The sequence below is a fragment of the Dendrobates tinctorius genome, unplaced genomic scaffold (assembly GCF_039654945.1).
Source record: "Dendrobates tinctorius isolate UK_male_01 unplaced genomic scaffold, ASM3965494v1 ptg000020l, whole genome shotgun sequence".
Lineage (NCBI taxonomy): Eukaryota > Metazoa > Chordata > Amphibia > Anura > Dendrobatidae > Dendrobates > Dendrobates tinctorius.
In genome coordinates, this window is record NW_027361688.1 from 12,870,001 (window position 1) to 13,001,595 (window position 131,595).

Below are 131,595 nucleotides of genomic sequence, written 5' to 3' on the forward strand. Positions count from 1 at the left end.
GCTAGGGGCAACATGGACAGTTATTCTTTTAAACTGTTTTCATAACAGGGTCCTAGTGTCCTCCAGCTTATAACAGACCCGGCTAGAAGATGTCAGATTTTGTAAACCCCTCCAGACAGCAGTAATCTCCTTACCCCATGTTTCTGAATAGCGACGTTCGTCAGATGCACGAACATATTGTCCAGCTCGCTTGTGCTCGGGGTGTATTTCACAGTGCAGAAACGACAGAATCCAAGTTTGTACCTGGATCGGGAAGAATGTAACAAGATGGTGTCTAAGAAGCTGAGGGGCGGCGCCAGAGCAGGGTCCGAGGGGTGAAGCAGAACACAGGATTTCACTTTTTGGGTCTTTTTTGCACCACGTCCCTTAGGTATAGCCCAGTGTATATCAGCTTTATACGTGTAATTCCTTTAACCCCATAAGGGTGCACTTTTTTGAGGGGGGGGGGGGCGCAGATGAAAAAAAAAAATTAAGTGATCGGCCATTGTTTCTTGGGCTATATTTTTACTGTGGTAATAATAGATAATAAGTAAAAGATCACAATAAATGTATATATTTTTTATGATGTTTTACTACTTTTGCACTAATATTTTATTTTATATAAATTTTTAGCCGCATTCCAAGATGAACAAACTTTTTTATTTTTTTCCTCTGAGATGGAATTATGCTCATAATACAATTGACGGAAAAAATAAGAGGTCTATTACAGCGATACTGCCACTTTTATTAAGGGATTGGGTCTTGTTGTGAACTCTGTTGATCTGACTTCTGAGTCGGGGCTCCCTCTGGTGGTTACAGCGGGTAGTGGAGCTGGTCGTATTGACAGAAGTCTATCACCTGAAGACGATGATTGGAAGTCAGGGGTTACAGACTGGGAGGATTTAAGCGAGCACGCTTCCTTCAGTTGCTGCTGGTGATTTGTTTGTCTTCCTGTGCATTGTGAAGTCTGCCTTTTCCCCTCCTTGGTCTTGCATCATTCAGATAAGTTATTTGTTTGCTAAATCTTTTGCATTTGATTTAGTTTTTGCCTTTTTCTGCTTTCTGCTTTGCTGTGTGGGTTCAGCATTATTCCCTGCTGGGATTGGTGCTGGACCCCGCTCATGTGTCACAGCTTAGGTCAGTCTGTTCAGTATTGCTAATCCCCTCTTATATTAAGGTACTGTCACACTAAGCGATATCGCTAGCAATATCGCTATAACTTGTGACGTTATAGCGATATCGCTGTGTGTGATACTTACCTACGACCCGCTCCCCCGCTGGTTATCGCTGATCGCGTGAGAACGTTCAGGACCGCTTCTCGTCGTCAGCTTCCTGCGGCGCTTCCTGTGGAGAGACGAGTGACGCGTGGAGCCAGGCGGGAGGACGCAGGATCGCCTGGTGTGACAGGTAAGTAGCGACCCCCGTCCCTTGCGATGTCGCTGGTGAGATCTGCCTGTGTGGCAGCTCACTAGCGACCACTTAGCGATGTACCAGCGATCCTGACCGCGTCATATCGCTGGTCGGGATCGCTGGTACATCGCTAAGTGTGACAGTACCTTTAGTATCTTTTGCTTTGCTTCTAGTTCACACCAGAATGCTGATCAAGTGGGGGAGAGGTCGTGTGGCGGGGGCGTACCGTCAATAGTAGCAGACCACGCAGCTGCTATGGGGCCCAGAGAGGTGAGGGGGCCTGGATGGGTGAGGGGGCCCGAGACGGCCGCTGCGGTTTGTCAGCTGTGCTGTGCTGACACAGTACTATCTCCTTTAATTAAATGTAAGCGACGGCCGACGGCCGCTGTATACCCCCTGGCTGGGCCCCTTGAAGCTCCCCTTTCCTTGTTTCCTGGTCAGCAGTTGGCTGACGTCTCTGGATGGATTTGCATAAGAACGCCACGCCTCCTGGCAGCCAGAGTGCAGCACACAGCATTGCAGGAAGCAGAAAACATTCATCATGAGCCTCTCTCACTCAGGGACAGGGACACACACAAGACGGTGACTCGGTGAGCCCGGCTGGGGGTTGATTTTTTTTGTTAAATGTGTCCCCTCACTGTGCTGTGTGTTAGGAATCTGTGTCCTGCCATACTTATGCAGAGATCCAGATCCTCACATTTGTCTCCAGAGGCTAAGTCCTTTCAGCCAGCTTCTGAGCATGCTCCTGGAATGAGCTCCCATTGGAGTTCAGGAGTCAGGTGCTCAGGTCCTGCTCCTGATTTGATTGGTTATGCTCGGGGCTCTGGAGATTTCTGGCAGGTCCCGTACGCTATAAAAAGTGCGCATGGCCGCTATGCCATGCGCTAGTATTTTCATACTGCTGCTGTATGTATGGTGATGGATGCTTGGACTGGTGGCTGACTTATTATGAAACCCCTTCCCTCTGATATTACGACTGTGTGAGTGATTGGGCAGCCGCCAGTAGCAGCGCTAGCGTCAGCGCGCTCCAGCTATACGTTCTCAGCAGCTAGCGTCCTGCATCACGCCAGCGAGATTGCGGTGCCTCCTCTGTGGCTCCGTTCACACTGCGCTGCGGTTGCAGTTTTTCCGCGTCTGCAGTTGCGACGCCTCCTGTCTGATTTTACGGTAGGTCTAGAGGGAGTAGTCCTGCTGCCTAAGGCTACTTCTGTGACTATTTATACCGTGACTGTTTCGCTGTTAGTCTGTGTCCCCGAACAGACTTAGCGTATTACTATATTCTTTTGTCTGCAGCTCTGTGAGGATAACAGAGCTCGCTTCTGTGCACTTTGGGTGCAGTTAACCCCGTGCACATTACCGCCATAGTGTTCTGCCTCTGTAGCAGCAGTTATATCACCTGCCGCACGGTGGACCCCGGGCGGCGAACACGTTTATTTATATATTTTTTTAAGCGTGTTCCGCCGCCGTAACACTGTGTGTGATATACAGCGTCCTGTGTGCGATATACAGCGTCCTGTGTGCGATATACAGCGTCCTGTGTGCGATATACAGCGTCCTGCGTGCAATATACAGCGTCCTGCATGTGATATACAGCGTCCTGCGTGTGATATACAGCGTCCTCTGTGCGATATGCAGCGTCCTGTGTGTGTGATATACAGCGTCCTGTGTGCGATATACAGCGTCCTGTGTGCGATATACAGCGTCCTGCGTGCGATATACAGCATCCTGCGTGTGATATACAGCGTCCTCTGTGCGATATACAGCGTCCTGTGTGCGATATACAGCGTCCTGCGTGCGATATACAGCGTCCTGCGTGCGATATACAGCGTCCTGCGTGCGATATACAGCGTCCTGCGTGCGATATACAGCGTCCTCTGTGCGATATACAGCGTCCTCTGTGCGATATACAGCGTCCTGCGTGCGATATACAGCGTCCTGCGTGTGATATGTACAGCGTCCTCTGTGCGATATACAGCGTCCTGCGTGCGATATACAGCGTCCTGCGTGCGATATACAGCGTCCTGCGCACGATATACAGCGTCCTGTGTGTGTGATATACAGCGTCCTGCGTGTGATATACAGCGTCCTGTGTGCGATATACAGCGTCCTGTGTGCGATATACAGCGTCCTGTGTGTGTGATATACAGCGTCCTGTGTGTGTGATATACAGCGTCCTGTGTGTGATATACAGCGTCCTGTGTGTGATATACAGCGTCCTGTGTGCGATATACAGCGTCCTGCGTGCGATATACAGCATCCTGCGTGTGATATACAGCGTCCTCGGTGCGATATACAGCGTCCTGTGTGCGATATACAGCGTCCTGCGTGCGATATACAGCGTCCTGCGTGCGATATACAGCGTCCTGCGTGCGATATACAGCGTCCTGCGTGCGATATACAGCGTCCTCTGTGCGATATACAGCGTCCTCTGTGCGATATACAGCGTCCTGCGTGCGATATACAGCGTCCTGCGTGTGATATGTACAGCGTCCTCTGTGCGATATACAGCGTCCTGCGTGCGATATACAGCGTCCTGCGTGCGATATACAGCGTCCTGCGCACGATATACAGCGTCCTGTGTGTGTGATATACAGCGTCCTGCGTGTGATATACAGCGTCCTGTGTGCGATATACAGCGTCCTGTGTGCGATATACAGCGTCCTGTGTGTGTGATATACAGCGTCCTGTGTGTGTGATATACAGCGTCCTGTGTGTGATATACAGCGTCCTCTGTGCGATATACAGCGTCCTCTGTGCGATATACAGTGTACTGTGTGCGATATACAGCGTCCTGCGTGTGATATACAGCGTCCTGTGTGCGATATACAGCGTCCTGTGTGCGATATACAGCGTCCTGTGTGTGTGATATACGGCGTCCTGTGTGTGTGATATACGGCGTCCTGTGTGTGTGATATACAGCGTCCTGTGTGTGATATACAGCGTCCTGCGTGCGATATACAGCGTCCTGCGTGCGATATACAGCGTCCTGTGTGTGTGATATACAGCGTCCTCTGTGCGATATACAGCGTCCTGCGTGTGATATACAGCGTCCTCTGTGCGATATACAGCGTCCTGTGTGTGTGATATACAGCGTCCTGTGTGTGTGATATACAGCGTCCTGTGTGTGATACATAGCGTCCTGTGTGCGATATACAGCGTCCTGTGTGTGTGATATACAGCGTCCTGTGTGTGTGATATACAGCGTCCTGTGTGTGTGATATACAGCGTCCTGTGTGTGTGATATACAGCGTCCTGTGTGTGTGATATACAGCGTCCTGTGTGCGATATACAGCGTCCTGTGTGCGATATACAGCGTCCTGTGTGCGATATACAGCGTCCTGTGTGCGATATACAGCGTCCTGTGTGTGATATACAGCGTCCTCTGTGCGATATACAGCGTCCTGCGTGTGATATACAGCGTCCTCTGTGCGATATACAGCGTCCTGTGTGTGTGATATACAGCGTCCTGTGTGTGATATACAGCATCCTGTGTGCGATATACAGCGTCCTGTGTGTGTGATATACAGCGTCCTGTGTGTGTGATATACAGCGTCCTGTGTGTGATATACAGCGTCCTGTGTGTGATATACAGCGTCCTCTGTGAGATATACAGCGTCCTGCGTGCGATATACAGCGTCCTGCGTGTGATATACAGCGTCCTGCGTGCGATATACAGCGTCTGCTGGCAGCCTGGCACTTTACATTTACAATGGCTCTGGCTGCACTTTGCACCTTAGGGAGGGGGGGGCCGGCTGCACGCACTGTGGAGGGTGGAGGGGGCCCTGCATGCACTGCAGGGGGGTGTGTATATATATACACACACACCACTGAGCCACCAATGATTTATTCTGCCTTGCTAAATGTCTGTGATATATACATTGACAATCAATCAGCTACTTGTTGGCCAATAGCTGATAGCCCATTGTGGCATTTCTTATGCTCACAGGATGATCAGTATACAGTAGATTGTTTTGTGTACATAGAGTATTATTGTTCTCAGCAGCACATACATGCTGAGAACTGAAAAAAATCAAAGACTAGCTATAAAATTAATCGTTTGACCCATAACATGCATGCCTCGAGTTAAGAGCACCTGCTGATTTTTTTTTTTTTTTTTTTTTCCCCCATTCAGACTTTTGCTATGGGGCCCCATGATTTCTATGTACGCCCCTGTCGTGTGGCCTCAGTATTTTTGTATATCAGACATGTTGGATTTTTTAGGGTTTTTGCGTGATTGCAGACAGTATTCTTTCCTGTCCTGTTTTATCTAGACAGTGTGGGCCCCATCATTTGCTCACTCTATTTTCTGCCTGAGTTTGTGCCTCATCTTGTCTCACCGATAACATATGTTTGGGGGCTATCTATTCCTTTGGGGTTCTACTCCAGGGCAGTTTAGCTTTCCCCTTTCTTGCTTTAGGCTTAGTTAACTCTTTGGCTGTGCAGAGGCGTCTAGGGCATCGTAGGTACGTCCCACGGCTACTGCTAGTTGTGTTGTTAGGTTTAGGGGTCTGCAATCCGCTAAGTTACCAACCTTTCTGGTTTCCTGGTTGCTTAGCTAATTCCCCGGTAATCCTCCTCGGTGACCGAATCATAACAGGGTCTCACAGGATCCTCGGGGGCGTGTCATTAGGCTGCTCTGCATAATTACCCTGCGAGCCACGCCAACTTTGTAAAGACCTTAGCACTAAATACAAAGGCCCATATCTCTGGAACCGTATGACGGATTAACAAAAAACAAAAAACAGAATACTCAAGTGAACAATAGAAATAAAATAAGAGCAAAAATTGGACACTTGACCTGGTGACAGGTGATTTTTAAAATGAGTTTTGGGAGTGACAGACTTCCTTTAAAGGGTTAGACATGGCCTATAGGTGGCTTTATAGAGGCCATTAGCTGGAGGGAATTTGGATGATACATTGAGTGTAGACATCAGATATACATTACTTACATATAACACTTAAGAGGCCGGTATGTCGTCACAAGCACGTACAGACGCAGATCAAATTTCTTCCCGCCGATCAGCAAAGGATTATCGATATATAAGGAGATGACGTAGGCTTCCTTAGAAGACTGGGACACAAACCTGAAAAGGTAGAATAATACAGTAAATAAAATTATATTTTTTTTATTAACTATTACGGTATGTATATCTAACCCAATATGCCCTAACATACTTTACTCAAGTTAAAGGGGTAGTCCATCTTGGAAAAAAATATATATATATATTTTTTTTTTTACTTAATTGCATAAATATGGGTCTTGAATCATTCTTTTTGCAATTGGGTTTCATTAAAAATGTAGCACCGTTTCCCTGCACATTGAGGTCATGTGTGAGAGGAGCTCAGAAAAAGACAGATAAAAAAGTTATAAACTCCCCATCACACTGCCAGAACAAGCTCACTGATGGATTCTCAGTTAACCCGTTCTGCAGCCAGCAAAAGACAATACAATATATAGAAGGCTAACGATGCAAAATTTGTCAAAACCCAAATGCAAAAAATGGCTTTCTTTTAGCCTCAATTAAACAAAGAGTACCTAAATGTGGACAACCCCTTTAAATGATAAAATCTTTGCTGCCTATAGCCACCACTAGGGGGGGGAGCTGAGAACATACTGATGTCCCTCTGAGTGGTGCTAAAGTACACAGTGTATGTAGTCGGAACATCCCAGCTCCATACACCATATAGTGGCCGTTCTTAGGTACTGCAGCTCAGATCACATTCACTTCAATAGGAGCGCGGTTTTCTGTCACTCACGAGGAAGTCTTGCTATCCCTGGACCACTTCTTAATCTGTGAGAGCTTGTTGATGAGGAATATCCCTTTTCCTTGGGCTTTTCCACAAGGTTTCATGATCCAGGTGCTGGACGGGTTTTTCCGAAATTCTTCTACGAATAAGTTATAATCAGCTGGTAGCATGAAGGTGACCGGCACGAAGTCTAAAGGAGAAGGACCCAAAATAAACGGCGTGTTGTGCCGTAAACCACAATAGAAGGTTGATACATTGCCAAGAGACATAAGGTTTATTTTTTCAAATGTGTTGGAGAACAGCGCAGAATGGGGAACATTATTACAGGATGGGGGAAAATATACCAGAAAGGGGCCCAGGATGAGGGATATTATTACTGGAAGGGGCCCAGGATGGAGGACATTACCAGTGGAAGCAGCCCAGGATAGGGGACATTATAGCAAGAAGGGGCCCAGGATGAGGGATATTATTACTACAAGGGGCCTAGGATGGGAACATTACACCAGGCTGGAGGATAATACCAGTGGAAGCAGCCCAGGATAGGGACATCATAGCAGGAAGGTGCCCAGAATGGGTAACATTATACAAGGAAGGGCCAGGATAGGGACATTATTATAACAAGGGTTCCAGGATGGGGACATTACACCAGGCTAGAGGATATTACCAGTGGAAGCAGCCCGAGAAAGGGACATTATAGCAGGAAGATGCCCAGGATGGGAAACATTATACCAGGAAGGGGCCAGGATAGGGACATTATTACTACAAGGGGTCCAGGATGGAGGACGGTACCAGTGGAAGTGGCCCAGGATAGGGACATTATAGCAGGAAGTTGCCCAGGATGGGTATTATTATACAGGAAGGGGCCAGGATAGGGACATTATTACTACAAGGGGCCCAGGATGAGGATATTACACCAGGCTGGAGGATATTACCAGTGGAAGTGGCCGAGATAGGGACATCATAGCAGAAAGGTGCCCAGAATGGGGAACATTATACAAGGAAGGGCCAGGATAGGGATATTATTATTTCTACAAGGGGCCGAGGATGGGGACATTACACCAGGACCGCAGACATTACAGCAGTAAGGGGTGTAGGATGAGGAACATTATATCCGGAAGGGCCAAGGATAGGGATGTTATTACTGCAAGGGGCCCAGGATGGATAACATTCTTACTGGAAGAGACACAGAATGGAGAATGGGGGACATTATTACCAGAAGGAGCCCACGATAGGAGACATTGGTACATGATGGAAGTGGGGGGGGGGCGAGACCTATGAATTTTTAGGATATAGAACGCTACAAGAGCTAATACACCTGACCAACATACAGGTGGCGGCCCAGGTCCAAACTTTGCACCAGAGACCATCGGACTCTACTTTCACCACTGTATCTAAGGTGTAGGGAGGGAAGGTCATGGACAAGGTTAATGTAGAGATAGGTAACTAAAAGTTTTATAAACTCCAAAAGTGGCCGACTATGGTTGCAAATTTAGACAAGTAACGGAAGAGCAGCTCTGGAGAACGAACCGCTGTGTCAACAAGTGGACAATATTTGACGTTTTAAGGGATCATTTATTCCCCCACAAAAATATTAATTGGTAGAAATGACACAGAAGTGAAATCTACCATAGAAACAGGAGGATTCCTGCCATAGATAGTAACTCAACCCCCGCGGACAGTAAAAGCTCTGGATGGGGGGGGGTCCACTGACCTAAGTACAGGTATTTGCCATTCTCGTCCTTTTCGGCCAGGGGGCTGCCTTCCTTTTCCAGCTCTTTCCGGTACCGCTTGATGTTTTTCACCATCAGATCCTTCCTGGTGAGTTCGTAGTGATTAGGAAAGTGATTGACGAGTTGATCATCCGACAGGCGGAAGCCGGTCTCTACGCTGAAGCAGTTTCTGATGGTCTGAACGCTCATCCTGGAAGAGAGCGATTGGGGAGGAGGCAAGAACCCAGACATTAAAGAGGGGTGCGACAGTTCAATTGTGGATATATCTTAACAAGGTTTTGTAAATAAAAACTCCCGTCACTGAAGCTTTTGTGTTTCCGAGCTCCTCTGTGTTGATTTACGACCACATCAAAGTTCAGATCAACTTTGCTGTGGTTTGTACTCCTAAATCAAAAGGGAGGAGCTTTAAAAAAAAAAAAAAAGATAAAAGAGTTACCAGCTCCCCATCAGAACAAGCTCACTGACAGACTCTTAGTTAACTGCAGTCAAATCATGTAGGGAAACAACCTGTAAATGTCAAATGGTGATTTTTATTTATTTTATTTTTTTTTTTGCCCATAATACATGCATTTAATTAAGAAAAATTACCCTTATGATATCCATAGCCAGATAGAAAAGTAGGTGCAGTATAACCATTAGTAAACTACGCCCTTGCATTGGCTTATGTTGCCATACAATTAGTTCTAATGCGCCACCTTGTGGCTTACGTAGAATTTACACTTTTTAGTTTTTCTCAGAATGGATCAAATTTGTCTCAAATGTGCGACAGAAGCGCAAAAATGTCTCAAGACATTGCTCTTTTACCTTTTTTTTTAGTACAGTGGTTGATATATGGAATTAAATCATTACCCATTGGCAGGAGCAATGAGGTACATACTATAGAGGCAGCAGCTGCAGGGCACCAAAATTAAAGGGGCCCACATCTGAGGGCTGTATACCACTTGACTCCCCCCCCCCCCCCTCCACGGGGACGTCGACTTTAAGGATGACCCCAAGTAAATACCCACCCATAGCTATTTTTCTTACCAGTAGAAATTCCAGTCTTCGCTCTCCGACACCTGGACCCATCCGCGCTTCTCAAAGTTATTAATCAGCACCGACTTCTCAATATCCGTCACCCACTTCAATTTTCCCGACATGGCCCTGGACGGCAGAAAGGGGCGACATTACGCGTGCCAGCCACACAGTGAATACATGACCAGTGTCAGACAAAGTGCCCCCATTACCAGTGCCACACAGAAAGTGCCCCCATTACCAGTGTCAGATTAGTGTCCATGGTAAACAAAAAGTGTCCTCACAACTGCTGCAGTCATAAAGTGCCCTCATTCACAGTGCCAGCCTGAAAGACCCCCATTAATAGGGTCAGTAGAAAGTGCCCTCATTCACAGTGCCAGCCTGAAAGACCCCCATTACTAGTGCCAGACAAACTGCCCTCATTACACTGCAACACGGAAAGACCCCCATTAAGGGTGTATTATTTGTGAGCAGTATGGCACTATTATTTGGGGGCTACCATATATAGCAAAGACTGACATTTTGCTTTGGACACAGAGGGTTAACCACACATGATTCCATATACCAGGAGAGTATACAGATGGGGCAGGACATGGCGGCACTGTTATAGTGGTCCGCACTCTTTCCTAATAATGACCCTAGGTCCTGCCCTCCCCTCCATTATCCCCCATCATATACTCACAGTGCAGATGCAGCAACAGGAGCAGGTGCAGCAGACACATCCACTTCCGGGTCATCTCTATGGTAACCGACCAAGCCCATTCTGGCTGTGAATAGCTGCCCTTCCCCCCCTTGCAGCTCTCAGTATTTTTCTTATAACATCCAGCTAATAAGAGGAGAAATAGCCATGACAGCTCCAAGGGAGCAGGGCCACCTGCTGGTATTTTGGTGTAATTGCAATAATAATATTTTCATGGACTCCCCTCAGATCCAGTACTGTGGGTATCCAGTACATAACGCTTCTGCCGCTTGTATGCATTTTCTAAAATCTGCAGCGTATTACAGTAGGAGCAATGTGAATGGGATCTCACGCTGCAGAAAAAAGGGAAATTCGGGGGAAAAATCAGCAATGGAAATTTGTCACGTGAATGGGGAATAACAATAGTCCGGATGAATAGTTCTTATTCAGCACAGACAGGAGGCGCTGGTGCAGCAGGACAGTATGGACGGGTGAAGAGGATGTAACTGGCTGTAGAGGACATGGGAACTGATGAAGCAGAGCTGGAACAGCAATGAATAATGTAGCAGAGCTAGAACAGCTGGCTCAGCGAGGACTAATCTAGCAGAGATGGAACAGAGAGGACTAATCTAACAGAGAGGGAAGAGAGAGACCTAATCTAGCAGAGATGGAACAGAGAGGACTAATCTAACAGAGCTGGCACAGCAAGAACTAATCTAGCAGAGCTGAAACAGTGAGAACTAATTTCATAGTGCTGGAAGAGAAAGGACTAATCTAGCAGAGCTGGAACAGTGAGAACTAATTTCACAGTGCTGGAAGAGAGAGGACTAATCTAGCAGAGCTGGAACAGTGAGGACTAATCTAGCGAAGCTGGAATGAGGACTACTCTAGCAGAGCTGGAACAGTGAGGACTAATCTAGCAGAGCTGGAACAGAGAGGACTAATCTAGCAGAGCTGGAACAGCAAGAACTAATCTAGCGGAGCTAGAACAACAAGGACTAATCTAGCAGAGTTGGAACAGCAAGAACTAATCTAGCGGAGCTGGAATAGTGAGGACTAATCTAAGGCTGTGTGCACACGCTGCGGATTCATCCGCGCGGATTTTGCAAAAGTTTATCTGCGGATTAGCCTGCGGTTTTGCCCTGCGGTTTCACCATCTCCACAATGGTGGAGATAGGAAACCGCTGCGGATTCCGCAGAAAGAATTGACATGTCAATTCTTTCTGCGGTTTCAAAATCGCGGAAAAATCCGCACCGTCTACACAGCGTGTTTTTTTTCCATTCATTTGAATGGTACTGTACGCAGTGGCTAAAACTGCTGCGGGTCCGCAGCAGCCAAAGCCGCTGCGGAACCGCAGCAGAATCCGCAGCGTGTGCACACAGCCTAACAGAGCTGGAACAACAAGGACTAATCTAGCAGAGTTGGAACTGTGACGACTATTCTAGCAGAGCTGGAACAGCGAGGACTAATCTAGCAGAGCTGGAACAGCGAGGACTAATCTACCAGAGCTGGAACAGCAAGGAATAATCTAGCAGAGATGGAACAGTGAGGACTAATATAGCAGAGCTGGAAGAATGAGGACTAATCTAGCAGAGCTGGAACAGTGAGGACTAATCTAGCGAAGCTGGAACGAGGACTAATCTAGCAGAGCTGGAACAGTGAGGACTAATCTAGAAGAGCTGGAACAGAGAGGACTAATCTAGCAGAGCTGGAACAGTGAGGACTAATCTAGAAGAGCTGGAACAGAGAGGACTAATCTAGCAGAGCTGGAACATTGAGGACTAGCCTAGCAGAGATGGAGCAGTGAGGACTAATCTAACAGACCTGCAACAGTGAGGACTAATGTAGCAGAGCTGGAACAGCGACGACTAATCTAACAGACCTGGAAAAGTGAGGACTAATCTAGCAGAGATGGAACAGTGAGGACTAATCTAACAGACCTGGAAAAGTGAGGACTAATCTAGCAGAGCTGGAACAGTGAGGACTAATGTAGCAGAGCTGGAACAGCGAGGACTAATCTAACAGACCTGGAAAAGTGAGGACTAATCTAGCAGAGATGGAACAGTGAGGACTAATCTAACAGACCTGGAAAAGTGAGGACTAATCTAGCAGAGCTGGAACAGTGAGGACTAATCTAACAGACCTGGCAAAGTGAGGACTAATCTAGCAGAGCTGGAACAGTGAGGACTAATCTAGAAGAGCTGGAACAGAGAGGACTAATCTAGCAGAGCTGGAACAGTGAGGACTAATCTAGAAGAGCTGGAACAGAGAGGACTAATCTAGCAGAGCTGGAACATTGAGGACTAGCCTAGCAGAGATGGAGCAGTGAGGACTAATCTAACAGACCTGCAACAGTGAGGACTAATGTAGCAGAGCTGGAACAGCGACGACTAATCTAACAGACCTGGAAAAGTGAGGACTAATCTAGCAGAGATGGAACAGTGAGGACTAATCTAACAGACCTGGAAAAGTGAGGACTAATCTAGCAGAGCTGGAACAGTGAGGACTAATGTAGCAGAGCTGGAACAGCGAGGACTAATCTAACAGACCTGGAAAAGTGAGGACTAATCTAGCAGAGATGGAACAGTGAGGACTAATCTAACAGACCTGGAAAAGTGAGGACTAATCTAGCAGAGCTGGAACAGTGAGGACTAATCTAACAGACCTGGCAAAGTGAGGACTAATCTAGCAGAGCTGGAACAGTGAGAACTAATCTAGCAGAGATGGAACAGTGAGGACTAATCTAACGACCTGGAAGAGTGAGGACTAATCTAGCAGAGCTGCAAGAGTGAGGACTAATCTAGCAGAGATGGAACCGTGAGGACTAATTGGGCAGAGATGGAACAGTGAGGACTAATCTAACAGACCTGCAACAGTGAGGACTAATGTAGCAGAGCTGGAACAGAGAGGACTAATCTAGCAGAGCTGGAACATTGAGGACTAGCCTAGCAGAGATGGAGCAGTGAGGACTAATCTAACAGACCTGCAACAGTGAGGACTAATGTAGCAGAGCTGGAACAGCGACGACTAATCTAACAGACCTGGAAAAGTGAGGACTAATCTAGCAGAGATGGAACAGTGAGGACTAATCTAACAGACCTGGAAAAGTGAGGACTAATCTAGCAGAGCTGGAACAGTGAGGACTAATGTAGCAGAGCTGGAACAGCGAGGACTAATCTAACAGACCTGGAAAAGTGAGGACTAATCTAGCACAGATGGAACAGTGAGGACTAATCTAACAGACCTGGAAAAGTGAGTACTAATCTAGCAGAGCTGGAACAGTGAGGACTAATCTAACAGACCTGGCAAAGTGAGGACTAATCTAGCAGAGCTGGAACAGTGAGAACTAATCTAGCAGAGATGGAACAGTGAGGACTAATCTAACGACCTGGAAGAGTGAGGACTAATCTAGCAGAGATGGAACAGTGAGGACTAATCTAGCAGAGATGGAACCGTGAGGACTAATTGGGCAGAGATGGAACAGTGAGGACTAATCTAACAGACCTGGAACAGTGAGGACTAATCTAACAGACCTGGAACAGTGAGGACTAATCTATCAGTCAGAGCTGAAACAGCAAAGTTTAATTCAGCAGTGCTGGAACAGCGATGACTGATGAAGAAGAACTGGAATAGCAATTACTAATGTCAGCGATGATCGGTAGAACTGGGTTGTGCCAGTGGCCGCTGATGTTGCAGTGCTGGAACATCCATTAACAGAAAATCAGAGTTGAAGCAGCAGTGGCTGATGTAGCAGTGCTGGAACAACACTGGCTAAAATAGCAAAGTTGTTGCAGTGGAATGCAACAGATGCAGCAGTGCTGAGAATGCAGCGGCAATAAAGCCAGGTACCTGAATACTCAGGCGGCATCATCCTGCCCGAAGCAAGTTAGTGACCAGGCGAAATGACCCCACTCTGTAGCTCAGTATCTCAGAGAGTCATGGTCCGAGGTGTTAAGGTGGCAGAGATTGGGAAAATAGTCGTGGACTGGGCATGACCTGTAAAAGACCACATGAAAGATATGAGTGAGGGAGCAACACCAAGAAATACCATTAGTATGGGCAATGGTCAAAAATTCCTCCCATCACTGGAAAGAAGAATCATTGGTCCCAATTCATCATTTGGGTGTATTGGGGAGGTAAAGTTACTGTTCTTTTTTTTGTCTGGTATTCGTTGTCATTTTTTATGCTTGCCTTATGAATTTTGTGCCAATTTTAAACAGGTTTGTTTTTTTTTGCCTTTTTGCCTGTTTTGTACCTTTATTAGAGCAAAACGTATATTTTACGAAAATTGGACAAAATTTGCCCCAAAATTTAAGACGGGCATAAAATCACTCTGAGTTGGGGGGGATGTAGGTGGGATCTGAAGTGAATTTACATTTATACAAAGGTTTTGCCACTTTTTAAAAAGTCGCAAACATCTGAAAAACATTGGCGAACGTAAAAAAAAAAAGAAAAATTAACAAGCGGACACGTATAAAATAGACTTCGAATGAGGCGCAAATTGGACGAAGAATTTGGTGCGAGATTAAAAAAAACAAAAAACATAAAAAACGTGACAGGAAAAAAAGGGCACAAACGCGATAATGAATCAGGCCTGTTGGGTAAGCCGGACTTTCTAGGATATTTATCGTATTGTGACCCGAAGACCTGGTCTAAAAATAAGGGGGCTATGTAAATTGGGCTGATAAAATTGGGGACATTACCGGCGCCCCTTATCACAAATTTAGAAGGTAAAAAAATTGAGTTTGGTGCAGTGGAGCAATGGTATGGCGGCATTATAGTAGTCTGGCTGACATGTTTGGCGGCGGCAGGAAGACTGTCATTGCTTTGTCCCTCGATCACAACAACCCTCGGGGAGGGGGAGGTGCAGGCTGTCTCCACCCCAAGACTTGTAATTCGGTAAAGTGAAAGTAAGCTCATTACCACCGCCTGCAAGTGACGCTGCTGTAAGTATTCTCTACCCTTATAGTATAAAAAAAATACCGCTACTATACACCATGCACTTTATAAAGATATCATAGATGGCGGTATATTATGTAATTCTTCCGTTCTCTCTACCTCCAGGGCAGCTGTCGCTTCCACCCCCCCAAAAAAAATAAGGTAAATATCTCCAATTTTCGAAGTTTTGCCTAATTTACGCGTCTTTTACGTTTTCATGTTTGTGTCGCTGCTGTTGTTTTTTTTTGCCTTATTTTAGATCTGCCCTGCCTGGCACTGACACGGTTAATAGTGCCGCCCGTGAAAATGCTCCCCTAACGATGTTTATACGTGATATTAGGTTTTTACATGACTGGGACGACCGCAACCCTAAACAGTAGTCGAGCGTGAGCGGCAAAAATAAAACAGTCATTATGTGATAATCATCTCCTGGCGACGCAGATTATTCCCTTTGTCGTTTGCAAAACAATCCGTCCGCACGTGTCGGAGGTTCCTCGTCCCCATGTCTCAATGTTTTGATATTAAATTGGACAACACGGTCTGTTGTTGTCCATCGATTTTTGTAGCATTTTTATGGCATTGCTATAATGGACCGGTATTATTGGAGCACTGTATGGCGGTATTTATTTATGCATTAGGTTCTTTACTATTTTGTTATTTTTGTCTTCTATATTATTTGCGAAGTGTATGGTTGTTTTGGCACTGTATGACAATATTACTTAGGGAACGCTATAGGGTTTTCGTTTTACCTATGTATGGCACTGTTAGTTGGACACCATAATGAATGTTGCTTGTATGGTACAGCAATAAGTACACTGTATGGCCATATACCACGTGGGTGGACAGGAGGGACTAATCAGGGCATTCTGGGCATACTATTACCTCCTGTCCACCCACATGGGATATGCCTCATGACTCCTGTGATGTATAGAAGCCCCCAGCCCCTCCTGTGATGTATAGATGCCCCCAGCCCCTCCTGTGATATATATGCATATATCCCCTCCTGTGATGTATATGACTACAGCTCCTCCTGTAATACATAGATGCCCCCAGCTCCTCCTGTGATGTATAGATGCCCCTAACCCCTCCAGTGATGTGTATGCCCCCAGCTCCTCCTGTGAGGTGTATATTCCCACAGCCTCTCCTGTGATGTATAGATGCCCCCTGTCCCTCTTGTGATGTATAGATTCCCCTAGTTCCTCCTGGGATGTATAGATGTCCTCAGCCCCTCCTGTGATTCAATGTCCCCAGTCCCTCCTGTGATATATATGCACATGGCCCCTCCTGTAGTATATAGATGCCCCAGTCCCTCCTGTGATATATATGCAACCTGCCCCTCCTGTGATATATATGAACACAGTCCCTCCTGTGATGTATATTTACCCAGCACCTCCTGTGATGTATATGCCCTCAGTCCCTCCTGTGATGTATATGCACCCAGCCCCTCCTGTGATGTATATGCACCCAGCCCCTCCTGTGATGTATATGCACCCAGCCCCTCCTGTGATGTATATGCACCCAGTCCCTCCTGTGATGTATATGCACCCAGCCCCTCCTGTGATGTATATGCCCTCAGTCCCTCCTGTGATGTATATTTACCCAGCACCTCCTGTGATGTATATGCCCAGTCCCTCCTGTGATGTATATGTACCCAGCCCCTCCTGTGATGTATATGCACCCAGCCCCTCCTGTGATGTATATGCCCTCAGTCCCTCCTGTGATGTATATGCCCTCAGTCCCTCCTGTGATGTATATGTCCTCAGTCCCTCCTGTGATGTATATTTACCCAGCACCTCCTGTGATGTATATGCCCTCAGTCCCTCCTGTGATGTATATTTACCCAGCGCCTCCTGTGATGTATATGCCCTCAGTCCCTCCTGTGATGTATATGCACCCAGCCCCTCCTGTGATGTATATGCCCTCAGTCCCTCCTGTGATGTATATTCCCCCAGCCCCTCCTGTGATGTATATGCACCCAGCCCCTCCTGTGATGTATATGCCCTCAGTCCCTCCTGTGATGTATATGCACCCAGCCCCTCCTGTGATGTATATGCCCTCAGTCCCTCCTGTGATGTATATTTACCCAGCACCTCCTGTGATGTATATGCCCTCAGTCCCTCCTGTGATGTATATTTACCCAGCGCCTCCTGTGATGTATATGCCCTCAGTCCCTCCTGTGATGTATATGCACCCAGCTCCTCCTGTGATGTATATGCCCTCAGTCCCTCCTGTGATGTATATGCACCCAGCCCCTCCTGTGATGTATATGCCCTCAGTCCCTCCTGTGATGTATATGCACCCAGCCCCTCCTGTGATGTATATGCCCTCAGTCCCTCCTGTGATGTATATTTACCCAGCACCTCCTGTGATGTATATGCCCTCAGTCCCTCCTGTGATGTATATGTACCCAGCCCCTCCTGTGATGTATATGCACCCAGCCCCTCCTGTGATGTATATGCCCTCAGTCCCTCCTGTGATGTATATGCCCTCAGTCCCTCCTGTGATGTATATGCCCTCAGTCCCTCCTGTGATGTATATACACCCAGTCCCTCCTGTGATGTATATGTCCTCAGTCCCTCCTGTGATGTATATTTACCCAGCACCTCCTGTGATGTATATGCCCTCAGTCCCTCCTATGATGTATATTTACCCAGCCCCTCCTGTGATGTATATGCCCTCAGTCCCTCCTGTGATGTATATGTACCCAGCCCCTCCTGTGATGTATATGCACCCAGCCCCTCCTGTGATGTATATGCCCTCAGTCCCTCCTGTGATGTATATGCCCTCAGTCCCTCCTGTGATGTATATACACCCAGTCCCTCCTGTGATGTATATGTCCTCAGTCCCTCCTGTGATGTATATTTACCCAGCACCTCCTGTGATGTATATGCCCTCAGTCCCTCCTATGATGTATATTTACCCAGCCCCTCCTGTGATGTATATGCCCTCAGTCCCTCCTGTGATGTATATGCACCCAGCCCCTCCTGTGATGTTTATGCCCCCAGCTCCTCCTGTAATATATAGATGCCTCCAAACCCTCCTGTGATGTATACGCCCCATGTCTCCTGCGCTGTATATGCCCCCAGCCCCGCCCTTTGTAAAACTGGTCTTTTCTTATGTGGCAGAGGAGCCTTTGGACCGGCACCCAGTGAACCAAAGCAAGTGCAGCGGAGGGGCCCACTTTGCCCTGTGTGCACTGCATGTATGGAGCGGTCTCAGATGCTGAGCCTGCACCATGTGGCACGGCTGCCAGCTATGTTGTACAACCAGCACCTGAGACTAAGGGCTTATTCAGACGTCTGTGTTAATTAGTCTGATTTCGGACCGCAAAGCACACAAGTGTCTCCACCGGAGCATTACAACTTGATGTATTTCTATGAGGCTGTCACGCTCCGGTCAGAAGAGCCGCGGGTAGTCCATACATTAGCAGTCCGTGCTTGGACCGATGTACAACCACTTGTGCATGAACCCTAACTGCTCTGATTACTATTCCCAGCTCCAAGATCCTATCCCAAAATTTAGTAGCTGTAATAATACTAGCAAAAACCTCCAATTAGAAACCTAGTATAGTTCTTCTGATTTTCTATCGATTACCCTATGTGCAGGGGATTGCAGTAGCTTAGATATCCATGGTTACGACTACTAACTGTCATTAAATGAGTGGTCGTAACCATGGATACCTAAGCTACTTAATGCCCTGCACATGAGGTAAGTGGTGTAGCTAATCAGAAGAACTATACTACAATTCTAATGGGAGGTATTTGCTAATATTATTACACCTACTACATATTGGGATAGCATCTTGGAGATGGGAATACCCCAATTGTGACAGCGGCATTTAAGAGGTTGAAAATGGGGTACTGATGGCGCTGTCATGAAAGCCAGGGGCCTATTACACACCCATTTGTCTGCCATGTTTGTGCACCTATGAAGCCCAGCCTGTGGTAATTGTCATTTTATAATATTACGGTATCACGGTGTGTTGTACAAGCAATCACAGGTTCAAGTCTCCTCGGGGGACCTAAAAAAAAAAAATACAACGGAGGGGAGAGGTTCCATGAATACCATAATGGCGGAAATTGACTAAACTAGTACTGAGGGGAAAAAACTGGTCAGTTGCCACTATCGACCAGTCAGATTCAAGCTTAGAGTATTCAGAGGCCCTTTTGTAAATGAAAGGAGCAATGTGATTGGTTGCTAGGGGCAACTAGGCTCTGTTTCCTTAGCACTAGTTTCTCCCAGTCTGTACCCTTAAAATGTTGAGAAAATGGCTACTACTGGCCACCAATTGGTCATTTATTAAGTCTGTACCCTTAAAACTTCGGGAAAATGGCTACTACTGGCCACCAGTTGGTCATTTGTTAATTGTAGTCGACTAGAATATTCATTTTAGTAGCCTAATGGTTGTCACCCATTAAAACCAATTACAGGCAACTGCCTAAATAGCAATTCCTTCACTTCTATCATAGGTTCTCGGTAGATAGGCTTACTGTATCAGCCAGCTGTGGCGCCCAGCGTTGGTTTGGGGTTTTTTTTTTGACCCTGGGAGCCACATTTGCACTTTGGCTGATAACAGCTGATAATAGCTGTGCCCCCCCCTCCATGATCGCATGGCGTCAGGGATCCGTCCTAACCTGACGACCCCACGCACCGTGTGCACTTGTTTTTAGAACTCTTGGCGCGGGACCTGGCACAGGCTGCCACACCCGGCCGTATCCTGGTGCCGGTGCCATCCTGTAACCGATCTGTAAACAAACTGGTTTCTGCCATTGAACATGATCCGTGTTATTCTCGCTCCTGATAAAACTCATGACGACGCCTCCCCGGCCCGTTCCTATAATGGCGGGATCGCTGCGAGACTTTGTTTCTGACATTTCTAGTTCCTGTTTTTCCTGTCTCCAGCAGGAAGGAGAAGTACACGTCGTTTCTTTATGTACATAGTAGGTAATGTACGAGAGATACACTTAAAGGGATCATTGCCGTCTTCACAAACAAGTATTGTCGGATAGTCGGTATAATAACAAGCAAATTTGGAATTTACTGCTTGTTAAAATTCGCAGCCGTTCTTGAGATATTAACATTTTTTTCTTTTGTTTACAGTTCGTTGCCTTGGAGACCGACCACCGCTGCTATGCAACAGAACATGTTTCAAAGCTTACAAGCTCTTTCTATTGAGCTTGTAAGCCTTGTTTTGAAGTTGCTTTTACCTCCTAATCACGGCCAGCTTCAGCGCAGCGTTTACAAGCTATACAACAGCGGTGGTCGGTCTCCTAGGCAACGAGCTGTAAGCACAAGAAAAGTGTTAATATCTCAAGAACGGTTGCAGATTTTGATAAGCAATAAATTGCAAAAGTGCTTTTTTTTTTAGCACTATCTGACAATATCCATATTATGAAGATGGGAATAACCCTTTAAAATTTAGGCTTGACCAATCTGGTTGAAAGGGGTTATTCCTTAACCAAAAACATTGAAAACCAGGGCCGATCTATATACCTGCCGGACCTGTTGGGCCCATTTTACCCAAGTTTCACATTGCAACACCCAGCATACATGCATAGCGGATGGGTGCAATATGTGTACAGAGAGGGTTCAGGACCAATACCTGCTGCTTACAGCACTGGTGCTGCCTGTGTTATACAGCCGCCGCCTGAGTCTAACTGCTCTGAATGGTGCTAGTTCTGATAAAAGAAGTTTAACTGATTAGATGCCGGTGTTAATTGTGACCATGGTATTTAAAATGTTGGAAATTCAGGAAAAGTCCCTTCCAAAGTCCATTGATGGCATTGGCCTTATAAAGACCCCCATGTCCGCCATGTTTGATGCCTGTTAAATCAGTAAGGTGGGCACATCTATCACTATCTTCAGGATAGGTGATAATGTATAATACATGGGGGTCTGACTGCAGGGACCCCCCCCACTAATCACAAGAGCGAGGTTCCTGCATCCTCCCCATACACATGTATGACCAGCGACGGTCTATCGGGAAGGTGTCATACATGCGCACTACTGCCACCCATAGAAGTGTAAGGAGTACTGGCCATATATACGCTCCATTCTTGGGATGGGCAGGGGGTCCCGGGTGTCGGGCCCCATCAATTTTTTACTTTCAAGATCTCTATTTCCTGTCATTGGATTTAAGTATTTTAATTTACATCCTAAATACTCGTACAGATGTATCCCAGCTGAAAGTTTGCTATAATTGCCCGTGAGCGGAGCAGGCTGCTACATTTTACCTGCACTGATACATTGTAACAAACTATCAGAGCCTAGGGATTTGTTCTAGTGTTCCCCATATAGGATGGTACTAGAAAAACCCCTGGCTTTAAAGGGAATCTGTCAGTAGGATCAACCCTTGTAAGCCCTCTGCATGGGCATGCAGGTCATAGGAAGCGGAGTAAAATGATACCTTGATATCTGCGATCCGATGTCTTATTCCAGAGAAATCAACATTTTTCTTAATATGTAAATAAGCTGTTAAGATCTCTGGGCGGAACATAGTTCTCCCTGAGAATCTGCCTCCAGAGCTTACTTTAAATAAAAAGGGGAGTTACCAGTATGAGTGACAGTCTTCTCTCCTGATCTACATGTCGGTAATGTCCCGTTTCATTAAAAATAAGCTCTGGAAGCAGATTCTTAGGGAGATCTATGTCCCGCCCATAGATCTTAACAGCTCATTTACATATTAAGAAAAAAGTGGATTTCTCTGGAATAAGACATCGGATCGCAGATATCAAGGTATCATTTTATTCAGCTTGCTATGACCTACATGCCCATATAGACGGCTTAGGAGGGTTGATCCTACTGACAGATTCCCTTTAAGTAGCTATCATAATTGTAGAGATCCACGTCAACACATCCCCTCCAGTAATGTTTTGGTGACCTGTCTGAAGCTGATTTTATGCTAGACTTCCCCTTACAAAGCCCTTTTCCGCCACCTCTTCTTCCCTATAAGTGTAAAAATGCAGTCTGCACAGTGTCAGGCTGCTGCCGTCAGCCATAGGGTGAAAGGTGAGATTGTGTGTTTTGTGTACATAGAGAGTCTAAACTCATGTGACTCTTCTTCTGATGTTTTCATTTCTGCGATTAGGTCACGTCTGCGGAGAATTCAGGCAATGGTGAATACGCCTCGATGCAAATTTTCGCTGGTTATTTGTTTGCCATTTCAATGGCATTTTGCATTTGCAGCTGGTAAAATGGGACAGTGTTTGCGCTCGACTTAATCCATGCGAGAGCAACTTGGGTTTTCTGCGATATTACATCATATGGATGTACAATGCACCATATCTAAAGCAGTCCACACAATAGTAGCCGGGTCCTCCTGCATCGGCGTATCTTCAGTGGATCAGCCATGTTGAGACTCAGCATGCCCGATCATTCATTCTTTGCGCGACATCTAACGCTGACTTGTCCAGCCAAAATCAGAACGGAATACTTACCCGTCCCCCTGGTGTAATTAGACCCTTAGACTCATCTTGGCATTATGCAGAAATTTTGGAAGGTTTTAGAAAAGTCTCCTTGTTTTTTTTAGGGAGCCTCATAGACATTTCCGGAAGAGTTGTCAGGTATCAAGGAGGGTGGGCCATGTTGGATTTCAATATGCCTATTCCTTTTTATTCTCACGGCTGATAAATCAGAGGCTATAGCTACAAACATTGGTGCTGGAAATTCAGAGACTTTTAGTTCTGACCACAAATTTGCGGGTGTGACTTGGGTAAACACCACCCCTTTTCAAATTGGGACACCCAAAAAAAAATTTAAGAAAAAAAAAAAATTTGAGAAAATTTGGAATAGTTGGCATGTATGAGAGGCCAAGATATTAGTTTTTTTTTAATTGGAAGATGCATGTGTGGGGCGAGGGGGGCGGATCGTGAGGAATAGCCAGTCAACGTGTAAGGCTACCTTTAGGCTAGGTCTCCACAATGACACGTCATGGACTGAATAAGACTGTGATACTTGTGGCTGAAGCTCTCACTGGATTACTTACTAATTTAGGGCCAAGTTTTGGGCGCCCATGTGGGCAATCAATGGATCATCACGATGATAGGGGCAGTAACATCACTAATCTCATAAATGATCAGGTCAAACAGCCTTCAACTCAAGTCATCTACTGAAATACCCCTGGAGATCCGTTTCTCATTTTTTGGGGGTGAGTTTCTAACATCAGGGCACTGCCCTGTCTACAGTAACATAATCTCTTCAATGATGTGATACTTTCTTGAACTTGTGCCATGTTATAGAGCACGAGCAGCTGAGCGGAACGATATATAGGTTTGTGGGAAAATATTAAGTATCACTTATATCTTATTCATTTAAATCTAAGCTCGTTCTTGGCTTAGGAGTCCAGTGGGCGGTCCTAAATTCATCTACCGGACTCTTAAAACTCAAACAAAAACAGAGATTTAAAGCAATAAATAACAAGTTGTGCTGTATATTTTCCCATAGAACTATATATCAATCTACTCAGCTCCTCCTTCTCTATAAAATGCAACTTGACAAGTTCACTTTTAAAGGCAAAGCCTCTTTTCCCAATGGGACCCTAGGCAGCTGCCTACTCTGCCGACCAACTGTCCCTAAAAAGTCTCTAGGATTTCTATGGTGCCGCCAGTAGAAACGGAGGACCGCATACCCCTCATAGGCACCCAGGGGCCATTGTTTGTACCGTTGAATATTAGGAAGTGTTCCTCTTTAATGATCTCGCCTTGTTCGAATGTTACGGGAAGCTCTAAGGGATTACCGTATTTAGTGGCCTTGTTATGGAGGGGCGTCAGCTGACATGATTTAGGGTGTGTGACTCTGGGGACGGTGCGGACAATACAATGGTGGCTTCTGTTATAGCCTCTGGGGGGGAGGCGATTAGCACAGCAGGTGTTTAGTGACGTGTGAGTTACACCGGGGTGAATGTCTTTGTGTTGTGATGTCTGGTGTCTCGTCGCAGGTCATAACCAGGCGGCTCTACCGTCTGCTCGCTGCGGAGTGGGGGCCAGCCGCTAACAAAGAGACACTTTACATATGTTCGTCAAAAGCTCAATCCTGATTGGTCTCCATGAGTTACTGCAAATATGTACTTTATGGGTAAATAACCCTGAAGGTATAGCAGGGCTGAAGGGATTACGGAGAGGCTTTTTTTATTGCGGTTGCGGAGATGTGTTGTTACCGTATTTAGGGCAAAAACCCAGAAACAAGAGAGTATTGCAAATTTCCAGGCATTAGGGGTCTTTTCTCTGTTCAGGACCCCCATTTATTAGCACAGAGAACCATTACAAGAGCATCTCCCATTCCCACAAATTTTTAATAGGAATGTGTAATGCTCCATTTCTCCTGCGGGGGAGCTGCAGGGAAATCGAACACTAGATTCTCCTACAGATTGCGGCCGTTCGCTGTAGGTTCTAGCACCAGGACGCCATGTGATCATTAGGGCTGGTTCACACACTATTTGCAGCTGGTTTTTTCTTTTATGCGCCAAAAAAGTAGTGTTTCACAGTTAAAGCATAATTATTCAAATATAATTATCCTCATGTGCAGCACCATTGAATCAATGGTGCTATATAAATAAATAAATAAATAATATAGTTTCCAAAATTGTCATCCAGATACTACATTTATGTTTTCCTTGAGTTTTTAAAAGCATCAATTTTTCAATCTTTTGCAGCAATTTTTACTACATTGTTCAGCTACTGCCCTCATCTGATCATGGCAGTTGCTGATGTGTCCACCTTTAACCTTCTACAAATTTCTTTACGGACTTAATTCAATACATTCTATAGACACACTAAAAAAAAAAAAAAAAAAAACACCTGTCAGGCTGCAATCCACATCACAACCACTGGGTGGCCCCATATAGACACATATAGCAAAAACATCTCCCAACAGAGTATAAAAAAAGATTTTTTTTTTTCATAAAGCTACTCACACTGTTCATCTTAGAATATGTAGTGTCACAAGCAACAGTAAAAAAAAAGTTCACATCTGTATATATCCTAACTCTATAAGCCATAGTATTATTTCATTATTGTATCTATTTATTCGATAATTTATATATTACGATAACTTTTATTTTTGACAGAAATGCCACAACACGTCCCGGGGAGCATCTCATCTGGCTGCTATGTTGTCTCCCAGAGTCACCCACAAAGCGGGCTCCAGCATACCATTAGCCAGGATACCTCAAATCCAACTGATGTCAACCACAGGTAATCTACATGTCTTATTAACTGACTGATAACACCTCTATATACAGTAGATAACATGGGATCCACCATTCACGATAGGTGATATCACAGATCACCTCCTCCTCCTCCTCCTGTACAATGACTGATAGCATCTCTATATACAGTAGATAACACAGGATCCACCATTCACAATAGGTGATGTCATAGCTCACCTCCTCCTCCTCCTGTACAATGTCTGATAGCATCTCTATATACAGTAGATAACACAGGATCCACCATTCACAATAGGTGATGTCACAGCTCACCTCCTTCTCCTCCTGTACAATGACTGATAACACCTATATACAGTAGGTAACACAGGATCCACCATTCACTGTAGGTGATATCACAACTCACCTCTTCTTCCTGTACAATGACTGATAACACCTCTATATACAGTAGATAACACAGGATCCACCATTCACAATAGGTGATGTCACAGCTCACCTCCTCCTGTACAATGTCTGATAACACCTCTATATACAGTAGATAACACAGGATCCACTATTCACAATAGGTGATATCACAGCTCACCTCCTCCTATACACTCACTGATAACCTCTATATACAGTAGATAACACAGAATACACCATACACAATAGATATCACAGCTCACCTCCTCCTCTTGTACAGTAACTAATAACATTTCTATATACAGTAGATAACACAGGATCCATCATTCACAATAGATAGACAGTAGATAACAGGGGATCCACCATGCACAGTAGGTGATTTCATAGCTCACCTCGTCTTGTACAAAAACTGATAACGCCTCTATATAGAGTTGATAACACAGGATCCATCATTCACAATAGATATCACAGCTCACCTCCTCTTCCTGTACAATGTCTGATAACCTCACCTATATATCAATAACCAGGGGTCAGGACCCTTATTTTGTGTTACATATCAGTAACCAGGGGTCGGGACCCTTATTCTGTGTCACATATCAGTAACCAGGGGTCGGGACCCTTATTCTGTGTCACATATCAGTAACCAGGGTCCGGGACCCTTATTCTGTGTCACATATCAGTAACCAGGGGTCGGGACCCTTATTCTGTGTCACATATCAGTAACCAGGGGTCGGGACCCTTATTCTGTGTCACATATCAGTAACCAGGACCCTTATTCTGTGTCACATACCAGTAACCAAGGTCCGGGACCATTATTCTGTGTCACATATCTGTAACCAGGGTCTGGGACCCTTATTCTGTGTCACATATCAGTAACCAGGGTCCGGGACCCTTATTCTGTGTCACATATCAGTATCCAGGGTCTGGGACCCTTATTGTGTCACATATCAGTAACCAGGGTCCGGTACCATTATTCTGTGTCACATATCTGTAACCAGGGTCTGGGACCCTTATTCTGTGTCACATTATCAGTAACCAGGGACCAGGACCATTATTCTGTGTCACATATAAGTTACCAGGGTCTGGGACCCTTATTGTGTCACATATCAGTAACCAGGGTCCGGTACCATTATTCTGTGTCACATATCTGTAACCAGGGTCTGGGACCCTTATTCTGTGTCACATTATCAGTAACCAGGGACCAGGACCATTATTCTGTGTCACATATCAGTTACCAGGGTCTGGGACCCTTATTGTGTCACATATCAGTAACCAGGGTCCGGTACCATTATTCTGTGTCACATATCTGTAACCAGGGACCAGGACCATTATTCTGTGTCACATATCAGTTACCAGGGTCTGTGACCCTTATTCTGTGTCACATATCAGTAACCAGGGTCCGGGACCATTTTTCTGTGTCGCATATCAGTAACCAGGGTCCGGGACCATTATTCTGTGTCACATATCAGTAACCAGGGTCCGGGACCATTTTTCTGTGTCGCATATCAGTAACCAGGGTCCGGGACCATTTTTCTGTGTCGCATATCAGTAACCAGGGTCCGGGACCATTTTTCTGTGTCGCATATCAGTAACCAGGGTCTGGCGTTTTCCCTTCAGTTCTGCTGCGCAGATTGGACAGAGGTTGGCCGCTATTGGGGACGAATTTAACAGAAGTTACGGGAAAGGATTCGAGAACAAGATGGCGCACGTTATCCGCCAGTCCATGTAGGTGACTCTCTCTCCTCTATTTGCTTTTATGATATACTGTTTGCTTTAGGAAAAGATTTTGTTTAATGATTCAGTTCAGAGTCCATTGTAAAAGGTCAATTGATGGATTACACCGAATAACAGTCACCGGTAATTATATCACTTATATTTTATGAGCGCTCCCTGGAGCCCAAGTATCAAATGATTCATAATCGGCCCTTTTTTTTTTTTATTGTCAACGACTTATATTATATGCTGCTATTTTATATTTAAAGGGGCAGTGCGATCCTTTCTCATCCCGCTCATGAGGTGCTGGCGAGGTTTGGCCTACCTTACTTCCTATTGGAACCCCCGAACCAGTGATGATTGGGGGGGTGTAATCCTCAATTAGATATATAAAATACTTTTTTCCTTTAAGGGTCTTCTGTATGTCAAAATCATGTGTAATCTCTGGGAGCAGGTGCTTTAAATTGCCTACAGTGACGCCACAGGGGAAATGAGGTATTACATGTTGGGGTCCTCCACAGTGAATGAGGCTCTCTGCAGTCACTCTGTGCTTTGGGTAATAGGTGAGAGTCTAAAAAGGGGGTCTTACTTTCATTAAAGGGGGTTTACCGTCTAATTAAAGGGGTTGTCCTGGATTAGAAAATGATTGCTTTGTTTTGGAAACCACCCCCTGATGATGGCTTGTGCCTGGTATTGCAACTTGATCCCATTTATGTGAAGAGAGCTCAGCTGTAGTACCACGAACAACCCATGGCCAGGGGCGGCGCCATTTCTAATTTTGGACAACCCCTCTAAGATCAGTTCAGATTTACGACAAACCGTGTAGGGGCTCGCCCTGCTGAATATATTGATTTTGATTCCTAGGAATTGTATATTTATAGTCAGAGGTTGAAAGATATGGCTGGTGGTAAAGCAAGGATCCATACCCTCAAATATCTGCATCCCCTCCACCCCTGTGAACAGTTACAGGGGTTACTGTCTCTTTAAAAATGCATCGTGCGCATAAAACAGGACGAGACGCACTCCGATAACCCTGTTTATTCAGCGCCGTCTTTTTTCTATTTGCTCTCGTGGTCGGTAAAAGTTTCTGTGGCCAAATATTTGCTCTAGAAATACTGATTTACATAACCCGCATTTCAACTCTGCGAAGCCATCGGGTACAGTAACTACACACGGAAGAGTCGGGGAGGATCGATCAAGCCAAAAAAAAAAAGGAAACAGCGCCACTCACTGCCCAGAGGTTGAGTATGGTATTGCAGTATACCCACAACCAAGTTAAAAAAAAAAAAAAATTTCTTCCCAACTTGGGACCAGAAGTCAAACAAGATTTGGGTTTATGTGACTGTTGCGTCATATTACATCGTAGGTAAAAATCTGACCCCTATCACACATTTCAAGCGTCAAGTAACCATTTGGCCCTAGGCTTAAAGGGGTTGCCAAGCGGCTTAAAAAATATTTTGCAAAGGGCTCAGGGTGCTTTAAAAAAATAAATATAAGAAGGAAGTGAATCTCAATGCTTCTCCTTCACCACCTCTCCCGTCCTACAGGGTCCCTGCTGGTCTCAACTTCCTGGTCCAGTCTCTACACACAGGAAGTGGCTCCTCAACCAATCACTGGCTCAGCTGGGTAACCACTGTGGCCAGTGATTGGCTGCTGCTGTGTATCAAGGCAGGACCAGGAAATAGAGACGGGAAGGGGGCAGCAGCGCTCTCTTTTCTTTTAAGCTACTGTGAATCTATTGCCATATATTGATTATTGCATTATCTTTTGTCTAGTTTTTCCTATTTAAGGGCTTTTTTTAAGTCTATTTTCTACTTGTTCATCTTTTTTTTTTTTTTTTTCTCTCCACCATCGCGGACGCTGTATTTGTTATCCAGCTATTTGTAGCCAATGAATTTGTCTCTTTTGCTTTAAATTTTTTTTTGGAAGAATTTGGCGCATAAACAGGAACAAATATAGCAAGAATTAAAAAAAAAAAACGGGAAGAAATAATCTGAATGTTTTATACCTTCACAGACGCTATGTGGGTAATTGCCAAAATTTTGCTCTGAGCCTTTTGAGAAGTGTTAAAAATATCGCAAGCCGTGTGGATCATGGCGAGACCCGAACTCCTGGCAGGGGGGCGCTGGTAAGAATTTTTTTTTGAAGTTTTTATGAAAAATGTAATAAATGAAAAAATAAAAATAAAAAAAAAATAAAAATATATATATTAAAAATTGCAACATGTATTATAGATATATAAAAAAATTGCAATTTTCCCAACTGGAATACCTGGTTGCGACTCAGGTGATTTTTCATTTTTAGGTCCCCGATTTTGCATCGATTAACTTCTTAAAGGGACGGTACACTACTTATATCTCATCCCCTTTTAATAATCCTACTGTATTGTTTTTTCCTCCATCCGCACAGGTATCCACAACGGATCCCGTGACCATTAACCCCAACCTTCTGCTTGTAGCTGCGCTGGTTGCAGTTTTTGGAATCATCATCAAGCTGGGACTGGATGACTGAAATCCTTGGAGGAGGCCACGGCAGGACTCTGGCCGTCATGTGCCACCCTGGCGGTGCCATTTATACACTGGAATATTTTTTTTACCTTTATCTTATAGTGCTGGGTCACTGATGAAAAGAGAAAAAAAAAAATTATGATAAATTTTTAAATTTGGTGTTTTCTTTTAATTACTTATGGGGGTTTTTATATGTAAGCACTTAAGACGGTTTTCCTGCGAGATCTTCTCCGGACTGGACTGTTTTGTTTTTTGTACCCGTGAGTGAAGGAATGCGGGTCATCCTCTTCTCACCCCCAAAATCTGCCCTCAATCTGTGAATCAAATGTTTAATAAAGTGATTTAATTCTGCAAATTCACAACTCGTGTGTCTGTTCCGGAGCGGTACGGAACATATACTAAAGTCAGGCTGTGCGTGGGCATATACTAAAGTCAGGCTGTGCGTGGGCATATACTAAAGTCAGGCTGTGCGTGGGCATATACTAAAGTCAGGCTGTGCGTGGGCATATACTAAAGTCAGGCTGTGCGTGGGCATATACTAAAGTCAGGCTGTGCGTGGGCATATACTAAAGTCAGGCTGTGCGTGGGCATATACTAAAGTCAGGCTGTGCGTGGGCATATACTAAAGTCAGGCTGTGCATGGGCATATACTAAAGTCAGGCTGTGCATGGGCATATACTAAAGTCAGGCTGTGCGTGGGCATATACTAAAGTCAGGCTGTGCGTGGGACTGGAATGGCTGATAACAGAGAACAAGAGCAAATGCTGGGATAATAGTTGGTCTTCACATATTAATTTCTCACCCATCAATTAACACTAGGCAGATATTACCGTGCGTGCGTGTGCGTAGGCCAGGTACATCCGAGCCCAAATACTCCAATTTGTGGTCTCCCATCAGTGCCACTGAGAATGACTGGAGCTGTGGGGGTCCCAGTGATCGGACCCTGCAGAGATCAATAATTCCATCGCCTGTCGATAAGGGATGACTACTAACCCAAAACGAATGCCTAAGAAAACCTGTGTGTGAACATAGCCCGACTAGATTACCGCCAGCCGACTTTACTGTTTACTGCACACGGGGGTGGGGGGTTGGGGGGGGGGGGGAGTCTCATGTCTACCCCTAAGGACTCATTCAGACGTCCATTTTTATTTTTCCACGGTCCTAGGTTTATCAGTGACATTGTGCAATTTTGTCGCACGAAAAAGAAAAAAAAAAAAAGTTTCTCCACCTTCTCCTAACAGTCCCTGAAAAAAAGACAAAAGTAACATCAGAGTACTTTACGATTTGGATCAATACCTAACACACCTCCGCAGATTTTGCCCAGACAGCTCGAGGTCCGCAAACCCCCCCCCAAAAAAAAACGGATGTGTGAACAGCCTCAAAGACAATACCGAGGATTAGTTCTAGCCGTGAAAAACAGGGACAGAACTCGTCTGCCAATGAGCCTTAAGGCACATATCAGGGAAAAGGATTGGGCATGTTGGATTTCGATATGCCTACTCCTTGGCTGTCAAGCAAGATAAGCTGATGCTGGAGATTTATGACAGCAGCAAACTCCTCTCTCCCCTCAGTAAAATGAAGCGAGCACTTGTATTGGAGTAGCTTTTGGCGGAATGCTCGTATCTAAGGTGTACAGTCACGTGAAAAGAGTTATCCGGTGCCACTAAATTCTGGATAGGCCGTGTGCATGATCGGCAGATCAGGGATGGACCCATGCACTTTTCAGTCCCAGAAACGCCCCCGCAAACTCAATCCCACACTGCAGGGAAGGGTGGCCGGAATCAAAACTATGGAGATCATCACGTAAAACTGTCTGCAACGAAACCTGCTCCGTGTATAATGTGACCTGGACACTGGAACCCATCGAGACTTCCTCATTATCCGATAGCAGGAAGCGAAATCTCAGACTGTTTACAAAATACCCATCAACAGAAGAACGCACCGTGAACTGCGGGGGCGAGAAGGCGGACAGAATAGTAATAGCCGGGATTATAAATCCTGTGAAGATGAAGGAAAATTACAGAATATATAAATATTGCACAAAGGTAGAGACCACGTACGCATCCGGCTTAACTCAGATCAAGCAGGTTTGGAGGGATCTCATCCAGCGCGCCATGGATGCTGGACCACGGTCATCCACATTAATTTGCTAATCTCTAGCCTTTATACATTTTTTGTTTTACCCTTTTATTATGTCTCATATGCTCTCCCCTGACTCACACTGTCTTTAGTATCTGTGAGGGTTGTGTGCAGAGTCTCAGTTTACCCTGTGATGTATACAGCAGTCTCACTGAACCCTATGTGATGTATACAGGAGTCTTACTGAACCTTATGCGATGTATCCTCACACTGCAGAGTCTCAACGTAGTCTATGAAATGCATCTTCAGCCTGACTCCTGCTTGTAACTGACCGGAAGAAACTTATCGCAAGCAGGAGGCATGGTAAATGGGCTAAAGCTGCATCTCATACCATATACACTGAGACTCTGCAGGGTTGAAGGTTAATAGCATGAGATACACAGACTCTGCCGTTTGAGGAAGGAACTGAGCCATCAGAAAAAGGTGAGAGGTGTAAAAAAAGGAAAAATATGACAGGCAACAAACAAAGAAATGGCACATCATCTAAAACCTTTACAAAAAGCATACACAAGAGCCTCAGAATCGACATGCTGATACAGTGCTGTTCTAAAAGATGATTCTGCAAATTGCATTTTTTTTTTTTTTCACAAAGCACAGTAAGTGCAGACATATTGGTAATAAACAAACTAAGCCCAAGAGTTTCTTTCTTGTACCCTTATGTCTTTTTTCATCTCTATCTGCCCCTTGTGCATACAGCTTCACATAAATGGGCATTCCTATTCTTACACTGCTGAAACTACATTTGTCAGCAGCACTTGCCTCTCCTCAGTGCTGCAGACCCCCTCCCCACTCACCTGTGTGCTCATTACTAGCCCCAGCTGTTTTTATCAGACCAATGCTTCTGTGTACTGTCTGCTACTGTACAGTCCGCTGCTTCGCCAACTTTATCATCTGCTGTCTACATCAGTATAGATGCCTGTGTGTCATTACAGCATTGTTACCTGGTTTATATCTGAGTTCAACTCTCCTCCATTCCTCCACAATGGCAGAGGATTAACTTCCACCATATGCATCAATCAGCAGTTGCACATCACTGATCTCTCAGCACCGGCCAGCACCCACGGATCTGCACTGCCTGATAATTACAGGGATTGCAGAAGAATTGAGCTCTGATAGAAACCAGCTAACAATGATGTAAAAACACAAGCAGCTATACTGATGCGAAGATATAATCAGCCAGGAAGGATACCGTCTAAGTGTAATACCAAAGTGCTGATCGGCTTTTATAGACTGTTTCGCTGCACGTTGGTGGCTACTTAATGAGTTAACAGAGGATCCATCAGTGAGCATGCTCTGACATGTAGTTTGTAATGCAAATCTGTCTTTTTCTGAACTCTACTGCAATATAATCTAAGACTGTAGACCAGAATTTTTATGTGGTCCTAAAGCGGTTCCCGTAAATGGATGCAAATGAACATAGCTTTGTCCCAGGCACAATGCGAGTTACCCCTCTATGATATGGATAGCAGATAACTTTATTTTTAGGGGGGATAATCCTTTAATTACTGTAATGTAGTACTGACTCATGCCTGCAGGTGTCACTGCTGCAGCTTTTTTTTTTTTAAATAGCCCCTTAGTTCTCTTGCCCAGTCCGCAATTGGATAAATACCTCTTCTCACTGTCATTGCAGACACTGCGCGCAAGCATGACCACCGCTCCATATAAACTGCTCCAAAATGGAGATGGGGATCCTCCTTCTAGTGATCGATAGTGATCCCGGCCATCATACATTTATCTCCTATCCTGTGATATAAAAGCATTGGACAGTATTCATTCCTTTTTCACACACAGTTAATACAAAATTTTGACTTTAATACAGGATGAACCTCTACAAAGCTTCAGATGGAAGCAAAAAGTGGAGACCTAGAGGCGAGCAGTGGGAGAAAAGATAGAAAAAAATTGCATCATTAAAGGAGTTGTCAGGCTTACAAAAACCCATTTTTATATACTCTATTAGGGAAATTGGAGTTAATGAAAGGGACGTCCTCTGTTCAGGATCCTCATCTCTTCTCACTCTGGAGAACCCATCCTATCCTGTACCACTCAGATATAATTATTAATGTGCAATACTTCTTTTCCCCAGCGGGGGCACTGTGGGCAAACTTACTACCAGATTTACTCTTAGATCGCAGCTGATTACAAAACGCCCTGCTTCATAGATCCCCAATAATGAGGTTATTGCCAAGGGACTCTTCTATCAACTAGGAATTTTACCAAACCCAAGAACCTTGTTAACAAGAACACTGGCCATTCTGCTCATGCATAGTGTAGTAGGCAGAACATTGGCGGGAGGAACACACAACCAAAGTCTTGTGAGCCGGACCACTGGCGATCAACCGATCGTTGTATTGGCTATCATATTAAATGGGTCACCACTTAATGAGCTGGAATTTTAATAGGACCCAGACAAAGCTGAATTATGGGTGTCACTCAAGTTTTCTACATCTACGGGGGTACTGGTTCTCCTTGTGTGCAATGCATCCTGAAGGGAAATGGATGCAATCAGGCTTTGGAGAATGGAGAAGCCCTTGACGTGGTCTTAGGTAGCAAATCACTACCTGGCGATTCAGCGGCCCCTTAAAAGTCCAGACGCATCATTTCTCCTCCTCAGTCACTTTCAAAAACATCAATACTTTTATAAGACCTCCAGGCCTTCAAGTTGCAGATCTTGAGCATAGTTCCCAGCTGAACTCCCGGTCCCATTTCAAAGGTGCGAGGAAAGTTGGTTCCTTGCTTCCTCTCGTAGATGGCGTGCATCGTCTGTTCCCATTTTACAGGGGAGACCAGCTGCTTGGACAGGAGGTCCTCCATGGCCATGGCATGTCGGTACCTCTTCCCGTCTACGTTACAGTACACGTTGACCAGCGGCTGCTTAAAGTTCAGGGTCTTCAGGACCTTCTGTAAAGGCTCCACAGCCGGCTCCATTAAAGAGGTGTGGAAGGCGCCGCTGACTGGTAACAACTTAGTCCGAGCGAAGGAGAACTTTTTGGAATTTGTTTGGAGAAACTGAATGGCCTGGAAGACAAGTAGTAAAATTATTATTGTGAACTTATGCCATAGTTTTGCTTAGAGAATTCACAGAAGGGACTAAAGCTGCCATAGTTATTATTGTGATGGGTAGAGGAATGATGCTATGGTTAAAGTCTCTTCTTATAAAATCCACGTAAAAACCTCAAGTAGCCAAAAAGAGAGAATAGAAAGAGCCTCACGTGCACGTCAGCCACCTCTTCATTCCAGGCCGTGCAAGATGTGGCCCTATTGTCATATGTGAGAGACTATCAGACATGGTAGACATGCCACAAATTTCCAAAATAAAAGTAACCCTTTAATGTTCATAGAAGCCATGCAAAATCCTTCACATTTACCTATGTGGGTATGAAGAAGGATCCAGGTTTTACGATTTCAACCTCCCCATCTTTTAGCACCCCATTGTAGATAAGCCGTCAGGCGTTTAGATTACCACTTGTTTCCCTTCTGACAACCAATATAAAGGTGACCCAATCGTCACTTTGGCTCCATAGATAAATTATGTCTATGAGCAAGTAGATAATTAAGTATTACCGCCATGTACAGAATCTCACCTCTTTATGTCCGGCAATGACTTTGCCATTCGGGAACAGGAAGTTTGCCACCCTACAGACCGGGTCCGCTATGCCCAACGTCTTGCAGTGCTCTTCAGCCTCAGCACAGGCCAAGTGATACCTAGTTTTAGGCGTCCCAACCACAGAGAGCATCCCACTCGGTACAGCATCAGACGCCTCCTGCATGGCCTCCGCTCGGACTTTCACGGCATAGAGAGCTGCAATAAACCATACTCCAGACGTAAAAACTATCAAGTCTTATAAGTAAACTTATTAAAAAGAAAAAAAAAATATATATTTTTTTTTTCCAGATTTTAAAAAGCTCCCAATTATTCAGAAACTAGCTGAAGAGCCCGGTGCTGCCCGGGCATAGTAACTAACTGTGGTTAGTTATAGCAAATTATAATTATCCTCCATCCCATAGGCCCGTGCCCATATACCCATCATACATATCCACGATCCCATAGGCCCGTGCCAATATACCCATCACACATATCCTCCATCCCATAGTCATATACCCATCATACAAATCCTCCATCCCATAGTCCAGTGCCCATATGCCCATCATACATATCCGCCCGCAATCCCGTGCCCATATACCCATCACACATCCTTCATCTCATAGTCCCATGCCCATATACCAATCATACATATCCTCCATCCCATAGTCCAGTGTCCATATACCCATCCTCCATCCCATAGTCGAGTGCCCATATACCCATCATACATATCCCCATCCCATAGTCCCGTGCCCATATACCCATCCTCCATCCCATAGTCAACCATTATGACATCATAATGAGTGGCGGGGCTTGCAACCTATGATGACATCAGCGTCGCCATGGCAACCATTATGACATCATAATGAGGGACGGGGCTTGATACACACACGCTTTTTCCCCATTATGTAGATAGGGGCAAAATTGTTTGGTGAATTGGAACGCGCGGGGTTAAAATTTCGCCTCACAAAATAGATTAGGACGCTCTCGGGGTCCAGACGTGTGACTGTGCCAAATTTTGTGGCTGTAGCTGCGACGGTGCGGATGCCAATCCCGGACATACACACATACTTGAGCTTTATATATTAGATCGGGGTCCCAGTGGTCATTCTCAGTTATTGTCCCTAGAAATAAATTGGAGCGGAGGAAACAGCCGACGTTATGAGATATAAATCCGACATTTATCTCCTAGGGATAAGTAACTACATTTTCAGGATCTTGGTCTCGTAGTCAGGTCAGTAACTTGTGGCGGACTTACAACCTGCCTCACCGACTATTCAGCCTGGCACGACGTCAGCCTATGAAGCTGGGTACTCAAAGGAGAAGAGAGGGATACCGGTAGGAGGCGAGTCACAGATGCCACGGTATACTGACCTGGCCACTGAACCAAGGTCCTCAAAATCGATTTGCTCCTTTTCCATCTTCTTACCTTCTGCAAAATCCAGAGCACCAGCAAAAACAAGGGCGGCGAATTCCCCAACGCTGAAGCCGGCCGTCACCACACAGTTCTCCACGGCCTGGAGGAAGAGAACGATAAATGATGAATGCACAGATGAGCAATGACCTAACGAGCCAACAATCTATATCACTGGCAGTGGTCTCCAATGGTTACGGAACTACTGATCCCAGCATGGGGAGGGGTGTACCTACTTCGGGGTCCTCTTGGCTGAGTTTCTCCGCTGCGGCCAGGGAGGTGATGAAGACGGCCGGTTGGCAGTGCACGGTCTTGTTCAGCATCTCGGCCGGGCCCTTGAGGCATACGTCCAGCAGGTCATAACCCAGCACCTTGTGGGCAGCCAGGAACATGGCCCTGACATTGGGGTACTGCAGGAGTCCGCGGGCCATGCCCACCTGCTGGCTGCCCTGCCCTGGGAACAGGACCACCGTGCTGTCCAATGGTGACCTGGCTGGCCGGTGCTCTTCTACGCCTTCCCTGTCCACCTCGGCCTCCGCCAGTAAACTGACAACGTCCTCTTTCTCACTATTAGACGCCCACCTCTGACCCTGGGCAGCCTTGTGCCCACTATACAGCAGCCTCCTATAGAGAGACGACCTCAGAAGAGAGGAGCCCCCCATGCCTGCTGGAGAACCCCCACCAACTCCCTACAGAGCCCTCCTGACAGATAACACGTGACTACACAAGCTGCACCCCAACACGTGAGTCACTGTGACTTCTCAAGGACACTTCCGGGTGAGCCGTGCACCACTAAAGGCTTCCCCCTCCTCCGGGAACATTCATCACAGGCACAAACGTTCCGCCTCACTGTATTCCTACCATTGTAAAAATATTACAGTAAAAATAGCAATTTATGTGACTGTAAATCACATTAAACAATCATTGAAAAGTGTTAAGGTTCATTTTTGTGTTTTTCTTTTTGCCCTTAGCTAAGATGGCCGATGAGGGCATCTCCCTTCCTCCCTCTAGACTCCGCCCCCTGGTCAGCTGATCCGTGCACTCCCCTAAAAAATATATGGGTCTGTCCCTGCACTGGTGTATATAGCAGAGGTGACAGGAACACAGAGGTGAGTGCAGCCAGCTTATCATTCCTGACTATTATTGATGCAGCACTGCACATGAGGATGTGCTTATCTGTTAAACATGCATGGCTGGGACTTGTAGTTCCACAGCCCAAATACACAATAGATGTATATTAGTGCAACTGAATCCTTGTTCATTGCTACTGTGGAACTACAAGTCCCAGCAATGCATGTTTAACAGATAATAATATACATTATAGGAGTTGCAGACTAAAATCGGGAATAGGCGGTTTACCAAACTTTCACCATAAAAAAAAAACTTTTTCCGTGTGTATGCATTGTTATACATTGCACTATATATATATATATATATATATATATATATATATATATATACACACAAATTTTTAAAACATTTTTTAAAATTTTTATTTTTTTTTTATATATATATATATATATAATATAAATTTTTTTAATTTTTTTTAAAGTATTTTAATTTTTTTATTTTTTCTAGATTTTTGTAGTAAGATTACACTTTTAAGTTTTTTTTCTATAGTGTAATTTTGCATTCATTTTCTATTATTATTATTATAATTACCGTGCACATATTGCAATGAAAAATGCTCCACACCCGTAGTAAATGGTAAACCGCTCCCTCGGCTTACACAACGTATACTGGACGCTCCCATGATACCTGAGTGGAAGTTGTTATGGAGAAGAATAGTCATAATGATCTATGGCTGACAATGGGGAAATGGTATTTTCATGTCTGTTTTGGGGGAAGGGGAGGGGAGGTTTCGGCTGTAAAAGGTGTCATTTTACCTTTTTTTTTTTTTTTTTTTTTTTTTCTTTGCTTGGTATTTTTACATTTTTGAGGGTTTTTTGCACGATATTTTAAATTTTTTCGGGGGTGTTTGCTTGATATTTTTTAAAATTTTAGGCATTTTGTTTGGTACTTTAAAATGTTGGGGTTTTTGGTTTGATACTTTTACATTTTTAGTGTTTTTTTTTTTTTTTTGCTTGTTTTTACATTTCTTAGGAAGGTTTTTTTTTGGCTTGGTGTTTTTACTTTTTTTTTTAAATTTAATTTTGTTCCTTTAAAAAAAAAAAAAAGTGTTGTAGGTTGTATTTTACAATCCTTTCCCATTGAAATCAATAGGGAGATCTTGCACTCGCTGTCCTCGTTGCTCGTACGAGATAAATCCCGGGTGTGTTAGGAGACATCTTCTACAATGGAGGAGCATTTATGGGATTTTAGTGAAGATGAAAGACCATTCTTCTTGTATATAAAAGGGCTGATGTGGGAAGACGCTCCTTGTCAGAAACCACACAACACTCGCATGTGGTGAAAATAGCCTTTAGGCACATTCAGGTGACTCAAGATCCACATCTCCCCCTTGGGATACTATGGTGCTCTAGGTTTGCTTGACTCATCGTCTGGATATTGCGGCCTAAAATCTGGCAGTGTGAATGAGGCCTAGTGCATCTCTAGGGGGAAAAAAAGTCCCTGCTGCCCATAGCAACCAATCAGAATGTAGCTTAGTTTTTGTAAACTGCTCTGGGACCGTGACACAAGAACTCTGATTTGTTCCTCCCTTACCAGGAAGATGGAGGGTCCACTCTCCATAGAAATGAATAGGAGTATATGAGAGGAATGTGAGACGTTTCTGATTTTTCTCTTTTATACGGAATGATGGATTAGAGAGCGCATAAAACAGAACTGACGCTGCTAGGTCAAGGAAGATTTTTTTTTTTTTTCTCCATTACGTCCCTCCGGACAGCACCATGGACACCTATAGTGGGACAGGATCACAGAGAAGTTAAAAGATCTCTCCCACAAAAACCAACCTTTATACTATGCAATAATGGTTGTCCTGCCAAGGACAGGAAACACACTGGAGGGTGGAGCCTCCAGTGTCTTTCCTGTCCTTAGCAGTGGAGGGCTGTCGACATCATGCTGCATCCCCTGGGCGCAAATCTGGTGACGCGCGAAAGTCGTAGTTACTAACCGGTTAACGGTATTTTTCGGAGTCCATGACAGCACCACCTGAGAGAGGGGATCCGCCCTTCAGGAACAGGAAATCCTACAGATACATAAGGGCAGCACCTCTCCCACGCATCAGTTAGTTTACAGAGCACAAGCGGACCACCAAGGTTAATAGCATAATTTATGTACAATACTTTACACAAATATTCATTACCAGTGTAAATATAAGAGGAACAAGTGCACACCCAAATTTAAACTAAAGGGAGGGAATATACAGGTGCTGTCATGGACTCCGAAAAATACCATTAACCGGTGAGTAACTACGACTTTATTCGGTCGTCCATGACAGCACCACCTGAGAGAATTACAGAGAGTAATAATTACTTTAGGGAGGGACTACAGCCTGCAGAACCCTGACACCAAAGGAGAGGTCTGAGGAAGCACCCAGGTCTAGTCTGCAGCTGTAATGGTTGTAAAAGGTGCTCGGAGAGGACCAAGTAGCTGCCTTACATATTTGGTCGATCGAGACTTCCGATCTCTCTGCCCACGAGGTTACCATGGCCCTGGTGGAATGCGCCCTCAGCTTGCCAGGAGCCGGTTTGCCTTTTGAGGTGTATGCCAATGAAATGGCCTCCCTAATCCACCTCGCTAGCGAGCTTTTTGAAGCCCTAAGGCCCTTTCTAGTGCCCTGATAGGAGATAAACAAGGCATTATCTTTTTTTCCAGGGGTCGGTAACTGCCAGGTACTCTAGGAGACATCTCCTAACGTCTAGAGTGTGTGGTCTCCTTTCCTTATCGTTCGTGGGATTAGGGAGGAAGTCCTTCCATCCTTTCTCCTGAGATCTATGGAAACTCGAGGCTACTTTAGGCAGGTATGCTGGATCGGGTGTAAGAATTACCCTGTCGTCCCTGAATTGTATGTACGGAGGAAGATTAGATAACGCCTGGATGTCACTTACTCTACGGGCTGATGTCAACGCTACCAGAAGAGCCACTTTAAGAGACAGGTTTTTTGTGGAGGCTGATGAGAGGCTCAGATGGGACCTCCGTCATGGCCGTGAGGACTAGGTTTAGATCCCATGGCATAAATTTATTTCTTACTACCGGTCTGGACGCCCCCTGAGGAAGGAACTTTTCCGAAACGCGCGTTGGGGCACGGCTGTGTACATTGTGCCACACTTCTTTACAGGTATGTGACTCTACCACCTATGTTTGGGCAATATCTTCATTTTTGTATGGCTAGCCAGGGATTTTTCCCTTTACTTTTGATGGCCTCCTACATATTATCCTTGCCTTTTCATTTTTGGTGCTTATAATATATATGTATTGCTGTACCTATATACATACCATCTATACATTTGTGGCCCACTATACATTGCCATTTTTTGTGTCACTTTTTAGCTGTATTGTGCCTCATCTGTTGACAATAAAGATTGTGATTTTTATGTTTATATTGGACTTGTTACACTGTTTTTTTCGGTGTTGGCCCTGAATTGTATGTACGGAGGAAGTTTAGATAACGCCTGGATGTCACTTACTCTACGGACTGATGTCAACGCTACCAGAAGAGCCACTTTAAGAGACAGGTTTTTTGTGGAGGCTGATGAGAGGCTCAGATGGGACCTCCGTCATGGCCGTGAGGACTAGGTTTAGATCCCATGGCATAAATTTATTTCTTACTACCGGTCTGGACCTGCCTGTTGCCTTAATAAACCTATTGATCCAATAGTTACTGGCGATGTTGCAGTTAAAAAGGGCCCCTAAGGCTGACACCTGTACTTTTAAGGGTGCTGGTGGAAAGCCCCATGTCCAGACCTCTTTGTAAGAATTCTAGGATCTGCGCTATTGGTGTGGACTGCCCAGCTACTACCCCTGAACCCTGAAGGAATCTTTTCCAGATCCTAACGTAGATTTTGGTTGTAATTGGTTTTCTGCTTTTGAGCAGGGTGTTAATTAGGGCTGGGGAGAAACCTTTCTCCTTTAGTAGTGCCCGTTCAAAATCCACGCTGTCAGATGTAGGCCAGCCAACTGAGGATGGTAAACTGGGCCCTGGGATGTTTGGTAGGACCCAAGGGTCGGACACCGACATGGTCTAGAGGCATGAGAACCATGCCCTCCTGGGCCAAAACGGGGCGATCACTATAATCCTCGCCTTGTCCTTCCTGACTTTCCTCGTCACCAGGGGTAGTAGAGACAGGGGAGGGAAGTCCCATTTGATCAGAATAGCATCCACTGCCAGTGGCTTCTCTCTGGGATTTAGAGAGCAAAACTGAGGCACTTTCCTGTTCTCTCTGGTGGCGAAGAAGTCCACTTCTGGCTGCCCCCATTTTTGTACGATCAGGTCGAAGATGGAGGTTTTTAAGGACCATTCCCCTTGTCTCAGAAGGTTGCGGCTTAGGAAGTCCGCTGTGGTGTTTTCTCTTCCTTTAATGTGCAGAGCTGTTAAAGACAGAAGATGTTGCTCTGCCAATTGAAACAGCTGCTCTGCTACCTACATCAGGAGTCTGGAACGAGTCCCACCTTGGTGGTTGATGTATGCCACGGTGACCTGATTGTCGGAGAATATTCGAACATGGTGACTCCCTCTAAATGAACCGCCACTCTGAGGAAACACTGATGAGACGCATGGATGGGTATATGGTAGTAGGCATCTTTTAAATTCAACACCACCATAAAGCAGTTTTCAAACAGTAACTTTATTGTGGAATTTATCTTTTCCATTTTAAATGGCCGAATGATCAGGTATCTATTGAGTGCCTTCAGGTTGATTATGGTCCTGTAAGAACTATCCGGTTTATGGACCAAAAATAGCGGGGAGTAGAAGCCTTCACCCTTCTCTGCCTCTGGTACCTTCATCAGTACTTTTTTATGGCATAGGTCATGGATTTCAGTCCCTAGGGCAGCCTGTTCTGACAGGGAAGACCTGAGCGGGGTGACCTTAAAACTGTTGCGGGGGCACAGGAAATTTCTAGCCTTAGACCTGAGGCTACCAACCCCAGGATCCAGTTACTGTTTGAGATCCATGACCAGGCTTGGTAGAAGGCTGATAGTCTACCTCCCATCGGAGTCGCTAGTCATTGGGGAGGTTTCTTGGTCTCACGGGATGCTTCCTGGCGTCCCCCTCCAAACATAAACCCGGTACCTTTTTTCTTTTTATCTTCCCATCTGCCCCGGTCTCTGGATGATCTTCTACGGAAAAATCTCTTCCTAGCGAAGGGACGTCTATAGGAAGGGGTGGGCAGGGAAGGGAATTTCTTTTTATCGTCACCAGCTTTCTCCAGGAGTTCATCTAGGACTGGACCGAATATATATTCCCCCTCGCACGGGATGGAGCAAAGCCGGGATCTGGCCTGGATATCCCCAGGATTTAATGTGTTCCTTATAATCGTTGTACAAATTACTAAACCTAGAGTTAAGAGAGTGATTCACATTACTAGTTTGACCATTCAAGCAGAAGGCCTGATTTGCATCCTCTAATCAGGCATCAGTATTCAGAGGGCCTGATAGAAACGTTGCCATGCTAGAACCATGAATAAGTAAATTTTCAAAACAAATTAACCTCAGTAAGGTCAAACAACTTCACTTGTATAAACAAGGAACCCTTACAACAATTTATGGATATAGATATGCATAAAAACTAAACCTTTAATGAATATCCCCGGGCCAGCATTTCAGCCATATAGCCCTTCGGGCTGCATTTGATAGACCTGCGGCTTTGGCCGCCATTCTTGCAGAATCTGCCGAAGCGTCGGCTAAAAAGGCTTCCGCATTCTGGATGGGTAGGTAGGGTCTTCAAGATAGATTCTCTCGAGGCTCTGTCCTCTAATTGTGACTCCAGCTGGTCCAACCAGACCATCATAGATCTGGCTGTGCAGGTAGCCGCTACTGCCGGCCTCAGGGCGCCAGCTGACATTTCCCACGTCCTTTTAAGGTAGGAGTCTGCCTTTTTATCTAGTGGATCTTTTAAGGAAGCCATGTCGTCAAAGGGAATAGCGGATTTTTTGGGCGCTTTAGCCACTGCTGCGTCCAATTTCGGGGCTTTGTCCCATTTTTTCACCAAGGGGTCCTCAAGGGGATATCGTCGCTTAAAAGCCGGTGGTAGGGAGCCTTTGCTTTCTGGCTTCTTCCATTCCCTATTGATCAGGTTCTGAACCTTGTCTTTTAACGGGAACGACTTACGTTTCCTGGGGTCTAAACCGCCGAACACTAGTGTCATAATGACCCGTCCTGTGTGACGTGACCCGCAGGCCGGTAACTAAAACAACAAGACACGGGGAAAGGGGAAACAGTTATAACGGTGGGCCCTGCTATAGGGAAAGGGGACGTGGAGACCTCCTGCACTCCCTTGAGTCAGTGTCCCTAACGCTCCTAACGTTCCCTATGCCGGTTCCGCACTGGGCGCCGATCAGGAACCTGTTGCCCTAGCACACCCTACACCTATCTGTTGTGAACTCATTTTCTGGTTTACCTCTGGCTTCTGGTGAGGGTGGTGGAGCTGGCTGTGTTGACAGAGGAGTCGTGAGTTCTCCATCCGGGCTCCCTCTAGTGGTGACAGTAGGTAATGAAGCTGATCTAAATGGCAGAGACCTGCCTCCTGAGGAGGAGGACTGTGAGTGGACATCAGGAGTCTCTGACTGGATTTAAGACAGCTGACTCCCTAATTTTGTTCTCTTTATTTTTCCTGCCCTGAGGTTCTGGTTCCCAGTTCTGTTCCTGCCTTCTCAAGCTAAGTGTGCTCTACTATTTTTTTTTTACATGAGATTTGGTCTGGTTTACTCAGTTTTTGTGGTCAGCCAGCCCATGCTGGGGCTGTGCTGAATTTCCATTCTTATGTCTCTGTTTATGCCAGTTTGCTTTTTGTCCCTGATCAGATTGGTCGCTTTTTGCTCTGTCTTCAGAATATACTAGAGTGCTGATATAGGGAATTTTAAGTCTAGCGACTTCAGGGTTTTTGTTATCAGAAAGTGTTGGACATTTTTTGGCAGGGTTTTGTGCGTGATTGCAGACAGCATCTTTCCTTTCCTGTCCTTTCTAGTTAGTGTGGGCACCATCGTTTGCTCAGCCTATTTTTCTATCTGTGTTTGTGTTTTCATCTTGTCTCACCGACAATACATGTTTGGGGGCTGTCTATTGCTTTGGGGTCTGCTCTGGGGCAGTTTAGATTTCCCCTTTTCTTGCTTTAGGCTTATTTAGTTCTCCGGCTGTGACGAGGCGTCTAGGATCATCGTAGGTACGCTCCACGGCTACTGCTAGTTGTGTGGATAGGATCAGGGGTCTGCAATCCGCTTAGTTACCAACCTCTCTGGTTTTCTGTGGCTTAGCTTGTTTTTGTTTTTCCTCCTCGGTGACTCATAACACCTATCCTTTGCTAGGGAGCTGGGTGGCGCAGGCACTGGCCCCACCGCTGTACTAATACACACTAAGGAAAAACACAAACAGGGAAACACCACTTAGCTTTACTCTGTTGCACTTGCTCCTGGCAACAGAATCCACCACCAGAATGCAGCTCTCCTCCTGAATCTCTGTCAGAGCTACAAGGAAATTCCCTATGACTCCTTCCACACCAGGGCTAAGACAGTGCTGCAAGGAACACTCTCCAGCTCCTTCCTCCACCAAGGATGGTTGAAATGAACACTATCACCAACACTGATTGCAACACATGTGACTCTTTTATAGAAGAGCCAGCAATCACACCTGCATTATAATCATGTGCACTTAACTAAAGAAACAAGAGTGCAATGACGCTCACCACCACCACCGGGGACAAACTTAGAACAAACGACACCACAGTGCAATAATCCTAATGGCCACCGGGGGCAAAAACCAAACTTAAGCACAGTTTAAGAAAAAAAAAGTTACCTGTGCTTTTTATCAGTCCTGATCCAGCATGGATCATGATAGTACCCTCCCCTTAATGAGGGGCCTCTGGACCCTCAAGACCGCTCCCCATCAGGGAACCACCTACAACGGGGACACCCAGACCCAGAGTTCACCCCAGCAACTACCTGCATGTCAGGTTGATGACAAACGAGCCCACTGGTATTGGCATAGTATGTTCTGGAGGCAATACACATCTCCGAAGCACTGACCTGGGGAACGGGTTGTGTATGTGCATGCTTGGTATGGGCTGGTAACACTCCACAACACCTTTCCACTGGATGTTTTTTGATGGCCACCCATACACGCTCGTTCACACACAGGTCCGGACCTGAACGTTTTATTGCCACTCATTCGTTTGTCACGATTTGGAGAATTCTTTCTGGGATTGACAACAGAGGCGTCCCCCCTCTGTCACCGCACTCACACCCCTGCACTTCACCAAGGGGTACACCACCCTCCAACCCCTTCCACCACGAGGTCTGCGCCTCCCAGGCCAATGGCGAAGGTTGAGACTTGCCGCTGCTCTCCTGCAGCACATCTGCTGCTCTCTCCGGAGAGAAAGGGGTCCGTTGAAGAGAGACAGCAGAGACAGCAGTTCCTAGGCAGCAGCCCTCACACGAGTGCCCCCAGCTGACCACTTCCCTCGCCCACCAATCTATTACCGGGTTGTGTCTTTTCAGCCAAGAGAGGCCTAAAACAATAGGTACTGGCATTCCCTCCATACGTTGCATGACAAGGACTCATGATATCCTATACGCAGATGGATATTCTCTACGACTTGGGTCAAGCTCCCCTTGCTCAGTGGAACAGAGTTCATGGCTTGGACGCTTATAGGCTCGGCTAGCATCCTACACCTCAGACCATGAGTCTGGACAAAGCGAGCATCCACCAGACTGACTCCTGCTCCGCTGTCCACAAGCACCGGTATCACCTCCAGTACCCCGCCAGCCAAGACCTCTGCTGACATGGTACCTTGGGAGGGCAAAATGTAGGAAATGTATACTCCCTGGTCGCCTCCCTCCAAGCGACCAGGGGAATGCGGCTTCTCAGATGGCACAGATAATTTGGCGCGCAATGGGCAAGCCTTCAGGACATGACCAGTCCGCCCACAGAACAAACATGCCGACACCACTCCCCGAACCGTAGGCAGCTCCGAATACAAAGGCAGGCTCTCATAGAATGGCCAGGCTTCCCACAGGAAAAGCATACCCCCCCCCCCCCCCGACGAGCCGCAGACACCCCCTCTTTTGTATCAACAACACCGGGCTGTCTGGGTTCCTCCGTCCGCACTGGTGGGTCCCCCTCCCTAGCGAGGACATCAGGGGGCACTTTTTGTATATGTCTTTCCCTAAGGCGTCTATCCACCCGGATGGCAAGGGACATGGCGGCCTCCAGCGACCTGGGGGCGGCGTACTGCACCAGAGTATCCTGCAACGTTGGAGACAAACCCTGCACTAATTGACTCCTAAGTGCAGGATCATTCCACTTGGTGTTAGTGGCCCATCTCCTAAACTCTGAACAGTACTCCTCGGCAACCCGGGCTCCCTGTTTACACCTGCGGATTCGGGATTCCGCCAGAGCGACGCCATCAGGTTCCCCATACACAAGCGCCAAAGCCGCAGAAAACTCGTCCACGGACTCTAAAGATGGAGAATCGTCCGGTAGGGAGAAGGCCCAGGATTGGGGATCTCCTTTAAGAAGGGACATAATGATTCCCACCCGTTGCTCTTCACTGCCTGATGAACGAGGGCGCAGCCTAAAGTATAATTTACAGGCTTGTTGAAACACCAAGAATTGATCTCTCCCTCCAGAAAATCTGTCAGGGAGGGATATCTTGGGTTCTGGCTGAGCCTGTCTCTGAACCAAGCCCCCAAAGCCCACCAACTGCTGCAGTTGCTGCACCAACTCACCGCGCAGCCCCCTAATCTCATCAGTAAGGGTCTGCAGCATTTGGGAAAAGGTCTGAACTGGGTCCATGGCTCAGCAGAAGAAAAAAAGTTATGGGTCGGTGATAATGTCACAATGACCCGTCCTGTGTGGCGCGACCCGCAGGCCGGTAACTAAAACAACAAGACACAGGGAAAGGGGAAACAGTTACAACGGTGGGCCCTGCGATACGGAAAGGGGATGTGGAGACGTCCTGCACTCCCCTGAGTCAGTGTCCCTAACGTTCCCTATGCCGGTTCCGCACCAGGCGCCAATCAGGAACCTGTCGCCCTAGGACACCCTACACCTATCCCTTGCTAGGGAGCTGGGTGGCGCAGGCACTGGCCCCACCGCTGTACTAATACACACTAAGGAAAAACACAAACAGGGAAACAACACTGAGCTTTACTCTGTTGCACTTGCTCCTGGCAACAGAGTCCACCAACAGAATGCAGCTCTCCTCCTGAATCGCTGTCACCAAGCTCTGTCAGAGCTACAAGGAAATCCCCTATGACTCCTTCCACACCAGGGCTAAGACAGTGCTGCAAGGAACGCTCTCCAGCTCCTTCCTCCACCAAGGATGGTTGAAATGAACACTATCACCAACACTGATTGCAACACCTGTGACTCTTTTATAGAAGAGCCAGCAATCACACCTGCATTATAATCATGTGCACCTAACTAAAGAAACCAGAGTGCAATGATGCTCACCACCACTGGGGGCAAACTTAGAACAACGACACCACAGTGCAATAATCCTAATGGCCACCGGGGGCAAAAACCAAACTTAAGCACAGTTTAAGAAAAAACAAAAGGTTACCTGTGCTTTTTATCAGTCCTGATCCAGCATGGATCATGACAATTAGGTCCTGTGCTGACCGTTCTGGTTTTGCGTCTGTTACCCCCATGGTGGCCCTAACTGCCTTGACTAATTTATCCACTTGTTCTAGACCCAAGCAGAAACGACTGGCGTCCTCCTCTGAAGAGGACGCAGACGAGGAGGTCGAGGGCTCTGAGGAATCTTCCTTTCCTCTAGGGTCAGCTGAGGAGTCCGACCCTGAGAAACTTGCTCTCTTTCTTTTCTTAGATGATTAGATGATTCCCCCTGGGATACGGACTTTAGAGCTTTAACTTCCATCCATCCTGATAATTTCCCTTAGACTCGTAGCGAAGTCAGGGGTTTCTGCCGCCACCTGTAGGAGTGGCGAAAGGGTAAGGAAGTATGTATGGTAATTTTTGGGACTACTCCCCCCCCCCCCCCCCTTTTTTTTTTTTTTAACCGTCTGCCGTATACATGACTGGCACAGTTTTTTAGGGTAGGCGTCCGGCAAGGGGCAATTGCAAAGGGCGCACTCCCTGTTTTTCGCTTTGTCAGCGCACTTCTTCCCCTATAGGAGGAAAAAACATAAGGGGAACACTGCGTCAGGGCACATTCACGGAGATCTCTTACCCTGAGCAGAAGGCATAGGTACCGGATCACGGTGGGGGGTGAGCTGGATCCTTCGGCCTGGAGGAACTTCTGTGGCCGGATTGTCCAGTTTGTTTTTTCTTTTGCTGGGAGCTTGTCTGGGACCTCTCTGAGGTACGCCGCTCCTGCTCTCAGTCCAGTTGTGTCACAGGAGCTTCTGGCTCATCCACTGCTGCACATGAGCTAAAGCAGCCCTGCTGCGATTCTGTGCCCTTTTTAGCCTCCCCCCGGAAATCCGGGTTAGCAGGTGTCATGGCCAGGGGCTAGGTTCCCCCCCTCCCCCTCCCGACATCCATGGACTCCACCCCCTGTGTCTCGCCCCCCCTGCCGCTATGCCGGCACCTGCGCCGCTGCGCTCGGCGACGCACAGAGGAGGAAAGCCGGCCGGCATCTGACTTCCGGCCCGGCACCACCGTCCCCCGCCAGCTGCGTCACTTCCGGCCTCTGTGAACACGCGGGGGCATGCAGGCCGCCAGCAACACGGCGCCGCCCGACCCGGCACGGCGCTCCCTGCCTGCCACCAAGTCACCGCAGCTGGCCCCAGACCATGACCCGGACTGCGGGGTAACCGCACCAGGAGGGCCAGGGATCGGGGTCCGGGGGGGGGATTTATACTTACCTGCCGGTGCTGGCCCTGGAGACGGGCATCCGCCGGATCCCGCTCCCACCTGCTTCACACACCATCGTGGAGCCCTGCCCGGGCCCACCGTGGCGCATCCAGGGAACCCCGCGCTGCCCGAGGTAGGAGACACCCCCCCCCCCCCCGCTACCTGAGTCGAACAGCCGGCCTGGGGATTCCTCGTCCATGATGGTACGATCTGTAGGGAATCCCGTCTTCCAGGAACAGGAAACCAACTGATGCGTGGGAGAGGTGCCGCCCTTTTGTATCTGTAGGATTTCCTGTTCCTGAAGGGCGGATCCCCTCTCTCAGGTGGTGCTGTCATGGATGACCGAATAGAAAAAAAACGGGATTGGTGGGTCTCTGCCTTCCCCCCTGTCAAGTGGTCTGTGGCCGACACCTCTCTGAGAGAGGTCCCACAGCCAACCTGTGCGTCATCTGCAGTGATACAGCATTCCTGATGTGACGCCACTTTCCTCCATGGTGGGCTCTCGGCAATACCAGCTGACACCTATTGAAGGGCTAGTCCTCTGGGCTGCTGCTAGCTTCGTGCTTTAGCCTTATGTTCTGAGGTTTATCAGATATGTAGCAAGGCCTCGGACCTCCAGGCTATAGTTAGTCTGCATCTCTGCGCTACGTCTCATGATCGGATTTCAGTTAGTCACGTGTCATGGCGGCGCAGGGCCTCATGATTGGGCTTCAGAGTATGACTTCTACCAAAGCATGTTTGTCACGCCTTATTAATTATCTCCTTCAGGTAGGGTAATGCGACAATTGAGATGAACTATTCAGAGTGGAGGTTTATCCTGAATCAGATGATTACTTTCTTGAGTGTAAGGTCACAATAAACGTATGAAAAATCAGTCCGAGTCGCCCTGCCGAGAGTCGCACGAGTGTAATGCGAGTACAGTCCGATTTTTCACATGAGCTTTTACATGGAGCAATTCTCTGTGTCATTGACACATCATATTCAAAGGGAATATTTGTCAAAACACACACCCCTATCTAATAAAAGGTGGCAATTCATCTGCCGCTTACAGTAAAATCACAGCATGACAGCTTAGAATAGAATATATACACATAGAATATATAGATGTCAGTGACACAGACACACGTATGTGTGTGTGTGTATATATACATATTACATTGATAGAAGAAATGTCGACAATTCAGCAGCCGTGTGGTGTAAGGAGCCAACAGCATAGAATATATGGATTACGTACAGTAAATATACATAGAATAGATATACATATGTCAGTGACAAATACAATTAGTACAGTGTGTGTGTAGCTTACTGTACATGTATTTAATTATTAAAAGAGTACTTTTCTTTCAAAAATGGCGTGGGCTCCCGCGTAATTTTCTTAACCAGCAGAGGGAAAGCCGACGGCTGGGGGCCGATGTTTATAGCCTGGGAAGGGGGTAATACCCATGGAGCTTCCCAGGCTATTAATATCAGCTCACAACTGTATACTTAGCCTTTACCTGCTAATAAAATGGGGGACCCTAAAAATGACGTAGGGTCCGCCTATAATTAATAACCAGCAAAGGCTATGCAGACAGCTGCGGGCTCATATTAATAGCCTAGGAAAGGGCCATGAATACTGGCCCCCTTCCAGGCTAAAAACATCAGCTCTCAGCCTCCCCTGAAAAGGCGCATCTATAAGTTGTGCCAATTCTGGCACTTTAGCCTTGCTCTTTCCACTTGTCCTGTAGCGGTGACAAGTAGGGTGATGGTTGGGGGGGGGGTTTGATGTCACCTTTGTATTGTCAGGTGACGTCAAGCCCCAAGGTTAGTAATGGAGAGGCGTCAATAAGACGCCCCCATTACTAACCTCCTAGTCATATCGTATAGAAACACACACACACACACACACACACTCAGGAAATAGTCCTTTAATTGAAAGAATGACAGACACCTTTAATAAATTTAATTAAGCCATACTTGCGACCTCCCCCATTCCATCGATGCCCTTATCATCTGCAAAAGAGTTAAAAATAAAAAAAACAACAATATTCCTCACCTTTCTGCAGAGCTGCTGCTTATCCATTTGTCCCATCACGGGTCTAGTTAGATGCAGGCTGCATCATTGCATAATGCGACCATACAACCTGCCATCCAGCAGGCTGGGAACTCCTATTCCTTGTCTGACGGCACCGTAAGCATGAGAAAGTTCTTCTGCTCACAGTACTGTCAGACAGGTCCTGGGAGGTCACAGACAATGAACTCACTTCACCTTTCTGACGTCAGCATGAGCACCGTGGGAAAATTGTTGTGCTTCATAGCACTTAGGTGCCTTTGTGCATCATATTACATCCTAGTGCCTGATGGAGCCTTTGTGCCTGATGGAGCCTCATTCTGTTTCTGCCCTTATAGTGACTCATGCTTTGTGCCTCGGGACGTCGGCAGTGTGGCCACACCTTGTATCGCCGGCCTACCACTTCACACTTTGTCTCTGGCCTCGACTCCGGTTCTAGAGTCCTCGTGTTTCTGGACCCAGATCCAGCTTTCTTTGCCTCATCCTTTACCACTGAGCTTAGCCAAATGAACAATTATGCTCTGATCGGCCGAGTATTTTAGTAATTCTTCTGTTTTGGATCAGGAGTTAATTCAACTCCTGCCCTGAAGTCAGGATTCTTTCATAGTTATGTGTGAAGGGAGACATATGTCTATTGGGTTCATCCTATAACCGGACATTCTACTTTTCTGGGAGTAGGAAATCCCATGAGGTAGACTCTAATCATGCTGGGGGGGAAAGAATCCTTCCCGACTCCACATACGGCAATCGGACTAGTTTTCTTGATCAACATCCTGTTCTAATCTGTGATATTCTATTTATCAGGGAAGTATCACAGCCTCTTTGTACTTTGTCTTGAATCAGCATCATGTGTCTGAGGATCCCATACTCACTAGTCTTACAGCAGTCAGGGCTCGTACAGTAAAGAATCAGGATGCGGGTCTCTTACAGTTGAGAACCCGCAGTCCCACGGCCTCACAGTAGATGACCTCCCTCTGTGATGGGAAGAAGCCTACTTTCCTCTAGCTACAGTATAGAGGAGGGTTCCTGTGACCATTGCAGTCCAGGTGTATGAAGATCACGGAGACCATCAGATGTTGTTCCCTCATTTATTTGCACATGGTGGTGGGATCGCCTTAGGCCTTCATTTTCTCCAGGCTGAGCCCAAGTTTGATAGCCTGATCAATTTCAAACTCCCTGTGTCGTTATTTATCGGCACCACCGGAGTGATGATCCACGCTTCTCTATCGGGGGGTTCTGATGATGGTCCCAGCGTTGGTAATGGCGGGATGTTACCGGCCAGCCTGCCTTTTTCTTAGTTTCCGTTTATATCCAGCCCCGTACTTCAGGCCTGGATATCTAAGGATTCATAATGGACGTCCGTGGGCTTCTGGATGAGTAATGTATAGGCACCCCAATACTCGGCCCATTGTCTATATACTAGGGCTTCTGTACCCACCCTGGGGCCTTTTCTTAGGTACTCCAGTGGTGCTGTCCAGAGGGACGTACTGGAAAAAGGGAATTGGACCTACCACCGTAATACAGTTTCCAGGAGTTCCTCACGACAGCACCATTATTTTCCCTCCCTTGTGTTCTTTTATTAGTCTTACACAAGATCGATCTTCCTGCAGATCATTCATCCATCAAGTCGCCATGGCTCGAGATCGAGGATCTCTTACGTATAAGTTTATAGGGTCTCGTATAGACTACTTGCATCCACCCTTCGGTGGTACTTTGAAAAACACTGGAAGGTGACGGTAGAAGAGGCCTTTAGGTCAAGGAGAGACTACCTCCAGTGGTGCTGTCCTGAGGGACTACCTGGAAACCAAATTGCCGATAGGTTGTCCAGTAGCGGACAACCCCTTTAAGTGAGCGTAAGGCTTTCACTTCATATGTGAATAGACAAGTTTACCAATGGAGCCGAAATCAGAAATAAAACCTCTTTCCAAATAGTCCTGATTAAAAAAAAAATCTTGTTTTGTGTTCACAGCTCCTCTGCAAATTTATGTCTCTAAGGTTGCAGGGGACAATGTTGTGAACTCTCTTAATCTGACTTTTGAGGCAAGGCTCCCTCTGGTGGATACTGCTGGTAGTGGAGCTGGTCAACATGGTGTTAATCCAACAGCTGCAGAGGACGATTGTAGGAGCGGGGTGCTGACTGGGAGTACATAAGCGAGCAGGCTTCTCTCAGTGGCTGCCGGTGATACTCCTTTCTTTGCTTATTGAGGATTTCTGTCTCCTGCCTGATCCTGCATTTTCCAGCTAAGTGACATTTGCTAAACCCTTTGCATCTGTTTTTGCCTTGCTGTCAGGGGTCAGCTTGCTCCCCCTGGGGCTGCTGGCACCTGCCCTGTATTTTTGTATCCTGTGCTTGTTTGCTCAGTCCCCTGCTGTATTAGCCTGTTGCTAGCCGCCAGTTCACACCTGAGTGCTGATATAGTGGGGGCGAGGTTGTGCTAACCTCAGTATTTTTGTGCATCAGTCGTGTTGAAATTTTCAGGGTTTTTGCGTGATTGCAGACCGTGCCTTTTCTGTCCTGTCCTGTCTAGTCAGTGTGGACCCCATCATTTGCTCAGTCTATTTTTATGCCTGTGTTTGTGTTTCATCTTGTCTCACCGACAGTATATGTTTAGGGGCTAGCTATTCCTTTGGGGTCTGCTTTGGGGCAGTTTAGATTTTACCTTTCTGTCTTTAGGCTTAGTTAGTCCTCCGGCTGTGACGAGGCGTCTAGGGCAACGTAGGAACGCTCCACGGCTACTGCTAGTTGTGTGGACAGGATCAGGGGTCTGCAATCCGCTGAGCGACCAACCTCTCTGGTGTTCTGGTGGCATAGCCTATTACGCTCTCCTCCTCGGTGACCCATTCTTAACAGAACAAATTGAAAAGAGTACCAAACATCTTGGTTAAACTTTACGGGCAGGTGTTGTTTTTTTCTCTTTTTTTTTTTTCTCCAACTATAACTTCAGGATCAGTCTATACTGGGTTTGGTTGGACTTGGAAACGCATAGGTTTGCAGAGGAGCTGTGTACACATTTTTTAATGATAGCACTTGCAATGATTTAACTATATCTGGTTCAGTGTTTTCTTTTTCTTCGATAGTACAATGCCTTCCTGGGCTCCTGCCATCGGTCTCACCGTTTTGCCCCATGTGGGTGGACTACTTGGAGGACTCATTACCCGTAAAGAGGTCAAAACGTGGTATACGACGCTGGCGAAACCGTCATGGCGCCCTCCTAATTGGATGTTTGCACCAGTGTGGACAACCCTGTATACGTCTATGGGGTAAGTACGATCCCAAAAAAAAATAGAAAAATATTCAGGATTGAGAGTCCTCAGTAGTTGATACCTTTTAATGGCTAACTGAAAAGATGGTAATACATTGCAAGCTTTCGAGACTACTCAGGTCTCTTCATCAGGCTAGCCTGATGAAGAGACCTGAGTAGTCTCGAAAGCTTGCAATGTATTACCATCTTTTCAGTTAGCCATTAAAAGGTATCAACTACTGAGGACTCTCAATCCTGAATATTTTTCTATCTACTGGCTAACACGGTACAAAGATATACATCTTTCCTGTATCAAAAAAAAATAGTAATTCAATGAGGTTTACACCTTGTTTCTGCATCTCTGTTCATCCCTCATACTTTACACTGCAGTTCTAGATAATGAAAATGTTAATGCGACATTAATGCAGTTACCTAAATGGTTCATTCATTGAATAATAGAAAGTTGTAGAATTTTCTAAAATACATTTTTCTTCTACTCTTCAATATGAGCTGTCAGTGAACAAAAACACTCTTATAACATCCAGAGACTAAAATCCCACCATGATAACGTCCAAGGGACAAAGCTTTTTACTATGCGATTCACCCTATCTTCATAGGAAAGATCCTTTATCAAAAGTTGATCAGTGATCAACACTGATCTGTACAGAAACCTAGCAATAAGTGTTTAGTTTTCCTGCAGCGCCACCACAGGGGAAATAAGGAATTACACAGTGCCTGTTTAAATCAATGGTTAATATAGGACTGGAAGGGTCCTCCAGATTCTAAAAAGCTCTTTGCAACCAGGAGATTAGGATTCTACACATAGGACCCCCTCTGTTACTCAGAATCCCCCCAAATATGAATTGGATAAATACCGTATATATTTTCTTTTTTTTTTAGTTATGGTTCATACCTGATCTATAAAGAGTTGGGTGGATTCACTGAAGACGCTGTGGTTCCTTTAGGACTGTATGGGGGACAGCTGGCTCTTAACTGGGCCTGGACCCCAATTTTCTTTGGAGCCCATAAAATTGGTTGGGTAAGTGGTACTATATAAGCAGTGAATCATTATCCCTATGGGGGGCACCAGTATGTATTTACCAGGGTTTTCCCAAAGGCAATTCTTTGCCGATTAAAATATAGAAAGGGGGCACAGCTGTGTTTTGGTGGAGTCCCCCTTTACTTTTTTTTTTTTTTTTTTTTAACAGGGGTTTTTTGAAATCGTCCTTCTCACTGGTACAGTCGTACTTACAACCGCATCTTGGTATCCGATCAGTAAGACAGCGACCTACCTCATGTTCCCTTACATTGCCTGGCTGTCGTTGGCCTCTACCCTGAACTACGTCATTTGGAGGGACAACAAGGACAAATCTGAATGAGGAGGATTTAGGCGTCGGAGGTCGATCCGGACAAGATGGAGGATGAAGTTCTATATAGATGGTCACTTTTTAACATCGGACTTTTCTATTGCCTGCACACCAGCTGAACACTAATAATGTTACAGTGCCAGTGCCGATCCTATCCTTTTAGTGCCTTAATCATGTGCTCATTGCTAAATGCAAAATAAAGGACATTGAAAATAATGCATGCGTGGCTAAGCTGAACATTTTTCTGTTTCCTAGTATATTTATTTAGCAGTTGGACTTTGAGTTTTATAGATACAGAGCTCCAAATGCCCCATAGACATGCAGTATTATGGCGTATGAAGGTAAAATTCTGCCTGTGGCCACCACTAGATGGAGCTCAATGCATACACAAGGCAGTTATCCAGCTGTATGCAGTGTGCTCCCTCTAGTGGTAGCTGCGGGCAACTGGAATTATATTCATGCCATGTGAATGTAGAGCCCTACGTTTGGTTCATATGGTGGGAAAAGCTCTCAGTTCATATGGGTTGTATACGTTAGGTTACCATTGTGCTGGGGTTTTGTTTTTTGATAACTGGGTTGCATGTTTGATATATCCCTGAACGCCGATACAGTGGTATACATAAAAGGTATAGGTCAGAAAACATTCCAGTCTAATAAAGGATCAGTTGTAGTCTGCACAGAGATTTAAAAGAAATGTGTCATGAGAAAATTACAGATTGGTTTTTATGGAAGGTGTAATTTTCAGACTGGATGCTAGGCCTTATCATAGACTGGCATTACCTGTTCTTACAATGGAAGGTAACACCTCTATATAAAATAGACAACATAGGATCCACAATTCCCAGTTGGTGATATCATAGCTCACCTCCTCCTACTCCTGTAGAATGACTGATGCCACCTTATATACTGGGCGCCACCATTTACTTTAACTGATGTCACAGCTCAACACCTCCTCCTGTATAATGACTGATAACACAGGATCCACCATTCACAATAGGTGATGTCACAGCTCACCTCCTCCTCCTCTACAATAACTGATAACACCTCTATATACAGTAGATAATACAGGATCCACCATTCACAGTAGGTGATGTCACAGCTCACCTCCTCCTCCTCCTGTAGAATGACTGATACCATCCTATATCCTGGGCTCCACCATTTACTTTAAGTGATGTCACACCTCACCTCCTCCTCCTGTATAATGACTGATAATGCCTCTATATACAGTAGATAACACAGGATCCACCATTCACAATAGGTGATGTCACAGCTCACCTCCTCCTCCTGTATAATGACTGATAACACCTCTATATACAGGAGGTAAAACAGGATCTGTGTAAAAGAGCGATTCTAGAATCACTGCTTCGGGCTGTGGATTCCTCATGCCGTCCTTCCCCTCCCATAGCGGACGTTGCACAACACTGAGTGGATGGCACCGGGAGCTTAGATCAGAGGACATCACTCTGCTGCTTTTATAGGGAAGCTCTGTCTCAGCACAAGTAAGTGCAGGGGCGTTTACTTCTTGCATTTGTGGGGTTTTGCAGAGCTGCTGATTATTTTTAGCCATTGAGCCTATTAGATTGCACACAGCTCCGTACAATCCTCTGGAATTCGGTGGTAAAAGATCCCTATAGGGAAGACCAGGGCAAAGTGCGGCCCGCCGGCCACATCCGGCCCTCTGGCTGTTCCAGTCCGCTCACTGCTTGTTGTCTCCGCTCGCTGTCTCTGCAGTCACTCTCCATCCACGCTGACTGCATTGGTGGAGGAGGAGCCTCCGGCCACTTCCTCCACCAATCAGCATGTGAAACGGCTGACACTATATCATGGGCATGGGGAGGCTATATGGGTCTTATCATGGGCATGGGCAGGCTATATGGGTCTTATCATGGGCATGGCGAGGCTATATGGGTCTTATCATGGGCATGGGGGGGCTGTATGGGTCTTATCATGGGCATAGGGAGGCTATATGGGTCTTATCATGGGCATGAGGAGGCTATATGGGTCTTATCATGGGCATGGCGAGGCTATATGGGTCTTATCATGGGCATGGCGAGGCTATATGGGTCTTATCATGGGCATGGGGAGGCTATATGGGTCTTATCATGGGCATGGGGAGGCTATATGGGTCTTATCATGGGCATGGGGAGGCTATATGGGTCTTATCATGGGCATGGGGAGGCTGTATGGGTCTTATCATGGGCATGGGGAGGCTATATGGGTCTTATCATGGGCATGGGGAGGCTATATGGGTCTTATCATGGGCATGGGGAGGCTATATGGGTCTTATCCTAGGCATGGGGAGGCTATATGGGTCTTATCATGGTCATGGGGAGGCTATATGGGTCTTATCATGGACATGGGGAGGCTATATGGGTCTTATCATGGGCATGAGGAGGCTATATGGGTCTTATCATGGTCATGGGGAGGCTATATGGGTCTTATCATGGGCATGGCGAGGCTATATGGGTCTTATCCTGGGCATGGGGAGGCTATATGGGTCTTATCATGGACATGGCGAGGCAATATGGGTCTTATCCTAGGCATGGGGAGGCTATATGGGTCTTTTCATGGGCATGGGGAGGCTATATGGGTCTTATCATGGGCATGGGGAGGCTATATGGGTCTTATCATGGTCATGGGGAGGCTATATGGGTCTTATCATGGACATGGGGAGGCTATATGGGTCTTATCATGGGCATGAGGAGGCTATATGGGTCTTATCATGGACATGGGGGGGCTGTATGGGTCTTATCATGGACATGGGGGGGGCTGTATGGGTCTTATCATGGACATGGGGAGGCTATATGGGTCTTATGGACATGGGGATGCTATATGGGTCTTATCATGGGCATGGGGAGGCTATATGGTCTTATGGGCATGGGGAGGCTATATGGGTCTTATCATGGACATGGGGAGGCTATATGGGTCTTGTCATGGTCATGGCGAGACTATATGGGTCTTATCATGGGCATGGGGAGGCTATATGGGTCTTATCATGGGCATGGGGAGGCTATATGGTTCTTATCATGGGCATGGCGAGGCTATATGGGTCTTATGGGCATGGGGAGGCTATATGGGTCTTATCATGGACATGGGGAGGCTATATGGGTCTTATCATGGACATGGGGAGGCTATATGGGTCTTATCATGGTCATGGCGAGACTATATGGGTCTTATCATTGGCATGGGGAGGCTATATGGTTCTTATCATGGGCATGGCGAGGCTATATGGGTCTTATGGGCATGGGGAGGCTATATGGGTCTTATCATGGACATGGGGAGGCTATATGGGTCTTATCATGGACATGGGGAGGCTATATGGGTCTTATCATGGTCATGGCGAGACTATATGGGTCTTATGGGCATGGGGAGGCTATATGGGTCTTATCATGGACATGGGGAGACTATATGGGTCTTATGGGCATGGGGAGGCTATATGGGTCTTATCATGGACATGGGGAGGCTATATGGGTCTTATCATGGACATGGGGAGGCTATATGGGTCTTATCATGGTCATGGCGAGACTATATGGGTCTTATGGGCATGGGGAGGCTATATGGGTCTTATCATGGGCATGGGGAGGCTATATGGGTCTTATCATGGACATGGGGAGGCTATATGGGTCTTATCCTAGGCATGGGGAGGCTTTGTGGGTCTCCAATGCAGAACACGGGGAGGCTATGGGGATCTTGACATGGGGAGGCTGTGTGGGCCTCAGATGATATATTAAAGGGTCTGTATTCGGGTTCAAATGGAATATAGGGGGATGTTAGCATACTTAATTCTGCTCAATATTAAGTGATATAATTATTAATATCATAATTTATAATATGTTGATATGAATATTGCATAGAATTAATTTCAGCCTATTGGTTCAGCCCTCCACAACAGTCATTGTCTCTCGTGTGGCCCCCCCCGAGAAAATGAATTGCCCACCCCAGCTATAGGGGTCTCCCTGCAGCCATCCGGGACACTGCTGCGCTGTGGAAAGCCATTGACCCACTGCCCCACAGCTGACATTGAAAGCCAAAATCAGAGGCAATAGTGATGGATGGAGATCACAATGGGGGACGTAGTTAGTGGGGGCCACAATGGGCGACATTAGTACTTTATGGGGCCACAAAGGGGGATATCACATCAATGTATTTTATTTTGGGGAAATATAATGACTAAAACCTCCATATAGTTGCAGGAACCATCTGTACGCAGAGAGTATAGCGCGGACCAAACATGGCCACAGGGAGGCTAGAAAACAAAAACGGATCTGTCCCTTTCCCTTTGACCTCTCAGCTCTGGTTCTGCGCCATCTGGTTGCAGCAAAATGTGAAACCCCGTGATGTACAGCGCTAACCTCATAATGAAGGCTATCGAGGAATTGCTATTTATGCCATTTCCTGTGCAAGATCAGCTTATTCTTTGCTATAATTTTTGCTTTGATATTTTATTCAGGATTCTTACCAACCATGGCGCCCCCCTGGCTTTCCGCTCTTGGGTTTACCGTTCTTCCATCAGCAGGGAGCGCCATTTCACGGATTGGAATCGAAGAGCAAATGAAAACCTGGTACCCAACACTGCGGAGACCAAGCTGGTGCCCCCCAAGCTGGGTGTTTCCACCGGTCTGGGTGACTTTGCATACATCAATGGGGTGAGTATGTTTAGAAACGGGTGTGAGATCTAGAGGTGTATGAAGAAAGACATAAAGGGATCCTCCAGGGAAAAGTGGTACACTGTATAGAAACGTGTTATCTGTCATTGTACAGGAGGGGGAGGAGGTGAGCTGTGACATCACCTAATGTGAATGGTGGATCCTGTGTTATCTACTGTATATAGAGATGTTATCAGTCATTGTACAGGAGGGGGAGGAGGTGAGCTGTGACATCACCTAATGTGAATGGTGGATCCTGTGTTATCTACTATATATAGAGCTGTTATCAGTCATTGAACAGGAGGAGGAGGTGAGCTGTGACATCACCTATTGTGAATGATGGATTCTATGTCATCTACTGTATATAGAGCTGTTATCAGTCATTGTACAGGAGGAGGTGAGCTGTGACATCACCTATTGTGAATGGTGGATCCTATGTTTTTACCCTTCGCCACGACAGCACCCACTGGAGGTATAGGATCCGCCCCACTTGGAACAAGAAACCCTACAGGAAGATAAAAAGGGGCGGTCCGGCTTTCCTCCTCAGTTTTGGTTTTCAGTTCCCAGGGAACCTCAGGATGATCCTTCAGGAAGACGTACCTGGGCCATAGGCACGCCGCCTGCGCAGTGTCCATGAGAATGGCAGGGGCTGCGGTCTGGAAGCAGCATCGGGGGAGACTCTGTTAGACAGCTCCCCCCTCGTCTGATGGCTAAAGGTGATGTCCGGGAAGGGCCACCCGGTCTCACCTAGGGGCGCGCCAGGCGGCACCAAGCATGCAGGAGCCACCGCTGTGGGAAGCGGTAAGTGCGCCAGTGGCGCGAAGGAAAAAAAAAAGAGAGGCAGCGGTGGCGGCAGCGTCGGGAGAAGCGCGGGCCGCATACAAAAGCGGCGGCGCGGTAGCCGGCCGGCGCAGATGCTCCTAGGCCCCAGAAGTAATGAGTCAACTTCCGGGGCATGATGGCTGAGGAGTGCAACGGCGCATGCGCGGTAAACCCGGGGAGGAGGAGCGACTTTCGGGAGAAGAAAAAAAAAAAAAGATCTATTTAAACCAGCGCCGCAGCTTAGCAGCAGGATGCCATGTCATCCCCAGCGGAAGTACACGCTCCAGCAGGAGACTCTGCGGGGGGCAGCTCCTCCAGGGACCGCGCTACCAGGACAGACACCGCCCGCAGGAGCGAGGCGGGAGAGTCAAGACCTAGGACAGGATCTCAGCCATCTGATCCGGTAATAAAAAGCTTCACTGGGTGAGTGTGCAATATATATACTCTGCCTATTAAGCTGACCTCTACCTCCCCCCTTCTCCTTCGCCATGTCTCCCCTCTTCCAGGCGAAGAAAAAATCCAAACAAAAAGAATGCGCTTTATGCGCTGAGCCTCTCCCTGACTCCTACCCCAAAAAGCTCTGTAAGCAATGCACCAGAGAGCCTAGACAAGGGTCGGCAGTGTCTTCAAAGGACATTCGGGCCATAATTAGGGAGGAAATACAAGCTATCACCCGTGCCTGTACTCCCTCAGAAGCTAGGAGCAAAAAACAGGTGACCATCAGCTCAGAGTCAGAGGAAGAACAGGGGATAATCTCTGATTCTTCACTCGCATCGTCGTCCTCATCATCATCAGACATGGAGGGACGATCTTGTTTTCCCCTGGATAGTGTGGATAACCTAGTCAAATCCATGAGGAACACTATGGGGTGTGAGGAGACAAGGGGCCCCCAAACCGCACAAGAAATAATGTTTGCGGGGTTGGCGGAAAAGAAAAGGAGAGCGTTTCCAGTAATACCGACAGTAAAGCCCTAATAAAGAGAGAGTGGGAAAAACACGATCAAAGAAGTTTTCTCCCATCGGCCTCCAAGAGGAAGTATCCATTTAGCGATGACGAGCTGTTAAAATGGACCAAAGTTCCAAAGGTTGATGCCGTTGCAGCCTCTACCTCGAAGCAGTCTACTATTCCGGTAGAGGACGCAGGCTTATTGGCGGACCCGCTAGACCGTAAAGCGGAGTCATCATTAAAAAGGTCTTGGGAGTCTACCACAGGGATTTTTAAGCCAGCAGTAGCCAGCACATGCACCGCCAGGTCTATGCTCATATGGTTGGACCAATTAGATCAACAAATCGAGCAGAAGGTGTCTAGGGGAAAACTACGGGCCGCTATTCCATTAATTAAAGGGGCGGCAGCCTTCATGGCCGATGCATCGGCAGACACCCTACGGCTGGCAACGAGACCGGATGGTCTTGTACACAACGCCAGGCGGGCGCTATGGATGAAGAGCTGGAAGGGGGACGCGCAATCAAAATCTAAGATTTGCGCAACCCCGTGCGAGGGGGAGTTTCTCTTTGGGAAAGCCCTAGATGACATACTTGCCAAAGCGAAAGAAAGGAAGAAGGCCTTCCCTGATCCTTCTATCCCTTTCTACAGGAGAACCTTTAACCCCTTCACTACCAAGGGTGGTTTGCACATTAACTACCGGGCCAATTTTTACAATTCTGACCACTGTACCTTTATGAGGTCATAACTCTGGAACGCTTTCATGGATCCCGGTGATTCTGACATTGTTTTCTCGTGACATATTGTACTTCATGTTAGTGGTAAAATTGCATTCAAATAACTTGCATTTATTTGTGAAAAAAACGGAAATTTGGCGAAAATTTTGAAAATTTCGCAATTTTCCAACTTTGAATTTTTATGCCCTTAAATCACAGCGATACGGCACACAAAAAACTTAATACATAACATTTCCCACATGTTTACTTTACATCAGCACAATTTTGGAACCAAAATTTTTTTTTGTTAGGAAGTTATAAGGGTTAAAAATTGACCAGCGATTTCTCATTTTTGCAACACCATTTTATTTTTAGGGACCACTTCACATTTGAAGCCACTTTGAGGGGTCTATATGATAGAAAATACCCAAAAGTGACACCATTCTAAAAACTGCACCCCTTAAGGTGCTTAAAACCACATTCAAGAAGTTTATTAACCCTTTAGGTGCGTCACAGGAATTTTTTGAATATTAAAAAAAAAAATGAACATTTAACTTTTTTTCACAAAAAAAATACTTCAGGTTCAATTCTCTTTATTTTACCAAGGGTAACAGGAGAAATTGGACTGCAAAAGTTATTGTGCAATTTGTCCTGAGTACGCTGATACCTGATATGTGGGGGGGAACCACTGTTTCGGCGCATGGCAGAGCTCAGAATGGAAGGAGCGCTGTTTGACTTTTTCAATGCAAAATTGGCTGGAATTCAGATCGGACGCCATGTCACGTTTGGCGAGCCCCTGATGTACCTAAACAGTGGAAACCCCCCCAAGTGACCCCATTTTGGAAACTAGACCCCCCAAGGAACTTATCTAGATATGTGGTGAGAACTTTGAACCCACAAGGGCTTCACAGAAGTTTATAACGTACAGCAGTACAATTAAAAAATCATATTTTTTCCACAAAAATGATCTTTTCACCCTCAATTTTTATTTTTCCAAGGGTAACAGGACCCTAAAAGTTATTGTGCAATTTGTCCTGAGTACGCTGATACCCCATATGTGGGTGTAAATGACTATTTGGGCGCATAGCAGAGCTCGGAAGGGAAGCAGCGCCATTTGACGTTTTTGGCTAGAATTGAGATCGGACACCATGTCGCGTTAGGAAAGCCCCTGATGTACCAAAACAGTAGAAACCCCCCACAAATGACACCATTTTGGAAACTAGACCCCCCAAGGAACTTATCTAGATGTGTGGTGAGCACTTTGAACCCCCCAGTGCTTCACTGAAGTTTATAACGTCCGGGCGTGAAAATAAAAAAATCGTATTTTTTCCACAAACATGATCTTTTAGTCCCCATTTTTTTATTTTCCCAAGGGTAACAGGAGAAATTGGACCCCAAAAGTTGTTGTCCAATTTGTCCTGAGTATGCTGATACCTCATATGTGGGAGAAAACTACTGTATGGGCACACGTCGGGGCTCGGAAGGGAAGTAGTGACGTTTTGGAATGCAGACTTTGATGGAATGGTCTGCGGGTGTCATGTTGCGTTTGGAGAGCCCCTGATGTACCTAAACAGTGGAAACCCCCCACAAGTGACCCCATTTTGGAAACTAGACCCCCTACTGAACTTATCTAGATGTGTGGTGAGCACTTTGAACCCCCCAGTGCTTCACAGAAGTTTATAACGCCTGGGCGTGAAAATAAAAAAAACATTTTTTTCCGCAAAATTATATTTTTGCCCCCAATTTTTTATTTTCCTAAGGGTAACAGGAGAAATTGGACCCCAAAAGTTGTTTTGTAATTTGTCCTGAGTAGGCTGATACCCTACATGTGGGGGTAAAACACTGTTTGGGCACATGGCAGAGCTTGGAAGGGAAGGAGCACCATTTGACTTTTTCAACGCAGAATTGGCTGGAATTGAGATCAGACGCCATGTTGCCTTTGGAGAGCACCTGATGTGCCCAAACAGTGGAAACCCCCAATTATAACTCCAACCCTAACCTCAACACACCCCTAACCCTATTCTGAGCCCTAACCCTAACCCTAGCCCTAACCCTAGCCCTAACCCTAGCCCTCGCCCTAACCCTAGCCCTAGCCCTAACCCTAGCCCTAGCCCTAACCCTAGCCCTAACCCTAGCCCTAACCCTAGCCCTAACCCTAACCCTACCCTAACCCTAGCGGGAAAATGGAAATAAATACATTTTCTTTTAGTTTTATTATTTTTCCCTAACTAAGGGGGTGATAACGGGGGGGTTTGATTTACGATTTATGGCGGTTTTTATGTTTGGCGGCTGTCGCACGCTAAAAGACGCTTTTTATTGTAAAAATAGTTTTTGCATCACCACATATTGTGAGCTATAATTTTTCCGTATTTTGACCCACCGAGTCATGTGAGGTCTTATTTTTTGCGGGACGAGTTGACGTTTTTATTGGTACCATTTTCGGGCACGTGACATTTTTTGATTGCTTTTTATTCCGATTTTTGGGACGCAGAATGAACAAAAACCAGCGTTTCATGAATTTCTTTTGGGGGGTGCGTTTACACCGTTCCGCCTGCAGTAAAATTGATAACGCGTTTTTATTCTTCGGGTCAGTACGGTTACAGCGATACCTCATTTAGGTCGTTTTTTTATGTTTTGTCGGTTTTTTGCAATGAAAACAATTTTATATAAAAAATAATTATTTTTGTATCGCTTTATTCTGCGAGCTATAACTTTTTTATTTTTTTGCGGATGATGCTGTATGGTGGCTCGTTTTTTGCGGGACAAGATGACTTTTTCAGCGGTACCATGGATATTTATATGCGTCTTTTTGATCGCGCGTTATTGCACTTTTTGTTCGGTGGTATGATAATAAATCATTATTTTTTGCTTCGTTTTTTATTTTTATTTTTTAAGGGGTTCACTAAAGGGGTTAACTAATGGGACAGTTTTATAGGGCAGGTCATTACGGACGCGGCGATACCAAATATGTGTACTTTTATTGTTTTTGTTTTTTTTATTTTGAAAAAATGGATTTATTGGGGAATATTTTTTTTTTTTTTAATTTATTTAGTGATTTTTTTTTTAATTATTTTTAACACTTTTTTTTTTTTTTTTTACTTTATTACCTTGTCCCAGGTGGGACATCACTGTCCTGTGACAGATCGCTGATCTGTCACATCACAGATCACTGTGACAGATCAGCGATCTGTCACAGGCACTGCTGCAGACTTCCTCATGCCTGCGCTTTGCAGGCAGTGAGGAAGTCAGCTCCCTGCAGGCCCCCGTCGCCATCTTGGATCCGGGGGCCTGTAGGGAAAGAGCCCCCCGCAGCAGCGCTGCACATTGCGCTGCCGTGGGGGGCTCAGGGAAGCACGGAGGGAGCCCCCTCCCTGCCGATGCTTCCCTTTAACCCCCGGTACACCGCTATCGCGTTTGATCGCGGTGTGCAAGGGGTTAACGTGTCGGGGGCGGTCCGTGACCGCCCCTGACACATTGTGCCGGGTGTCAGCTATGATAATTAGCTGACACTCGGCCGCGATCAGTGGCGCTCACCACGTGGGCGCCGCTGATCGCGATGACGTAATATTCCGTCCATGGTAATTAGGTCCATGGTCACATGGACGGAATATTACGTCAATTGTAGGTAAGGGGTTAAAAGGCGACCGTTTGAAAGAAGGAGACAAGCGGAGAGATCAAATAGATGGCCCACGAAGGAGGAAAAGCAAAAGGGTAGCATGTTTAGAGGTTCAACATTCCGAAAGGAAAATAAATACTAAAAAATGAGTCCTCCCGGTAAGGGGTAGATTAAAATTTTTTTCTTCAAAATGGGAACAAATAACTTCGAGTCCATGGATCCTAAATTTAATTAAAGAGGGAATAAAAATAGAATTTCTTCAAATCCCTTATAATTTCTTTATCATAACCCGCCTTAACTCTATAGTAGAATCATAGAATCGTAGAGTTGGAAGGGACCTCCTGGGCCATCTGGTCCAACCCCCTGCTCAAAGCAGGATTCGCTAAATCATCCCAGTCAGATGTCTGTCCAGCCTCTGTTTGAAGACTTCCATTGAAGGAGAACTCACCACTTCTCGTGGCAGCCTGTTCCACTCATTGATCACTCTAACTGTCAAAAAGTTTTTTCTAATATCTAATCTGTGTCTCCTCCCATTCAGTTTCATCCCATTGCTTCTAGTCTTTCCTTGTGCAAATGAGAATAAAGTTGATCCTTCTACAATGTGACAGCCCTTTAGATATTTGTAGACAGCTATTAAGTCTCCTCTCAGTCTTCTCTTTTGCAAACTAAACATTCCCAAATCCTGCAACCTTTCCTCATAAGACAGGGTTTGCAGACCGGTCACCATTCTGGTCGCTCTTTTCTGAACTTGCTCCAGTTTGTTGATGTCTTTTTTAAAATGTGGTGCCCAAAACTGGACACAATATTCCAGATGAGGTCTGACCAAAGAGGAGTAGAGGGAAATAATGACTTCACGTGATCTAGACTGTATGCTTCTGTTAATACATCCTAGAATTGCATTTGCCTTTTTTGCTGCTGCATCACACTGTTGACTCATATTCAGTCTGTGATCTATTAGTATACCCAAGTCTTTTTCACATGTGCTGTCACATAGCCCTATTCCTCCCATTCTATATATGCTTTTTCCATTTTTATTGCCCAGATGTAGTACTTTGCATTTCTCCCTGTTAAAAACCATTCTGTTAGTTGCTGCCCACTTCTCCAGTTTATTTAAATCTTTTTGAATCCTCTCTCTCTCTTCTCTAGTATTAGCTATCCCTCCTAGCTTTGTGTCATCAGCAAATTTAATCAGTTTACCCTCAATTCCTTCATCTAAATCGTTGATAAAGATGTTGAACAATACAGGGCCCAGGACAGAGCCCTGTGGTACCCCACTTGAGACATTCTTCCAACTGGATGTGCAGCCATTTACAACCACTCTTTGGGTCCGATCACTAAGCCAGTTATGAATCCACCTAACAGTTGCCTTGTCCATTCCATACTTAATCATTTTTTCAATAAGGATTGTATGAGAGACTTTGTCAAATGCTTTGCTGAAGTCAAGATATACTATATCTACAGCATTTCCTTGATCCACCCAATCAGTGATACCGTCATAGAAGGAAATTAAGTTAGTCTGACATGACTTATTAGTTACAAACCCATGCTGACTCTGTTTAATCACTTCATTCTTATCCAGGTATTGACATACATGTTGTTTAATAATTTGTTCAAAGATCTTTCCTGGTATAGAAGTCAGACTCACCGGCCTATAGTTACCTGGGTCCACCTTCTTCCCCTTTTTGAAGATAGGAACAACATTTGCTCTTCTCCAGTCTTCTGGCACTTCTCCTGTTCTCCAAGAATTTTCAAAGATTATAGAGAGGGGTTCAAAAATTTCTTCTGCTATCTCCTTCAGTACTCTGGGGTGTAATTCATCTGGACCTGGAGACTTGAATTCATTTAGGCTAGCTTAGTGTTTCCTCACTATCTAAACTAAAGGCCCTCGAAGTACAAATTCAGAGCCTACTATCCAAGGGGGTTTTAGCAGAAGTCCCAGAGGGACAAGAGGGTAGAGGCTTCTACTCTCCTTTATTTTTAATTTCCAAACCAGACGGTACGTTTAGGACAATTATAAATTTAAGGAAACTTAATACGTTTATAAAAAATAAGTTTAAAATGGAATCAATCAGATCCACCATAAAACTTCTCTTTCCAATCTGTGTAATGGCGGGGATTGACTTGAAGGATGCTTACTATCATGTTCCTATTCATGATAGATACCAAAGGTACCTAAGGGTCGCGGTGGTTTTCGAAGGCAAGATCCGTCATTTTCAGTATACGGCCATGCCTTTCGGCTTCACCAAAGTGATGGCAGAGGTGATGGCCTATCTTCGTCAGAAAGACACTCTAATCGTGCCTTATCTGGATGACTTCTTAATTATCGGGAACTCGGTCACCCAGTGTACCAGACGTGTGGCTGACGCTGTCTCATCTTTGCAGGATCTAGGCTGGATCATCAACTTCCAGAAGTCCAGACTCGTTCCGCGTTCCCTTCAGATGTTCTTAGGATTCCAGTTAGACTCCACAACCCAGAGATGCCTACTCCCTCAGGTAAAAATTACACTCACAAAAGAGAAGGTGGAGGTAGCCATAAATAGACCACGTATGTCTCTGAGAGGGGCAATGTCGCTATTGAGGTCGCTCTCTTCCTGTGCCCCGGCAGTCCAGTGGGCCCATTATCACGTCCGCACACTGCAGCATCAGATCCTCCGAGAGGACAAGCGACATAGTGGTCACCTCGAGAGCAAGATAACCTTGTCACAGGAGGTCTTGGCTTCTCTAGAATGGTGGCTAGATGATAACCATCTGTCCACAGGAGTCCCATGGGTCATAGTACCATCTTGTATCCTAACCACCATTGCTAGCCCCCACGGCTTGGGAGCCCATATGGGGAATAGCTTTTGTCAAGGAAGGTGGAATGGAGATGAACTAGGCTACTCATCTAATCTAAAAGAACTGACGGCGGTATATAATGCTCTACACCATTTTCTTCCACAGCTCCAACGGAAGCATGTCAGGATCTTATCGGACAACACCACTACAGTGGCCTACATAAACAGACAGGGAGGTACTTGATCAGAGACTCTGATGTCTTCTGCGGCAAGAATCTTAAACTTAGCCGAAAGTTATTTGTTGTCCCTCTCGGCCCTCCATATCAGGGGAGAGAACAACCAGGAGGCAGACTTCTTAAGCCGACACACACTTCGACAAGGGGAGTGGTGCCTCAATCGCCGAATCTTCAAGGACATAGTAGCTCTATGGGGGCAACCTCAGATGGACCTCTTTGCCACGAAAAAGAACAGACAGATAAAAGCGTTTGCCTCCCTGTCCCCATCAGATCATCCAGACATATTGGACGCCCTCCAGGCCTCATGGAAGTTCAACCTGGCATATGCCTTCCCTCCGATAATTCTCCCACCACAGGTCATTCGGAAGATCAGAGAGGACAAGGCGAGAGTAATTTTGATAGCACCATTCTGGCTCAAGAGACCTTGATTCTCATGGCTACGAATTATGTCGGTTACAGATCCGTGGGTTCTCCCTTCGATTCCCAACCTACTCTCCCAAGGCCCTTTTCTCCACCACCCAGGTGGACAGCTTACACTTGACGGCGTGGAATTTGAAAGGCAGCTACTAAGATCGAGGGGGTTTTCTGAAACACTAATTGCTACGCTCCTACAGAGCAGGAAGCAATCCACTACCCAAATTTATACAAAGATATGGAAAAAATTCCTGCAGTTTCATACAGCGCCTCATACCACAGAAGTTCCGATAGTTCCTATCTTGGAATTTCTACAGAAAGGGAAGGACTTGGGCCTGGCAGTAAACACGCTGAAAGTCCAAGTGTCTGCATTAGGCGCACTGTACGGCCATAATGTAGCAGGAAATAAGTGGATATCACGATTCATTACAGCTTGCGAACGGATAACTCCGGTTCACATACCTGCAATCCCGGCATGGGACTTAAATCTGGTCTTAGACGCTCTTATGGAAGAACCCTTCGAGCCGATAGACACGATATCCCTGAAATACTTGTCACTCAAAACGGCCCTCTTAGTGGCACTGACGTCGGCTAGGAGAGTGAGTGATATCCAAGCCTTAGCCATAGACCCACCCTTTTTTCAGATATACCAGGATAGGTTAATATTAAAACCAGACCCCTCATACCTGCCTAAGGTATCAACAAGGTTCCATAGATCTCAAGAGATACTTCTCCCGACCTTCTTTGGAGACCCCTTCACTCCGGAGGAGTGGAAATTCCACACTTTGGACGTTAGAAGAACTGTCCTAAAATATATTGAGAGGTCCAGGAGCTGGAGGCAGTGTAGGGCTCTGTTCATATCTTTTCAGGGCTGTAAAAAAGGGTACGGAGTCACGAAGAGCACCTTTCCCGATGGATCAGGGATGCCATTCGCTTAGCCTACTCCGCGAAAAATGAAGAGCCTCCGGAGAACATCAGAGCACATTCCTCCAGAGCAGCGGCAACCTCCTGGGCCGAGAGGGGAGACGTTCCGATTGAAGCCATATGTAAGGCAGCAATTTGGTCAACCCCTTCTACCTTCTATAATCACTATAGACTTGACCTTTCATCAACTTCTGACCTAAGTTTTGGCAGGACTGTCCTTGGCATGGTGGTCCCACCCAGGTGATAGTCTCTGGAATCTCTCCAGTGGGTGCTGTCGTGGCGAAGGGTAAAAAGCCGGATTACTTACCGGTAATGCTCTTTTAATGAGTCCACGACAGCACCCGCTCACTACCCTCCCTGCTAAGATATCAATTAGAAAGTGTATCTGCTAAGGATGAATATGTAAAAATTAGTAAAACAAAGACATTGCCTAACCTTTGGCGGTCCTCCTGGTACTCTGAAATACAAAAGTAAGGCGGACCGCCCCTTTTTATCTTCCTGTAGGGTTTCCTGTTCTAAGTGGGGCGGATCCGATACCTCCAGTGGGTGCTGTCATGGACTCATTAAAAGAGCATTACCGGTAAGTAATCCGGCTTATCTACTGTATATAGAGCTGTTATCAGTCATTGTATAGGATGGGGAGGAGGTGAGCTGTGACATCACCTATTGTGAATGGTGGATCCTGTGTTATCTCCTGTATATATTGTAAATCTGCATGATATGATAATGAGACTACTGAAAAGTCTTTTGTACAGAACAGGAAGTGTGAGTCTAGTGTGAGGACTAGTGAGAAGATCGCAATGTTTCGAAATGTTTTTTCTTTATGTATAGTCAAATGACAAAAAATATAACAAATGAAAAAAAAAATCAGACGGGATGATTTATGCTCAGATTGTTCCTTTAAGAACGAAGACTCGACTTATTTATTTTGAACACTCTTCTTATTTTGATTCTTTTACCTTTTTTTCAGATACGGATCTTATTTGATTTGGAAAGAGTTGGGAGGATTTACTAAAGACGCAGTGGTGCCTCTTGGGGTATATGGCACGTACCTGGCTCTGAACTGGTCGTGGATTCGAGTTTTTTTGGGCGCCCACAAAATGAAACTGGTAATTTAGAATTAACCCCTTAAACCCCCCCTTAGCTTTTTTCGGAATTGCATTTCCGTTTTTTTTGCTCTCCTCCTTCCCAGAGCCATATTTTTAATTTTACCGTCACTGTGGCCATGTGAGGGTTTATTTTTTGCGGGACGAGTTGTACTTTTGAACGACGCCATTAGTTTTACCATGTCGTGTACTAGAAAACAGGGGAAAAAAATTCCAAGTGCGGTGAAATTAAAAAAAAAAAAGTGCAATCCCACAATTGTTTTTTGTTTGGCTTTTTTGCTGGGTTTACTAAATGCTAAAACTGACCTGCCATTATGATTCTCCCGGTCATTACGAGTTCATAGACACCAAACATGTCTAGGTCCTTTTTTTTTATCTAAGTGGTGAAAAAAAATTCCAAACTTTGCTAAAAAAAAGAAAAAAATGGCGCAATTTTCTGAGACCTGTTGCGTCTCCATTTTTCGTGATCTCTGGTTGGTTGAGGGCTTATTTTTTGCGCACCGAGCTGACGAATTTAGTGATACCATTTTGGTGTAGATACGATCTTTTGATCGCCCATTATTGCATTTTAATGCAGTGTTGCAGTGACCAAAAAAACAATTCTGACGTTTTGATTTTTTTTCCCGCTACGCCGTTTAGCGATGAGGTTAATCCTTTTTTTTATTGACTGGCGATTCTGAACGCGGCGATACCAAATATGTCTATGTTTGATTTTATTTTTATTGTTTTATTTTGAATGACTCAAAAGATTTTTAAACTTTTTTTTTTTTTTTTTTTACTTTTGCCATGCTTCAATAGTCTCCATAGGAGAATAGAAGCTGGCACAACTCGATCGGCTCAGCTACATAGAGGCAATAAGCAGACCACTGCGTGACCCTCACAGCAAGCCGACACTGACAACCATAGAGGTCTCCAGGAGACCTCGGGTTGTCATGCCGACAAACCGATGTCCCGCGATCACGTGACGCAGGTCATTGGTGTGCGTACTTCCCGCACAATTGCCGGAAGCGCCATTTAAATGCCGCTGTGAGCGTTTGACAGCGGCATTTAACTAGTTAATAGCCGCGGGTGGATCGCAATTCCACCCGCGGCTATTGCGGGCACATGTCAGCTGTTCAAAACAGCTGACATGTCCCGGGAAAGATGTGGGCTTACCGCCGGAGCCCACATCAAAGGGAGGGATACCGACATCGGCGTACTATTACGCCCGATGACGGTAAGGGGTTAAATTCTGAAATTTAGAGTACAGAGCATCGCAGCTATGATAGAAAGGAGTCGGGACACCCAGGTCATGACAGCTATCATAGAAAGGAGTCAGAACGCGCAGAGCATCGCAACTATGATAGAAAGGAGTCTTGACACGCAGAGCATCGCAGCTATGATAGAAAGGAGTCAGGACACGCAGAGCATCACAGCTATGATAGAAAAGAGTCAGGACACGCAGAGCATCGCAGCTATGATAGAAAGGAGTCTTGACACGCAGAGCATCACAGCTATGATAAAAAGGATTCAGGACACGCAGAGCATCACAGCTATGATAGAAAAGAGTCAGGACACGCAGAGCATCGCAGCTATGATAGAAAGGAGTCTTGACACGCAGAGCATCACAGCTATGATAAAAAGGATTCAGGACACGCAGAGCATCACAGCTATGATAGAAAAGAGTCAGGACACGCAGAGCATCGCAGCTATGATAGAAAGGAGTCAGGACACGCAGAGCATTGCAGCTATGATAGAAAGGAGTCAGGACATGCAGAGCATTGCAGCTATGATAGAAAGGAGTCTTGACACGCAGAGCATCGCGGCTATGATAAAAAGGAGTCAGGACACGCAGGGCATCGCAGCTATGAAAGGAGTCAGAACATTCAGGGCATCACAACATGCTGTGCATCTACAGTCTGTTGATAGTGCATTGTTGAGCTTTCGGAAACATTTATTGTTTGAACTACTTATGCGGCTTTTGTTCAGTATGCTATGGACAAATCTTAAATACTGGCAATGTCACGGTCACTTTCAATAGTGTGTCAATAGTGATGTGCTTATATATTGTATAATTTTTATTACAGGCGTTTTTCCAAAGTGTTCTGATGACCGGATCCGCAGCCGCTACGGTTGTCGTCTGGTTCCCCATTAATAGAACAGCCGCCTGCCTGATGTCCCCCACTGTTGCTTGGTTGTCACTGGCCACTGCCTGGAGCTATTGGTTTTGGAGGAACAACCTAGACAAGGAAAAACAGAAGTGATGTTTAGAATTCCACCATAAATTTTCCGACGAGAGAATCTTACACCCTTTTGCACTGTATTAAAGGGGTTGTCCAGGGGTCGCCTATAGAAGTCCAGCCCTACGGCTAAAGTGTGATGTTCCAGGCCTGTATATTGTGGAGCAGCAACAAGATGATTGTTCGGGGTCGGATCTGGAAAACTGCTTCAATGAATTACAATCTGATCTTGTACTGAAAGCATACATGTTTGTTTTAATTTAATTTTGCTCTAATTTTGTTGTATTAATAGTATTAATAAAGACAATTAAAATTCATTGCTCTCAGATTATATAGAAAGTCTTTTTTCCTTTCAAAGCTCAACCATTTGTGTTGCAAACCTCAAATACTTCCTAATTTACCAGCAGGAAGTTGTTAGCATTTTCTGCCATATTACAGGTACAGTGGAGCTGCGGCCCCGTCTCTCCAAGCTGGCCATGCACTTACATACCGATCTGCAGATCTGGCTTCTTTTATTAGTATGTAATAATTGTCGGTTAGTCATACACATGAGGGGGCATGCCGGGCTGTCAGCATTGTGAGTGACAGGCCATCCTATAGTATGCACATAAGCGCTGGCCTGTCAATCTTGCAGTCCAATTGGGCCGGGTATGCTGGACATCCTCCAGCTGACGTCTTTTCAGGATGAATGCCTGCCTATTTAGCTGGCTGGCTATGCTGGGACTATTGCCAGTCGTAGTTTTCAGCTCAGTAGTGTGTTTGCTCTGTGCTCTAAATTCTGATATTCTGATCTTTGTTGTCGGACCTTAGATTTGCCTCTTGACTACTTGTTTGTATTACTTATCCCTTTTGCCTTGACACACTCTGACCTTGGAATTCTGACCCCGGACTGTGATCTGACTATGCCTATGTCTCTTTCCCCGTTTATGACATACCCTCCTGACTCTTGACTTTTGAACTCCTTGTCTTCCTCGACTCACGACTTGTCCGTGAGAACTGACTCCGCGTCACAATCACATTTCTTGCTGCTGGCAATCGTGGTTTTGTTAGGCCAGCGAGATACAAATCTTGGGTAACACACTAGTATACCCGCACACCAAGCTTTCCAGCACCAAACAGGTACACTTCTAACACTCTTGCATACACAAGGTAACACAACCAGACTATACTTTCCCTCTTCGAGGTTGTGGGTACATTTATAGCACAGGCTATACTTTCCCTCTTCGAGGTTGTGGGTACATTTAAAGCACAGACTATACTTTCCCTCTTCGAGCTTGTGGGTACTGCACAGGCTATACTTTCCCTCTTCAAGGCTGTGGGTACTGCACAGGCTATACTTTCCCTCTTCAAGGCTGTGGGTACTTTTGAAGCACAGGCTATACTTTCCCTCTTCGAGCTTGTGGGTATGTTGAGAGCAGCAAAGAACAAACATTCAATTTTTCAATTTTAGAATTAATAAAGAAAAGATATAGTGCTTTCAGAAATCAAAAAGGTGAAATAAGAAAGAAATATACACACATGGCCCAACAGTACTAGACTAAAAAGGAGAAATCCAAAAGCTGATTTAGATCAGTGATACATTTTCTGCGGCAAGGACAATGTCGAAATTAGGACAGATCTACAATTCTCGTTATTTCTTCTGGGTGTGACACTGAGTGTCTATGGATGAGATCTTTTAAAGGGTCCCATCCAGACCCCTCATCCTGGTCAGGTGAAAGGAGGATGGCTAATGCGGCACACACAGTCAAGTTCAGTGCGCATGTGCAAACACACTGGTAAGCATTCGCTCTAGGAGTGAGCGCTGGCTATCACAAACTAGGGCCGTCCTCGAGATGTTAGTTGAGGGGGTGTAACTGTGCATCCTGCTCATGGTCACGTCATGGGTGCACCGTAGCTCCTCCGTTACCTATGGATTAAAAGTTCTTTTCACAATCACTGGTCCAGTATTATGCATAGTGCTTGTATAATTTTTATAAGGGAAAAGTCCCCTATATCATGGTATGGTTAGTCTGAAAGGCATTTTGTGAGTGACAGACTTCCTTTAAGATTGTTCAGCAGTTTCATGCAGCGCCTTCCAAATAACCCTAACGTTATGTATTCTGTATGACAATTTTAGCCACCGCTATTGTATTAAAGGGAATCCGTCATCAGGTTTTTGCCACCTAATCTGAGAGCAGTATAATGTAGGGACAGAGATGCTGATTCCACATATGTGTCACTTACTGGGCTGCTTGCTGTTGTTTTGATGAAATCACTGTCTTATCAGCAGGAGATTATCAGTAGCGGACCAGTAAATCGGCTGTAGGTAGTCCAGCCACGCCCCCATCACTGATAGGCAGCTTTCTGTGTACATGGGTAGAACACTGCCAATCAGTGGTGTGGGCGGGGTTATGCAGAGCTCAGCATTTAGAGAACTGTTAAATCTGCTGCAGAGAAAACTGTGATTTTATCAAAATGACAACACCGCAGCTCAGTAAGTGATACATCGCTGGAATCAGGCTCTCTACCCTTACATTATGCTGCAAAACATGCCTTACTTTTGTACTTCACTATATATATTTATGGTAACTTGTTCACAAAATTGTGCGATCTAAGACTTAGGTGTATAGTAGTTGTTTTTATTTATTGTATTTTTTTTAGATGCCTAGACACCAATGGAACTTTTGGTTTTGGACATATAAAAATGATTCTGCCCTAATAGTGCCAGTCTATTATCTACAATATGGCTTGGGGCGCTTATATTATAGAGATTAAGGTAATTTGATCAAGTTGTTCTGCAATCTGGTGACCTCTATCACAAACTTTGCAAGGGCAGACTGCACGCCGAACCTCCGCACGCTGCCCACAAACGTTGCCTGCTAGTGTATACGGGTGAATATGCTTTTCTTATAATTATCTTGATTATGTGGCTAAAATGGACCTGCTGGATAACTAGTGCTGAACCCCTGAGGAAGCCACCTTCCTGGCGATACGCGTAGGGATATCGCATGCCCCCTAATCCTCCTTGGCTTTTATTGCAGTGTTCTTTTCGCTCATATTTATGATTATTTCTATATTTATAGCTATATTTGATTTGGTTTATTATCTGGGACCTTTATATTTTGCATAGATTTTCTTAGCGCTTGTTGTATTTTTTATGCCAGTGGGTTTTCTATCTTATATGATGAGTTAGGGGGTATTTTTTTTGACCCCCCCCCCAATACTTATGTCGTTTTGAAAGTTGAAATACTTAGTTTTAGGCAGTTATGCTCTTTTTAAATGTTTTTGTTGTTGTTGTTTTTTTTTTTTTGCCAAATGGATTATTTGTACTGATAGTTTGAGTTAATCAGCAAGTTTTTATTATGTAATCTGACAGCATCATGATGTAGGGGCAGAGACCCTGATTCCGGCAATGTGTCCCTTTACTGGGCTGCTTGCTGTAGTTTTGATAACATCCATGATTTCACTGCTGTGGATGTAGCAGTCTTCAGAATACTGAGCCCAGTATAACCCCGCCCACACCACCGATTGGCCGCTTCCTGTGTACACTGTGAACAAGCTGCCAATCAGTGGGGGGGGCGTGGTTGGACTAGGTGGTACAAAATACCTAGTCCTGCAGTGATAATCTGCTGATAAAACACTGATTGTATTGAAACTAACTTGACTAAGTGACACATCCCTGGAATCAGGTGGAATCAGGCTCTCTGCCCCTACGCTATGCTGCTGTTAAATAGCCAAAACCCACAGACAGATTCCCTTTTTTCTGCCATTAATGCAGGAAAAGCACCGACTATTATCTCACGTACATGGTTCTTATCGAGTTCAAGTTCAGCAAAAACAAGTTTAATGTTGGACTTTAGTCTCCCTCTATTCGTTCCCTAACATCTGATCCTGGCCTCCCCGCTATACAGTCTGCAGAGGCGTATCGGCGAGGTAATAACGAGCACCTCGCCCACGGGTCCCGCGGATAGGGGCCACATAGAGAGACATTATTACTGGATGGGGAACATTGTTAGTAGATGGGGGGCCACAATATTAAAGATATACTGATTGAAGTTTAGGTTGTGAGCCCCGATGGGGACAGAGATGATGAAGTCTGTAAAGTGCTGCGGAATATGATGGCGCTATATAAGCAAGAAAAAAAATAAGAGAAGGACATTATGACTGTATGGGGGGCACAAAGAGGAATTTTACAATTGTACGGGGGCCACAAAAGGGAACCTAAATTAATAATGTATGGGGGCCACAAGGGAGGACACTTATACAGGGAGAAAGGCACAAATAGGGACATCACCACTGCAATATATGTCATTTTTGGGCAGAATATAACTAATAATTCCGCCATATAGTGCAGAAGCTGTGTACCGCACACCGTACAGCGCGACGCGGATGATTGGACGCACCCTGGTTATGCAACTGCTTAGCGAGAAGTTATATAAGACGAGTTCTACTGCGCCACCTGGTGGCCACAAAATGTAAAACACAGGGATGGACATTTCATAATCAAGTCAATGAAGGAATTGCCATCTATGCCATTTCCTATACACACTCCTGTTCACAAGTCTTTAGTTCATGAATTCATGTTTTTATTTTTGATGTTCAGGATTGTTGTCAACCATGATGCCCCCCTGGCTTCCAGCTGTTGGGTTCACCATCCTCCCATCAGTAGGGAGCGCCATTGGACAGATTGGAACAGGCGAGCAAATGAACACCTGGTTTGTGACACTGCGGAAACCAAGATGGGCCCCTCCAAACTGGGTGTTCCCACCGGTATGGGCAACATTAAATACGTCAGTGGGGTGAGTGCGTTGTGAAACTGGAGTGGGATCCACAAATATACGAACAAAGACTTAAAGGGACACTGTGTGATTGTACAGGAGGAGGAGGAGGTGAGCTGTGACATCACCTACTGTGAATGGTGGATCCTATGTTATCTACTGTATATAGAGGGGTTATCAGTCATTGTATAGGAGGAGGAGGTGAGCTGTGATATCACCTGTTGTGAATAGTGGATCCTATGTTATCTACTGTATATAGAGGTGTTATCAGTCATTGTATAGGAGGAGGAGGAGGAGGTGAGCTGTGACATCACCTATTGTGAATGGTGGATCCTGTGTTGTCTACTGTATATAGAGGTGTTATCAGTCATTGTACAGGAGGAGGAGGAGGAGGTGAGCTGTGACATCACCTATTGTGAATGGTGAATCCTGTGTTATCTACTGTATATAGAGGTGTTATCAGTCATTGTACAGGAGGAGGAGGTGAGCTGTGACATCACCTATTGTGAATGGTGAATCCTGTGTTATCTACTGTATATAGAGGTGTTATCAGTCATTGTATAGGAGGAGGAGGAGGTGAGCTGTGATATCACCTGTTGTGAATAGTGGATCCTGTGTTATCTACTGTATATAGAGGGGTTATTAGTCATTGAACAGGAGGAGGAGGTGAGCTGTGACATCACCTATTGTGAATGGTGGATCCTGTGTTGGCTACTGTATATAGAGGTGTTATCAGTCATTGTACAGGAGGAGGAGGAGGTGAGCTGTGACATCACCTATTGTGAATGGTGAATCCTGTGTTATCTACTGTATATAGAGGTGTTATCAGTCATTGTATAGGAGGAGGAGGAGGAGGTGAGCTGTGACATCACCTATTGTGAATGGTGGATCCTGTGTTATCTACTGTATATAGAGGGGTTATCAGTCATTGTACAGGAGGAGGTGAGCTGTGACATCACCTATTGTGATTTGGTGGATCCTATGTTATCTACTGTATATAGAGGTGTTATCAGTCATTGTATAGGAGGAGGTGAGCTGTGACATCACCTACTGTGAATGGTGGATCCTGTGTTATCTACTGCATATAGAGGTGTTATCAGTCATTGTATAGGAGGAGGAGGTGAGCTGTGACATCACCTATTGTGAATGGTGAATCCTGTGTTATATACTGTATACTGAGGTATTATCAGTCATTGTACAGGAGGAGGAGGTGAGCTGTGACATCACCTATTGTGAATGTTGGATCCTATGTTATCTACTGTATATAGAGGTGTTATCAGTCATTGCACAGGAGGGGGAGGAGGTGAGCTGTGACATCACCTATTGTGAATGGTGGATCCTGTGTTATCTACTGTATATAGAGGTGTTATCAGTCATTGTACAGGAGGGGGAGGAGGTGAGCTGTGACATCACCTATTGTGAATGGTGGATCCTGTGCTATCTACTGTATATAGAGGTGTTATCAGTCATTGTACAGGAGGGGGAGGAGGTGAGCTGTGACATCACCTATTGTGCTTTATATACTCTATATATAGTTGTAGTCAAAAGTTTTGAGACTGACACAAATTTAGGTTTTTACACTTTGCTGCTTCAGTGTTTTTAGATCTTTAGTCGGATGTTTCTACAGTTACTGGGGTACAATTATAAACATTTCAGGCTTTTTTTAAACTTTTATTCACAAATACATTAACGTTTATGGAAAAACTCAATAGTTACATCGTCAACCATTTTTTTTTCAGAGTTCGGCTCTTTGCCCCGGCAGCTGGGTATCGGCTTCTGGGGCAAATCCTGACTGATGACCGCCCGTTCTTGTCTCATCAGTGCTTGGAGGTTTTAACAATTTGTGTTACTTTGTCGTTTTTTGAGAATCAACCACAAGTTCTCTATGGGATTGAGATCTGGGCAGCCTTCTGGTCGTTTTAATGAAAGACTACACTACACACAGTGTTTAAAGCTTTATTATACTCCTAATCCCATATCGAAGCCATCGTTCTCCTGTAAAAAATTATAAAACAATAAACCAACAATATACATACGTGTCCGGCGATCAGTCACGTCCCACGGCGTAATCCATCTCAGGGGTTAATCAGTTTACAGCCGGAGCGCTGCTGATGCGACCGCTCCAACTGTAAACTACAGGGGAATGAAGGTGAAGCAGCGCGCACAGGCTCAGTGACGTCACCGCTAGTTACAGAGCATGCACCGGCTGCTTCTATTCATTCCCCAGTAGTTTACAGTCGGAGCGGTTGCATTAGCAGCGCTGCGGCTGTAAACTGATTAACCCCCGACATGGATTTACACCGTGGGACGTGACTGAGCGCCGGACAGGTATGGATATTGTTGGTTTATTATTTTATAATTTTTTACAGGAGAACGATGGCTTCGATATGGAATTAGGAGTATAATAAAGCTTTAAATACTGTGTGTAGTGTAGTCTTTCATTAAAATACTTCGTTCTTATTGTGTGTATGTATTCATTTAACCCGTGAATAATTCTAGACTTAGTAATGGAGAGGTGTCTTATTGACACCTCTCCATTACTAATCTGGGCTTATACAATAGAAAGGTGACATTAACCCCTTATTAACCCCACTTGCCACCGCTACAGGGCAAGTGGGAAGAACCCTATAAAGCCCCCCAGAATAGGCGCATCTAATAGATGCACCTTTTCTGGGAAGCTGTGGGCTGCTGTTTTTAGGCTGTGGGGAGCCAAGATCAATGAGAATAGCAGCCCCCAGTTGTGATTTTTGCTGGGTTGGTTCACAAACAGAAGGGGACCCCACGTTGGGTTTTCATTCATTCTTTCTCTCCTGCTCGCTGTTGCCGGCAGAGCAGGAGAGAAGAATGACAGCCGCGTTCAGCACCAGCCGCCGGGGAACAGCGCTTAATGTAGCGCTTCTTCCCCAGCGGCCGTCCGTGTGGTCCTGATGCGGCACACGGTTGCCACACGGATGTACCACGTATCCACATGGACAGCTCCGGTACCGTTTTTTCCGGTACCGGAATTATCTGGACTTGTGAGACTGCCCTTACAACCTCCAGGCTGCTCTAATAATTCAGTCACTATGACAGAGTGATATCAGCTGCCTTGTCCTTGTTAACCCTTTCTTCTGTGCTAATGAGAAAATCACTGAAATGGTGTCAGCAGGTCATTTTGTGGCGAGGAACGTTAATAAATAGAAAAAAGTGGAAAACCCTTTTAAGGCCTACAAAACAAATCAGACAATATAAATTTTCTGCCCGTATTATTTTTTTTAAGACCGAAGGCTTTTTATAAATTTTTCTCTTTTAATATTCTACTTGTATTGATTAATTTTTATCTTTTTCAGATACAGCTCTTATTTGATTTGGAAAGAGTTGGGAGGATTTACTAAAGACGCCGTAGTGCCTCTTGGGGTATATTCCACGTACCTAGCGTTGACCTGGTCATGGAGTCAAGTTTTTTTTGGTGCCCATAAAATTAAGCTGGTAATTCTCTAAATTAATGTCTGAAATTCAGAGCACAGTTGGCGTCCAGTCACTAGGACAGACCCTTTCAGTAAGAACAGGAATTACACGACTCAACGATCACATGGTGCTATGATATACAGGAATCCGGACACGCAGAGCATCACAGCTATGATAGAAAGGAGTCAGGGCGCACACAGCATCACAGCTATGATAGTAAGGAGTCATTACACGCAGAGCATTGCAGGTGTAATAGAAAGGAGCCAGCACATGCAAAGCATCGCAGCTATGATAGAAAGGAGTCAGGACACGCAGAGCATCACAGCTATGATAGAAAGGAGTCAGGGCGCACACAGCATCGCAGCTATGATAGAAAGGAGTCAGGACACAGAGCATCACAGCTATGATAGAAAGGAGTCAGAACACACAGTGCACCACAGCTATGATAGAAAGGATTCAGGATACCCAGGGAATCACAGCGATGAGAGAAAAGAGTCAGGACACCTAGGACATCACAGTTATGGGAGAAAGGAGTCAGGACACGCTGAGCATCGCAGCTATGATAGAAAGCAGTCAGGTTCTACTTGCTGGAGCGTATTCATGTTTTTTGGTAATTATATCATACATATGTCTGTGTCATGCAGGATCAGGTTTATGTACCACTTGTTATAAGCACGGGACCTTGGATGATGTGTTCTTGTCATTGCAGTTTTTAATAGTGTTTTATTATGCATGTGTCTTTTTGTGGTCTGTTATTTGAATAAAATTATTGTTATATATTTTTCTCATATCAAGGTGTGTGCTATTCTTATACATTGGTCTTTCCCCTTGTTTTTGTTCATGCTATTTGCACAATGCATTACACAGCACCCTATTAGCTAATATTACCTTATTGGTAGTGCACATATTACATTTACTGTTTAGAAAGGAGTCAGGACACGCTGAGCATCACAGCTATGATAGAAAAAAGTCAGGACACGCTGAGCATCACAGCTATGATAGAAAAGAGTCAGGACACGCAGAGCATTGCAGCTATGATAGAAAGGAGTCAGGACACGCTGAGCATCACAGCTATGATAGAAAGGAGTCAGGACACGCAGAGCATCACAGCTATCAGAAAGGAGTCAGGACACGCAGAGCATTGCAGCTATGATAGAAAGGAGTCAGGACACGCTGAGCATCACAGCTATGATAGAAAGGAGTCAGGACACACAGAGCATTGCAGCTATGATAGAAAGGAGTCAGGACACGCTGAGCATCACAGCTATGATAGAAAGGAGTCAGGACACGCTGAGCATCGCAGCTATGATAGAAAGGAGTCAGGACACGCTGAGCATCGCAGCTATGATAGAAAGGAGTCAGGACACGCTGAGCATCACAGCTATGATAGAAAGGAGTCAGGACACGCTGAGCATCGCAGCTATGATAGAAAGGAGTCAGGACACGCAGAGCATTGCAGCTATGATAGAAAGGAGTCAGGACACGCTGAGCATTGCAGCTATGATAGAAAGGAGTCAGGACACGCTGAGCATCACAGCTACGATAGAAAGGAGTCAGGACACGCTGAGCATCACAGCTATCATAGAAAAGAGTCAGGACACGCAGAGCATTGCAGCATGCTGTGTATCTACAGACTGTTCTTAATGCATTGTGAAGCTTTAGGTGAAATTTATAGTTTGTCCCACATATGAGTACAAGTCCCAAACACTTTCAAATTGCTGGTTGTAATGTCAGGATTTCCTCAATAGTTTGTGTATGCCATTTTGCGCATCTATAATTTTACTGGTTTTTTTCTACAGGCATTTTTCCAATCTGTTCTTACGACCGGAATCGCAGCTGCTACAGTTGTCATCTGGTGCCCCATTAACAGAACGGCCGCCTACCTGATGGCCCCCACTGTTCCTTGGATGATAATAGAAACTGTCTGGAGCTATCGGTATTGGAAGGACAACCTAGACAAGACAAAATAGAAGTGAGGATCAGCGTTCCGCCACAACTTTACTGATAAATGAATCTTGTTGAGTTGCAATGCTCCAGCACAGCTGTTAAGAGTGTACGGAGCTGTAACGTTCCAGGTCTGTACAATGTGTAGCAAACAGCTGATTACCAGAAGGAACCACCGAACAATCAGCCTCCCACCGATCTGATATTGGTGACCTAACTTAAGGATTGGCCATTAATAAAGAAGTCCTGATAACCCCTTTAATGCCTTGAACCCAAATCATGTACCGAAAGCATACACTTTATATCTCCTTTTGCATTAATAAAGAATCGCAAAGAATAAAACTTCAGTCTTGTTATCGGGGACGTGAGCAGCGCTGGACATCCTCTTCAATGTCTCACGTCTATGGCAAGCATAGAAGCCGGCCATCTTTCTCTACCCTTAACACCTGTCTATATTACAGCCGGAGGCCGTGAAACGCGTTTCAGAACACTGATAGATGGCCGGCTCCTCTGATGTGAGCCAACCGCCTCGTAGATACCCTAGCGTAAACCTCAAATCAGGAGCCTTGGCGGTCAGCCTGGATATAAGCAGAAGTAAGCCCCCGTCTCGCTTCTGGCTTAATCGCAGCGAAAACAAATGGGTCAGGTGACTACAATCAAACTGTCCATCCCTTTTCTAGTCGATAGGCGAGTCTTTGGGCGCTCACACCTTACAGTGTCGGAGAAAAGCCCGATACAAGTGGGTTCAGGTCACTTATAATGTCATGTTTATGAGGGCCTTTAAAATCAGCGCAGAGGCTGCTGTAAGCACAGGGAGCAATAAGTCTATTTAGGCTCTCACACCTTATGATGTAGGAGAATAGCCCGATATAAGTAGGTTCAGTTACTTATAATATGTTTATGAAGACCTTTAAAATCGGCGCAGAGGCTACTGTAAGCACAGGGAGCAAGACGTCTATTTAGGCCCTCACACCATACGATGTCGGAGAAGGGACAAGTGGATTCAGCCACTTATAATATGTTTACAATGGCCTTTAAAATCAGCGCAGAGGCTGCTGTAAGCACAGGGAGCCATAAGTCCCATGGGCTCAGTGGATAGCACTGCAGTCTTGCAGCGCTGGAGTCCTGGGTTCAAATCCCACCAAGGACAACATCTGCAAGGAGTTTGTATGTTCTCCCCGTGTTTGCGTGGGTTTCCTCCCACATTCCAAAGACATACTTCTAGGGAATTTAGATTGTGAGCCCCATCGGGGACAGCGATGATAATGTGTGCAATCTGTAAAGCGCTGCAGAATAAAGATTATTATTATAAGTCTATTCCATAGACATTTCTGCGAAAACTAGGTGACCATCTGCCCGCCATTACAGCACTATAAGTGAGAGGACTGCCTACCTGGATTTCTAAATGGCAAGCCTACCCATCTGTCTCTATCGAAGCCAAAGCAGAAATCACAGCTACTCGGTATATCCTACACAGAAATACCCTGACGAATGAGGAAGACTCGACGATACGTAGTGTAAGGGTATGTGCACACGTATGCAGAAAATTCCTGACAGAAAACCGGACTCCTTCCCAGAAAACGTGCGTTTTTTATGCATTTTTTTCCGGAGCGTCTCCAGTCTCATAGAAAATAGTTAGAAATGCGGATTTTTCCGCGAAATTAATGAGCATGCTGCGTTTTCAATATGCACAAAAAGTGCAGAATTCATTAAAATGAATGGGATGCTTCTTGTAAGCGTTTTTGCCCTAAGAAACAACAAACCACCAATGAGTGAAATAGACGTGACCTTTATTTTTCTGGAACATAAAAAAAGTAACAAGCATGTGTAAATCTGAGAAGTGGAGTGCGGTAGATTGCTTACACCACGAGTATTCTGCGTTCTGAACCCATGGACATGCCACCGAGAACTCTCCGGGTTAATACAACTGCCCGGTGCTAAATAACAGCTGAAAAATATGCAACGTATCAAAGGGTAGCGAGAAAACAGTAGAAATGTCAGCAAAGACCTCATCTCACATAGATATTTTATTTTAGCAACGTCTCCTCGTTTTCGGTAAAGCCTAAAGTGATGGCAGATGAAAAAAAAAAATGAACCTTAACATGAGATTAGAAAAAAATGCCAATTTCTTGCAGAAAAACAATGCCACTCTTGTCTAATGTTGTGTTAAAAGGGTATTTCAATCTCCGAGATCCTATCCCAATATTTAGTAGCTGTAACAATAGCAAATACCTCCAAATAGAAATGTAGCATAGTTCTCCTGATTAGCTATGTCACTTACCTCATGTGCAGGGCATTGCAGTAGCTTAGGGATCCATGGTTATAGTGAGTTTGTTGTTAACGGTCATAACCATGGATACGTGAGCTACTGCAATGCCCTGCACATGGGATAAGCGACATAGCTAATCAGGAGAACTATACCGCATTTCTAATTGGAAGTATTTACTAATATTATTATGATACCTACTACATACTGGGATAGGATCTTGGAGATGAGAATACCTCTAAGTATTGCAGCATGCAAGAGAATGGAGCTCACCCGCAATACCAGACCCGGCCCATAGGCAGGAGTGGCGCCGTTCCAAGAAATAAAGCAGAACATTTATCTGATCCTGGACAACCCCTTCAAAAGCAGCAATATCAGATTCTTCTGAGCCATGTAGTGGTCTACATCGCTGTGCCTTCTAGATGGCTGTTGTTGGTTGTATCAAGTCCAGGAAGATTAATTTCCCAGCAGAATTAAAGGATGGCGGTCATGTGGCAATTGTCAGTTTCATCCAAGAACAGAGTGCTGAAGACGTCATTGAAAAAAGTCGGATGGTACTTGCAAGCCCTGGCGCAATCGGGGTTAAAGTTGACTTCTAGAATTTGGGGACGCATGATCCGTTTACCTGGAAGGAGAGAGGAAAAAAAAAAAAAAAAAAGAAGGGGGTTTGAGATCAATCTGAGCTCAAATTGAGAAGAACAGTAGTCGTCTTTTCAGTTCATCCATTATATTTCAGTTTTTATAGCTATTTTCTGCTTGGCGTACACAGCTCTCAGGTAGAACTGTGTGTCTCCATGGTTGCAGACTACAAACAAATCCAGCGTAGTCAGGTGCTTCTAATTGATCTCCATTATTTTTCTTCCCCCCCAGCCCTTTGGTTAGCATATGGGCTTGATAAATTGGACATTTACAGACATGACCATTTTTTTTTATTTTTTTTTATATATTATTTCTTTAAAAAATCACCCTTTTCCTAATTCAAACATTATCCATATAGATTTTTATTATTTAAATTATAAAAACTTTAGATTTATTAATATATTTTTCCATTTTATATATATCTAAGTATTTTCCTAGTGTCTCACATTTTTTAATATATATATATATATATATATATATATATATATATATATATATATATATATATATATATATATATATATTCTAAATGATAATTATAATATTTTTCTAATCATTATTTATTTTTATTTTTTTAAACAACTTTTGTTAGACTTAAAACCAAAAAAATGGTACAAAAGTTGTTAAAGACTTAATTTTCTAGCTTTAGAACAGCACCAAATTTATTGGGGAGGAGTTTATCTTAAGAATTTGGCGCATTTTACTCCACCAGACAACTAGTATAAAGATATTAATAACTTACCCCATCATTGTTCCTTCCCCCGCTTCGCCATACATCAAATCTGGGCAAACTGCGCCCCGCGGGCCACATCCGGCCCTCTGGATGTTCCAGTCTGGCCAGCAGACCGTGACATCTGAAAACGCTGGCCCATGGGCTGCACCCTGCGGCCGCCCTCCGTGCATGCATCCGGGTTTCAACGCCATCTACATCCTCAGGATTCAAATGGCGGTGAAACCCGGCAGTGAATATAGTGGTGGAAGAGGAAAGTTATGTGAGGGGTTCATACTGTATATAGGGGAGTTGTGTGGGGTTCATACTGTATATAGTGGAGCTGCGTGGGGTTCATACTGTATATAGGGGAGCTATTTGGGGTTCATACTGTATATAAGGAGGTTTGGTGTGGGCTTATACTATATAAAGGGGAGCTGTGTGCAGGATCATACTGTATATAGGGGAGCTGTGTGCAGGATCATACTGTATATAGGGGAGCTGTGTGGGGTTCATACTGTATATAGGGGAGCTGTGTGGGGTTCATACTGTATATAGTGGAGCTGTGTGGGGTTCATACTGTATATAGTGGAGCTGCGTGGGGTTCATACTGTATATAGGGGAGCTATTTGGGGTTCATACTGTATATAAGGAGGTTTGGTGTGGGCTTATACTATATAAAGGGGAGCTGTGTGCAGGATCATACTGTATATAGGGGAGCTGTGTGCAGGATCATACTGTATATAGGGGAGCTGTGTGGGGTTCATACTGTATATAGGGGAGCTGTGTGGGGTTCATACTGTATATAGGGGAGCTGTGTGGGGTTCATACTGTATATAAGGAGGTTTGGTGTGGGCTTATACTGTATAGGGAAGCTGTGTGGGGTTCATACTGTATATAGGGGAGCTGTGTGGGGTTCATACTCTATATAGGGGAGTTGTGTGCAGGATAATACTGTATATGGGGAGCTGTGTGGGGTTCATACTGTATATAGGGGAGCTGTGTGGGGTTCATACTGTATATAGGGGAGCTGTGTGGGGTTCATACTGTATATAGGGGAGCTGTGTGGGGTTCATACTGTATATAGGGGAGCTGTGTGGGGTTCATACTGTATATAGGGGAGCTGTGTGGGGTTCATACTGTATATAAGGAGGTTTGGTGTGGGCTTATACTGTATAGGGAAGCTGTGTGGGGTTCATACTGTATATAGGGGAGCTGTGTGGGGTTCATACTCTATATAGGGGAGTTGTGTGCAGGATAATACTGTATATGGGGAGCTGTGTGGGGTTCATACTGTATATAGGGGAGCTGTGTGGGGTTCATACTGTATATAGGGGAGCTGTGTGGGGTTCATACTGTATATAAGGAGGTTTGGTGTGGGCTTATACTGTATAGGGAAGCTGTGTGGGGTTCATACTGTATATAGGGGAGCTGTGTGGGGTTCATACTCTATATAGGGGAGTTGTGTGCAGGATAATACTGTATATGGGGAGCTGTGTGGGGTTCATACTGTATATAGGGGAGCTGTGTGCAGGATCAAACTGTATAGAGGATGTTGGTCAGCATACTTAATTCTGCTGAATATCGAGTGATAATATTCACATATTAATTATAATTGTAATATTGGGCAGAATTAACATCAGCCTATTGGTTCGGCCTCCACAACAGTCACGGTCTCATGTGGCCCCTCAGGAATATTAGTTGCCCACCCCTGCTATAGACAGTACTGCCCTGAGCTTGATAATTTACACAGGTACCTGTAAATTCAATGGAAGTTGCACTGAGCAGAGGAAGCCTGTAGGAGACGCACGGTCTTACCATCACTGTCTTTGTCCCACTTCAGCATCAGATCTATGGCGTAAATGGCTCGGGACGACTGGTAGTCGCAGATCCCGAGAGGGGCCGGCTTGGAGGTCGCTGCTTGAAATAGTTCTCCAAACGTCTTAAATAATTGAGCCTGAAAAGAAAAAAAAAAAGAAGTAGGAAAGGATGGACCTTATTTTACTTGACACATGAAAATACAGATATTTTGCACCAAATAACTGCTAGGTGGCGCTACACTATTAGTGTACGATTACCGCAATGCAAGCTGACTTAATCCAGCGATCAGACCAGATCAATCAAACAGCGATGTGACTGATCAACGATTATGGTAAAAAAGGTCTCTAAACAAAAAGTGAAGACTTCATCTTGTTTGTACCATGATCTCACGGATCTGAGCCTGCACCTTAGCAAGCAAATGCTTAGAACAGCAGCAACCAGAGATAGATCTAATCGCTGCTGTTTAACCATTTAAATGCCTACCAGTGGCATATACACTGGGGAAAATAAGCATTTCATCCACTGCCGATTTTGCAAGTTTACCCACCTACAAAGAATGGAGAGGTCTGTAATTTATATTGTAGGTACACTTCACCTGTGTTTATTTCATGAAATTAGTATTTGGTCACCAACCAACCAGCGAGAATTCTGGCTCTCACAGACCTGCTATTCTTTAAGAAGCCCTCATACCCTGCACTCACTACCTGGATTAATTCCACTTCTTTGACCTCATTACCGGTATAAAAGACACCTGTCCACACACAATCACATTCCAACCTCTCTACCATGGCCAAGACCAAAGAGCTGTCTAAGGACACCAGGGACAAAGGGACAAAACTGTAGACCTGCACAAGGCTGGGATGGGCTACAGGACAATAGGCAAGCAGCTTGGTGACAAGGCAACAACTGGTGGCACAATAATTGGAAAATGGAAGAAACACAAGATGACTGTCAATCTTCCTTGGTCTGGAGCCCAATGCAAGATCTCGCGGGGTAAGGATAATTCTGAGAAATGTCAAGAATCAGCCCAGAACTACATGGGAGGACCTGGTAAATGACATGAAAAGAGCTGGGACCGCAGTCTTAAACATTACCATTAATAACACGCTACTCCATCATGGATTAAAATCCTGCAGGGCACGCAAGGTCCCCCTGCTCACACCAGCACACGTCCAGGCCTGTGAAGTTCGCCAATGACCATCTGGATGATTGAGAGGAGACATTGGAGAAGGTCATGTGTTCAGATGAGACCAAACTAGAACTTTTTGGTAACAATTCCACTCGCCGTGTTTGGAGGAAGAAGACGGGTGAGTACAACCTCAAGAACACCGTCCCAACCATGAAGCATGGTGGGAGAAGCATCATACTTTGGGTGTGGTTTTCTGCAACGGGGACAAGACAACTGCACCATATTGAAAGGAGGATGGATGGGGTCATGTATCGCCAGATTTTGACCAACAACCTTCTTCCCTCAGTAAGAGCATTGAAGATGGGGCATGGTTGGGTCTTCCAGCAGGACAATGACCCGAAACACACATCCAAGACAACTAAGGAGTGACCCCGCAAGAAGCATTTCAAGGTCCTGGAGTGGCCTAGCCAGTCTCCAGATCTGGACCTAACAGAAAATCTTAGGAGGAAGCTGAAACTTAATGCTGTCCAGTAACAGCCCTGAAACCTGAAAGATCTGAAAAAGATCTGTATGGAGGAAGGAGCCAAAATCCCTGCTGCAGTGTGTGCAAACTTGGTCAAGAAGTACAGGAAACGTCTGACCTCTAATTACAAACAAAGGTTTCTGTACCAAATATTAAGATCTGCATTTCTATTGTATCAAATACTTATTTCATGCAATAAAACGCAAACTAATTATGTAAAAATCCTACAATGTGATTTTTTGGATTTTATTTTTATGTTCTGTCTCTCACAGGTGAAGTGTACCTACGATAAAAAAAAATACAGAACTCTCCATTCTTTGTAGGTGGGAAAACTTGCAAAGTCGCAGTGTATCAAATACTTATTTTCCCCACTGTAGATCCTCTTCTTTCTCACCCTGGTGACACGAACATCAGCACACCCATAGACGTTCTTAGGTCTGCTCCTGCCATCCTAGTATTTCCATTAATGCCCAGCAATAGACTGGATTTCTTGGGTGATTGTGATTTTCACTGTATACTGCAATACTGAAGTGTCGCAGTATATAATATAAGCGATCAAACAATCACCCAAGAAATCCAGTCTATTGCTGGGCATAATGGAATTAACCCCTTAACGACCGCCGATACGCCTTTTAACGGCGGCAGTTAACGGTACTTATTCCTCAGCGCCACTTTTTAACGCCGCTGAGAATTAAGTGTATAGCGCCCTCCCAGCGTCAGAAAGTCTCCGGGGTCTCGGCTACCGGGGGGGTAGCGGACACCCTGGAGAACTTGATTCGGGTTGGTTTTTACCGTCCCCAGTGTTGCGATCGGTGACCGCAAAAAAAAACAACAAAAACCCAATTTCCATTTAATTTCTCTCTCCTCTGATGTGATCTAGCACATCAGAGGAGAGAGATATAAGGTCCCCCAGTACCTGCGGTGTCCCTGGACCTTCCTATAATCCCTGGTGATGTCAGTCGGCATCTTCTTCCAGGAAGAAAATGGTAGGCGCATGCGCAATGCGCCCGCTGAGATCTGCCGGCCGGCACCAATAGAGAATTTTTCATTTTGATCACTGTGATAGACCCCATCACAGTGATAAAAAAAAAAAAAAAAAAAAAAAAAAAAGTAAATCAAACCCCCTTTATCACCTCTTTAGTTAGGGAAAAAAAATAACAAAAAATGTATTTATTTTCAAATTTCCCATTAGGGTTAGGGTTGTGTTGGGGTTAGGGTTGGAGTTAGAATTGGGGTGATACCACTGTTAAGGTACATCAAGGGGTCACCGAACGCGACATGGCGCCAGCCATTGATTCCAGCCAATTTTGCATTCAAAAAATCAACCGGTGCTCCCTCCCTTCTGGGCCCTGCCATGCGCCCAAACAGTGGCTTTCCCCCACATACGGGGTATCAGCGTACTCAGGACAAATTGCACAACAAATTTTGCCGTCCATTTTCTCCTGTTACCCTTGTGAAAATAAAAAAAAGTTTGGTTCGAAAGTAAATTTTTGTGTGGAAAAAAAAGTAAAATGTTCATTTTTTCCTTCCACATTGCTTTAGTTCTTGTGAAGCACCTGAAGGGTTAATAAACTTCTTGAATGTGGTTTTGTGCACCTTGAAGGGTGCAGTTTTTAGAATGGTGTCACTTTTGGGTATTTTCTATCATATAGACCCCCCAAACTCACTTCGAATGTGAGGTGGTCCCTAAAAAAAAAAAAAAAAAAAAAATTGTTTTGTAAATTTTGCTGGAAAAATTAGAAATCTCTGGTCAAAAAAAATCTCTGGTCTGCTTAACCCCTTCACCCCCAAGGGTGGTTTGCACGTTCATGACCGGCCAATTTTTACAATTCTGACCACTGTACCTTTATGAGGTCATAACTCTGGAACGCTTCCATGGATCCCGGTGATTCTGACATTGTTTTCTCGTGACATATTGTACTTCATGTTAGTGGTAAAATTTCATTCAAATAACTTGCGTTTATTTGTGAAAAAAACGGAAATTTGGCAAAAATTTTGAAAATTTCGCAATTTTCCAACTTTGAATTTTTATGCCCTTAAATCACAGAGATACGGCACACAAAAAACTTGATAAGTAACATTTCCCACATGTTTACTTTACATCAGCACAATTTTGGAACCAAAATTTTTTTTTGTTAGGAAGTTATAAGGGTTAAAAGTTGACCAGCGATTTCTCATTTTTACAACACCATTTTATTTTTAGGACCACATCACATTTGAAGCCACTTTGAGGGGTCTATATGATAGAAAATACCCAAAAGTGACACCATTCTAAAAACTGAACCCCTTAAGGTGCTCAAAACCACATTCAAGAAGTTTATTAACCCATTAGGTGCGTCACAGGAATTTTTTTGAATATTTAAAAAGAAATGAACATCTAACTTTTTTTCACAAAAAAAATACTTCAGGTTCAATTTTTTTATTTTACCAAGGGTAACAGGAGAAATTGGACTGCAAAAGTTATTGTGCAATTTGTCCTGAGTACGCTGATACCTGATTTGTGGGGGGGAACGACTGTTTCGGCGCATGGCAGAGCTCAGAATGGAAGGAGCGCCGTTTGACTTTTTCAATGCAAAATTGGCTGGAATTCAGATCGGACGCCATGTCACGTTTGGAGAGTCCCTGATGTACCTAAACAGTGGAAACCCCCTACAAGTGACCCCATTTTGGAAACTAGACCCCCCAAGGAACTTATCTAGATATGTGGTGAGAACTTTGAACCCACAAGGGCTTTACAGAAGTTTATAACGTACAGCGGTACAATTAAAAAATCATATTTTTTCCACAAAAATGATCTTTTCACCCCAATTTTTATTTTCCCAAGGGTAACAGGACCCTAAAAGTTATTGTGCAATTTGTCCCGAGTACGCTGATACCCCACATGTGGGGGTAAACCACTATTTGGGCGCATGGCAGAGCTCGGAAGGGAAGCAGTGCCATTTGACGTTTTTGGCTGGAATTGAGATCGGACACCATGTCGCGTTTGGAAAACCCCTGATGTACCAAAACAGTGGAAACCCCCCACAAATGACACCATTTTGGAAACTAGACCCCCTAAGGAACTTATCTAGATGTGTGGTGAGCACTTTGACCCCCCCAGTGCTTCACAGAAGTTTATAACGCCCGGGCGTGAAAATAAAAAATTCGTATTTTTTCAACAAACATGATCTTTTAGTCACCATTTTTTTATTTTCCCAAGGGTACCAGGAGAAATTGGACCCCAAAAGTTGTTGTCCAATTTGTCCTCAGTATGCTGATACCCCATATGTGGGAGAAAACTACTGTATGGGCACACGTCGGGGCTTGGAAGGGAAGTAGTGACGTTTTGGAATGCAGACTTTGATGGAATGGTCTGCGGGTGTCATGTTGCCTTTGGAGAGCCCCTAATGTACCTAAACAGTGGAAACCCCCCACAAATGACCCCATTTTGTAAACTAGACCCCCCAAGGAACTTATCTAGATGTGAGGTGAGCACTTTGAACCCCCAAGGACTTCACTGAAGTTTATAATGCCAGGGCATGAAAATAAAAAAAATCGTATTTTTTCCAGAAACATGATCAATTAGTCCCCAATTTTTTCATTTTCCCAAGGGTAACAGGAGAAATTGGACCCCCAAAAGTTGTCCAATTTGGCCTGAGTACGCTGACACCCCATATGTGGGAGAAAACTACTGTATGGACACACGTCGGGGCTCGGAAGGGAAGCAGTGACGTTTTGGAATGCAGACTTTGATGGAATGGTCTGCGGGTGTCATGTGCGTTTGGAGAGCCCCTGATGTACCTAAACTATTGAAACTCCCCACAAGTGACCCCATTTTGGACACTAGACCCCCCACGGAACTTATCTAGATGTGTGGTGAGCACTTTGAACCCCCAAGTGCTTCACAGAAGTTTATAACACTCGGACGTGAAAATAAAAAAATCATTTTTTTCCACAAAAATGATATTTTTGCCCCCAATTTTTTATTTTCCTAAGGGTAACAGGAGAAATTGGACCCCAAAAATTGTTTTGCAATTTGTCCTGAGTAGGCTGATACCCTACATGTGGGGGTAAAACACTGTTTGGGCGCATGGCAGAGCTTGGAAGGGAAGGAGCACCATTTGACTTTTTCAACTCAGAATTGGCTGGAATTGAGATCAGACGCCATGTTGCATTTGGAGAGCCCCTGATGTGCCCAAACAGTGGAAACCCCCAATTCTAACTCCAACCCGAACCCCAACATGCCCCTAACCCTAATCTCAGCCCTAACCCTAGCCCTAGCCCTAACCCTACCCCTAACCCTAACCCTACCCCTAACCCTACCCCTAACCCTAAGGCTGTGTGCACACGCTGCGGATTTTGCTGCGGTTCCGCAGCAGTTTTGGCCGCTGCGGACCAGCAGCAGTTTCTGCTGCGGTGTACAGTACCATGATTCCCTATGGGAATCAAAAACCGCAGTGCAGACGGTGCGGAATTTTCCGCGTGGATTATCTGCGGTTTTCAATCCGCAGAAAGAATTGACATGTCAATTCTTTCTGCGGATTCTCCTGCGGTTTGCCATCTCCTCTATTGAGGAGATGAAAAACCGCAGGACAAAACCGCAGAGCAATCCGCAGGTAAAACCGCAGGTCTTTTGACCTGCCGTTTCACCTGCGGATTTTACAAAATCCGCGCGGATGAATCCGCACCTAATCCGCAGCGTGTGCACACAGCCTTACCCTAACGGGAAAATGGAGATAAATACTTTTTTTTTAGTTTTATTATTTTTCCCTAACTAAGGGGGTGATAACGGGGGGTTTGATTTACTATTTATGGCGGTTTTTATGTTTGGCGGCTGTCGCACGCTAAAAGACGCTTTTTATTGTAAAATAGTTTTTGCATCACCACATACTGAGAGCTATAATTTTTCCGTATTTTGACCCACTGAATCATGTGAGGTCTTATTTTTTGCGGGACGAGTTGACGTTTTTATTGGTACCATTTTCAGGCACGTGACATTTTTTGATCGCTTTTTATTCCTATTTTTGGGACGCAGAATGAACAAAAACCAGCGTTTCATGAATTTCTTTTGGGGGGGTGCGTTTACACCGTTCCGCGTGCGGTAAAATTGATAAAGCGGTTTTATTCTTCGGGTCAGTACGGTTACAGCGATACCTCATTTAGGTCTTTTTTTATGTTTTTGTCGGTTTTATGCAATGAAAACTATTTTATATAAAAAATAATTATTTTTGCATCGCTTTATTCTGCGAGCTATAACTTTTTTATTTTTTCGCTGATGATGCTGTGTGGCGGCTCGTTTTTTGCAGGACAAGATGACGTTTTCAGCGGTACCATGGATATTTATATGCGTCATTTTGATCGCGCGTTATTACACTTTTTGTTTGGCGGTATGATAATAAATCATTATTTTTTGCTTCGTTTTTTATTTTTATTTTTTAAGGGGTTTGCTAAAAGGGTTAACTAATGGGACAGTTTTATAGGGCGGGTCATTACGGACGCGGCGATATTTAATATGTGTACTTTTATTGTTTTTTTTTTATTTCCAAAAAATGGATTTATTGAGGGAATATTTTTTTTTTTTTTCTAATTTATTTGGCGATTTTTTTAATTTATTTTTACATTTTTTTTTAATTTTTTTTTTACTTTATTACATAGTCCCAGGTGGGACATCACTGTCCTGTGACAGATCGCTGATCTGTCACATCACAGATCACTGTGACAGATCAGCAATCTGTCACAGGCATTGAAGAAGACTTCCTCTTGCCTGCGCTTTGCAGGCACTGAGGAAGCCAGCTTCCTCAGGTCCCCGAAGACCCCCGTCGCCATCTTGGATCCGGGGGCCTGGAGGATAGGAGCCCCCCGCAGCAGCGCTGCACATTGCGCTGCCGTGGGGGGCTCAGGGAAGCACGGAGGGAGCCCCTCCCTGCCGATGCTTCCCTTTAACTCCCGGTACACCGCGATCATGTTTGATCGCGGTGTGCAAGGGGTTAACGTGTCCGGGGCGGTCCGTGACCGCCCCTGACACATAGTGCCGGGTGTCAGCTGTGATAATCATCTGACACCCGGCCGCGATCAGCGGCGCTCACCACGTGGGCGCCGCTGATCGCGGTAGACGTACTATCCCGTCCACGGTCATACGGGCCCGGGTACCGTGGACGGGATAGTACGTCGGATGTCAGGAAGGGGTTAAAAAGGGATCATGTCTGTTGTGAACTGAGGAAATCACATTTATTGAGAACTCGGCCTAAAACGAGAAATGACTACGGCCCCATACCCTGTTGCCTATATCAACCAAACACAGCGCAGCTTTCATTTCTCTACACGCTATAGAAAAATGGAAGCTGCGCTGTGATTGGTTGCTATGGTTAACACAGAGTTGGTAAGTTAGGTCCACTGTTAAGTAGGCCCATGTCAACGAGGTATGAACAGGTTAACAGGTGCGGCTATTAGAAGCACATGATGGCTGAATAATTCCGTCATCATCTGCCGGGGAAGATGCAGGCTCAGCTTGTGAGCTCGCAATCCGCACCCGATGACGTAACTGTGCATCATTTATGGCGAAGGGGGTTAAAAGGGACGTGCGTCATCAGAAAAACCATCGCTTACCTCAATAGTCTTCCAGGGATACTCCGGATACTGCTTCTCGAACATGGTGATAAACTCATCACAGTGAATCTACGGCACAAAAGATGAAGAAACAGAGGATGTAACTTGGGATTTTAGAGGGTCTCGGCTTACAAAAAAAATCCCTTTTTGTACTCCTATGACAGCGATCAAGCTGGCAGCTAGTGTTCATTTTGCCTGCAGCGCCCCCAGAGGATAAATGAAGTATTACACAATAACCTTATGGTTTTAAGATCTCTGTTCTCCGTCACTGGATGGAAATTTTGCTAAATAGTTCACGTCTGGTGACACTGATCAATGAAGGAGCAGCAGTTCTTAACATAAGGGAGGGGGATGTTACATGCTGGAACTTGTAGTTCCCCCCCTCTGTGGCCACGTATAGTAATGTCACCTGCTTCAGCTGCACATTGGAAGCGTAGTTCATAACCGTGAAGTGCTTCTCGTAGTCATCCAGGTCATCCAGTGAGAACGGCCTGTCAGGGGGAAAAAAAAAAAAGTCTGTTAGATTGTGTCACGTGAATATTACCCTAAACGGTCATCTGCTAATGCCGCGGGGTCAGCTCGGCCTCCGTTGGGCAGTGCTGTGACATCTTTGCACCATTTAGTGTGTGCAGATTGCCCGGCAGCACCTATCGGCGCAATCTGCACACTCCGGAACAATTGGGGCTCACAATCTAAATTCTGAATTAATATTTAAGTACAAAAGAAAACATGAGGTTATTGCTTTTGGGAGAAACTAACTGGGTGCAATGCAAGTGGGCTTTAATAGGACTGGTCTTCTCATATGGACCAAAGGGACCCCATGCGCGACTGTCGCTAAATTCCTGCTAGGACTCTGCAAGGTAACGGTGTGAACCTTGGAGATGGGTGTTATATCTGTCTAATAACACTAACTGACTGGCGGCAGAAAAGGACCGACCATCAGCTACTTGTTTGCCAACTGGCGGTCTTCTTCAAAAATGTGCTCACAGGCGGAGCGCTCCAGAGGCAGATTGCAATAGATTGGCGGACTCTGTGTACTTTGTTCTCGGCAGCGCAGGTCATGAATACACAAGAACTGCACTGCCGAGGAACGCTCGCTTCAACTTCACGATAATCTTGAGGATCGATAGATTTATTGAGAGAGCGAAAGATAGAGAAAGAGAGAGAGAGAGCGAAAGAGAGAGAGCGAAAGAGAGAGAGCGAAAGAGAGAGAGCGAAAGAGAGCGAGCGAAAGAGAGCGAGCGAAAGAGAGCGAGCGAAAGAGATAAAGAGAGCGAGAGTGAGCGAGAGAGAGCGAGCGGAGAGAGGGAGCGCGATAAATAAATAGAAAGAGAAAGAAGGGAGAAAGAAAAAGAACAGAGAACGAGAAAACGTGAGAAAGAAAGAACAAGAAAGAAAGAGAAAAAGAGAGAGAGAAAGAGTGAGAGTGAGTGAGAGAGTGAGAGAGAGAAAGACAGAGAAAAATAGATATACAGAGCAAGACACACACACACACACACACACACACACACACACAGAGAGAGTGCAAGAGAGCGCGAGAAAAGACAAAGACAGACAGATTTACCTGTTAGCAAATCTAAGCCAGAAGACGTTGTAGGTGTAGAGCCGGAGGGGTCGCACAGATCGGAGAAGGACCACATAGCGGATATCAAACTTCACCTTCCCGACGTCGTCCCGATGGAAGAGCACCGGATCCTCCACATACTTTGACACAACCTACATGAGGAATGAGTACGTAATGTCCCCCGTGTACACGCACCATTATTAATCGACACAGTTTTAAAAAAAATTTCTGCAAAAACAATGGACCAAAAGAAATCCCTAGAAAAACATGTATCCAATTTGCATCATGTACATCAGTGGAGACTACGGCCCAGATTCATCATGGTGTAAGGGGGGCTTCTAATACAGACCACACCATGGTGTAGGGGGGGGGATTCTAATACAGGCCACGACGTGGTGTAGGGGGGCTTCTAATACAGGCCACAACGTGGTGTAGGGGGGGGGCTTCTAATACAGACCACGCTGTGGTTTAGGGGCTCTCCTGTTTCAGTTCTGTGAATTTACAGTGAGTACAATTCCGCAGTGAGTCAGGTAGATGAGTGGGTGTCTTAAAAGCTTTTTCTTCCCCTTTAAGGTTATATATGGCCCCACCTAGTCCATTCTTCCTTCAGATTTTAAAAAACATGGTCGAGATATGACAGTTGCAGCCAATCACTGTGGCCACTGACTGGCTGCAGTGGTCAGAAGTCGACTGGCCAGGGGACGTAACAGTGTACATGCCATTTCTGATAACTAACCACAATGGGGATATATATAAAATGGCAAGAAAAAGGCAAGAAAATCCCTTTAACAGGGAGATCTACCCCTATGAGGACATTGCAGGAGAGGGAGCGTCGTAGGCAAACACAGACCTGGTGCCAAAGTGCCTGCAGCCTCTTTTCCTTGGGCCGGGGCCAGCACCATGATGCATCCACCTATGAAGGAGAGGGTTACGTGACAGAGCTGGAGACAAACCTTTGGCGTGCTCTCCCGCTGGCGGACGATGTAGGACAGGTTGGTTGTGACATGCGTGTCCAGACTCCGGGCCAGGTTCCACGGCTTGCAGATCCAGTGATTGTCTTCTCCTCTGCAGAGACAATGGCAGGAGAAACGTAAAGTCCCAAAAATTCCAAAACGCGTGAGCCCCCAGTCCCATACACGGCCAGGCCCATACACAGCCATACCTCTCTTCTCGCTGCTTGAAGTAGCTGATAAACTGCGGGAGTTCGGTCTTCAGATTAAAAGTGCGTGGCAGCCATAGAGGACCTTCCGTGCCTCCGATCCTTCTAGAAACGGACGCCAGGCAATCCTTTACAGTCAGCAGATTCTCACACGGGAACTGATTGAGAAGGACATGGGGTCTATCCGTGCTGAGCGTCCTGGAATGAGCCAAGAAAACGGCATACATATCACCCCTCACAACACAGAAAAGGGAAATTATCCTTTGCAGTAGTTAGAACTTTTATTCTGATATAAAGCTCCAAATACTTAGAACTGACAAATTTAACTTATAAAATTATGACTATTTACTGACACCACTAGAGGGAGCTGCAGCTGTGCTTCCATTGAATTCAATAATAAACCTGTATGCAGCGATCTCACAGGCTCCCTCTAGTGGTCACTGCGGGAAATTCTTTTTTTTTGGATGAAGCAAGTGTGAATTTCTAATTATGGACAATCTCTTTTAAGAGGTGGGAGATGACCGAGAGAACGACCCTCGGCACACTCACTTATAATCTTTGAAGTGGGAGAAGTTGAAGAGGATGTCGGCTTCTTTCTCGTCGTCTGTGAATACAAATCTCGGGTGGTCCACGCCGGTCAGTACTTGCTGCATATCGGTGTAAACTCTGAAAAGAAGAACAGGGTTTATATTTCCGGAATTTCTTGGCCAATTTAAAGGCCTTCGGAAACGCCAATATCTAGTGTGAACGGGGGGGTTGAAGGGGTTTTCCAGTTTCCAAAAACCCCTGTCATCTGGCAGCAGCTTGCAGAGTCTCCGCCGTCACTCCCGACGCTTGTAACTGGTTGCAGCGCTGATGTCACCTCGACGGTGCTGCAGCCAATCATTGGCCTCAGCGGGCTGCTTGTGCCGCCATCTCAGGCAGAACCACTGATCTCAGTGATTGAGAATGCTGCAGTCAATGTGACAGCAGTCCAACTTAATGTTGGACCTGGGGAGGGTGAGTAAAGCACCAATCGTTCTCTTTAAACAAGTTGAAGCCTGGGGAAGGACATCGCCATTAACGGATTACCTTAAAGGCACAGTCGTATAAATCGGACCGAGATCGGAAGGCAGTGGTATAGAAATACATGAAGCTGTCACGCTCGGGTCGGGAGAGTCCGGCCATAGGTACAGAGTGGAATAAGTTGTCGATATTACAGAAAACTTACTTAAAATTTTTACTCTTGTCCAGCAACGGCGGCTCCACGGGAAGAGGCAGAGATTCTTTATTCTCAGCAAAAATTTCCTAAAAAAAAAAAAAAACACAACACAAAACAAAATGATCCAACCATAGTGATAAAGACAACAGCGCAGATATATAAGAATTGCAGTACAGGGGTTGTACCACTAGGGGGCGACAAGTCAATTATTTGCCACGGGTTGTAGCACCGCGTTTATGACTAGAGTCTGCAAAGATCCACCGATCAGCACTGATCTCACCTGATAATGGGCATCGGAGGGCTCTGGGGTTTGGTGGCTTATGTGGGTAAGATCCATGGGCTGCCAAGGTAAGAGCAGACAGCTCCGTAACAACGGCTTGGTTTCTCCATACACGTAGTCACGGGAAACTTCCTCTGATTTATAAAAAAAAAAAAAAAAAAAGTTTTCATTCACTGACAGCAAGGAGAGATCTTGAAAATTATGTGAAAACAAGTTTACCTCCATTGCTCAGGTCATTGTGGGGCCAAAGTATGGTGTATGCCAGCTGTTGGGGGATGTAATAAAACGGAGCGGTACCAAATGTCGGCTCATCCGAGTGCTGAATTCTGGATCCGAATTCGTCCATTATGTACCAGACGGGAACTTTGTCCTCTGCGGTCTACGAAAAGAAAAAAAAAGCATAAAGAGGTACGTTTTGATCCCATTTAATTCACGCTCCTCCACTGAGCAAATAGCTTTTCGTTTTTTTAAAATGCACCATACCAATCCAGAGATATGGGCCTTTTTATCAAGTACTACTTTTTACCCTTGGGGGCGTGTCTTACAGGATCCTCTAGGGCGTGTCTTTAGGCAAGCACTGCCCATGAGAAAAAGGCTACAGAAATCAGGAAACTACAAAGTCTCATATCTCTGGAACCGTAAGGCGGATTATAAAAAAACAAAAACCGTGATTCTCAAGGAAGAAGCGGGAATAAAATAACAATAAGAGGACACTTTTGACCTGGTGACAAGTCCTCTTTAAAGGCTGAAATAGTGGAAATTTAAAAGGGGCTTTCTAGGATTGCAATATTAAAAGTTATCATTAATCCACAGAAGTGTCTGATACATCCTTCACGACAACGGGGCCCTGCGATAATCTGTCAGAATAGACTGTTGGCTGCGCTCTCGCACCAGTTCTGCTCTCTCTAGGGCAGGGGTCCCCAACCGCCGGTCCGCAGCCCAGCACCGGGCCGCTGCAGTGCCCTTGCCGGTCCGCGGACACAAGGGGAGCCAGGGGCGGTCAGTGGCGTAGTGGGGGCAGGGGCGGCGCGCAGCAGTTCTTAGCGGCGTGTGTAGCGGCGGCAGGGAGCGATCCAAGCAGCTCCGCTGCCTGCAAGAGGGAATAGCAGGAGCGGAGCTGCAAGGACCCGTCCACTGCGTCCAGCTTCCTGCCCGCCGCCCGCGCTTCCTGTCTCTGACTGACACAGAGAGGAGCGCGCCGCTGCTGTGTCAGAGCGAGGAAGCGCGGGCGGCGGGCAGGTGAGAGGAGAGAGGTGGTGTGTGTATGTGTGTCTGTGTGTGTGTGTGTGTGTGTGTGTGTGTGTGTTGGTCTGTGTTTGTGTAGCCTGGCCCTGGAGGAGATGGGGACATGAGGAGAAGGCCATGGGGGGAGTGATGGAGAGACAGCAGTGATGGGGAGAAGGGAGTGATGGGGTGAAGGCAATGATGGGGAGACAGCAGTGATGGGGTGAAGGCAATGATGGGGAGACAGCAGTGATGGGGTGAAGGCAATGATGGGGAGACAGCAGTGATGGGGTGAAGGCAATGATGGAGAGACATCAGTGATGGGGTGAAGGCAATGATGGAGAGACATCAGTGATGGGGTGAAGGCAATGATGGAGAGACATCAGTGATGGGGTGAAGGCAATGATGGAGAGACGGCAGTGATGGGGTGAAGGCAATGATGGGGAGACAGCAGTGATGGGGTGAAGGCAATGATGGAGAGACAGCAGTGATGGGGTGAAGGCAATGATGGAGAGACGGCAGTGATGGGGTGAAGGGAGTGATGGGGTGAAGGCAATGATGGGGAGAGGGGAGTGATGGGGTGAAGGCAATGATGGGGAGAGGGGAGTGATGGGGTGAAGGCAATGATGGGGAGACATCAGTGATGGGGTGAAGGCAATGATGGAGAGACGGCAGTGATGGGGTGAAGGCAATGATGGGGAGAGGGGAGTGATGGGGTGAAGGCAATGATGGGGAGACAGCAGTGATGGGGTGAAGGCAATGATGGGGAGACAGCAGTGATGGGGTGAAGGCAATGATGGGGAGACAGCAGTGATGGGGTGAAGGCAATGATGGGGAGACAGCAGTGATGGGGTGAAGGCAATGATGGGGAGACAGCAGTGATGGGGTGAAGGCAATGATGGAGAGACATCAGTGATGGGGTGAAGGCAATGATGGAGAGACATCAGTGATGGGGTGAAGGCAATGATGGAGAGACATCAGTGATGGGGTGAAGGCAATGATGGAGAGACGGCAGTGATGGGGTGAAGGCAATGATGGGGAGACAGCAGTGATGGGGTGAAGGCAATGATGGAGAGACAGCAGTGATGGGGTGAAGGCAATGATGGAGAGACGGCAGTGATGGGGTGAAGGGAGTGATGGGGTGAAGGCAATGATGGGGAGAGGGGAGTGATGGGGTGAAGGCAATGATGGGGAGAGGGGAGTGATGGGGTGAAGGCAATGATGGGGAGACATCAGTGATGGGGTGAAGGCAATGATGGAGAGACGGAAGTGATGGGGTGAAGGCAATGATGGGGAGAGGGGAGTGATGGGGTGAAGGCAATGATGGGGAGACAGCAGTGATGGGGTGAAGGCAATGATGGGGAGACAGCAGTGATGGGGTGAAGGCAATGATGGGGAGACATCAGTGATGGGGTGAAGGCAATGATGGAGAGACGGCAGTGATGGGGTGAAGGCAATGATGGGGAGACAGCAGTGATGGGGTGAAGGCAATGATGGAGAGACATCAGTGATGGGGTGAAGGCAATGATGGAGAGACGGCAGTGATGGGGTGAAGGCAATGATGGGGAGAAGGGAGTGATGGGGTGAAAGCAATGATGGGGAGAGGGGAGTGATGGGGTGAAGGCAATGATGGGGAGAGGGGAGTGATGGGGTGAAGGCAATGATGGGGAGACAGCAGTGATGGGGTGAAGGCAATGATGGAGAGATGGCAGTGATGGGGTGAAAGCAATGATGGGGAGAAGGGAGTGATGGGGTGAAGGCAATGATGGGGAGAGGGGAGTGAAGGGGTGAAGGCAATGATGGGGAGACAGCAGTGATGGGGTGAAGGCAATGATGGGGAGACAGCAGTGATGGGGTGAAGGCAATGATGGGGAGACATCAGTGATGGGGAGAAGGCAATGATGGAGAGACATCAGTGATGGGGTGAAGGCAATGATGGAGAGACGGCAGTGATGGGGAGAAGGCAATGATGGGGAGAGGGGAGTGATGGGGTGAAGGCAATGATGGGGAGAAGGGGGTGATGGAGCACTCATTCAAAACCTATGGTGAGTTGAGTCACATTATAAATGTTATTTAATTATAAGTATGCACTGCTACACTACAACCATGTCCATAGCCCCGCCCCCTTATGACCAAAGCCCCGCCCCTGCCACACCTCCATCCCCGCCCTGCCGGGCCATGGAAGAGTGGTCTTGCTTGAAACCGGTCCCTGGTGCAAAAAAGGTTGGGGACCACTGCTCTAGGGGATATTAATGACTATTGTGCTGGTTTTGTTTGGCAGTCACATAGAGGATGAATGAAGCTGTGCTGCGCATGCGCGGCCTCCGCTCTATTCTGACAGGGCATTACAGAGGCTCATTCTCGTGACCGGTGGGGGGTCCAAAAGTCAGAACCCTCTCCCACCCAACCAAACACCTTTCCAATGTTGGGAACAACACTTTAAGCCATATTCTAAGGGTAAAGTACGGCGTCACCTTACCCCATGAGAGAGCCGATATGTCTGGTTATACTTCCACATTTCCTTCAGAACCATCTCCACCACGTCCACGTCCGGGACCTCTCCGTGAAACTCTATGCCCATAAGGTTGGCCATACGATGAAGGAGGCCGGGAATTTCCATCAACTGGTGGCGAGCGTGCTCCACGCGGTAAGTCCATGCGTGGTCAATCAGAAAAATGCTGTAAAACAACAACAACAAAAAAAACAGTTGTTTTGAGCACAAAATTTCTGTGTAGATCTTCACGTTTCCATGGTAACTACAAACAAGCCGTGCGTAGTCCCTAAAAATACTCTAAAATTTTTTTTTTTTTTTAAAGGTATGACTATCAGCTGATCGATGAGGATCGGGCTGCGATCATCACTGGAGACAGATCAAGCCACATGTTTTCTCTGCAGTGGCCACTACTGGGGAAATGTGGTATTACATGTAGGCTACTGAAACAAATAGGGAACCATATAAAACATGGTAGAAAAAGAGTCCTACTGATCGGCTCGGACCGTGGCGGACCTCCAGTATGATGTCCATACGCACTACTATGGCAGCCTTTGTCTTGGCAAGACACCCCCTTTAACCACACCCAGCCCACCTACTCCATTAACGCACCAGTTCGGGTCAGTGGCTCGCAGCCCGTGCTCATTGGTGACAATTACTTTGAATGTTGGTTCGTTCCCCGGATTTGATTTCTTTTTCAGCTCTCTTTCAATTTCGTCCCGTTCTTCATCGTCCTCTTCCTCCTCGGCCTCCTCCACCTGCATTATGCCAAACATTTCCCCCGCATCAAAGATCTGCAAGGAAAATTAAGACGACTCGTGTTACTCACCTCCAATAGAAATGCTACACAGTGACTGCACCAGCAGAATAGTGAGTGCAGCTCTGGGGTATAATACAGGATGTAACTCAGGATCAGTAATGTAATGTATGTACACAGTGACTGCACCAGCAGAATAGTGAGTGCAGCTCTGGGGTATAATACAGGATGTAACTCAGGATCAGTAATGTAATGTATGTACACAGTGACTGCACCAGCAGAATAGTGAGTGCAGCTCTGGGGTATAATACAGGAGGTAACTCAGGATCAGTAATGTAATGTATGTACACAGTGACTGCACCAGCAGAATAGTGAGTGCAGCTCTGGGGTATAATACAGGATGCAACTCAGGATCAGTAATGTAATGTATGTACACAGTGACTGCACCAGCAGAATAGTGAGTGCAGCTCTGGAGTATAATACAGGATGTAACTCAGGATCAGTAATGTAATGTATGCACACAGTGACTGCACCAGCAGAATAGTGAGTGCAGCTCTGGGGTATAATACAGGAGGTAACTCAGGATCAGTAATGCAATGTATGTACACAGTGACTGCACCAGCAGAATAGTGAGTGCAGCTCTGGAGTATAATACAGGATGTAAGGCTGGTTTCACATTAGCGCATTTTCAGCGCGCGCACGGCCGGGGGTAGCTCCGCCCCCGAGCCGGCTCTCTGCCCGGCGTGCCCGCCCCTTCCTTGTAGCGCCACCTCCTAGCGGACAGCGGCGCCTGCGATCGGCGCACCCTATCTTTAGCATAGGGTGCGCCGATCGTGCGCAGGCCGTGCGCTAGTTGCGCTTTGACCTGCGCTGCGCACTTTTGACGGTGCGCCGTGCGCGCCAAAATCAAACTTTTCGGATTTTGGCGCGCACGGCGCACCGTCAAAAGTGCGCAGCGCAGGTCAAAGCGCAACTAGCGCACGGCCTGCGCACGATCGGCGCACCCTATGCTAAAGATAGGGTGCGCCGATCACAGGCGCCGCTGTCCGCTAGGAGGCGGCGCTACAAGGAAGGGGCGGGCACGCCGGGCAGAGCCGGATCGGGGGCGGAGCTACCCCCGGCCGTGCGCGCGCTGAAAATGCGCTAATGTGAAACCGGCCTAACTCAGGATCAGTAATATAACTATTGTACACAGTGACTGCACCAGCAGAATAGTGAGTGCAGCTCTGGAGTATAATACAGGATGTAACTCAGGATCAGTAATGTAATGTACACAGTGACTGCACCAGCAGAATAGTGAGTGCAGCTCTGGGGTATAATACAGGATGTAACTCAGGATCAGTAATGTAATGTATGTACACAGTGATTGCACCTGCAGAATAGTGAGCGCAGCTCTGGGGTATAATACAGGAGGTAACTCAGGATCAGTAATGTAATGTATGTACACAGTGACTGCACCAGCAGAATAGTGAGTGCAGCTCTGGAGTATAATACAGGATGTAACTCAGGATCAGTAATGTAATGTATGTACACAGTGACTGCACCAGCAGAATAGTGAGTGCAGCTCTGGAGTACAATACAGGATGTAACTCAGGATCAGTAATGTAATGTATGTACACAGTGACTGCACCAGCAGAATAGTGAGTGCAGCTCTGGGGTATAATACAGGATGTAACTCAGGATCAGTAATGTAATGTATGTACACAGTGACTGCACCAACAGAATAGTGAGTGCAGCTCTGGAGTATAATACAGGATTTAACTCAGGATCAGTAATGTAATGTATGTACACAGTGACTGCACCAGCAGAATAGTGAGTGCAGCTCTGGGGTATAATACAGGATGTAACTCAGGATCAGTAATGTAATGTATGTACACAGTGACTGCACCAACAGAATAGTGAGTGCAGCTCTGGGGTATAAAACAGAACGTAACTCAGGATCAGTAACGTATGTACACAGTGACTGCACCAGCAGAATAGTGAGTGCAGCTCTGGAGTATAATACAGGATATAACTCAGGATCAGTAATGTATGTACACAGTGACTGCACCAGTAGAATAGTGAGTGCAGCTCTGGGGTATAATACAGAACGTAACTCAGGATCAGTAATGTAATGTATGTACACAGTGACTGTACCAGTAGAATAGTGAGTGCAGCTCTGGGGTATAATATAGGATGTAACTCAGGATCAGTAATGTATGTACACAGTGACTGCACCAGCAGAATAGTGAGTGCAGCTCTGGAGTATAATACAGGATGTAACTCAGGATCAGTAATGTAATGTATGTACACAGTGACTGCACCAGCAGAATAGTGAGTGCAGCTCTGGAGTATAATACAGGATGTAACTCAGGATCAGTAATGTAATGTATGTACACAGTGACTGCACCAGCAGAATAGTGAGTGCAGCTCTGGGGTATAATATAGGATGTAACTCAGGATCAGTAATGTAATGTATGTACACAGTGACTGCACCAGCAGAATAGTGAGTGCAGCTCTGGAGTATAATACAGGAGGTAACATTCTCACAGGCCAGATTGTATTATAGAAGGTGCTCGTCTCCTTAACAAATCAGCGGGAGGGGCTGTAATCTTAGCCATAATTTACGTAACCCCTGATGTATTTGTGCCGCCTTCTCTTACATGACACATCTGAAGTATAATAGGTGCCAGGGCTGCGGGCTCAGGTAACATGCCAGGACCTGGTACTGGACGTGCAGCAGTCTGATTATATAGAAACACTCCCGGGAGTCACATTCCTATTTTAGATTTAGGGGTAAGATGACAATAAAGGACGTCTAGTGCTCAACGGAAGAACACGCAACGCTCACACATTCCCTCCATCTATATGGCGGGTTATACCCATCTGATATCGTCCCATCTCCTGAGTTGGCAAATCCTATTGTTAATCGGGTCCGAAGGTCTCAAGGTCAGAGACATCCGAATCAAAGGAGGAGAAACAGCGTCTGATCTCATGAGTATCGTGACACTTATCCTGCCTGCACCAATACGGCACCTATTAGAAGACTATTATGTGACGTTACCCGCAGGGACAGACCACGTGCCACGCACAGAGGGCAGCTAGAGAACGACAGACCCCGCGCCGCACACGGAGGGCAGCTAGAGAACGACAGACCCCGCGCCACACACGGAGGGCAGCTAGAGAACGACAGACCCCGCGCCGCACACGGAGGGCAGCTAGAGAACGACAGACCCCGCGCCGCACACGGAGGGCAGCTAGAGAACGACAGACCCCGTGCCGCGCACGGAGGGCAGCAAGAGAACGACAGACCCCGCGCCGCACACGGAGGGACGGCTAGAGAGCGTCAGACCTTGCGCCACACGAGGACGGACATGTGGAGAGCGACGGAGTCCCCCCGCCAAACATGGGATGTACAGAGAGCGACAGACCCTGCGCCACACACAGAGGGACGTGTAAAGAGCAACAGACCCCCGTCAAACATGGAGGGACGTGTAGAGAGGAAGAGACTCCCGCCACACACGGAGGGACGTGTAGAGAGCGACAGAGCCCCCCTCACCACACACGGAGGGACGTGTAGAGAGCGACAGAGCCCCACCACCACACAAAGAGGGACGTGTAGAGAGCGACAGAGCCCCCCCCCCACACACGGAGGGACATGTAGAGAGCGACAGAGCCCCCCCACACACACGGAGGGACGTGTAGAGAGCGACAGAGCCCCCCCCACACACGGAGGGACGTGTAGAGAGCGACAGAGCCCCCCGCCACACACGGAGGGACGTGTAGAGAGCGACAGAGCCCCCCCGCCACACACACGGAGGGACGTGTAGAGAGCGACAGACCTCGCGCCACACACACGGAGGGACGTGTAGAGAGCGACAGACCTCGCGCCACACACACGGAGGGACGTGTAGAGAGCGACAGACCTCGCGCCACACACACGGAGGGACGTGTAGAGAACGACAGACCTCGCGCCACACACGGAGGGACGTGTAGAGAGCGACAGACCTCGCGCCACACACGGAGGGACGTGTAGAGAGCGACAGACCTCGCGCCACACACGGAGGGACGTGTAGAGAGCGACAGACCTCGCGCCACACACGGAGGGACGTGTAGAGAGCGACAGACCTCGCGCCACACACGGAGGGACGTGTAGAGAGCGACAGACCTCGCGCCACACACGGAGGGACGTGTAGAGAGCGACAGACCTCGCGCCACACACGGAGGGACGTGTAGAGAGCGACAGACCTCGCGCCACACACGGAGGGACGTGTAGAGAGCGACAGACCTCGCGCCACACACGGAGGGACGTGTAGAGAGCGACAGACCTCGCGCCACACACGGAGGGACGTGTAGAGAGCGACAAACCTCGCGCCACACACGGAGGGACGTGCAGAGAGCGACAGACCTCGCGCCACACACGGAGGGACGTGCAGAGAGCGACAGACCTCGCGCCACACACGGAGGGACGTGCAGAGAGCGACAGACCTCGCGCCACACACGGAGGGACGTGTAGACAGCGACAGACCTCGCGCCACACACGGAGGGACGTGTACAGAGCGACAGACCTCGCGCCACACACGGAGGGACGTGTACAGAGCGACAGACCTCGCGCCACACACGGAGGGACGTGTACAGAGCGACAGACCTCGCGCCACACACGGAGGGACGTGTACAGAGCGACAGACCTCGCGCCACACACGGAGGGACGTGTACGGAGCGACCTCGCGCCACACACGGAGGGACGTGTACGGAGCGACAGACCTCGCGCCACACACGGAGGGACGTGTACGGAGCGACAGACCTCGCGCCACACACGGAGGGACGTGTACGGAGCGACAGACCTCGCGCCACACACGGAGGGACATGTACGGAGCGACAGACCTCGCGCCACACACGGAGGGACGTGTACGGAGCGACAGACCTCGCGCCACACACGGAGGGACGTGTAGAGAGGGACAGACCTCGCGCCACACACGGAGGGACGTGTACAGAGCGACAGACCTCGCGCCACACACGGAGGGACGTGTAGAGAGGGACAGACCTCGCGCCACACACGGAGGGACGTGTACAGAGCGACAGACCTCGCGCCACACACGGAGGGACGTGTAGAGAGGGACAGACCTCGCGCCACACACGGAGGGACGTGTAGAGAGGGACAGACCTCGCGCCACACACGGAGGGACGTGTAGAGAGCGACAGACCTCGCGCCACACACGGAGGGACGTGTAGAGAGCGACAGACCTCGCGCCACACACGGAGGGACGTGTAGAGAGCGACAGACCTCGCGCCACATACGGAGGGACGTGTAGAGAGCGACAGACCTCGAGCCACACACGGAGGGACGTGTAGAGAGCGACAGACCTCGCGCCACACACGGAGGGACGTGTAGAGAGCGACAGACCTCGCGCCACACACGGAGGGACGTGTAGAGAGCGACAGACCTCGCGCCACACACGGAGGGACGTGTAGAGAGCGACAGACCTCGCGCCACACACGGAGGGACGTGTAGAGAGCGACAGACCTCGCGCCACACACGGAGGGACGTGTACAGAGCGACAGACCTCGCGCCACATACGGAGGGACGTGTACAGAGCGACAGAGCCCCCCCACCACACACACGGATGGACGTGTACAGAGCGACAGACCTCGCGCCACACACGGAGACGTGTAGAGAGCGACAGACCTCGCGCCACACACGGAGACGTGTAGAGAGCGACAGACCTCGCGCCACACACGGAGGGACGTGTACAGAGCGACAGACCTCGCGCCACACACGGAGGGACGTGTAGAGAGCGACAGACCCCGCGCCACACACGGAGGGACGTGTAGAGAGCGACAGACCTCGCGCCACACACGGAGGGACGTGTAGAGAGCGACAGACCTCGCGCCACACACGGAGGGACGTGTAGAGAGCGACAGACCTCGCGCCACACACGGAGGGACGTGTAGAGAGCGACAGACCTCGCGCCACACACGGAGGGACGTGTAGAGAGCGACAGACCTCGCGCCACACACGGAGGGACGTGTAGAGAGCGACAGACCTCGCGCCACATACGGAGGGACGTGTAGAGAGCGACAGAGCCCCCCCACCACACACACGGAGGGACGTGGACAGAGCGACAGATCTCGCGCCACACACGGAGGGACGTGTACAGAGCGACAGACCTCGCGCCACACACGGAGGCACGTATACAGAGCGACAGACCTCGCGCCACACACGGAGAGACGTGTAGAGAGCGACAGACCTCGCGCCACACACGGAGAGACGTGTAGAGAGCGACAGACCTCGCGCCACACACGGAGAGACGTGTAGAGAGCGACAGACCTCGCGCCACACACGGAGAGACGTGTAGAGAGCGACAGACCTCGCGCCACACACGGAGAGACGTGTAGAGAGCGACAGACCTCGCGCCACACACGGAGAGACGTGTAGAGAGCGACAGACCTCGCGCCACACACGGAGAGACGTGTAGAGAGCGACAGACCTCGCGCCACACACGGAGAGACGTGTAGAGAGCGACAGACCTCGCGCCACATACGGAGGGACGTGTACAGAGCGACAGACCTCGCGCCACACACGGAGGGACGTGTACAGAGCGACAGACCTCGCGCCACACACGGAGGGACGTGTACAGAGCGACAGACCTCGCGCCACACACGGAGGGACGTGTACAGAGCGACAGACCTCGCGCCACACACGGAGGGACGTGTACAGAACGACAGACCTCGCGCCACACACGGAGGGACGTGTAGAGAGCGACAGACCTCGCGCCACACACGGAGAGACGTGTACAGAGCGACAGACCTCGCGCCACACACGGAGGGACGTGTACAGAGCGACAGACCTCGCGCCACACACGGAGGGACGTGTACAGAGCGACAGACCTCGCGCCACACACGGAGGGACGTGTAGAGAGCGACAGACCTCGCGCCACATACGGAGGGACGTGTACAGAGCGACAGAGCCCCCCCACCACACACACGGATGGACGTGTACAGAGCGACAGACCTCGCGCCACACACGGATGGACGTGTAGAGAGCGACAGACCTCGCGCCACACACGGATGGACGTGTACAGAGCGACAGACCTCGCGCCACACACGGAGGGACGTGTACAGAGCGACAGACCTCGCGCCACACACGGAGGGACGTGTACAGAGCGACAGACCTCGCGCCACACACGGAGGGACGTGTACAGAGCGACAGACCTCGCGCCACACACGGAGGGACGTGTAGAGAGCGAAAGACCTCGCGCCACACACGGAGGGACGTGTACAGAGCGACAGACCTCGCGCCTCACACGGAGGGACGTGTACAGAGCGACAGACCTCGCGCCACACACGGAGGGACGTGTACAGAGCGACAGACCTCGCGCCACACACGGAGGGACGTGTAGAGAGCGACAGACCTCGCGCCACACACGGAGAGATGTGTAGAGAGCGACAGACCTCTCGCCACACACGGAGAGATGTGTAGAGAGCGACAGACCTCTCGCCACACACGGAGGGACGTGTAGAGAACGACAGACCTCGTGCCACACACGGAGGGACGTGTAGAGAACGACAGACCTCGCGCCACACACGGAGGGACGTGTACAGAGCGACAGACCTCGCGCCACATACGGAGGGACGTGTACAGAGCGACAGACCTCGCGCCACACACGGAGGGACGTGTACAGAGCGACAGACCTCGCGCCACACACGGAGGGACGTGTAGAGAGCGACAGACCTCGCGCCACACACGGAGAGACGTGTAGAGAGCGACAGACCTCGCGCCACACACGGAGGGACGTGTACAGAGCGACAGACCTCGCGCCACACACGGAGGGACGTGTACAGAGCGACAGACCTCGCGCCACACACGGAGGGACGTGTAGAGAGCGACAGACCTCGCGCCACACACGGAGGGACGTGTACAGAGCGACAGACCTCGCGCCACACACGGAGGGACGTGTAGAGAGCGACAGACCCCTCAGTACTGTACACTGCCCCATGTTAGCTGTGACGCCGTCGCTGCCATTTGGGTCTGGTGTAAATACCTACAGTCCGTGTCCCTGCTGCCAGTTATGGGGTGCAGCTGTCACCCTCCATGACACCCACCTCCGCTCTCTCCTCAGACGCCCCCTACAGCCGTCAATCACCCATTAGCAGAATTAACCCCTCACACTCTGCAGCCCCCGATGTGACCGGGGACAGGAGGCCCCGGAGCCGCCTACCTCCCCCTCCAGCTTGCGGTGCAGGCTCGGCCAGTAGAACCGGGGCACCCCTGAGGCCTGCAGGGCCGCCTGGTGCAGAGCCACGAAATCAGAGAAGCCGCCATCCTGCTGCTGCGGGGCTCCGGGCTCGGCCATGCTGTCTGAGGCGCAACTCTGAGCATGCGGGAGGGAAGCGGCTTCTGGGAGGCGGCTCCAGGCTCTGCCCTCCCTATACAGCCGAGCCCGGCTCTGCCCTCCCTATACAGCCCGAGCCCGGCTCTGCCCTCCCTATACAGCCGAGCCCGGCTCTGCCCTCCCTATACAGCCCGTGCCCGGCTCTGCCCTCCCTATACAGCCCGAGCCCGGCTCTGCCCTCCCTATACAGCCCGTGCCCGGCTCTGCCCTCCCTATACAGCCCGTGCCCGGCTCTGCCCTCCCTATACAGCCCGTGCCCGGCTCTGCCCTCCCTATACAGCCCGTGCCCGGCTCTGCCCTCCCTATACAGCCGAGCCCGGCTCTGCCCTCCCTATACAGCCGAGCCCGGCTCTGCCCTCCCTATACAGCCCGTGCCCGGCTCTGCCCTCCCTATACAGCCCGAGCCCGGCTCTGCCCTCCCTATACAGCCCGTGCCCGGCTCTGCCCTCCCTATACAGCCCGTGCCCGGCTCTGCCCTCCCTATACAGCCGAGCCCGGCTCTGCCCTCCCTATACAGCCCGTGCCCGGCTCTGCCCTCCCTATACAGCCCGAGCCCGGCTCTGCCCTCCCTATACAGCCCGAGCCCGGCTCTGCCCTCCCTATACAGCCCGTGCCCGGCTCTGCCCTCCCTATACAGCCCGTGCCCGGCTCTGCCCTCCCTATACAGTCAGTGCCCGGCTCTGCCCTCCCTATACAGCCCGTGCCCGGCTCTGCCCTCCCTATACAGCCGAGCCCGGCTCTGCCCTCCCTATACAGCCCGTGCCCGGCTCTGCCCTCCCTATACAGCCGAGCCCGGCTCTGCCCTCCCTATACAGCCCGTGCCCGGCTCTGCCCTCCCTATACAGCCCGAGCCCGGCTCTGCCCTCCCTATACAGCCCGTGCCCGGCTCTGCCCTCCCTATACAGCCCGTGCCCGGCTCTGCCCTCCCTATACAGCCCGTGCCCGGCTCTGCCCTCCCTATACAGCCGAGCCCGGCTCTGCCCTCCCTATACAGTCAGTGCCCGGCTCTGCCCTCCCTATACAGCCCGAGCCCGGCTCTGCCCTCCCTATACAGCCCGTGCCCGGCTCTGCCCTCCCAATACAGCCGAGCCCGGCTCTGCCCTCCCTATACAGCCCGTGCCCGGCTCTGCCCTCCCTATACAGTCAGTGCCCGGCTCTGCCCTCCCTATACAGCCCGAGCCCGGCTCTGCCCTCCCTATACAGCCCGAGCCCGGCTCTGCCCTCCCTATACAGCCGAGCCCGGCTCTGCCCTCCCTATACAGTCAGTGCCCGGCTCTGCCCTCCCTATACAGCCCGAGCCCGGCTCTGCCCTCCCTATACAGCCCGTGCCCGGCTCTGCCCTCCCTATACAGCCCGAGCCCGGCTCTGCCCTCCCTATACAGCCCGTGCCCGGCTCTGCCCTCCCTATACAGCCCGAGCCCGGCTCTGCCCTCCCTATACAGCCCGTGCCCGGCTCTGCCCTCCCTATACAGCCGAGCCCGGCTCTGCCCTCCCTATACAGTCAGTGCCCGGCTCTGCCCTCCCTATACAGCCCGAGCCCGGCTCTGCCCTCCCTATACAGCCCGAGCCCGGCTCTGCCCTCCCTATACAGCCCGTGCCCGGCTCTGCCCTCCCTATACAGCCCGTGCCCGGCTCTGCCCTCCCTATACAGCCGAGCCCGGCTCTGCCCTCCCTATACAGTCAGTGCCCGGCTCTGCCCTCCCTATACAGCCCGAGCCCGGCTCTGCCCTCCCTATACAGCCCGTGCCCGGCTCTGCCCTCCCAATACAGCCGAGCCCGGCTCTGCCCTCCCTATACAGCCCGTGCCCGGCTCTGCCCTCCCTATACAGTCAGTGCCCGGCTCTGCCCTCCCTATACAGCCCGAGCCCGGCTCTGCCCTCCCTATACAGCCCGAGCCCGGCTCTGCCCTCCCTATACAGCCGAGCCCGGCTCTGCCCTCCCTATACAGTCAGTGCCCGGCTCTGCCCTCCCTATACAGCCCGAGCCCGGCTCTGCCCTCCCTATACAGCCCGTGCCCGGCTCTGCCCTCCCTATACAGCCCGAGCCCGGCTCTGCCCTCCCTATACAGCCCGTGCCCGGCTCTGCCCTCCCTATACAGCCCGAGCCCGGCTCTGCCCTCCCTATACAGCCCGTGCCCGGCTCTGCCCTCCCTATACAGCCGAGCCCGGCTCTGCCCTCCCTATACAGTCAGTGCCCGGCTCTGCCCTCCCTATACAGCCCGAGCCCGGCTCTGCCCTCCCTATACAGCCCGAGCCCGGCTCTGCCCTCCCTATACAGCCCGTGCCCGGCTCTGCCCTCCCTATACAGCCCGTGCCCGGCTCTGCCCTCCCTATACAGTCAGTGCCCGGCTCTGCCCTCCCTATACAGCCCGAGCCCGGCTCTGCCCTCCCTATACAGCCCGAGCCCGGCTCTGCCCTCCCTATACAGCCCGTGCCCGGCTCTGCCCTCCCTATACAGCCCGTGCCCGGCTCTGCCCTCCCTATACAGTCAGTGCCCGGCTCTGCCCTCCCTATACAGCCCGTGCCCGGCTCTGCCCTCCCTATACAGCCCGTGCCCGGCTCTGCCCTCCCTATAAAGTCAGTGCCCGGCTCTGCCCTCCCTATACAGTCAGTGCCCGGCTCTGCCCTCCCTATACAGCCCGAGCCCGGCTCTGCCCTCCCTATACAGCCCGAGCCCGGCTCTGCCCTCCCTATACAGCCCGAGCCCGGCTCTGCCCTCCCTATACAGCCCGTGCCCGGCTCTGCCCTCCCTATACAGCCCGTGCCCGGCTCTGCCCTCCCTATACAGCCCGTGCCCGGCTCTGCCCTCCCTATAAAGTCAGTGCCCGGCTCTGCCCTCCCTATACAGCCCGTGCCCGGCTCTGCCCTCCCTATACAGCCCGTGCCCGGCTCTGCCCTCCCTATACAGCCCGTGCCCGGCTCTGCCCTCCCTATACAGCCCGTGCCCGGCTCTGCCCTCCCTATACAGCCCGTGCCCGGCTCTGCCCTCCCTATACAGCCCGTGCCCGGCTCTGCCCTCCCTATACAGCCCGTGCCCGGCTCTGCCCTCCCTATAAAGTCAGTGCCCGGCTCTGCCCTCCCTATACAGCCCGTGCCCGGCTCTGCCCTCCCTATACAGCCCGTGCCCGGCTCTGCCCTCCCTATACAGCCCGTGCCCGGCTCTGCCCTCCCTATACAGCCGAGCCCGGCTCTGCCCTCCCTATACAGCCCGAGCCCGGCTCTGCCCTCCCTATACAGCCCGAGCCCGGCTCTGCCCTCCCTATACAGCCCGAGCCCGGCTCTGCCCTCCCTATACAGTCCGAGCCCGGCTCTGCCCTCCCTATACAGTCAGTGCCCGCTCTGCCCTCCCTATACAGCCCGTGCCCGGCTCTGCCCTCCCTATACAGCCCGAGCCCGGCTCTGCCCTCCCTATACAGTCAGTGCCCGGCTCTGCCCTCCCTATACAGCCCGAGCCCGGCTCTGCCCTCCCTATACAGCCCGTGCCCGGCTCTGCCCTCCCTATACAGCCCGTGCCCGGCTCTGCCCTCCCTATACAGCCCGTGCCCGGCTCTGCCCTCCCTATACAGCCCGTGCCCGGCTCTGCCCTCCCTATACAGCCCGTGCCCGGCTCTGCCCTCCCTATACAGCCCGTGCCCGGCTCTGCCCTCCCTATAAAGTCAGTGCCCGGCTCTGCCCTCCCTATACAGCCCGTGCCCGGCTCTGCCCTCCCTATACAGCCCGTGCCCGGCTCTGCCCTCCCTATACAGCCCGTGCCCGGCTCTGCCCTCCCTATACAGCCGAGCCCGGCTCTGCCCTCCCTATACAGCCCGAGCCCGGCTCTGCCCTCCCTATACAGCCCGAGCCCGGCTCTGCCCTCCCTATACAGCCCGAGCCCGGCTCTGCCCTCCCTATACAGTCCGAGCCCGGCTCTGCCCTCCCTATACAGTCAGTGCCCGCTCTGCCCTCCCTATACAGCCCGTGCCCGGCTCTGCCCTCCCTATACAGCCCGAGCCCGGCTCTGCCCTCCCTATACAGTCAGTGCCCGGCTCTGCCCTCCCTATACAGCCCGAGCCCGGCTCTGCCCTCCCTATACAGCCCGTGCCCGGCTCTGCCCTCCCTATACAGCCCGTGCCCGGCTCTGCCCTCCCTATACAGCCCGAGCCCGGCTCTGCCCTCCCTATACAGCCCGTGCCCGGCTCTGCCCTCCCTATACAGCCCGTGCCCGGCTCTGCCCTCCCTATACAGCCCGTGCCCGGCTCTGCCCTCCCTATACAGCCGAGCCCGGCTCTGCCCTCCCTATACAGCCCGAGCCCGGCTCTGCCCTCCCTATACAGCCCGAGCCCGGCTCTGCCCTCCCTATACAGCCCGAGCCCGGCTCTGCCCTCCCTATACAGCCCGAGCCCGGCTCTGCCCTCCCTATACAGTCCGAGCCCGGCTCTGCCCTCCCTATACAGTCAGTGCCCGCTCTGCCCTCCCTATACAGCCCGTGCCCGGCTCTGCCCTCCCTATACAGCCCGAGCCCGGCTCTGCCCTCCCTATACAGTCAGTGCCCGGCTCTGCCCTCCCTATACAGCCCGAGCCCGGCTCTGCCCTCCCTATACAGCCCGTGCCCGGCTCTGCCCTCCCTATACAGCCCGTGCCCGGCTCTGCCCTCCCTATACAGCCCGAGCCCGGCTCTGCCCTCCCTATACAGTCAGTGCCTGGCTCTGCCCTCCCTATACAGCCCGTGCCCGGCTCTGCCCTCCCTATACAGCCCGTGCCCGGCTCTGCCCTCCCTATACAGCCCGAGCCCGGCTCTGCCCTCCCTATACAGTCAGTGCCCGACTCTGCTCTCCCCATACAGGCCGTGCATGGTTCTGCCCTCCCTATACAGCCCGTGCCCGGCTCTGCCCTCCCTATACAGCCCGAGCCCGGCTCTGCCCTCCCTATACAGTCAGTGCCCGGCTCTGCTCTCCCCATACAGGCCGTGCTTGGTTCTGCCCTCCCTATACAGCCCGTGCCCGGCTCTGCCCTCCCTATACAGCCCGAGCCCGGCTCTGCCCTCCCTATACAGTCAGTGCCCGACTCTGCTCTCCCCATACAGGCCGTGCTTGGTTCTGCCCTCCCCATACAGCCCGTGCCCGGCTCTGCCCTCCCTATAAAGTCAGTGCCCGGCTCTGACCTCCCTATACAGCCCGTGCCCGGCTCTGCCCTCCCTATACAGCCCAAGCCCGGCTCTGCCCTCCCTATACAGTCAGTGCCCGGCTCTGCCCTCCCTATACAGTCCGTGCCCGGCTCTGCCCACCCTATACAGCCCGTGCCCGCTCTGCCCTCCTTATACAGTCAGTGCCCAGCTCTGCCCTCCCTATACAGTCAGTGCCCGACTCTGCCCTCCCTATACAGCCCGTGCCCGGCTCTGCCCTCCCTATACAGCCCGTGCCCGGCTCTGCCCTCCCTATACAGTCAGTGCCCGACTCTGCTCTCCCCATACAGGCCGTGCTTGGTTCTGCCCTCCCTATACAGTCAGTGCCCGGCTCTGCCCTCCCCATACAGGCCGTGCTCGGCTCTGCCCTCCCTATACAGCCCGTGCCCGACTCTGCTCTCCCCATACAGGCCGTGCTCGGCTCTGCACTCCCTATACAGTCAGTGCCCGGCTCTGCCCTCCCCATACAGGCCGTGCTCGGCTCTGCCCTCCCTATACAGTCAGTGCCCGGCTCTGCCCTCCCTATACAGGCCGTGCCCCGCTCTGCCCTCCCCATACAGCCCATGCCCGGCTCTGCCCTCCCTATACAGCCCGTGCTCAGTTCTGCGAAACATGCCAAGCCTGTGCACACCTGGGTAAACAGTAACTGTGCCCGGGGATGTGTGGGCTTCTCTATTGACAAAAAACAGCCCAGTGTATGTTGTGCCCTCTATACTGCCCTACCAGCAGCAGTGCCCGGTGTATGCTGTGCCCTCTATACTGCCCTACCAGCAGCAGTGCCCGGTGTATGCTGTGCCCTCTATACTGCCCTACCAGCAGCAGTGCCCAGTGTATGCTGTGCCCTCTATACTGCCCTACCAGCAGCAGTGCCCGGTGTATGCTGTGCCCTCTATACTGCCCTACCAGCAGCAGTGCCCGGTGTATGCTGTGCCCTCTATACTGCCCTACCAGCAGCAGTGCTCAGTGTATGCTGTGCCCTCTATACTGCCCTACCAGCAGCAGTGCCCGATGTATGCTGTGCCCTCTATACTGCCCTACCAGCAGCAGTGCCCAGTGTATGCTGTGCCCTCTATACTGCCCTACCAGCAGCAGTGCCCAGTGTATGCCCTGCCCTCTATACTGCCCTACCAGCAGCAGTGCCCAGTGTATGCTGTGCCCTCTATACTGCCCTACCAGCAGCAGAGCCCAGTGTATGCTGTGCCCTCTATACTGCCCTACCAGCAGCAGTGCCCAGTGTATGCTGTGCCCTCTATACTGCCCTACCAGCAGCAGTGCCCAGTGTATGCTGTGCCTTCTATACTGCCCTACCAGCAGCAGTGCCCAGTGTATGCTGTGCCCTCTATACTGCCCTACCAGCAGCAGTGCCCAGTGAATGCTGTGCCCTCTATACTGCCCTACCAGCAGCAGTGCCCAGTGTATGCCCTGCCCTCTATACTGCCCTACCAGCAGCAGTGCCCGGTGTATGCTGTGCCCTCTATACTGCCCTACCAGCAGCAGTGCCCAGTGTATGCTGTGCCTTCTATACTGCCCTACCAGCAGCAGTGACCAGTGTATGCCCTGCCTTCTATACTGCCCCACCAGCAGCAGTGCCCAGTGTATGCTGTGCCCTCTATACTGCCCTACCAGCAGCAGTGCCCAGTGTATGCTGTGCCCTCTATACTGCTCTACCAGCAGCAGTGCCCTGTGTATGCTGTGCCCTCTATACTGCCCTACCAGCAGCAGTGCCCGGTGTATGCTGTGCCCTCTATACTGCCCTACCAGCAGCAGTGCCCAGTGTATGCTGTGCCCTCTATACTGCCCTACCAGCAGCAGTGCCCAGTGTATGCTGTGCCCTCTACTGCCCTACCAGCAGCAGTGCCCGGTGTATACTGTGCCCTCTATACTTCCCTACCAGCAGCAATGCCCAGTGTATGTTGTGCCCTCTATATACTGCCCTACCAGCAGCAGTGCCCAGTGTATGCTGTGCCCTCTGTACTGCCCTACCAGCAGCAGTGCCCAGTGTATGCTGTGCCCTCTATACTGCCCTACCAGCAGCAGTGCCTGGTGTATTCTGTGCCCTCTATACTGCCCTACCAGCAGAAGTGCCCAGTGTATGCTGCTCCCGCTATACTGCCCTACTAGCAGCAGTGCCCGGTGTATGCTGTGCCCTCTATACTGCCCTACCAGCAGCAGTGCCTGGTGTATGCTGTGCCCTCTATACTGCCCTACCAGCAGCAGTGCCAGGTGTATGCTGTGCCCTCTATACTGCTCTACCAGCAGCAGTACCCAGTATATGCCCTGCCCTCTATACTGCCCTACCAGCTGCAGTGCCTAGTGTATGCTGTGCCCTCTATACTGCCCTACCAGCAGCTGTGCCCGGTGTATGCTGTGCCCTCTATACTGCCCCACCAGCAGCAGTGCCCAGTGTATGCCCTGCCCTCTATACTGCCCTACCAGCAGCAGTGCCCGGTGTATGCTGTGCCCTCTATACTGCCCTACCAGCAGCAGTGCCCAGTGTATGCTGTGCCCTCTATACTGCCCTACCAGCAGCAGTGCCCAGTGTATGCTGTGCCCTCTACTGCCCTACCAGCAGCAGTGCCCGGTGTATACTGTGCCCTCTATACTTCCCTACCAGCAGCAATGCCCAGTGTATGTTGTGCCCTCTATATACTGCCCTACCAGCAGCAGTGCCCAGTGTATGCTGTGCCCTCTGTACTGCCCTACCAGCAGCAGTGCCCAGTGTATGCTGTGCCCTCTATACTGCCCTACCAGCAGCAGTGCCTGGTGTATTCTGTGCCCTCTATACTGCCCTACCAGCAGAAGTGCCCAGTGTATGCTGTTCCCGCTATACTGCCCTACTAGCAGCAGTGCCCGGTGTATGCTGTGCCCTCTATACTGCCCTACCAGCAGCAGTGCCAGGTGTATGCTGTGCCCTCTATACTGCCCTACCAGCAGCAGTGCCAAGTGTATGCTGTGCCCTCTATACTGCCCCACCAGCAGCAGTGCCCAGTGTATGCTGTGCCCTCTATACTGCCCTACCAGCAACAGTGCCCAGTGTATGCTGTGCCCTCTATACTGCCCTACCAGCAGCAGTGCCCGGTGTATGCTGTGCCCTCTATACTGCCCTACCAGCAACAGTGCCCAGTGTATGCTGTGCCCTCTATACTGCCCTACCAGCAGCAGTGACCAGTGTATGCTGTGCCCTCTATACTGCCCTACCAGCAGCAGTGCCTGGTGTATGCCCTGCCCTCTATACTGCCCCACCAGCAGCAGTGACCAGTGTATGCCCTGCCCTCTATACTGCCCCACCAGCAGCAGTGCCCGGTGTATGCTGTGCCCTCTATACTGCCCTACCAGCAGCAGTGCCCAGTGTATGCCCTGCCCTCTATACTGCCCTACCAGCAGCAGTGCCCGGTGTATGCTGTGCCCTCTATACTGCCTTACCAGCAGCAGTGCCCAGTGTATGCTGTGCCCTCTATACTGCCCTACCAGCAGCAGTGCCCATTGTATGCCGTGCCCTCTATACTGCCCTACCAGCAGCAGTGCCCGGTGTATGCCGTGCCCTCTATACTGCCTTACCAGCAGCAGTGCCCGGTGTATGCTGTGCCCTCTATACTGCCCTACCAGCAGCTGTGCCCAGTGTATGCCCTGCCCTCTATACTGCCCTACCAGCAGCAGTGCCCGGTGTATGCTGTGCCCTCTATACTGCCCTACCAGCAGCAGTGCCCGGTGTATGCCGTGCCCTCTATACTGCCTTACCAGCAGCAGTGCCCGGTGTATGCTGTGCCCTCTATACTGCCCTACCAGCAGCTGTGCCCAGTGTATGCCCTGCCCTCTATACTGCCCTACCAGCAGCAGTGCCCGGTGTATGCTGTGCCCTCTATACTGCCCTACCAGCAGCAGTGCCCGGTGTATGCTGTGCCCTCTATACTGCCCTACCAGCAGCAGTGCCCAGTGTATGCCGTGCCCTCTATACTGCCCTACCAGCAGCAGTGCCCGGTGTATGCTGTGCCCTCTATACTGCCCTACCAGCAGCAGTGCCCAGTGTATGCTGTGCCCTCTATACTGCCCTACCAGCAGCAGTGCCCGGTGTATGCTGTGCCCTCTATACTGCCCTACCAGCAGCAGTGCCCGGTGTATGCTGTGCCCTCTATACTGCCCTACCAGCAGCAGTGCCTGGTGTATGCTGTGCCCTCTATACTGCCCTACCAGCAGCAGTGCCCAGTGTATGCCGTGCCCTCTATACTGCCCTACCAGCAGCAGTGCCCGGTGTATGCCGTGCCCTCTATATACTGCCCTACCAGCAGCAGTGCCCGGTGTATGCCGTGCCCTCTATACTGCCCTACCAGCAGCAGTGCACAGTGTATGCCGTGCCCTCTATACTGCCCTACCAGCAGCAGTGCCCGGTGTATGCCGTGCCCTCTATACTGCCCTACCAGCAGCAGTGCCCGGTGTATGCCGTGCCCTCTATACTGCCCTACCAGCAGCAGTGCCCAGTGTATGCCCTGTTCTCTTATACTGCCCTAACAACAATTCCCAATATATGCCCTGCCCTGCTACAACAGTGCACAATGTATTTCATGCCCTCAGTACTGCTATGTGTTAAGTCCGCCCTTTGCTGCCTTGTTAACAATAGGGCCCGATGTCTATCCCTTTAAAACGGATTTTCTCCAAAATACACATAGAAAAAAATGTGTGTGAGCATACCCTTAGAGGTATGGAAATTGAAGATCCTCATAACTTGGATCATGAATCACAAATAATAATAGAATATATATATATGCATCTGATATAACTGTATATTATATTACTGCGCCTGCATCACCATCTGGTGGGGATAATGCAGCATTACAGGCCGCTGAAAAGACTTCATAGTGTTGTATTTTCGGGTCATCATAGTGTTGTCCACTCTTGTCATCAAGTATCTTGGAATCCCTCTGATTTCACTGATCGCCTGCAGCGACTCTGATCTCACTTACTGCCTGCAGCACTTGTGACCTCACTGGTTGCTTGTGCCGTCAGCACTGCAGACAATGATAGACCCCGGGATCAGTGGTGGATACTTAGTCATGGATCCAAGGTTAGGTGAGATTTTCCCAAAAGGGTCAACCCCTTTTCGGACCACCAGGGATTTTTTTTAATTAAAAAGTTTGTACCATAAAAAAGATTTATCCTCTATCCACAGGGTGTATCATCGCTGGAGATATGGTTGCTGAAACCCTCACTTATCCTGAGAACCGAGGTCCCTTGTGGGTAAAGTTGTAGTGAGCATGTGCGACCACCGCTCCTGTAGATAGTTCTGTGGTCGCACATGCTCACTAACATAAGCTCTCTTTTCCCACAGCAAACTTAGGGATTCCCATTTTTGTGACCGGTGGGGTGATCTATGTTATTTTTTGTACAACCCCTTTAAATTCTTTTCCACAATTTTCCTAATTGTTTGTTGATCGGCTACAGCGATGACAACACAACCTTATCTCATCTGACCGATGCAACCAATCAGTAAAGACAGAGGCAGCGCTGGACCTGCGGAGGGTGACTATTGCTCCGTTTGTTATCTTTTACATCTACGAGCCTATAGGGAAATAAAAATGACTCGCAGACAACTCAGCCGATCAACCACTTTTCGGAGGGCTTGGCTACCAGTTCTCCCACAAGAACAATTTTTGGTAGCATCCTCGACTGAAGAAGGGCAGATGTGGGCTTATCCAGGAAGCATAATTAAAGAGGTTGAGAGTTCTTCACCCTTAACCCAAGTGAGGAGATGTAGATTTTCCCCACAGGGACTCACTTGGTCACTTTCCCGAAGTCGTCTTCATTGGCAAAGATTGAGGCATGGATGCCGTCTCAAGACATGAGGCAGAATTCACAGTCAAGCAAGCAGAAGTGATCATTCAGTAAGTCAGTCCGACTTCCCAGATTTGGGAAAACTCATGTTCCTTCAAATTTAGAGTGCCTCTCGCAAGTGTTGAAGGCTGTTTTCTCTTCTTCATCATCACGGACTTGGATCTCCTTGTAGGTCCCTCTCGGATCAAGCTTGGTGAAGACCCTTCTGACTTCCATCGAAGAGTTCCAAAATCAATGGAAGAGACTACTCGTTCTTTTTTTTAAGCCCCTAATAATTGACACAGGGTAATGGGAATTTATGTTTTTCCTACAAAGAAGGTTCCAGATACAGCAGGAAATTCTTCAAATTTTATTTAATGTTGCATGATATAGCCTTAATCGGTAGGGATAATGGATGGTGTGGCATTAAGTCAATCGGACCAGTCATAGAGTCTACACCTAATGCCTAGAGAAGATGTCAGAAAAATTTTAGTGGTAAGCCACTAATGTTTTGTCCCTCTCTTTAGGGTGAAGGCAGTCAGAAGACTGAGGGACTATCAAAGTTTTCAAGGAAAAATCTGGGTGACGTTCCAGTCTTCGACTGATGTTTATCTTTGAAGCCAACATAGTCTTCAAAAGCAAAAGTCTGGTATCCACCAGCAACACAACACAGAAAAATAAGATCTGTTCTTGTGGAGTTCCCCTATGTGCAATGTCAACAAGACATTAATGAGGAGTATGACTTCTGGGAGAACTCCGCCAACCGAAGCAATAGATTATGGTTTCTCATAGAACAAACCAAAAGGATTGGTGAGAGAACATTCCAAAATGCACTTGCACAGTGGAGCAAATTCCAGCAATAAAAGGTTTCCAGACGAGACAAAAGAATTCTGTAATATCTGGAATGGCTCATCTTGGTGGCTTTTTGAGTCAAGTTGAAGTCTTCTGGTAAGGGATCCATGGCCTTAGCACTTGGGCATGAAGTCTACCTGGAACTGTGGATCTACCTGGCTGATACAGATATGGATAAGGGTTAAAACGAAATCTGATTGAGTGTTCTTGATCGTTCAAAATCCAGAACACTATAAATATATGGCCTCGGCTCCTCCAACCAAGCAACAGCAGGTCAGGAATCTAGCTGTCGGGAGCAGCCTGCTACCGTGACCAAAGGTTTTCATACTATAGGATCAGATCATTCCAGGTCACTGTCATCTCCATCTAAAGTGATCATGACAACCGGCATGAGGATGTGGTCTCCACAACTGCAATATTATTGTTATTTATTTATTTATATAGCACCATTGATTCCATGGTGCTGTACATGAGAAGGGGTTACATACAAATTACAGATATCACTTACAGTAAACAAACTAACAATCACAGACTGATATATAGGGGAGAGAGGACCCTGCCCTTTCGGGCTTACATGCTACAGGATGGTGGGGAACGAGACAGTAGGTTGGTGGGTTGCAGCAGTTCTGGTGTTGGTTGATGCGATATCTTCAGTAGTGGTGAGGAGGTAGCGGGGTCATTGCAGGCTGTAAGCTTTCCTGAAGAGGTGGGTTTTCATGGTTCCGTCTGAAGGACCGATTGTGGTTGATAGTCGATGTGTTGGGGCAAAGAATTCCAGAGGATGGGGGCTATTCGGGAGAAGTCTTGGAGGCTGTTGGCAGTGGCGTAGCAACTGTTTGTGGCGCCCGGGGCGGTCGAAAAATTTGCCGCCCCTTTGGTCGCTGATAATCCGGAAGAATCCGAAGAGCCCACACTACACTCAAAGATCTAATTTTTAGTCTACTACTAACTCTGCTGTTATTATTTCTAAATTTCTAGACTTTCATCTTCTTGCAGTTCTCTCTCTCTATATATATATGTGTATGTATTAGCGTGATGACCCTACTGAACCTCCATCACTGCCCTGCCGAGAGCTGCACCATAAAACAGTGTAAGGAGACCCACGTGTCTTCCCCCTGCACAGACCCACAGTACACCCCCTACAGAGCCCTCATGTTCTCCCCTTGCACAGCCCCCCTCCCCCAAGTACCCCCTGCACAGCCCCTCCATGTCCTCCCCTACACAGCCTCCCCATGTACCCCCCAGCACAGCCCCCCATGTCCTCCCCTGCACAGCCCCCCATGTCCTCCCCTACACAGCTTCCCCATGTACCCCCCTGCACAGTCCCCCATGTCCCTCCTACAGAGCCCCCCCATGTCCTCCCCTGCACAGCCCCCCCATGTCCTCCCCCTACAGAGCCCCCTCATGTCCTCTCCCTACAGAGCCCCCTCATGTCCTCTCCCTACAGAGCCCCCCCATGTCCTCCTCTGCACAGCCCCCCATGTCCTCTCCCTACAGAGCCCCCCCATGTCCTCCTCTGCACAGCCCCCCATGTCCTCTCCCTACCGAGCCCCCCATGTCCTCCTCTGCACAGCCCCCCATGTCCTCTCCCTACAGAGCCCCCCCATGTCCTCCTCTGCACAGCCCCCCATGTCCTCTCCCTACAGAGCCCCCCCATGTCCTCCTCTGCACAGCCCCCCATGTCCTCTCCCTACAGAGCCCCCCCATGTCCTCCTCTGCACAGCCCCCCATGTCCTCTCCCTACAGAGCCCCCCATGTCCTCCTCTGCACAGCCCCCCATGTCCTCTCCCTACAGAGCCCCCATGTCCTCCTCTGCACAGCCCCCCATGTCCTCTCCCTACAGAGCCCCCCCATGTCCTCCTCTGCACAGCCCCCCATGTCCTCTCCCTACAGAGCCCCCATGTCCTCCTCTGCACAGCCCCCCATGTCCTCTCCCTACAGAGCCCCCCATGTCCTCCTCTGCACAGCCCCCATGTCCTCTCCCTACAGAGCCCCCCCATGTCCTCCTCTGCACAGCCCCCATGTCCTCTCCCTACAGAGCCCCCCCATGTCCTCCTCTGCACAGCCCCCATGTCCTCTCCCTACAGAGCCCCCCCATGTCCTCCTCTGCACAGCCCCCATGTCCTCTCCCTACAGAGCCCCCCCATGTCCTCCTCTGCACAGCCCCCATGTCCTCTCCCTACAGAGCCCAACTCTTTTGCATAATATCAGCTATATGAAGATGTAGGCAATCCAACTCCAAGGATTAGGGAGCCTCAACTTTAGAATTAGTAAATGGGGGAGAGGGAGTAATTACCTAGATGCCGCCCCCTGTAGCATAACATTACATGATGGAATGAAATTCAAGGGGCAATCACATACCGCGGTGTCTCCCTCCCCTCACAGACATCATGGGCAGGCTGGGCAGCGCTTCCCGCCGTCCCCCTCACTCACCGGCTCCTGTGTCCCGGGATCCGCTCCTCCTGCGTCACCTCAGCCACACGCCACGTGTTCTTCTGGCAGCTCTGACCGAACAACCAGCCCCGAGCGGCCAACACCTCCGCCCAGCACCAGCTCAGGAGCGGAAAGCAGCCGGGGCTCCGAGTCCGAGTCCAGCAAGGCAGTGGCGTAGAAGGTAGAAAGCGCCTGCACTGTGCCTCCGCGGAGTCCGCGCTGTTCTCCCAGTCAGAGGAGAGGAATTGAATTGCTGCTGCCGCGCCGCCCCCACGCACGTGCCGCCTGGGGCGGACCGCCCCCCCCGCCCCCCCCACGCTACGCCACTGGCTGTTGGGTGAGGATGGAATAAGTGTGGAGGAGAGAAGGAGGTCTTGGGAGGACCGGAGATTACGTGAGGGAAGGTATCGGGAGATTAGTTCAGAGACATATGGGGGAGACAGGTTATAGATGGCCTTGTAGGTCAGTATTAGTAATTTCAACTGGATACGCTGAGGGAATGGGAGCCAGTGAAGAGATTTGCCGAGGGGAGAAGTGGAGGAGTAACGAGGAGAGAGATGAATTAGAGGGGCGGCAGAGTTAAGGATGGACTGGAGAGGTGCGAGTGTTGTGAATTCATTTTCCCCTTCACCATTGAGGTCTGATGAACTCCCTCTTCTGGTGAAGGAAGGTAGTGAGGCTGATTACCAAGCACCTGGGCAGGATGATGATGACTGGGTGACGGGAATTACTGACTGGATATAAGGCAGCCGACGCCCTTCTGCCTTGCTGGTGATCTCTCTGAGGGATTCTAGGAGACCAGTCTGATTCCTGCTCCTCAAAAGCTAAGTTTTCTGCTCTACTTTTTGCATTTGTGTTTTGGTTTTGTTTTGCATTGTTTTCCTTGATTTCTGCCATTCCCTGCTGGGGTGAGCTGAACTCCTTTTTGCTCTGTCTTCAGAAAATACCTGAGTACTGATATAGTCTTTTTGTAGACTAGCGTCTTCAGGGCTTTTTTCCCTATCAGCTGTTGGCTCTTGTTTTGATAGGGTTTTGGCGGATTACTGACAGCAGCTTT

General features: G+C 48.0%; 6 protein-coding genes across 13 annotated transcripts in view; 3 read left to right on the forward strand and 3 right to left on the reverse strand.

Annotated features, from left to right (window-relative positions):
* TTLL1 (TTL family tubulin polyglutamylase complex subunit L1) overlaps positions 1-10,713 on the reverse strand; it is a 23,078-nt gene extending 12,365 nt beyond the window's left edge. The window contains exons 1-6 of one of the 2 annotated variants that reach the window (XM_073567703.1): positions 10,564-10,713; positions 9,894-10,010; positions 8,849-9,057; positions 7,147-7,327; positions 6,339-6,473; positions 135-243 (exon numbers count right to left, since the gene is read on the reverse strand). In XM_073567703.1, the coding sequence (XP_073423804.1) occupies positions 135-243; positions 6,339-6,473; positions 7,147-7,327; positions 8,849-9,057; positions 9,894-10,010; positions 10,564-10,643 (831 nt within the window). In that variant the 5' untranslated portion in view covers positions 10,644-10,713. Of the gene's footprint in view, positions 1-134; positions 244-6,338; positions 6,474-7,146; positions 7,328-8,848; positions 9,058-9,893; positions 10,011-10,400; positions 10,512-10,563 lie in introns of those variants that run through there. The other variant, XM_073567704.1, reaches the window with a different exon arrangement.
* A 23,497-nt stretch (positions 10,714-34,210) lies between these two features.
* On the reverse strand, positions 34,211-38,215 carry MCAT (malonyl-CoA-acyl carrier protein transacylase). Its single transcript, XM_073567705.1, has 4 exons — positions 37,650-38,215; positions 37,429-37,516; positions 36,001-36,218; positions 34,211-35,434 (listed from the first exon to the last, which is right to left on the reverse strand). Exons 1-4 carry the CDS (start codon positions 38,073-38,075, stop codon positions 35,027-35,029), a joined length of 1,140 nt encoding a protein of 379 aa, XP_073423806.1. The 5' UTR covers positions 38,076-38,215; the 3' UTR covers positions 34,211-35,026.
* Positions 38,216-38,399: 184 nt separating this feature from the next.
* TSPO (translocator protein) lies at positions 38,400-57,221 on the forward strand. The gene is made up of 4 exons (XM_073567709.1): positions 38,400-38,522; positions 55,475-55,657; positions 56,539-56,677; positions 56,847-57,221. The coding sequence occupies exons 2-4, from the start codon at positions 55,479-55,481 to the stop codon at positions 57,015-57,017; spliced, it is 489 nt and encodes a 162-aa protein (XP_073423810.1). The 5' UTR covers positions 38,400-38,522; positions 55,475-55,478; the 3' UTR covers positions 57,018-57,221.
* A 129-nt stretch (positions 57,222-57,350) lies between these two features.
* On the forward strand, positions 57,351-75,737 carry LOC141083438 (translocator protein-like). 6 transcript variants are annotated; one of them, XM_073567706.1, is made up of 4 exons: positions 57,351-58,504; positions 61,456-61,651; positions 73,066-73,204; positions 75,268-75,737. In XM_073567706.1, exons 2-4 carry the CDS (start codon positions 61,470-61,472, stop codon positions 75,442-75,444), a joined length of 498 nt encoding a protein of 165 aa, XP_073423807.1. In that variant the 5' UTR covers positions 57,351-58,504; positions 61,456-61,469; the 3' UTR covers positions 75,445-75,737. The 6 variants fall into 6 exon arrangements, 3 of the variants coding, with proteins under 3 accessions (XP_073423807.1, XP_073423808.1, XP_073423809.1); XM_073567707.1 differs by lacking the exons at positions 57,351-58,504; positions 61,456-61,651 and adding exons at positions 69,379-72,217; positions 72,567-72,675; XM_073567708.1 differs by lacking the exons at positions 57,351-58,504; positions 61,456-61,651 and adding exons at positions 69,379-72,217; positions 72,600-72,675.
* A 2,447-nt stretch (positions 75,738-78,184) lies between these two features.
* Positions 78,185-85,910, forward strand: LOC141083442 (translocator protein-like). Its single transcript, XM_073567712.1, has 4 exons — positions 78,185-78,291; positions 80,003-80,198; positions 83,507-83,645; positions 85,424-85,910. Exons 2-4 carry the CDS (start codon positions 80,017-80,019, stop codon positions 85,592-85,594), a joined length of 492 nt encoding a protein of 163 aa, XP_073423813.1. The 5' UTR covers positions 78,185-78,291; positions 80,003-80,016; the 3' UTR covers positions 85,595-85,910.
* A 1,431-nt stretch (positions 85,911-87,341) lies between these two features.
* Positions 87,342-116,330, reverse strand: TTLL12 (tubulin tyrosine ligase like 12). 2 transcript variants are annotated; one of them, XM_073567710.1, is made up of 14 exons: positions 116,115-116,330; positions 107,772-107,953; positions 107,148-107,346; positions 103,664-103,823; positions 103,445-103,578; positions 103,174-103,250; positions 102,513-102,629; positions 101,967-102,161; positions 101,758-101,869; positions 100,805-100,956; positions 99,650-99,731; positions 99,241-99,309; positions 91,001-91,139; positions 87,342-88,459 (listed from the first exon to the last, which is right to left on the reverse strand). In XM_073567710.1, the coding sequence occupies exons 1-14, from the start codon at positions 116,247-116,249 to the stop codon at positions 88,308-88,310; spliced, it is 1,905 nt and encodes a 634-aa protein (XP_073423811.1). In that variant the 5' UTR covers positions 116,250-116,330; the 3' UTR covers positions 87,342-88,307. The 2 variants fall into 2 exon arrangements, with proteins under 2 accessions (XP_073423811.1, XP_073423812.1); XM_073567711.1 differs by lacking the exon at positions 116,115-116,330 and having other exon boundaries at positions 107,819-107,953.
* Positions 116,331-131,595: the final 15,265 nt, after the last annotated feature.

Coding starts and splice junctions, on each gene's coding strand:
- MCAT (XM_073567705.1), bottom strand. CDS start 38,075: ATGGGGGGCTCCTCTCTTCTGAGGTCGTCTCTCTATAGGAGGCTGCTG. Junction 37,517..37,649: donor TCAGCCAAGAGGACCCCGAA/GTAGGTACACCC, acceptor CTCTTCCTCCAG/GCCGTGGAGAACTGTGTGGT. Junction 35,435..36,000: donor TCATTGCCGGACATAAAGAG/GTGAGATTCTGT, acceptor CTTGTCTTCCAG/GCCATTCAGTTTCTCCAAAC.
- TSPO (XM_073567709.1), top strand. CDS start 55,479: ATGCCTTCCTGGGCTCCTGCCATCGGTCTCACCGTTTTGCCCCATGTG. Junction 55,658..56,538: donor ACCCTGTATACGTCTATGGG/GTAAGTACGATC, acceptor TTTTTTTTTTAG/TTATGGTTCATACCTGATCT. Junction 56,678..56,846: donor GAGCCCATAAAATTGGTTGG/GTAAGTGGTACT, acceptor TTTTTTTAACAG/GGGTTTTTTGAAATCGTCCT.
- LOC141083438 (XM_073567706.1), top strand. CDS start 61,470: ATGGCGCCCCCCTGGCTTTCCGCTCTTGGGTTTACCGTTCTTCCATCA. Junction 61,652..73,065: donor ACTTTGCATACATCAATGGG/GTGAGTATGTTT, acceptor CCTTTTTTTCAG/ATACGGATCTTATTTGATTT. Junction 73,205..75,267: donor GCGCCCACAAAATGAAACTG/GTAATTTAGAAT, acceptor TTTTTATTACAG/GCGTTTTTCCAAAGTGTTCT.
- LOC141083442 (XM_073567712.1), top strand. CDS start 80,017: ATGATGCCCCCCTGGCTTCCAGCTGTTGGGTTCACCATCCTCCCATCA. Junction 80,199..83,506: donor ACATTAAATACGTCAGTGGG/GTGAGTGCGTTG, acceptor TATCTTTTTCAG/ATACAGCTCTTATTTGATTT. Junction 83,646..85,423: donor GTGCCCATAAAATTAAGCTG/GTAATTCTCTAA, acceptor TTTTTTCTACAG/GCATTTTTCCAATCTGTTCT.
- TTLL12 (XM_073567710.1), bottom strand. CDS start 116,249: ATGGCCGAGCCCGGAGCCCCGCAGCAGCAGGATGGCGGCTTCTCTGAT. Junction 107,954..116,114: donor ACCGCAAGCTGGAGGGGGAG/GTAGGCGGCTCC, acceptor TTTTCCTTGCAG/ATCTTTGATGCGGGGGAAAT. Junction 102,162..102,512: donor TCCCACTTCAAAGATTATAA/GTGAGTGTGCCG, acceptor GGCTCATTCCAG/GACGCTCAGCACGGATAGAC.